Below are 144,179 nucleotides of genomic sequence, written 5' to 3'. Positions count from 1 at the left end.
AGGTCCTATGGGAAAATGCATGGGGAAAACGCGTTTTGGGAACCCCCTTTTTTCTCAGCCCCCGCTTGACGAATCCCCCCGACACTTTCAGGGTAGGAGCGGAGCGTAGCGCCCCATTAGTTTTGAAAATTGCGCGAGGATTCGTCGACCGGCGCCAAAGTTATTCCAAATAGAATGTTGCGGATTTCCTATGGAAACACGGTCCTAACTATAACTATCTACTGGCGACCGCCAGTAGATAATATATATATATATATTATATATACCACCTTATACCTGTTTTTTTTGTATTGACCCATTTTACAAGTTTCACAAATCCGTGAATTTATGGGCCAGATGCACAAATTAACTCGCAAGCACACCCAGACCATGCCTTCTGATTGGATACATTAAGACTCCACCCATTCATATGGAAAAGCACACCCAAAAACAGGTATTTGTCCACGGAAGTCTCTAGGAGGAGGATTAAGAACCAGTGCTGCCCTGCTTTTACAGAAAGGATGAAGCTACATCGTCAGTCCAAGATGAGCATCAAAAGCTTATTGAGGATGAGGAGGAAGACACACCACCTTACAGAATAAAAGTGATGTATGGAAGCACTTTACTGTACCTTCAGGAGAAAAGAATGTAACAGCAAAATATGTGCAGTGCAATATTTGCAGTAAGCAGTTTTCAAGAGGCACCTCAAAGAAGTATTTGGGACAAGTTCCATCTGGAGGTACCTACAAATATTTCATGAAAGGATCTACAACCAGAAGAAGTGAGAGAAAGTAGGTGCAGCAGGACAATTGTACTCTACAGGAGCCTTGTGACAACCATCATCAGCTGCATTTACTACAATACCAGCAGCCTGGAAGGAATTGAATGACATGGTTATTTACTGTGTGAAATGCAACATGCTTGTCAGTGTAAAAAATGTCTTCTGTGGGTGCATTCTTGAATACAGTGAAGAAGCATTGCTGCTTGTATTTTTTTGCTTGCATCCAATGACTATGTAATGTTTTTTGAAAACAAGCCAGTTGCTTCTTTCCATTTCCCCATCCTTACCCTTTCTACTATCCTGTTCACGTTTTGTTAAAAAATAGAAAAAAATGTAAAAATTGTTAAAAACACTTCTAGAAAAAAAAATGGTTCTTGGTAAAACCACCATCTACTCAAAAAAAGTGATTACTCTGTGTTTTAATGTGTCAGTGACTGTATCGGTGTGAGAGTGGGCATGTCAGCGTATGCATGAGTGTATGCCCTAAGTGTGTTACTGAATACATTAATGTTTGGCTGGGTTTGTCAGTGCCTGCTTTGGTGTATGCCTGCTCATGTCAGTATCTGCATTAGTGTATGCGAAGATGTGTTGGTATATGCATTAGTATCACCCTGGGTGTGCCACTCTATGTGTCAGTGTGTCTGGATGTGTTACTTATGTATTAGAGTTAGGTTAGGTGTGTCAGTGTCTGCTTTGGTGTATGCCTGGGTCTGTCAGTGTATGAATCACTATATGTCTAGGTGTCTTATTAAATGCATCAGTGTTTTAATAATCGTGTCAGTGTCTGCATTGCTGTATGCCTGGGTGTGTCAGTGTCCATATTGGTAAGTCCCTGGGTGAGTCAGTGCATGCATTAGTGTGTTCATGGGAGTGTTTTAAGATGCATTATTATTTGGCTGTGTGTGTGTGTCAGTGTCTGCATTTCTGTATCCCTGGGTGTATCAGTATCTGCATTGGTATGTCTCTTTGTGTCTCTGTGTGTCTCTGTGTGTGTGTTAGTGTGTACCTGGGTGTGTTACTGTCTGCCTTAGTGTTTGGCTGGGTGCTTCAGAATCTGCATTGCTGGGTGTGTCAGTCTGTGCATCAGTATATGCCTAGGTGTGCCAGTGTGCATGTCAGCGTGTGTGTCATTGGATGAATTAGTGTTTGGCTGGATGTGTCAGTGTCAGTGTCTGCTTTGGTGTATGCCTAGCTATGCCAGTACCTGTATTGGTAAGTCTTTGGCTGTCTCAATAGGTGCATCAGTGTGTGGCTGGGTGTGTTTTTGGATGTGTTAGTGTTTGGCTGGGTGTGGTAGTGTCTGCATTGCTGTATGCCTGAGTGTGTCAGTATCTGCATTGTAAGTGTGTGGGTTTCTCAGTGTATGCATCAATGTGTGCCAGGGTGTGTCGGTGTTTGTATCAGTGTGTGCTTGGGTGTGTTAGGCTATGCATCAGTATGTGCTGGGGTGTGTTAGCATAGGCATCAGTATGAGCCTGGGTACGTCAGTGCAACCATTAGTGTCTGCCTGGGTGTGTTATTGTATGGATTACAGTTTGGCTAGGTGTGTCTGTGTCTGCATTACAGTATGCCTGTGATTGTCAGTGTCTGCATTGATAAGTCTCTGGGTGTCTCAGTAAATGCATCAGTGTGTTATTGGATACATTATTGTTTGGCTGACTATGTCAGAGTCTGCATTACTGTATGCCTGGGTGTGTGTGTGTGCATTTGTAAGTCCCTGTGTGTTTTACTCTGTGCCTGAGTGTTTTATTGTTTGCATTATTGTTTGACTGGATGTCTCAATGGCTTTATAGGTGTGCAGTTGGCTGTGTCAGTGACTATGTCGATGTGTGTCTAGGTGTATCAGTGGCTGTACCTGTGTGAGCCTGTGTGTGTGAGTATCTTCATCTGTGTGTAGTGGGGTGTGTGAGTTACGGTGCTAATGTGTGCCTAGGTGTGTTAGGAACTGTAGCAATCTATCCTTGGGTATGCATCCTCAAAATCTAAAGTTAGGGAACAACACTGAAAGAACTAATCAGTAAAGAACATTACCCCCAATACATGGTGCCATTGATCTGCATAAAAAGAAAAAACTACACTATTTATTAGTTTTACAATTAATAGAATCACAAAAGTAACTTACAGTTTCAACAAAGCATAAAGACATAATTCTAAGAAATATCTAGACATTTCTCATATTGTAAAGGTATTTATTAATATAAATAAGCATTTCATTTCCCCTTTTTACTGTTCTCAGCTTATTTACTCATATACCATAAACAATTAACCTTTTAAGCAGTCGTCATTGAACAGTGGGGAAAAATCAATCAGAAAGATTGTAGAAAAAACTGCACACTATCTCATTGCAGTCAAGAAACACTGTGCATTGCACTCACTGCAAATAAACAAGTGAACATAACACAGCCAATTTAATGACTTACAAATAAGGTTTTATGCACAACAACTTCAAACACATACAGCTATATCTTTACACCAACAAGCACAAACGGAAGTGTTGTTTGCAAGCATTTTACAACATCTTCGGGGGAAAGAAGGTTACATCTAAATATGTGCAGTGTAACATTTGCAGCATACAGTTACACAGCAGTGGTGCCATGAAGTATTCACATGGAACAAGTTCCAAATGAAACCACTTAAAAATCATTTAGGAAAGGGTGTACAACTGAATGATGCAGGAAATACTAGGGAAAGCAGAATATTCCATCTCCACAGCATTATTGGGAGAACGTTCATCAGATTAAGTCATCATAATATCAGCAGCCTCTGAAGATTTAAATAAGATGATTACTCACTGTGCGAAATGCCACATGTTTGACTGTACACATTTCTAAGTGGATGTGTGACAGAGTATGCATGTGTCAGTACCTGTATGAATGACTGTATAGGTGTATGAGTACATGTATGGTACGTTTGTGACCCTTAGCTTAAATTAATAACAAATATATTTATAACTTTACAAATACATTTGATTAACATTTTAGAATACAATGAAACTACCCATGTGGGTACTTCACTGTCTGTGCTTTCACTGAGACTACTAAGGACATTTCATTATCCAATAGGTTCAATTGGGTCCAGAAAAAACACACCAACTGCAACACTAGCAATTGCAAATACACACTAATATGTTCTTGCAATTTATGTTACATTGGTATGACCACAAGAGCAGTGAAAACATGCATTATGAAACACCGCAGTAATATCCGGTGCCACAGATTGAAAACCAAGATGTGCACACACTTTGAACAGAAGGGACACACATCTGACAATCTAAGGTGGACCATCATTTAGGCACACCCACTTATGAGCAAAAACGCCCTCTTCACAAGAGAGCAAAAATAGATTTTTCTCCTCTCCACTGATAAACAGGGATTGAATGAGGACATTCCCTGGAGTGAACTGAATAATTAGAGCTCCCACTCCGTCTTATCACACAGCTCTCTTGAGTATGCACACACTGGCCAATTGTTTGTACATTTCTATAGAGACGTCCCAATTCCTTTCTAGCCACTCTATCACCCACCAGTCAATACCCATACATTAACATGAGTGAGGCACCTCGTCCACCACACATTTTTAATCCCTTACTTTTGTTCCCATGACTACCAAGGAACTCTGAATGCTATTGTGGTCCCACCTACACTTACGATGTGAGGCAACTACAATATGGACCTCCTCTTCTGTTTCTATTTTGGTGGCTTTTCCAATGGGACTGTGTATTTTTGGAACACCATTGTCACTGTGGCTTGTGTCCTCGGTAGGCACGTCAACCTACATGCCCTTAGACCCCACGGAAATGAGCCATTGCATACTCCGTGAAGAGGCATGTCCACATGTACTATTACCCACTTGTATCCACTCAACAACCGTCCATGTCAATCATGGCACACACGACGCGGCCGCCTCTCACCGCGAGGCGGGTTTCTGTGCTGGCTAGCTTTTCATTACCTGCGAATACTAAACCTCTCTTCCCACTAACCCGCTCACTCTGCCAAGCTGGGAGAGTGAGGGTAGGTCATTCGGCAATTGAGCCGCTTCTGAACTATAAGTAACACCACTCTTGCGGTCAAGCTTGGGAGACCCTTTTTCCACCTAATGCTAGAACACTACAATCCTGCTATATTATTGATTTGCAGACCTCTGTTGGATTATACATTTGATTACCCTCATTGTCCACATACCCAGATGCTACAATTTCGTGTTCCCTCTGCAAGCATTTGGTGTAGTTGATTAGCCACCCGAGATGGGTGAGTCTTGAAATTGTTATTCCTGTCATGGTGTTTGTTAGGCCGCCCTGCCTTCTAATATCTCTAGATGTGCCTCCTGCCTGCCGCTCTTCTCTGCCTTTCCACTGCGCCCCACACTCATCATTTTATGAAAATAATGATAATAAATCTACTGCATGCTGTATTGTATTGAAGATTTTTATCGATGTATGTTTTTATGTCCTTTTAGGTCGGTATTACCACAAGGTACTTCACTATTAGGGTATTCTAGTGCTCAGTTTACCCCTTTTTCTAATTAGGAGGCCAACCACTGTGCAGATAGTCATATTTACTTCTGGTCCTGATGAATTACTGATCTGTTGTGACAAGAAAAGCAAGAAACATGTTGATCCTCATTTTTTAGCAACCACTGAGCAATATGTCGGTAGTTTGCTAATTCTGATTTTAACCTGGACAAGCAGACTCACTAATTAAAACGTATTTAGAATACTATTTAGTCTCCTTTTAATTCTTCTTATACCATTCACACACCCCTACACTAATCTACACTCTATAGCCCTACACTCGCACCTCACATTACAAATCGGGAATAAAAGATCTCCGATAAAGAGCCCCTAATAGGGTGCCCCTCAGGCATTGCAGCATTGGCCTAAGGAGGATCAAGCCCTATGTTGAAACATGACACCTTGCCGGGTGTTTGAGGGCCCTAGTTCCAAAAGTGGGAGACTCCAGCTCCAACCTTTGGACATATATATATATATATTCACTTAAAAAACCATAGGTTTCACACATGTTATAGTTAGCTGGACATTTCACTCGTAAAAAACCAATGACATTCCCCCGTTATAGTTACTGTAGGCAACTATAACTCACGCGACCGCAATCCTCTGCTGATGACGTCAGATATTACATCACTGATGACATATGTGTCTTTATGAAAAATAAATATTTGTAATATATGTATAGCTAAAGATTAATGGAAGAAGACATGGGTAAATAAGTGTCTAAATACAGTGATGTAATTTCTGACGTCATCAGCAGAGGATTGCGGTCGCGTGAGTTATAGTTGCCTGCAGTAACTATAACGGGGGAATTTCATTGGTTTTTTACGAGTGAAATGTCCAGCTAACTATAACATGTCTGAAACCTATGGTTTTTTAAGTGAATTTGCAAGGTTTTTTAAATGCTAATTCGTAACTATAACGTGTGTGAAACCTATGGTTTTTTCAGTGAATTTGTACGGTTTTTTAAATGCTAAGTTATGTATTTATTATTATTTTTTTTTCAGGTTTCTCACCGTGCGCGCACCGTGAAATTTTTATTTATTTTTTAAATCGTGAGGTGCGCGCACCTCGCGATTTGTAAAAAAATGTTTTTGTTTTTTTCTCCCTTGGGGGTCATTCTGTGACCGCCTGATCAAGGCTAGGGGGTCAGGAACTGCCCAGTCTGCCCCCTTGTCACGTTCTCCACCTTTTTTTTTCACGCCCTCAGACTGCGAGAGACAAAATGGCGGCCGACACCTCCTGGTTTCGACCGATTCCAATGTTTACCGACATCTAACAACCAATCAGAATTGCGCTCGCGCACGGCAGGGTGTGCGCACAGTGCGCGCACGGTGCGCGCGTATAGATATTGATATGCTTTTAAATGCTATCTTCTCAGGAAATACTGAACAGATTTACACCAGACCTGCAAAAGGCACTTCCTTGACCTGAGGACTACCTCTCTGCCAAATTTCAAGTAATTCTGTTCAGCCGTTCGGGCTGTAGCTGTGTCTAAAGGTCCTATGGAAAAATGCATGGGGAAAACGTGTTTTGGGACCCCCCTTTTTTCTCGGCCCCCGCTTGACGAATCACCCCGAGACTTTAAGGGTAGGAGCTGAGCAGAGCGCCCAATTAGTTTTTAAAATATCGCGAGGATTCGTCAACCGGCGCCAAAGTTATTCAAAATAGAATTTTGAGATTTCCTATGGAAACTAGGTTGTAACTATAAATATCTACTGGCGACCGCCAGTAGATAATATATATATATATATATACTGTCGGATCCTCTACTTCTTGCTTCCTGTATTCTTAAGGAACTCCATACTCTTTTGAATTGATATATTCTAGCGGCTCTAATGCTGGACCTATAAGCGTCCCCAGTCCCCTTCATTTTTGATATATAGCATACAATGTAAACCAAAAAAATTAGCAAACAGACATAAAATAACTTATTTCACTATTTACAAATACAGAAACACACTGAAACTTGATCTTTTGAGTAACTAATTTAGGAACTCACCAATATACTTACACTGCTGCTGTCTATTTACTTTACCTATCCAAAGTTTCAATGGAGCAGGAGTAAGTCAAATTAAAAGTAAGAAATGTTACAAAAATACATGTAATTTCACAAAGACGTGGAAAGAATTTAAAGAAATATGAAAAAGAATGTTTAGAAATAGAGTAATACAGATTTTGGAAGGAAAAATGAAGGACACTGAAACAAGAAGAGGAGCACTGAAACAAAAAGTGTGTGGTTGAAAAAACATTTCCTCTAAAGCACAAACTATTTATTTTGATACTAAACAGAATGAAAACACTGGATAAATCAGTGTTGTCTATTATGAAAAAAAGTTTTGTCAATAGAAGCAACTTTTACAAAATATTCAAAGAAGAATGGGTGTGTAGTGTACTACTAACCCTTACTTTAATAAAGAAAGCTACTTACTAAAGAATTAATTAGTGTATGAAGTTGAAACAACTGGCCGTTGTTATGAAATAGAAGACAGTAGTACCATTGCAAAAGAAGAGATGATTCCTAGAAATGTGAAGAGTAAAGAGAAATGTAAAGGTAAAGAGGTAAAAGGAAGATGTAGATATGCTCCTGTGTATAAATGGGAGTGCAGTGGTATATGTATTTCTTTCTAGGACTAAATATATACAGAAGGACCCCATTCATAGACTTGCAGTGCTGCTGTCTATTTACTTTACCTCTGCAAATATTGCGATGAAGAAGTACTTGTATCATCGTCATGTTGAGTGTAAGTGCATCTTGTGAAATTTAGGAACACTAACTTGATTTATAACCCTGAGTTGTGCAGAATATCCATGGGATCACTTGCATTACTTTTTGAGAGAAGCAAACTCTAACATTAAAGGTATCATCACTGAGATTCAGAAAGGGCATAAAAGTACAGTTGAGTATTTTCCTTTAGATGTCAAACACAATATGGAAACTGTGGGTACAGAGAGATATTTGGGAGAACCACTTGTTATTCTAGTGAATGGTATGCCCAAAAAAACCAAACTAATCTGGCAGGAATTAGTGGATGTAAATAAGGTACAAAAACTACATTATATCTTAAAGGCAATAATGTGTACTATAATATTGTAGGTGTTGTCTAACATGGAAGTTGCATGGAGGAAGAAATAACACCTTCAAATGGACAGTTTGAAAAAGTGGATAGAAGTAGATCTGAAGAAATACATGAGCATTACAGTATCTATCCACTGCATTTAAACGTGGCTATGGTTATGCCATTGAACTATATCAGATGAAACAAGCTAAAAGAACCCCAATAAGTGTCGGGAGAAACTTTGCTTCTTCTCAGTTCTCTTGGAATGAAAAAGAAAAAGAAAGAGTATAAAACTGTTTAAAACACATTCTTAAAAAAGTCCTTACAACAATAGTGATACAGCTTCTGACTGACCCTGAATTTCAACCTGCACTCCGCTGGGGTTAATTCATACTTACCTACAAGACCTCCATTATGGTGGAATACCTCTTCAGTATGTTTTCCCTTCCATCACCACAAATATGACTCCAAGGGCACCTCTACAAACCAGCAATACAATGTTCTCCTCCTAGGCTCTCTTATCCTCAGCTTTCCACTCCTCTGCAGCCAACTAGGCAATCGCCAGCCTCAGATCCCACTCAGCCTGTCTGTCATTGATGTCCTCAGGGGACTATGTTTGGGAAGAGACAGTCCTTTCTGTACCATATCCATTAGAGAAGCCTCTCTCTGGGAGATCCCCTCTCTCCTCTTGAGATTTTACCCATTCATGTCTCCACTCCTCTTCCTCCTTCTGAAACCCACTACCCTTTGAGGCCCTGATTCTGAGGTCAACTAAAATCAGGGTTCTCACTTTTCAAGAGTGCTAAAGTAGTCCTCTTCAAACTCTTTTTGTGGTGCAGGTTGCATTCTGTACATGACCCCCCAGGCTCTAAGGGCAAACTATTACTCAAACTTGGATGTGCACTAGATTAAATGGGTGTGTGAATGGTCTTATGGGTGTGTGAGCGAGTGTGGAAGTCACTGTCTGGCTATATGAGTGATGGGTACATAAATGCTTTTGTGAGAGCATAACTTAGTCTGTAACTGCCTCTCAGACTATATGAGCATGTATAGGCTACATACTATTAAATTGCATACTATAAGCAAACACCCAACTCCAATTTCATGAGCATTCCTACTAGCATAATAAAATTAATATACATTCAGTATAGCAATTCCTTTTTCTCCTATCCTGCTCATTGTATTTTTAGTTAACATTCTCATCTAAGCCTTCTATTTTCCCTTCTTGCATACTGTCTAAAAGCTACACATTATTGTTCACCTAACATACACTCACTATTTTCTTTCTAAATACTTTTATGTACCTCAACCTAAATACCATACCTGTATAAGCTCTTTGCAGTTCTTCTCTCTCAGTAGAAAAGCAGGTAAAATGGCTACCCTCACTATGTGCTCTTACTTTTGCTGCTCTACTTAACACATCCTAGGCCTCCTTTAATTTTTCTTTTTACTATACCATTTCGAAATGGTCAGTATTTCTTTAACCCTTTCCATGTTTCCTGCTAAGAAACACAATATAGTTTGTTTTTTTAATAAATCTGTGGATCCACTGCAAAGCTCAGGGCTGTCCTCCGTGTAACTTCACAGCAAAGTTTACAGATTTATAAGGGGGGCTGTGATGAGCCCTGTGATGTCTCTGTGAATCTCACGAGTGGCCGAAAAAATCATTTTAGGGCATTTTAATGCTCATTAAACATGGTTTCACCTCTTCTATAACTAAGGCTCCTGGTTTTCAATTTTTTTACAGATTTTTACAGATAAATACTGGCAGAAAACACTGTGTTTTGTGTCTGCATTTATTTTTAAAAGTGGATAAATACAGAAAATTGGGCTTCTTTTAAGTGACTTTGTGCTGTCTTTCATGAATTATAGGCCAACAGCTGAGCAGATGGACAGCATGGGAAATTAAATAAAAAGGATGCAATTTCATTAAATAATGCCATGTGTCAACATACATTTGTGGTATAATGCTAATATTTACCAGTGGATGTTTTGTTATATAATTTTGGGCCGCAGAAATAGCTAAAAGAGACAGATATCAATGTATGAGTGCACGTATATCAGATAAATAAATATGGAAATGTACAGTTTTACCATATCATTTATCCGCAAACACAAAATACATATGGATAAATACAGATAAAGTGGGCAAAAAATAAATATGGATGAATACAGATGGAAATGCTAAAAAAATAAACACCATAAACCAGGAGGACTATTTATAACACACACAAGGGGTCAGGAAAGCTCAAACCTGACCTGTTCAATTAGTATGCAAGCAACTTTTAAGCCCCAAGGACCGTTTCCTGAGATATAACATGGTGGACGCAACTTTTTTCTCAGGTTGTGGCCAGCCAATCGGGGCCCTGCTGTGGTGCGTTGAGCCGCAGATTTACCCTGGGTGGATTTGCGGAGGGTCAGCTTCTCTAGATATACAAATTTGTTTTTCATCTACTATCTCTAAAACTAATGAATAGATTTACATCAAATTACAAAAGGCATGCTTTCTGGACCAAGAGCTAGTCTTCTAACAAATTTGGTGCAATTCTGTTCAGCAGTTTGGGTTGTAGTGGTGTTCAAAATCCCTATGGGAAATTGCATTGGGAAAACATGCTTTAGGACCCACTTTTTCTTAGCTGGATCACCCCGAAACATTCAACACAGCAGCTGAATTGAGCATCATACTAATTTTGAAAAATTCATTAAGATTCATCAAACAGCACCAAAGTCGTTGCCAAAACAAAAAATGCTATTCCTATTGAAATTACATCCTAACTATAAGTGCAAGCATTGTAACTGCCAGTCCTCCACAAGATGTTTCCATGTTATGTTCTTTCCTTGGCATGGCCAGCTATTGCTCCGGATACACACAAGACTTTGCCACTGTGAATGTGCCATTAAGAGACTTCTCACAAATAAGAATGTTTCTTTTCTTTGGTCTCACGAATGCGAGCAAAGCTTTCATAAAATCAAAAAAACTATTGAGAACACTATTGAAATGGCATACTTTGATCTAAAGCTTCATACTGAGGTTGTTATTGACACTAGCCCTGTCGTATTAGGCGCCATCCTTGCACAATACAGCGGACATCCAAATGCTTGAAGACTCATTGTTGCATATGCAAGTCGTAGTTTGTCCCAAGCTGAACATCCTAATTTGCAACCTGAGAAAGAAAGCTTAGTCATGGTGTGGGCTTGTGAACATTTCCTTTTATTCTTTTACGGGAAGCCCTTCATGCTTGTGTCAGATCATCAGGCATTGTTGACTATCTTTGGCAATCTAAAGGCAAAAATGCCTCCTCACCTCACATAAATTACTTGCTTTGGTCTGCAATAGAAAGAATACAACTACACCATCATGCATCATCCAGGGAAATATCAGAACCCTGCTGACTACTTCCACGAGTGCCTCTAAAGTGCTTAAGCCTACATAAATTCCATAGAGAAATCAAGAAGTCTGGCTGCTATTTCGTTGGAACAAATTGTCACTGACATGAGTCAAGATAGCATACATATGCCACAACTAGCAAGTGCCCATTAACAGCTTAGCTAGGCTAAAAAACAAAAAAGAAGTTCCAAAATTTGCAATAGACTTACGGTCATCGAAGAGGAAGTAGACAAAGAGCTGGATATTGAGACACATACAGTTTTTCCAAATACAATGATGCTAAATGCAAGTGACTTGTCTATCATTAACCTTTCTGATTATTATTTAACAGTAGATGAAAATACAGTGTTACAAAAAGGCCTAGGTTTCTGTCCAACACAAGCTTGCAAAATCAATGATGTCATGGTTAATTTGTACAAATTTGTACGTATTTTGGAATTAAAAAACTTCTTTCATTGCAATCCAAAAATTACTAAGTCTAATGCTTCAAAGGGGGTACCTTCGGAGTATACAGAGGGGGATGTGGAAAATATACATTTGATTATGTCACTCAATGAGGAAAATAACATCAGCCTAAATGATTTAAATGAAGAATTGGGGGAATTACCCAAGGAGGACATAGATAGTGGATTAAAAGTACGATCTAAGTTTATACCACAGGGTTCACATCCAAACATTGATTTATTCAAGACTAAAGTAACGGAAGACCTACATAAACTACTAAATGTAAATTCTTGTAGAAATGTGGGTCTGTACAATTTAACTAAGGGTGAACAACTAGCATTACAAATGCTGTGTAACAATGATAATCTTATAATATGTGAGGCCGATAAGGGCGGGAACGTTGTAATCATGAAAAAGGAGGACTATATGGGAGAGATTACAAGGCAATTTACAGATCAGATTGTTATGAACAAATTGCACATAATCCCATGCCAGATGTAATATTTTACATCAATGCAAAATTGGGAGACTGGAAGGAGAGGGGATTATTGACAGAGGAGGAGATGAAATACCTAGTGGTTATAAAACCAAGCTATCCTTGTATTTATGTCCTCCCCAAAGTACATAAGGGGGGGCATTTCCCCCGGGTCGACCGATAATTGCGGGTATAGATTCTCCGACAGAACGTCTCTTGGAGTATGTTGACACCTTTTTACAACCATTGGTAAAAAATGTACCAGCCTTTATACAGGATAGTAAAGATATCTTGAACAAATTTGAGGATGTTACATGGTCTGAAGGATTACGTTTCGTAACATTTGACGTAACTGGTCTATATACTTGCATTAAGAAAGAATGGGAAATACGGGTAATTGGACAGGTCTTGAAAACTAAAACGGCAGAGTGGTTTGAACACAATGAAATGATCTTTGAGATGACAGAACTAATACTATCTAAAAACTTTTTTCTCCATGACAGTCAGTGGTATCATCAATGGCAAGGTACTGCGATGGGAGCCAAATTTGCTCCATCGTATGGAGGACTATTTATGGGCTACTGGGAGAGAGAACAAGCATGGGGTCGATATGCCTCCCCGTGGGTGAATAATATCATTTTTTGGGGGAGGTATATCGACAACATCCTTGTAATATGGAATGGAACAGTGGCAGATCTGAAGGATTATTTTACATTTCTTAATCATAATCCATTTAATGTCACATTGACTATGACACACTCTACTGAACAGATTGACTTTTTAGATATAACATTTGTAGCAAAAGACAATGCAATTCAGAGTAAACTATTCCGTAAACCAACAGAAAGCAATAGCACATTACACACAACGAGTGGACACCCGAAGCCCACCATTAATAACATCCCATATGGAGAAATGGTAAGGGTACGTAGAAACTGTAGTGATATGACCTCATTTTTGGATAACATCCAGATTACCAAGACTACATTTAAATAACGGGGTTATAAACAGAGTATCTTAGATTTTGCAGAGAAAAAGATCTTAGCTAAACTCAGGGAGGCTACTCTAGTGGTGAGGAAAGCTACTGATGAGAGGGAGATTCCATCGACCTCAATTAATTTTATTACTAAATTCAACAAACATAGTCAAGGGATATATAAAATCATATCCAGACATTGGTCGTTACTCCAGGAAGTACCTGGAGTCAAAGGTGAAATCTCTCTCAAACCTAAGATTGTCTATCGACGAGGCAGGACACTGAGAGAGATGTTGTGTCCCAGTTATGTAACATCTAAGAAAAAGAAAAAGGTGGAGGGATCATGGCTAGGAGGACCGATTGATGGCTTCTTTACATTTACAGATTGCAACAGGTGCCAATATGGCAAGAACAAGTTAAGAAATTTCAGTTACAATACACAACGTGTCTATACTATCAGACACACCATTACATGCAAAACTACAATTGCCACCTATGTGTTACGTTGCAGTTGTAATATTATCTATGTGGGTAGCACTATTCGGCCCCTTAAAATCAGAATCCAGGAACATGTGCGGGCTATCCGGAATCATGATACTAGATACCCTATGACAGTACATATGAGTGAACAACATGAAGGTAGACCTGAGATCTGGTTTCATGGTATTGACCATGTTCCAATGAGACCAAGAGGGGGGGATAGAGAGCTAGCCCTGAGACAGAATGAAGCCGGTTGGATTTGGAGACTACGTAGCACAAGCAAGGGACATAATACAGATGACGAACTACATTACTTCCTCTGATAAGCGGTACAAGTAGCTGTGACTAAGATTGAGACTATAAGATTTTAAATATGAGTAAATATGGGGAGTGCCTTGATTGTATTGGATTATAATTTTTCTATAATCAAGTGAGAGAGACAGAAGTGGTAAACCTACCTCCAAGGACATATATAATTATATTAAGTTACAAAGGGCAGCTTAAGCTAAAAAAAGAATGGGATTTTAAGGTCAAAGTGTATTTGTCCTTGTTTACTTAAGGGGATAAAAAAAATAATAAGAATAACAAAAAATTAGAGTGACATTATGCACTTGGACAGGTATTAATGAAATATCTGAAAATAACAAACTGTCCTGTTGCATTTTTGGTTGGTTGGTGTACTTGGCCGGTATTAATATTGGGTTAAGTATGCAGAAGATGGCGATAATGAATAATTGCAAAATACAATGAGTTTTCCAAGGATATATAAAACCTTGGATTTATCTGATGACTCATATCACATTTGGAATCTGTCGTGATATGACAAAAATTTTAATTATGTGCGATTTTAGATTTAAATGTATCTGATTTCATTTATTCATTTATGGAGGTGAAAATTACAAGTTATATCTTGTACTAGGGCTGATAGTATTGAAATGTGTTAAAACAGTAAACTGTCATGTTGTCTACGTGGTTAGATGGAACATCTGGCAGGGAGAACAATACTTGGTTAAATATGTTGAGTATGACAATAAGAAACAGTTGCAAAATATAATGAGCATTCCAAGGATTTGTAAAACCTTGGATTTATTTGATGACTTGTATTGCAATTGGGACCTGCCGTGAGATGATGAAGATATGGCCATACGTGAGTAGAGTTGGGATTGATGAGTTGGTATATTGTCCCTTAAGATGCACGATGTAATTTTTGTTTAATGTGGTATGTGACACGATAAAGATATAGCCATATGTGATTAGAATCAGGAGCGGGGAATTGGTAGACTCTCCCTAGAGATGAACGGTGCAACCTTTGCCTAACATGGTATGTTTATTTAGAGATATCCCCTTAAGTTGCAGTGCGTCGTTGAACGTGATTGACGCACATGGGGAAATAAATTGAGGAAAACGGCCCAGGCGCTCTCTTTGAGCATTTGTGAGGAGATACTACTGTGTATACACATGCTTCGCTACTGGTGAGTGAAAGGTGCAATATGTATGCAACCTGAGGGAGGGATTAAGGCGAGAGTGTTTAAGTAAACGAGCACTGAACAGACTTCTTGTCGGGTGCACTTTAGAAAAACTGTTGGGAACTATGGGATGATTATTGATAAAAAATGGATAACACGCCGCCGCTATTATGGTTTGGTGACCATCTATGTTATGGTTGAGCAATGTGGAACATGTACGCAATCAGCGGGACACATTTAAATGATATTATTCAAGTTAACAGGCGTAAAATAGGTTCCCTGTCGAGTTTATTTAAAAAAACAAAGGACGTACTTGACCGATGTTGTTTAAATAAACAAGTTACGAATAGGTTCATTGTTGAATGTGCTTCAGAAAACCGTTGGGAAATAAGGGATTATTTTGATTAAACATGTGGCTCACTGGCCACCTTAACATGGATGGCTGGATACAGGGATTGAGAGTAATACGAATGGGTACAGAATACACCAGCTTGTACAAATGGGGACGGCATGGGGAGGGCATTTTGTATTCACGCGACAAACGGGTGATCGATACGTGGTGTGCATATACCTGTTGTAAAACTTGAAAGTCTTGAGACTGGAGCTAAGGGTTTTTTGGTACTTAAGTAACCACAATTGTGGGGCTGGAAAGCATAAGGAGAAAATAACATATTACATAATTGGACTTATATGTGCCATTGTTATATATACCTTTTTGGGAACTGAGGTTATAATAGGTACATTTTTGTTTAGTGGTAAAAAGATTGGAGTTTGCAATCATAGTTACTGTGATCGTATTTGGTGTATCATATATACTAAATGTTACATTGCAGGCACAGTGGCCATGTATTAAGAAGAAGATACATTATTACAGAAATATTACAATCATTGAAACGAAAGTAAGACAGATGTTTTATATGCCCATATCTGGATAATCTATTAGGACACCCAATGTATATGGTGGGTGCATAGGTAGATAATTGGTGTTAAATTGGTTTTGGTATCAGTTAAATATGTGGTAGGTGTGCTACCATTAGATGTTGATTGAAGAGGATATATGTAAATTTGTCTCTCCAAGCCATATATACAAACAATTAAGATGATATGAGTCCAGGCAGGATAAGAGGAGGACATATGATATTGAATATATTATGCTATCTTGCTTGATTGTTTATGTTGATTACCCCCATTCCTAACTATCTACATTGTACTCTTATGAGAAAATGAGTAAAAACATATGAATATTTATAATGTCAGCTAAGCTGTTAATGGGTGCTTGCTAGTTGTGGTATATGGAGTGAATATGTATATATATATATTTTAACTTATGTGGTTGAATAACAACGAATTGTATATGTACATACCAAATATTAGAATGTATTGGAGAATAAATTAATTGGGTTTGCTGTTGAATCTGTCCATGCTGTTGGAACTAGAGTTCCTTTTGCTTTAAGCTAAGAAATGACCTTTGGGAAATATATTTATCACTATAATGAATCAAGTGCTCAATGGATATACAATGATATTTTATCATAAATGCCCAATGGTAAATTTATAATGTTGGGAAATGTGGAATTTCTCCTGTCTTGAGAAATTATGTTGTTTTTAAATTGTTTAATGTATTTATATTATATATATGTTTTTTAATGCTTTTACAGCCCTGACAAAGTTCTTTTTATAAGAACGAAACGCGTTGGCTGCCTGGTGTTTTCTTGTATAAAATAAAGAAGAATAAAGAAATCTAGAAAATGGAGAATCATTGGATGGACTTTTGGGTGTCTACTATTTTTGGACATTGATACTTGGTGGTGCAATCCACAGTGGGTAGTAGTTTTGTGGATCAGTGGATTCGCCCCTTGGGAACAGTAGGGGCAGTGGAAGTGCACACTGTAGAGTTAATAACTCGCACATTAATCTAAATTGAGGAGGGCAGACGGGTAACGTCTGGAGAGAGGTGCGAAACACACACCTGGTTGTGAGTGTAGGGTTGTGTTGTTCCTTTTGCTTTGTGAAATGAGTCAAGATAGTGACATGCTAAAACTGAAAGACATTATTACACATCAGTCTTGGTACAAGCCACCTCAACCTCAACCTCATACCAGTGACAGTAAATAACAAAAGTATAAAAATATCAAAGATGAACTGTCCATTTCTCTGGAAGGTATTAGTTTCAAAGGTTCAAGAATTGTCATTCCAGAGAGTATGTAACAACAGATAATTGAAGTGGCCCATGAAGGATGCTGTGTAACCAGACCGAGTCTAGTTTCCAAATCTCAATGAGACAGTTGAAAAGGAATTGAAGGCCTGTCATCTATTCAACTGCCCATGATCAAAAACCACTCAACACACTGTTAACATGCCAGAGTTGCCAACGCATGCATAGGAATAAATTGCTGTTGACTTTTTTATTCCTCTTGACTACAGATATCACCTGATGGTGATCGTTGATGAATACTCCTATTTTCCCTTTATAGAAGATCTCTGATCTATTTCTCAAGAAACAGTAATCGAGAAATTGAACAGCATCTTTGCGATATGGGGTGCTCCCACCTTTCAACAGTGTGGAGTTCAGAGATTTCATCAGTCATCTTAATGTGGAGAATCCGAAGAACACACCTCTTTGGTCACAGGCTAATGGCCTTGTTGAATATGTCAAGAGTACTCTTAAGAAAGCTGTAAAGCATGCTGTGCAAGATAAGCTTGACGATAAAATTGTCTTAAATGTGACTCTTTGAGCTTACCATTGGGCTTCTCGCTTGAGCACAGGTAAAAGCCCTTCAACAATGATGTGCAGGAGAGCCATGACGACCAAGTTCCCTCAATGGACCAACAGACGGTCAAATACTGAGGAAAAAACGGCATAAAAGACTAGGCTCATAAGAGGAGAATGAAGGCATATGCTGACAAGCGTAGGCATGCAAAAGATGTCACATTCACTAGAGGAGATCGAGTGCTTGTTCATCAGCATAGAAAATGAAAGTCTTATGCTCCTTTCAATGCTGAACCATTTCATGTTGCGACCACCAAAGGACGCATGGTGACTGCTCAATGCCCTGGGAAGTCCATTACCTGAGATTCCTTGCATATCCGACTTGTGGCTCATCGCTCGCCAGGCACTGATGTTCCTGTAGAGACTGGGTCTGAAAGAATACGTGAAGGCCCCATGACTACTGCTATAAATCCCCAATGAAAGTCATGGACACTTCTACTACCTGTCCCCGGCTTCCAAAGACATGGTCAGAACTCATGATCAAAGCGCGATGAAGGCTCATTTAAGATCTAGGATTGTGTATATATTTGGAAAACAATTACATTTTGTATTTAACAGAGGGGGAGATGTAGTGCTGTGTGAGTTTGTAATGATGGATCCTTTGTGGCTCTGAAAAACTCTGTACAACTGAGATATAAGTAGTAGAGTGTAGTGAAGTGAATGCAGGTTTAGAATGCCGAATTTATGGTTACTCACAGAAGAAAGAAGACATGCTATATTAAGCTCCATGTGTGGCATAGTCACTGATGGGTACCTCGGCTGGGGAGGATGCTACAGAAAGAATGGCCAGTGACTGATGGTGAGGGAATATAAGCATACCACTTTTCAAATGAAAGCTTGTATAGGCCTTTCTCAAAGTGAGTGGAAATCCTTTTTTATTCTATTCCCCATGTTTAGAAACTTTGTTTGAGATTAAAAACAAAAGTGGGGAGGTATTGAGCAGGTGTCTATATATTCTTTGAACAAATCTGGTTTTGGCAAGTGCAGAGGTATTGTCTGTTACCCATGTCATACTTATAGACATAGGATGGATATTGAGCACCTTTGCTCCTGCATCTCTTTACCCAGCTCAGTCTGTCCAAAAGTTAAGAGAAGTATATCTCCCCAATGCCTAATGGGTGGGAATTTCCCTTTTTCTTTGCCCCTAACCTTGCCCAAGTAGTAGTGTTTGTTATCATTCGACCTTCTACAATGGTGGTTAGGTACATTTATTTCCATGGCATTGCCTTAGGGAGGAGGGGGTGTTCAGGCCCTAGCTTCCCCATGATTTAATTTTGAGGAAATTGTGTTCTTTTGTCCATATTTTGACAATTGCTTGGCATTCTTTGTAGGATAATATAGTAAGATTCTTCCAACTCTCAGTACATAATTCCACTAAATTTAGAGTTTTCAAAATTGTTCAGAGTTCGATAGTTTGCCCATGTATCAGAAAACATTAGGCCCAACGGCTCTAGCTATTCTCCATGTGAACTTTGAGAAAATTGTACTTTTGTTTTGAAGCCACAATTTGAACATTGCAGGGCAAAAATAATGTTCATGTAAGCTACAATACCCTGGATTTCCCTGAGTCTCCAGTTTGAAAGCATGACTAGGGCTGGCAGATTTACATGGGGGCCCAATTCAACAGTCATCACCAAAAAAAGCTGTAAGAAAAATATGACACTTGGGCATTGTTTTAGATTCGTATGAGATTCTGGCTAGATGAAACTGACAGTATTCACACAAGTAACACCAGCCCAGAATATCCACTTTATCTAAATCTAATAAATGCCTTTGGCTCATAGGGTTTCTTGGTTTCCAAGTGGATCCAAGGTCCAAATAGTCTAGTCACCATCATTGGCATTTCTGGGCAGTTATGTTTTTTAAGGCATTGTTTGATATTTGCAAAGCATTATGGCAAACCAACAGGAGGAACCATACTCACCACACCTTCTCGGATTGACCCTAGAGTCTACATTTAAAATGTGCCTGGATTATCAGGGTTCCAAGAGACTTTAGTTCCAAATAATTCAATCATTTAATAAAATATGAATACCACAAAAGTTATCAACCTTGAAGAAAGGGGCAGTAATGCGGGTAAGAACAGACTAATGTAGAAGTATAATAGAGGCAGCTAGGGGAATTTTAGCATCCTTTGTGTGATGCTACAGCAATTTCTTTGGGCTCACAACCTGAAAATAAAAGTGACATCAGGTAAGAATCAGGAGGATAGAAGTTGGCAGGATATGCGACTCATGGGAATAGCTATCTGAACCACAATATCTACTAAAGTAGCGCAGCAAGGACATGGTTGTGTAGGACTCATTGTCAAGTTGTGTGAACCTGGGAAGTTTACTTGCTTCCAAAGTTTGCTGTAGTGTGATTGGGAACAGAAGAAATGTTGCAGCCAGTGCTTGGTTGAATTTTTTTAATGTGTGGTCCTTAAACTAGAAAGGAAACTTTGTTGCAGAACTCATGATGCAGATCTTAGCAGTGCGTTCTGACTTTAAGCTGAGAAGACTTTCCAGCCTTTGCTAATATCCACTGCTTGTGTGCTGAGGCTTTGTGCCTGTGCATTTCTTTTCTCTCATCAAAAAGCTTAATTTGGATTTCTGAAACTGACACCTTACCTTGCTTGCTTAAAATAAATGCCATTTATGCCCATATCTCATTAATTTAGATTAGGGATTTTCCTTTATTGAACATACTTGCTGTATATTCTGCATTCTATTTGTAATTCTTACCAATGTGTTTTTTCACTTATTTTGAAATATTGACTTTCAAAATATTGCATCTTTAATAATGATGACTAAAATGTAAATACTTACCAAACTAATGATTTGGTTTGAGTTAATTTGTTAATAAATCCCATAAATCTCACTCTAAATCTCTTTGTCGATTTTTCAAAGTGGCAATTTGACATCACTGTTTATGGTGACTGATGCACATGATAGCTCCTTATACCCTCTCCTTTTTTGACTCAGTGTGACCATGTCATCCTTTCTGGGCTGATCAACCCAATATTCTGAGTGATAGTGATGGCTAGTGATTCTGATTGCTCCCTGGGCTCTGCCAACCAGACCCAGTGCCAGTGCTCTGTTTAAAAGGTATATTGTAAGTAGGTGTAATTACAAATAACTCTGACAACCTACCTGTAAGTCCCCAGTATATGGTAGGACATGTAGGTTTAGAAGTCCAGTAGATTTATTGCATTTATGTGTGGACTGGTCATTGTAAAGGCAGCCCTGTTTTGCAGGCTGCTGTAAAAAAAACAGCAATTTTTAAATTAGACTTTGGAATTCAAAAAACTTTTTTTACATATAAGTCACCCCTAAGATCTTCCCTAGGTGCCCCAAGGGTAGGGTACATTGTAGTATTAAACAGGGACATCGCAAAATATGTCGTATATGCCCTGAGGGGGTACCAGTGCCAATTTGTTTTCTCCCCATTTTAGGTCTTTAGCTCCATAGGGTAACATGCGAAGGCTTTAATAAACTTTAAAGCCTAACTCTTGACAGGAGTGAGCTAAAATAATAATTCAAAGTATAAAAATAAAAGTTACAATACATCCAGCAACTTGCCAAGGTTGAATTTATTATAACTATTGAATGGAAGTAGTTTTAAAACTGCTTCACTCAAGTTACCTAAAATCAGCCCTGTAGCAGCTTCTTTTGATTGGCTAGCCTTTGAGAGACAGTGCCAAGCTTCCCACATTAGGTGTGTAGATCCCTGGACTGAGACAAAGGAGGCATCTGTTGAGTTGAGATCTTCAGCAGCAGATGCCAGGACAGGAAGTGGGCTGGGTAGCCAAACAGGTCATCAAAGGGAGAAAGACAGTGAGGACAAGAACCAGGCCCAACCCCATTTCCTGCACCCCCAGCCAGATGGGAGCCACTGTAACTGAAATAGCACAGGGGGTCTAGAAAAGTTAGCCACTCTTGTGGGTGGGGTTATCCAGACCTGTACCTCCAAGAGAGATTTTCTCCATTTTGATTTTGTGGAATAGTGCTTTCTAGGGCAAAAATATGCCACACTTCTGAGAAAGTTATCATCATAGAGGGTGGCACCCTGTACCCCCATTGCCCAGGGTACTCCCCTTCTTGTTAATTCAGGCACCTAGATAAATATGAGAAAGCTGTCCAGCAACTCAGATCACTGCCTGAAAACATCAATAGAAGAAGGAGTGCCCTGATGAAACCCTGGTCTGCACCAAGAGGGGACTGCACTCTGAAGGACTGTGCTTCACACTCTGGGCTTTACAAAAGAGGACTTTGCCTGCCTTAAAGGGTGAAGGAGTGGACTCCCTGAAGGCAACAGGTATGAAGGAGCTTCAAGAAGTCACCTGCATCAACCCCATCAAGAAGAGCCCAGCTGACCAGCGTGCAGTGGGCTTTTAAGAATTTGACCAGATGCATTGTGGAAACTGTAGTCCCAACTCTCCAAAGAGCAACTCGGAGCTCCTAGAGCCTTGGCTGGTGTTGTGGACCTTTCATGACCCCAATAAGTTCTTCTGGAAGAAGATCCAAAAGTTTGGAATCATTTGAAGAATTTTTGTGAAAATGCCCAATAAGGACAGGTAATATACCAGTCATCAAGAGCAAATTTGATTTTTGAAATTTTTTAAATATGGACTCATTTTTAATTAATTACAGTTTTTCTTCTAAATTATTTTAATTCAATTTATGCAACAGTTTTTGTGTGACCCAAAACTAGGGATACCATGAAGCCTAATCTAGCTAGTCTACCCACTCTCAGTGTAGTACAGATTAGGAAGATGTGTAGGACTAGGGAGTTACCAACTTCTACCATTACTAGGAAAATAGAGCTGTTAAAGGCTCTTTAAAGCCTGGGCAGAGGGCAAGCCATAAGAAACAGAGAAGGCTTCAAAGGTAGAAGGGGATGATGACCCCTCCAAACTCCAAGAGGAGGATGATGACTGCCTGTCCTCTTCTTCACTAACCAGGGCCCAGACTACAGCTAGTGGAAGGGAGGGGAGGATCCATGGCAACCACCAGAGAGGAAGCAGAATGGTCCCTCAGAGTTAGAGAACTCGAGGCCAGTTGGCCTACACAGCTATGGAGGAAAAGAAGTTGACCCTGGATAGCAAGAAGTGGGCATGAGAGGAACAGAGAAGAGACGGTGGCAGCGAAGAAGAGTATGAGGTAGCAAGGGGTGGTGATTTGACCCACGGCTGCCCAAGAGTATTGCCCCTAAGTACCAGGAGAGAGATGACATAGATAAGTGGTTGCCAGCATTTGTAATTTGGAGGGTTAGCTCGCAATACTGTGAGAGATGATCCCAGTAAGTGGGAAGGATAGGCTCCTGACCCTAGAGGGGGAGAAAGCAGAATCTTACTCCCACATGAAGCAGTGTTGGATCAGAAAGTTTGGTCTCACCTTAGAGCAGTACAGGATGAAGTTCAGGGACACCCAGAAAGTCAGCACCCAAGCTTGGGTGGAATTTGTTGACATCTCAGTAAAGAGTGCTGGATACATGGTAACCATGTAAGTACCTATGAGGAGGCTCTATAATTTGTTCATGATAGAGTACATTTTGAAGAATTGTCCCTCAGAGAAGTTATACCAGTATCTGTTTGACTCTGAGCCATCTGGTCCCAGGGTACAGGGAAAAACAGCTGATGAGTGGGTTTGTACTGGGGTTTCCAGAAAGAACCAGTGGGGTGATCAAATGAAAGGAGGATAGGTCCCCTCCCAGGGGAAAGCCCTGGGTAACCAAGATAAAGCAGTAAAAGAGTCCTCTAAAGATCCATGAACAGGTGCACAAGGAGGAGGGTCCCTGAGCCATTCCACTTTCAAGGGGAGGGGGTATCAGGGGAAGAACATTGACCCTGCAAAGACAGGAAAGTACTTTGATCCTGCAAAGGAAGGAACGTTGTATGACCCTACAAAAGCAGGGAAGTGTTATGACAGTTTTCAGCCAGGACACAAGAGAGGAGATGCTGTCTGCTCAAGGAAGCCCCCTACTGGTGATCAGCTTACAACAATTGCCAGTGTAATTGTAGGGGTGGAAGTTGTCCCAGAGATGGGGAAGCGATTTACTGAGGTAAACTTAGTCTCCATGGGTGGGCTGGTAGTTGCAGCCTGACACACTTACCTCCAAGCATCGAGGAGTACAGGCATAGAGGTTGAGGCTCTGAGAGATACAGGAGCCTGTGTGACCATGGTCATAGGCAGACTGGTTTCTTCAGAGCAGATCCTACCTGGTATATTCCACCAGGTAACTTATGCAGAAAGCAGAGACATGCTCCATACCATGGCGATGGTGAGCTTGGAAAGGAGAGGTGTGACTGTCCCAAGAAGGTAGTTGTGTCTCCTACACTCCCAGTAGTGTGTTTACTGGGAAAAGATCTTGAAGTTTCTGACTGGTCAGGGGAAGAGAGAAAGGTCCATGTGCAGATGATGGATCTCCCTGTGTGTGTATGTGCTGTGACTAAGTCACAGGCTGCACAGAAGGAAAATGCTGAACACTTGGACCCTGGAACAATGGGCCAAGCCTCGAAGGACAAGAGAAAGAGCACAGGGTACGGTGAGCCAGTCCAAGGAACTCCTGAGGAGCAGGAGTAATATGTACCTGAGGTGGAGGATCTGATTTCTGAATTAGGGATTTTACCCCTGCAAGATCTGCCCAACTTGGCAGAGTTGCAAGGAGCTGGTTAACCCTCCAGTGAGGAGTTGTGTCAGGGTCAAAGAGAGTGTCCCACCCATGCAGGCCTTAGGCAGAGGGTGATATCAATGGATTCCACAGGGTCTACTGGAAGGAGGAGGTCCTGTAGACTTAGGCCAAACACCTCAAAGAAGTGCAACCAAGAGAATGGTGGTTCTCCAGAAGTACATAGAGTTTCTACTGACTTTGAGCCACAACATCCCCTTGGCAGGACATGTGGAACAGACCAACACCTAAAACAGGTCTTATCCAAGGCAAAGTAGAGTTGAATAGACCGAACAAAGACCTAGTCCTTGGCAAGGAGTTGAGTGGTACCCCCAAAATTGGTAAAAGCAATGGTAATCGGGACAAATCTGAAAAAATGGAAGAAGGAAGCTGAACAAACAGTATATTTGCTAAAATGACTATTTGCAAGCCCTAATTCGAACCAGGACAGAGCAGACACCAAATGCAACATGAGGCTAGATGCTATGAAGAGTATTGACAAGCAGTCATTGATCCTCACCTATCCCATCTTTCGCCTGAAGGATGCAAATATGCGTAAGGATCTGAGAGCACCTTACATGAACCAATAGAACAGGACAGTGAAGAGGACTTGTATAGACCCAACCAATTATTACCAGAAGAACCTATACTTCAAAAGAAAATGTTGCTGAAAAGGAGACTCCCTTTCAGGAGAAAGGACACCAAGATTTCAAAAATGCCCACTAGTGAGGCCCCACTTTTCGGAGATTCAGATATCACACAAAATAAGGGCCTGGAAACCAGGACTCTTGATTAAAGTGGTGATGTCTTGGGATTAAACCCACTAGCACTTCCCTTACCAGCAACAGGAAGAGAGGTTGGCAATCTAATAACTGAAACCGAAACATATCAAAAAGTCCTCACCTGCAATCTTGAATTTATTGATCGCTTCAATGACATTGGATTCAGCAGCCCCTTGAATAGATCAAGAATCTTAGCTTTCTTCTATGTGGTTCTTGAGTTAAGGGTGGTGTCGTCGAGGGACATAAAGAGAGTACTATTGGTAAATCAACAGTCTGGGGCTGGACTGAGCAGTGTTACAACATTCAAAGTGGAGTTTGCAACTCCAAGCATAAACAGGTTAGTGCTAAGTCACCTGGACGATTTCAATAAAATGAGAGTTAATATTTTAATGTTTTAGCATGTCCTCTCTGACCTGGAGGGACAAAGTCATTTAAACTGGCCCAACGAAGAGCTGTTGGAGTCACTGAACTGGAATACAGATCTTCCCCCAAGGAGCCCCAGAAAAAACATCCAGATGGCCTCCAAAAACGATACCTACGAAAACCGTTGCATCTCTGCAAAGCGCCACATAAGGGTAGTTAAACTATCAAACTCTGGGGAAAGGTGCTCCAAACAGACTACCAAGACTGGACATGGATACCAGCCCCATTAGTAAGTGGTGGAAGTTGTATGATAAGGGTAAAACGAATTGATTAGCAGAGAATCATCCTGCGACAGTTAAACAATCTTATAGGCCACTGCATACTTATGGAACTAACCATACTGAAAAGGACTATGTGTGCATAGTATCCTGGAACATTGTGGGATTGGCCAGCAAGCTAGAAGATGAGGCATGGTTGAAATATATGTCAGTATGCCAGATGTTGTTTTCAGGAAACCTGGGCCTTATCTAGTAATGTTGCAAACGGTTTTCTGGAGATCAGTGTGTAACTAAAAAGTACTGGGGAGGGACGTTCATGAGGAGGTCTCTACATAGGGGTGCCCTTTGAGTTGAGTTGTAAGAAAGAGCTTCCTGGTGAGGCACAACTTTCCCCATATGTATTGCACATGAGGATTTATTCTACTGATTCACTAAAGGATGTGGTCAATATTTGTAACGTTTATTATCCACCCAGATGGTCCCCAGAGGTGCAGGCAGTCTGGGGGATCTTTGTCAGCTATATGGACTCCGTTAGAGAGGATGTTGATGCCCAGAAAGTGTTTGGGGAAGGTAGGAAGTGTAAGAATATTAGATTGATTTGCAGGAAATTTAATACTCATCTTTCTGACACAATACCTTACAAAGAAGCACTGGTCGAAGACTGACGTTTCTGCATACCTGCGCCAGACATTAGATCCTGCAAGTCAAGTAGGAAAGGCAATGCTTTTCAACATTCTTAGTAAGCCACCAACTATGATATATCAGTGGTCGTACTCCTTCAGATCCCCCTGCTAAAGCAACGTATGACAGTGGAAACAGGTCATTGACTCAGGAATCAAGATTCGTAACATCATTTGATGGTGATCCAGGAAAAGATGACCCTGTTGCTCTACAATTGGATTACCATTTTTGGAACAGATTGGTTTCCTGCCCTCTCTTACCTACCTACGAAATATAAAGAACTTACCTGCCCACAATTTGTGATCCCTGCAGAGTTGTGGCAGATGTACAGTGTGGACACTAACTGAACATTGCTTCTCCATCTTTGCCTTAGAAGTTATGCATGGCCTAAGTCTGACATGCAGTGCCCTGAATGGAAATGACAAATTGTGTGTACATTCCATGGATGATCAAGGCACAAGAGAGGGGGGATTCTTTATTGGTTCACATTCAGGATTTTAGTTTTCACATTAATGGCCAATGGAAAGTAGGTAATGGTTTGTATTCTCGAATATTTGACTTTAATTAGGCTAAAAACGAAAGTTAAATGACCCATTTTACCTTTTGTTTTGGGCAAGAGTACATGGTGTGAGATGAATGGCAGTCTTATAATGCCCAGAGAAAAAAAGAATTTAAAGTATTCCAAAAGAGGTAAATATAACAGGAGCACCAAGCAGGAAGGGTCATTTTTACATCGGTTTTGTTACCAGCATGACCCAACATAGTGGGATGACTTATCTACTATAATGTGCATAGCTCAACAGTCTCACACGTGTTATCACCTCGAATGCCATGAAGTGCATGTGACATTGTTGTCTGTGATTAACGGTGTGGGCTCATGGCAGGAGGGGAGCGCTTCCAATACTTGACTTTACACTAACATTCAATGGTGTCTTGTGCCCAGTGGCATTGCCCCCAAAAAACGCAGCACTGGTGTTGCAATGGTTGGATTCTAGCTCAAGATCTAGCTCTTCCTGGATGGTTTGAGCAGTTAAAGAAAGAAAGTGATTTCTCCAGATTGTCAACATCAATTCTTCCATGAATGGCACTTGTCAGGAGACTACTATAGGGACAGTGAATTCTAGGGTGAGGGACATAGGTAGGTATTAGAAAACAATAGTTGGTACCATAAAGAAGTGACATGTCTTCACATCTGTAAAAGATCAACATCTCTATCAAACAATAGAATCTTTTAATTACTTAGGATAATGAATATATTTAGAAAGCATATTCATTTTCTGCAGAAAAATGCACTGATGTGCACAGTTGATAAAGTTCATCGTTACATAGTTGTGTTCTAAAGCATACAATCAATCTAACTCATTTGCAAAACAAGTGTGTTAGTTTTGCTTATGTTGTTCTTTTATTACAGGAAATTAATATTTTTATCGAAAACATAGCAACTTATGGTATATATGCCTATCCAACCATTATTTGAAGTGTTGTCTTGGCATGTCTTTCTTGGCTGCAATTTTGACGACATTATTCAGTCGTGTTTCCTGGATGAAACATGAATACAGTTGTACGACATGTTAGTCTATGATATATGTTTAAGGGGGCACTGTCGCCAAGAGAAAGAGTCTAAATGACATAGAAGAGGGCACACTTGACGCATCTTACAATACATATATACCATCAGGACAAAAAAACCATTTACCAGCTGATGAGGAGAAAAGGTTGTTTTTTATCGAGAGCTATACATTATCAAAAAATATTGGGAATCAATAATAGCTCATAGTGCTGAAACAGAAGTGGTCTAATAATATTTGAACCTCCCCTCCAAATCTGTAAAGTCTTAAAGGCCTTGAAAAGTCTTTATTTTTGTGTTCATAACATACCCGGTCTTTATAACCTGATGGTTAAGGGGGCGTGGTGTATACCTGACACAGTACCACAACCTATATAACACTAAACAATTGTACTTATTGTGACTTCTTATTTTGCAGTTGTAAGCAAGTTATTCATCAACGATTTCACAGCCTACTGTTAAATAGACTGTGAGCCTGTTAAAGAATAATGAGATCCAAAAATGGCATAAATAATGACATGCCCTGAGAAAATATAATGATGATATGAAATGGTGAAGTTCATAAAATGTGTATGAGGCATATCTCATATTCATTCCCTATTACTATAAATTTCAAAGCAGTTTCTCGCTGTAATGCTCCCCAACTCAATTCAACGTGAAATAGCAATGGCAATATTAGCTAATTGTTGGAATACTCCTAATAAAAACTGGTGAATGGTATAATTGTGGTTTCCCTTGATAAAGCTGAAATAGCAACAGAAATCAGACTGGAGGATGCAACTTTTTAGATTTAGAATGATGTATTTATGCTTGTACATATTTAATATAATCATCAAATATAATCCTAAACTTAAACATAAAACAATCTATATTAAATGCAAGATGAATACGTGTATCTGATGTTGACAGTGTATTCGAGCCAGGGCCGGGCTGGCTACCAGGCGTTTTGGTGGGCTGCGAAGCAGGGGGCCGATATCACTGCGGCGGGGGCTGACTTTGTGGATGGGGAACCGTATGTACTTCTAAATAAAAAAAGATAAATGAATGGTTTTAAAGCATACTTTAAAACCATTTGGTTTTGCATTGCTTAATTAAAAATGCCCGGTAGCCAGTCCGTCCCTGATTCGAGCAACAGGTTTTCTGAGTTATGTGACAAAAGTTATACAACAAACTGCACGAATAGTATAAAATGCTGGATAGTCATTTGGGCCATCCGATGAAATTGTGCCAGTTCCCATAAAATGCATAGAAAAGAATTAGAGGGCATATTTACAAGTCATTCTGCCACTGGAACATCACTTTCAACAATGCTACTTGGCCTTATTTACAGGGAGGCTTTAAGCCACTTAACGTGGCTTAACACTGCCTTGCTAATAAGGGCCCCTTTCATGCTACACTTAGTGCAAAAGGGATGGGCAATGGGTGTTGCGGTGGGCGTTCTGCCTCAACACCCATTGATTTTGATGCTGCCCCTATTTACAAGGGTGGCATAAATAGGGGGTAGCACCAAAATTAAGACCAGGGAAAACTTGGTTGAAAAGAGGACAAATGCTCAATGTCTCCTCGTTTTTGCTGTTTCTATGTGTGCTTCTTTGTGATACACATATAGAAGCAGCAAAAATGCCATGAATTGTCTATGTGCAGGAAGGTGTCCCTTCCTGTGCACAAACATTCCATAAAAAAATTATGATGTGCAACTTCTATGTGTGCTGCACAATGCAACACACATAGAAACAGCAAAAACGAGGAGGAATTGAGCATTTTCTCCTCATTTTGCTATGTTAAGCCCAGGTTTTCCCTGTAGCACACATAGAAGTTTCAAATCGCCATTTGTGATCGTTTATGTGCAGGAAGGGACATCTTTCTGTACATAAACAATCATTCGCTCAATGCAGGCACCCTTGCACTATGTTGGAAGTGTGCCTGCGTTGGTGCTAGGCTGCTTAATTTAGTGCCAGCGCTGGGGAAATTGAAGGGATATGTCGTGTCTTTGTAAATACAGCGCATCCCTACGTTTTCGGATGGTGCTTAACGCCATGCTCCGCCATTCTCTTGTGCCATGCTGCACCTTGCCAAATTCTGTAAAGGCTTTTTTGGATTTTTGGTTGTATGGATACAGAATGCTTTCACGTCATCGTCCATAGACAGTGTCCTAGAAGATTTCTCAGAATTCATTAAACTCATATTCCCCAAATTTCACATATAGTTTGGTGAAATCTGCATCCATGTGCTCAAAACTGACTAAGCCAATATTCAAAACAAATGTCATTTTCACAATGAATGCCCCTTATAGGAGTGGTGAAATTACCTTTTCTTACATAAATATTGAAAAAGAAATTCCATTACAAATGCGCAAATCATAACTACTGATATTTTTTAGGGTAAAAATTGTTTTTTTAGTTTAAAATTGCACCTGCTTTCTTTCTCAATCAAAACACATAGAAAATGAAATGTTTGAACTGGTATCTCGCAGGTGAGCAAAGAGAAAAACACTGATGTTTGAAAAGTAGGACAATGCAAAATTTCGAAATGACTTGCAACTTTGCAATTTTTTATAACTTTGCGATCTTTGCGAAATGCGAAGGTGGTGTGATTAAAAACAAAAAAAGTTGAGTCTGGGTACTAAGGAGCCCTGTCGAAGGGATGTTCTCATTTTCTTCCAGGACTGTGTCCACAGCATCCAGAGGTTGCTTCTTGACTTTGCATAACTATGAGTGTTCAAGTTTCTCACTTTTTCTGGACCGTTTTCTTTATCCCGGAAGTTCAGAAGGCCCAGAGTCATTGATAACTGTCTACAAGCGGATTTTTTCCTAGCAAAACCAAGTATCTCCACATTAGATTTAGCATGATGAGCAGTTAAATGGCAGCAAGAAGCCCTAATTCCTTATTTTTAGGAAAGAATGAACCCTTTCAAGTATATAACTTCTTTAATGTCAAGTCAAGTCAAATGATCTTTATTCGGAATTTGTATTTCCATAAAAGTACATCCAGGTTAAAAACACACATAAAAACATGTATAAAAATATTTTAAAAACAATAATTTTTCAATAGGGTTAGAGCAGCATATATATAACATAAAGTGCTTAATACACAAAAAGGATATACATAATCTAACAAGATTTCCAATTGGGTTTGGCAGCAAATAAGCATAAAATACGAGGTGCACAGTAGGGACAAACATGATCTATTAATATATGAGATTGTAAATGCCACCTTATCCATTTCAATAAAAATCACACATGTCCAAACACGCATAAAATAATTAATTCAATTACTATTTATAATGAAATAATGCTAAAGTGCAGTATACATTCAGTAGCCAATTATGTATGTTCCATGCTAGCCCTAGATCTTATGCAGGTTTTTATAAAGCTGTTTACCATGTGTATAACCTCGTCTGTCGACAACATTTGTAAAAATTTTAATGCCAGGGTGAAGTCTCTTATATTGTGTTTACGAAGAATCGGCATTAAATATTGACGGGTATACAACTTATAATAGCCGCAGAAAAAAAGGAAGTGCAACAAACTTTGTTTTCCACCTTCTGGGCAAGGGCAATCCAGCTCTTCTAGGTTTTTATTAAAGCCAAGGGGAAAACTTAGTAAATTGACGATACTTCCTTCCCGGAACCTAAATAAAAGACTCCGGTTCCATCTTCCAATTGGGATCGACAGGTATCTGCGGGGTTTAGCTAGGTTAACATTGTCTGGGTCAGTTAGTGGCAGGTATTTAATAACAACAGGCTTTACCAATTCAGATCTCCTGCGTTCCTCTTTATAAAGATCAAATAGTGCCCGTTTTACACCGTTCTTATGGGAAGGGGCAATGATATTAGGGGAGCTAAACAGGAGACCTTGGCACACACTCAGCAGGCTGTTGTTAACTGCATTTAACCAGGGGACAAGGTGGGAGCTTTCAAGTAATAGACAATCAGATATTATGCTGCGTGTTAGAAGTGCAGCTGGGTTGGACCAAATTTTTATCCAAAAAAGTGCAGGCCTTGACCTAATAAAATCGGAAATGAATGGCATCCTTAGTTCATTATGACAGATGAATGTGGGCGCACAGGGAACACCCCCCAGTACCTTTCTACAAAATCTATTTTCCTCCAGCTGGAGGAGGGTGCTATTGCAATAACCCCACACTTCTGCTCCATATGTCCCAGTTGGGTGGCATTGGGTACGGTAAATGTTAAGCAGGGGGGAAATGACATCGGCCAGTTTGGGTTGTTGGAGAGATAAAATTGAATTAATCGATTTACCAATTTTATTTCTCGCATAGGCAGCATGTGGCTGCCATGAGCCTGTATTAGAAAATAATAACCCTAGATAAGGGAAGGTGCTGGTGCATTTTAATACGTTGTCCCCCGATTTTATCGAAGTGATATTATACTTTTTTGGCCCACAGTTCATGATGAAAGATTTTTTAAAATTGGTACTTAGGCCCAAATCGGACATAAAAGCAACAAACCCAGTTATTAAAATGCGTAAAGCATTCGGAGTACGCCCCATTAGTACTGCGTCGTCCGCATAGAGAAGAGTAGAAATGGGGGAACCATTTATGATTGGTACGTCCTTAGTGTTCGTGCTCAAAGAGCGGCTCAACCCGTTAATGTACAAAATAAAAAGCAGTGGGGCGAGTACACAGCCCTGTCTTACTCCTCTGCTAATAAAAATATCATCTGATAATTCGCCATCATTGTTGATGCGTACTCTCGCCTTTAGATCCCTGTGTAGATAGGAAAGAAAATAAACCAATGAGCTGTCTAAACCATAATCCAGCAGAAGTGTCCACAACCTAGAACGATTAACGAAATCAAACGCTGAGCTCAGATCCATAAAACCTAAATAAAGCGGGGACTTTTTAACAATAGTGTATTTGGCCATAATTAAATTCAAGTTGAGGCATTGTTCAACTGTACCCACATGGCTTCTAAATCCCAGTTGGCTGCAGTGTAGAATATTATTATCCTCAGCCCAATTACGTATTCTTTTAAAAATTACCCTTCCGAGAACTTTTAGCGTATTGTCGATCAGTGAAATCGGACGATAACAGGCAGGATCCGACCTGTCGCCTTTTTTAAATATTGGTACGATAATACTATTCGACCAGGAATCGGGAATTGAGCTGTCAGCCAAGTTATTAAATAGATTACATAATAAGGGGGCCCAGAAATTAATTTCAGATTTAATCTGGTCGATAGAAAGACCGTCCGGGCCTGGGGCTTTATTGCTGGTGCTCTCGAGTATGGCGTCCTCCACCTCAGATAATAAAAAGTTAAGTCGATCAACAGTATTAAATGAGTGATCAATATCTAGGGAGGAGGGTAATATAGCGTAGATTTTGGAAAAATGTTCTACCCACGCTTCACTAGTTATATTACAGTTAATTGGTTTGATGTTAGAACCAAAAGATCTTAGGGACTTGACTTCTCTCCAAAAACCAGTCGTGTCCTTTAGTGAGGCAAAGCGTGTGAGGGATTCCCAGTGATTAATCACTAGGGCCTCAGATCTAAGGCGTAATGCAGATTTGTATTTTGATCTTAGTTCTCTCACTAATTGATCATCCCTCGGATTGGTTTTTAAGGCTGCCCTCAGGTCCCTATTGGCCCTAGAGCAGGAGGAGTCGAACCAGCGAGGGCCATGATCTATATTAGGCCTGGCTGGTTTAGAGCATTCTCTTTTAATAGCCCCGCAGAGATTACCAAAGGCAATGACCACATCCTCGCCTGGACTGGTATACGACAGACAGGTCTCTACTATCATAGGGTGCTTTTTGATGACTCTAGCTAGGATATCTTTGTTATCCACCCCTTTCCATATTAGTCTTAGTCTGTCAGTGGATAGATCCATATGATGTTGATCCCCCAACACTGTTCTCGATGTAGCCTTCAAGGTCTGTGGATTATCTAGGCATATTCTAAGAGGATAGTGATCACTATAGGCGGAACAGATAACTTCAGCTTTAGAAATTATATCACACAGTGAGGGACAGATAAGTATATAGTCTATCGTGGACGCACAACCCTGACCTATATATGTAGGTGTTAATGTATTATTTACGCTAGATCCAGCAGTGTCCATTGCATTTACTAAATCACGGGAGGCTAGGTGATTTTTCAGCTCTTCACCGTTTCTGCATGGGGGACTATTACGATACATATGAGCATTAAAATCCCCTCCAATGCAAATGCCATCAAAAAACCCATACTTCTGCCCCTCCATTACTTCATCAATAAAATTAAACAATGACAAAAAATTATTGTTGGGGTGAGTAGTAAAATCATTATTATAAAAATTAATTAAACATAATTTCATCCTGTTAATGTACTTCATAGCCATAAAACATTTACTTGGGGTAGGAATCAATTTTGTTTGTACCCCGGATTTTATTTTAGTCCAGATAGATAATCCACCACTGGGGCGTCCCATAGTTGAAACAGAAGCCTTTTGATTATAACAACAAAATCCATCCATTGTAGGTGAAATTGTACTCCAGGTTTCTTGTAGCATCAATATGTCACAATTATTTTTAACCCATTCTAACCATTCTTTAATTTTCATTTTGGTATTAAGTCCCACTTCTTTAATGGTTTCAAATTCACATTTCTTTTCCCAATCTGCATGACTTCCACTAGATGCTCTAGTCTAGGCAAACGCTGGCCTTGAAATATGTTCAGCCTCATCCAGGTACAGAAATAGCTGCAGACCACCATAACTCAAACCTCTATATCATTCTTAGAAATAGGATTGCAGCCATCCCTGAGGCCATCGTAAACCGCTGATTGCAGAAAAGCATAAAACCTGGGTTGAAGGGTTGCCAATCCCTCCTCTACACCATGTTTATAAGAAACAATTTGACAAAATGGAATGTAATTGGCATGCCCCTCAATGCCATTTCCCCCCACCCCTGCAGATCTCCCCTAGAGCTGTCTTGACAGCCTCCTGTTTTCCAAAACATCATAATGAAATGCTTACATATGTAAGCCACCAATACTCACTACCTGGATTAGGAGAAGGCATGCGACCTGACGCGAGAATTGAGCCTGGAGCCGAAGTCTGGAGCCGTGCGTGGTGCGTGGGGGCGGAGCCTCTGGCGGCAGGCAGGCTCGGGTGACGGTGACGGTGACGGTGACGCCTGGCTGCTGTGGCTGTTGTGGCTGTAGCAGCAGCGGCTGTGTGGGCGGGCGGAAAAAAAGCTTGGCCTGGAGTTGGAATAGAGGCGGTGATGGTGCCGGGATAACGCTGTTGGGGGTCCCGCGATTTTCCCTTTGGATTTCCGTGGCAGGAGTCAGAGGGAGTTAGAGAGGCTTACCAAGGTGAGTCTCTGATTTTCAGCTTCTCCTTGTGGGTTTTAGCCCCCGCAGCCCCCGCAGCCCTTAAGATGCCAGCCCGCATCTATTAGCAACTCCATGGTATAGAGTTAGCCCGTAGCCCCCTCCCTTTGACCGTCTTTCTCACCGTGCCCAGGACAGTGGATAGTGGATAGTGTGGTTACTATCGTGCACTGTCCTGCACAGCCTCGAGCCACCAGATCTCCTAGCCTTGCCCACTCAGTTAGGCTTGGTTGGCTCCGGCCCTGGTTGCCCCACCTCTGCGCCGTGTTGCCCTAGTCTTGATCTGGGCTTATTCTGCCTGGTTTCGCTCCCCCCTCCCCCCTGGTCCGTCTTCCAACCAACAACCCTGCCCACACCCTGTCCTGACCTTACTAGCCCCTCGTGGGACCCTTATATATACCCCGCATACTATCTCAGCCCCATTTTTGTACTGATTGGGGTGGCTGGGCTATAGGGGCTACAGGGGCCGTAAGGCAGGTTACCGTGGGCAGGGAGTAGGAGGGCGGTGGATGAAAGGGGGGTGTCCAAGAAGTAGTACTCACAGCTATAATTCTTGTGAATCTACAGTAGAACTAACAGAAGTAGTTCCGGCCTTTCCTGGGCAACGTAGTCACACCAAGTGGAGCAATGAGATCCGGGAGAACAAGGAAGGTGCTCTCATCACGAAACAAAAAAAATTAAAACAGCTGGCAGCAGCGGCAGTGGAGCCGCTGTGCGAGCTCTTAATCAATCTATGTCTACGCCCCCATCTGCTTCGTTGAATCCCTCCCCTCTTGGTCAAGACTCGGGCGGTAACAGAGACCTTACTTCTTCGTCACGCCACAAGACCATTCAACCTATTTCGATCTTGGAATCTTTTAAAAAAACACCTCGACCACTCAAGCCCCTTAATTCTTCACAAACAGTGGAGGAGTCCAAGGTTAGCAACTTTCAACAAATAACAGAGGTAACCGTCCATACGCCATTAACCATTAAAACCACATCGTCATTGATCACCCCCAGCACTAATCTTAGTGTCAGGTCACCAGAGGACGACTTGAAAACGACCCCAACGCCTCCTATGGCAATCCTTTCGGTCACCCAGCAGTCCTTGTTCTGTCATCCACTTTCTCCACAGGAAAGCCGTATGTCCCTTGTTTTAAAAAATCAGACATGGACTGATACAACTGAACCAAAACCTAATGTTGTTTTACACCAGTCAGACATTTTCACGTCCATGGCACCGCAACAATTGTGTTCAAGCCCTTTACTTGCACAAAATAATCAACCTTCAAGTTTCAAGCTATCTAGTCCCACTGCAATCCAACGGGAAAGGTCTCCAAAGGAGAACGCTGCACCGCTACAACTGCAAACGCTTTTAAACATAGCAGCATCTTCAGCAGCACCTACAGCTACAGCTGCAGCCACAGCTTCTACAAAGCCCGAACAAGGATCTGCTAAAACAGACCCAAACGACCAGTCGTTATTGGACCTATCTTTCTTTCTTAAAGACTCAGATAAATCATCTGATCTGAAATTAGAATCTGATTCCCAGGCTGCCCCCCTGACATCTATGTCAATCATCTGGCCACAATTGCTGCAAACTTTTCGATCCACAGTCACGGCATTAAACTACCATTCTGACAAATTGGACTTGCAGGTTGACCTCTTGAACACCTTAGCCTTGTTTACAGCAGGCATTGATAATAAGTTAAAGAATTTAAACAATTTATTAATAAGGGCTCAGTCATCTTCAAATTTGGTCCAGTCAGTCTGTTGTTGTTCACCCATCATTGACAGCCTTTCAGCACTTCCAGCCTTTTTAACCTGTGTTCTAGATGAAGTTAAACAACTATCAGGAGGCAGTGCCAGCAAAAATCAAGTTCGGGCACAAGAACAGGGTACAGATCCCATCAAAACAAATGATATGTCATCGATATCAAGGGCCGACGGGATCTTAGAAGGCAAAGAGGCAAAACCCCCTGAAGCACTTAAATTGCACTACATAGTCCAAGGGTTGACAATGCCGGTCAAGCAGTCACCACCACTGTTGCTGAGCCCCCAAACTGTGAGTCGCTCAACTAAAGGGGTTGATCCCCCTAAGGTAGACCTGGACCCTAAGCCACTCACCTCGGCCTCACCTCTTCCTAAGATTATCTCTCAATCATTCCATCCTCTTAGTAAGAGAGGAAAAACGTCAACGCAAACAAAGAAACAAACTAATAACAAAACCTGTGGAGGTACCCCCTAAATTGTTTCCATTGTTTAAGAACTTAGATAATAAACGAGTTTTGAATCCTATTCTAACAAAGCAGGACCAGTTGACCACAATAGCCCTTTCAATGCCAAATGTTCAGCAATCCACTCTGGCACAGCACCAGGTTCAAACCAACTCCCTTTCCGGCCGAAGAAGTTCTGTGTCAAATCTTTATGAACTTGCGGCCGTTGATAAACCAAAAGAGCTTTCAACTGGTACAGATCAAACAACTGCCCAAATACAAGCAGCATACACAAACTCGCTAACTGAAACGATTACCCAACCCAAATCCACTCTCTATTTTCGTACTCAAACTGTTCCATCTAGTACTGGAGTTTGCCAGCCAAAAGTATCCTTCAAAAGCACTCTAATGCTACCCGAGGTTTTCTTGATAACATCAGAAGGGCCTTGGGACGACTCTTTGTCTCACCCTCGAATAGCACCCGATCCTTTAATTGAGAAAAATATTTTAAATGACAAGGGTCACTGTCAATCAACTTCTGCCAGCGATTCACAATGTTTTAAAATTCTCCTTGTCCCTGAATATAAATTAAAAGGTCATCATGATGTCCTCAATAGAGCAAACATTATCAAACTATCAAAAGGAGTTCCGGGCCTTGACAAATTGGCATCAGAAGACATTGAATATATAGAATTCCTTTCGCCAAGAAGGTCGCAACCCTTGGAAGCTACCTAGGTGACATTTAAATCTCCTACTTGGACTCGAGTTCTTCTAGCCTGTAAAGATATTTTTCGGTCCTGGGAAATCAAAATCTATCCCCACTTCAATCCAGGCTATCCTGTGGCATTAGCCATGCAGTCGGCCACTCATATAAGCCTGTGTCGGACCCTGACCAGTGATAGAAGTAAAACATATTCAATTTTAAAAAATGCTGTAGGAGACGCATCTCTAATAGGAAATCCATGGTCCGTGCTCCTGAATTGCAAGAAAACTCAAGACTGGGGGTGGCTACCAGCAGCTTTGTCGTGCAAAAACTCAGCCTGACCATTTGGAAAAAACTTGTTAGAACCTAATCCTTTGGAGGCTGTCAAAGCTAACGTCCCCCAGCCTCACTTTATAAATTGTATAAAACACCAGCCGGAGCCGCGCCTCTCCCTGTGTTCATGGAACATTAGTGGCCTTCACCTTAAAATGTCCTCACTAGAGACCCAAAACTTTATTTTTAGCCACGATCTGATTGCGGTTCAGGAAACATGGGCCACTTGTAATTGTCCTATTGATGGATTTATTGAATTTTGGAAACCAGCTGTCAAAGTCAGCAACTATGGTCGCCCCAAGGGAGGATTGTCTATTTACATCTCATGCAGCCTAAAGGGCCCAACAGAGCTATTAAACATCGACGAGGATTGGCTGCTTGGAGTTAAAGTTTGCTTGTGGAGACAACAGCGACCTCTATTGTTGCTTAATGTTTATATTAATCCAAGCGTCCGGACAAAAAGAGCTCACCTAAATCGTCTCCTTAAAATTTTCAGCGAACCTGGCTGTGGTCTTTCCCTACGCCGACTGTCTGCTTACCGGGGACTTTAATACCAACTTGTTTCAGGGAGACCTGTCGGATCTGGAAGATCTCCCCTCATTGTCTCTGTCGGCATTGAAATCCCAATCCAAACCTTCAAATCACTTATACTGTGCTTTGGGGGAATTCTGTGTGTTGAAACTCCTTAATGCAGGTTTCATCGTAATGAACGGCAGGTTCACGCAGGATACTCCCCCAAATTGGTCATGGACAAATGGACGAAAGTTTTCATTTTTAGATTACACCATTTGTAACATAGCCATGTTTTCTCACTTGGAAAACTACAGCATCAAAGCACAATCAGAGAGCAACCATCGGCCACAAGTTGTCATCATTAATACTAACTCAGTTTACCACAATACCGCCCCAATAAGTCATAAAGGAGTCCATTCAGAAAATGTAAAACGCTTAAGATGGAACAATGAAATTAGTATCAACATCAAGAAGGAATGTCTGTCTTTTACATTAGGTGGCCTCTGCCCCATAGTTTCTCATATCACTGATTGGTCACACTTTTGCTATCATCTGTTAAACCTTTTTCCATCGCATTTGCATCCTCATACGACTACTTTTAGCTCCCAGCTTTTTATATCAAGTCAAACTATGAAATTAAAAAAGATCAGAAATACCGCTTTGGCAATCACGAAGCATCCAGAATCCAATGACCGTTTGATCAATTACAAAATTGCTCAGAAAAAGTACAGACAGGCATCCAAACAAGATAAACGACTTCATCTTGATCAATTTTGGGGTAAACTTCTTTGGGAAAGCAAAAACCGTAATTCAAGAAAATTTTGGGCATTACTGAATAGACAACTCAATGGAACAACCAGACAGGGGAGTGCAAACATTGCTGAGGCAGAATGGGTTACATTTCTGACCCACCACTTTAAGGTCAATGAAGGTGCAGACTTTTTAGTAACAAACACCTCCTTTACGTCTAAAGATGGGCCTTTGGAGAACCAGGATAATACCCAAGAGCTGACGCAGCCTCAATGTAAGTTGATCTTTATTATTCAAGCAAGGCTGGTCAAAATATTATCAAAAGCGAGAGCGGATGGAGCACCAGGCCCAAATGGCCTGCCACAGGCCTTGTTCATAGCAAATGTTCCCTATTGGGCACATCAATTAGCAACCCTCTTTAGATCTGTGCTGGCCATTGTCCAACTATATTCCAGCACCTGGATTCAAGTCAAGCTTGGCACTGGCACACATCTGTCTCGAAATATTTTAACAACACGAGGAGTGAAACAGGGGTGTGTGCTAGCCCCATTGCTTTTCAACCTGTTTATTGCCGATCTCTCAGCCGATCTGGATGAGATAAATAGCCATTCCCCCAAGATCGGTGGGCTGCAGTTAAGTAACCTTCTGTATTGTTAAACAAACTACATAGTTATACCGTTAAGAAAAACCTAGAGGTTAATTTAAAGAAAACCCAAGTGGTTATATTCAGCAGAAAACGTTATGGAGGTGGTGGCTGGTCATACAACAATTCCAGTCTTGTCGTAGGAAAATCTTATAAATACTTGGGGGTTAACTTTGACTCTAGGGGCACCTTCGTTAAGCATCGTAGTGACATTTCAATGAAAGCCACAGCTCTCCGATTGAACTTCTCGAAACTCTAAAAAAAACCTGATGGGTCCGAGTTTGGCCCTAATGATGGAAGTTATGAAAGCTAAAGTCGGCCCCACGTTGTCATATGGTTTTGAAATCTTCAGGGGTAAAATCAGCACAACATTAAATCAACAAGTGACTAAGATCTATAAAAGTGTTTTTCACATGCCGAAATCTGCCTCCACTCCTCAGATTGGACTAGAACTGGGCCTCCTAAATTATGAAATTTCCAGCTCAGGTGCCTACTTAAATCTGTGTCATAAGCTAAGGCGGGCTGAAGCCGGTTCCCTTGAGTCTTTGCAGTGGTGTGATCTTGGTACTAATAATCCAAGTGGGTCCTATAGTAAATTTTTTAATGAATCTCTTAAGCAATTTTCAGCAGGTGACCTTTGGAACCTAAACCCCAGTCAAACAGCTTTTAAGCATTAAGAAGCGTACTCGCATTCTGTCCCACACCATGGACAAAGCTTCTTTTGCCAAACGCAAGCATGCATGGGCAGTCATTAACTCTTATCAGTGGCATCACCGTCATCATACCTGCCCTGCACATATTCTTTATATTTAAAATTGCGATTTATGGCACTTAGACTGGGGGATTAGCACTTGCTGAAACACTTACCTATCTGGCGTTGCTCGTCAAATAATCAACAGTGCAGGGGTTGTGGGACCCCGGTGGAATCTATGGAGCATGTTGCATGCCACTGTCCCGCTCTCCTGACTCAGCGTAGACTAAAATTGAGGCCAGAATGGAACAGACTGGTAGCTCGGACCTGCAGGCAGGCAATTATTGCGGCATTGAACCCAGAGAATACAGTTTTAAAACTATTTTTATTTATCATGTATATCGTAAATTTAACCAGCAAATTGCAGGCCCGGTAACAATTCTAAAGAGAGTCACAGGTGTCTAAAACAAAACTGTAGACCTATAAGACTTCAGTCTGGTCTCTCCTGAGCTCTCAATGTCTGCAATATCAGGGTATGTGACTCCGATGATTTTTATTGACACTGCTATTTGACAACTGTTTTAATGAAATGGTTACATTCTCTGGGTTTCCTTATAATTCTGGGCCCCCATCTTAGACTCTGACAGTAATACTCATTTCTTTGCCACATCATTAACATTCTGCCACTACATATTTTTTAAATTTGAACTTTTATATAATTCTTGGCCATTTTTACTATCTTTTTTTCTATATGTGTGGTGTGTATGTTCTTCTTTTATGTTTATATTTTTTTATATTTTTTAATCAAATAAAGTATTTTCACTATATGTAAATAGGGACAAGTTTGAGTCTGCCCTCTTTATCTATTATTCTGTTGAAGTGTCATTCACATTTTACTTCTACTCACCACAGCATACAGCACAGGGATATAATCTACATCATCCATGAATTGAACTGAATGAGTGACAGCATTTATTGATCGCATGTGCACAGTCACTAGAAAAGGATTGAATTTTAATGCCAGAATTGGGTTATTCCTTTATTTTATTTTTTAATAATTGTTTCAATTATTTTCCAAATTGTGTATGTTTGCACTGCACGATTGGCAAGGTGACACCTTTTGGTTTTGCCAGCGCTTATTTACAAATGCCTTATTTAAAAATTAGATGATAAAGGTTTACGTATTGTTCTTTGGTGCTCAAACACTTCAATAAGCCCAACTGCAATTTCAACAATAATACCTTGCTCAGTGTATACTTTAGCTTCCTCCCTAGAAAAATCCTTCCCTGAAGCTTAACAGATGCATGAAGTAGAGAAATTTAGTTGTGGCAACCGTGGTCAGTTATATATCCTTTCTTGTAAATGAATAAAATAACAAATTGGTTCCAGGTTTCTTAATAGAAGCCTCTATTAGAGACAGACTGAACTAATGTGGTCAATAGTAGGGCTATAAAAGGCAGATAATGCTTGTCATTCATAGTTTATTTTGGATTACATATGATTCATTAAAATATTTGCAATCAAAATGTCGGGATGGGTGAATACGATGTCAATCAATGTCAGGATATGTGCAGGCCTCACAACAGCAATATCGGTAAATGCAATGTGAAAGTATGCCACAGCCTGTGCCCACATAATTGTGTTAATGCAGGCCGTAACTTGTGCCCGCACATCAGCCCCAACATCAGCAATAATGATACCAATGTATGTCATAATCCATGCTTGCGCGATAATATTAATCTTGTCAATAAGACAAATATCAATGAATGTTCAGATGAAAGCCCACACACCTTTGACAACACCAGTAAGGACAATGTCAATGTGCAAGAGGACAACTGTATGCACAATGTTGGCAATGTCGATAAAAATTAAACCAGTGACTGCCATATTATTCTTAGGAGTTCCAAAGAACTCACATCATGGCCTCCGGATTCACCCAAGGTGACCTCTCCATCAATCCTGATTCAGAGATACGTGGTCAAGCAGGTCCTGCAAACCATGCCCACGTTTATCGAGAAACAATTCACGGGGGGTCTCCCATAAATTACTGGCAAACAAGCACCCAGAGAAACCTCTGATTGATTCCACAGCTAGATAGTTGCACCACAAACAAGTCTAAGGTAATTGGCCAGAATAAAGCCCATTTGGCTAAAGGCTTACATTCCTCATACCCCAGAGTTAGATACCACATGAAGATAGGTACTCTCCAACCAATCCAGACACGACATGCACACCAAGCATAGCGATCAAGCGCTCCTCACACCGGACATCTGGACACATACACAATAGCTCTCCCCAAGGTCAAGAGCCATCTGTGTACTTATCAGCTTCGCACATGTGAATGACTTATGACTAGGATGCTCTTTTATAATGTGGAGAACATTTTATTGTATGTAATGAACTGTAGAAATTGACAGCCAAAATCTTGTACATGTAGAGATTTTGAGCAGATGCCTTCTGTCTGGGCTCTCCCAGCCACAGCGTTTAATTGAACTAACTTGTTCCTGTTTTGCCAAACGGTTCTTGTCTTTCATTTATTTGAGGTAAATTCATATCTGAGAACATTTTGGTGAGCCAGCCAGGAGAAATTGGTTCATCGAGCCAGACTTTTGTCGAAGGAAGGACCTCAGCCCGAAAAGATTCAACTGTGCCAAAAAGATCAGCAATATACACCACCATTGATTAGAAGTTCTGCTGAGTCCATGGAGCGGAGGTCTGTCCTGAGGCAGCCGTCATAGGGTTAGTGACTGCATTAAAATCCTTAGTCCCATTTTGTGGCATATGGCAAACTAGGACAAGCGCATAGACATGCTACACAAAAGCAAAGTTAGCTACCTGACCTTGGGCATAGAGCATAAGTTATGCCTCATCCCAGGGTGTTAGCAAGGTATTGCCTGCCTTTGGACTTGGAACATGATCTGCCTTGTCCCCGGGTGTCAGCAAGAGATAGTTTGGACTGCTGTCCTCGGTGGCAAGTCGGTTCGCAAAGACTCTGGGTGTGATATAGAGCAAACACCTCAAAGTTCATTTTTTGTTACAAGGTTCTTAGGGCTGTCGATCTCAACACTGAGAGCAGCTAAAAGAAGTGAGAGGTGTTCCCTGTTTCTCTCCACTTGTATCACTGGGCGTTATCAAGTGATATGCATAACCCCTGGGTGTGATCTAGAGTGTAATTCAGAAGTTATGGGAAAAAAATTGGACCTGGCTGAGTCAGGTATAGCTTGTGTCTGGCCATAGAGGGCTGATTGCTTCAGGCTTTCTCTGATCAAATTGTTGCTATTTTTGTCTGCCGAGCTGATAGTGACAGACTATCAGGCTCAGCTGGCTCCACATACTGCGCAGACCATCCCCTCTCTATGGGCTATAGGCACTAGGAAAGGGCTTAATTTTTTGGGACAAAATAATTATTTCTGTCAACCTTTTTAATCTTTATTAGATCTTTTCCACTTTTTACATTTATTGATGTTGTGGTGCTGTTGAATTCTGCACAATCATGCGGCATGTTTAAATGCTATGTCTCAATAATAAGTCTAGGCTCTTAGGTAATAATAACTGCTTTATCCAAATAAGACATTCGTGATGCTAGTTTTTTGCTGCAAAACAATCAACACTGCTCTGACCTAACAAATGCACTTTTGTTACGGGTTGTTATTGCTTCATTGCATTATTGTGTCTATTTTAATGCTAACCATTTTTTTGTTGATTCATCAGGTTGCTTTTTGAGCACATAACCAGTAAATTGAGTTTTTATACCACATCTGTGTTTACAGTTTATCCAAATAGGAGGAGAATTGGTAATACATTTTAAGATACTCTCTAGATAACCAAAAGTTTGTAAATCCTTAAAACAAACAAGCTTCCAATTCCACCATGGAGACTCCATTAGACCACGTGAAAGCAAGGTTCCCCACCCAGACTTGAAAGTGATAGAAGCACTGCCGCATGTGGCTTGCCCATACCAAGACACATGCATTCCCCTGGCCTGAAGGGGCATGTTTAACATCAACACAATAGAGCACACAAAGAATCATATACAGACCATGTATACAGGATATAAAAAGGCTAAGTGGGAGGCCCTACTAGAATTATGTACCATCTTTGAGGTGGCCCCATCCCACAAAACAATCCCTGGACCCATGAGTAAGTCATCTGCACCTCCTCCACTATACACTGACATGGAAGTACTCTCACTTATGCTGGCCATACCTGTTGCGGTCATGCAATGTTACTCCACTCCACCAGTCAAGGAGCCTGCTGGAGCCCCCATAAGGCAGCTGGAAGGGGGAGAGGATCCCAGGTCCCACTGGCCTCGGCATCATAGCCAAACTCAGACCAGCACCAGGCCCCTCGGGGTTCAACCCCTCACCCATCATCCGTGACCCAGCTGGTATGGGCTGAACAAGGAACACATACTTTTGATCTCCCCTCCAGGCACCATAAGGTCAGAGGGAGGTTAGTGGCCCTTCTAGAAGGTGATTTCACCAGTGGGAGGAGAAGAAAGGAGCATCAGTTCCACAAGATCTGACTCCAAAGGGGGAGTTTAGGGCTACACTCTGTCTGGGCAGCCCTGTGGCACAAAGGAAGCATCAGGGAACGAGGTTGAGGTCAAAACATTGGCTAGAAAAATAGCACCCAGCACAGAGAGAAGGAGGCAACCCAGGTAGAAGGTAGAGGAAATGTAAGAATTAGGGATAGAAAAAGAGAGAGCGCTTACTTGGGAAACCTAGCGATTAAAGGGAATAACGGTCCCCCCCAAGAGCTCGGCCTAAGGGTGCCACGTAGAAATGAGCCTAGGGATAAGTCAGAAGGAAGGCCCCTAACAGCATCACACACATCACTGGGCCGTAGGTGAGGGGCAAAGCAGAAAATAAGTAGTCAGGAGAGCCTGACATCTACACAATTGAGACATAAAAGGAGTAACATGGCACCTTTAAGCATGCAAGAGAAGAGCACTGGTCAGACAGACAGACCCCTAGTGAAATAATGTCCAGAGAAGAGGGCAAGATCTTTGGGCGGCTTTTTTGCCATCTTCTAGCCTGAAGGGCCGAAAAGAAGGGCCAACAGTATGAACGCCTTTGGCCAGAGGTGGTATCCTTTGAACCCGAGGACATGGTTACTGTGAAGTACTGCTTTTGGCATGGTGGGGATGATCTAACATGGAACTACCCCTACATGTAGGAATGCCTGAGGTATTGGGAACACTATATCGAAGAGAAACCGACAGAGCACCCCTAACCCAGGATTTGCCCGTTGCTCCAAAAAGGAGCAGCAGCAACCATCTATTTGCCCTGGGCACAGATGGACAAAGAAGGGCTTAGGAATAAACTACCTCCATTGATGTATGGGAAGACAAATAGATCTCATGTTTTGAAAAGAATCCCATCGGTATAAACGTAGCTATAGGTGACATCAAATTTCTGCTCAGTTGCCTCATGTCAGAGCACTCCAAAACAGTGTTCTCCCGAGCCCGCATCCCCATAGTCACACTCACCATCACCAAGCATGACGGGGCTGTATTCAATTCATTCAGACATCAGACCTGGACGCCCTGAGGGAGCTGTTCCCTGACAACTGAGATGACCGACCACTGATGGCAGAAAGCATGAAACTTGTGGAATCCATGACGTAATTCCTAGACAGAATGAGAGAATGATGGTGGCAGGAGACAGGACAGCCGTGGACTGACAGGGGTCCCAAGGTTCCATTCTTCTACAACATCTTCAAGAGGGATTACCCATGGAGACCCAGACCAAAATAGATAGTGTAGTAGAGCTAGACAATAAACCTTGGCATGAAATACAAGCACACATACTACACTATTACCAGAGTAGATAGGAAAACGACAGGAAAAAGCAGGAGCAGGCACCGAGAGACACCACTAAATTGGTCCAACATAAGTTGAAAAGGACCACCCTTGAGGGGGTGTACTAGTGGCTAGCATCCAGAAGGTCCCTGTCTAAAGGGGAGCTCCACTCATGGACTGCAGCGGGTGTCCACCCAGTACTAATGTCCAAGGCAGAGGAGGCTGGGCCAAAACAGCCCAATAGAATGCCATTACTGTCACAGAATGGACCACATGGCCAACCGATGCTGCCTTAAAATTTAACATGATCAAAATGAAAGAGTACAGGGACAGACCCCACAGCCCATCCACACCCAAAAACCAAGCACAGAACATCACATCACACGATCAGCTCTGAAGGAGACCGGCCACAGCCACCCCACTGGGGGGTGGTTGTACACATGGCAATCACTGCAACAATCAGGGAATTCAATCCAGTGAATGTGGGTTTTTCTGAAAATTAAATATGTTTTATATATGTATATCTCAAGGTCGATTTGTTTTTGAAAAATTGATTGTGTAACTGACTGATTAAGTGTATCATAGTGAATACATGGCTTAGTGAGTAATGTTTAAATATGTAAATATCTGTATCAGTCTCTCACTTTGTGTATAAGTTGTTGCATGGGTTGGTGAGTAGCTACATGGGTGTCTATATAGGTTATTAGTTGGTTTTTTGAGTATCAGTCTGAGTGTCTGTATGGTTCGGTGGGGGGTATTACGTAGTGCATAGTTGCATGAATGAGTGACTCATTGTTTGTATGTGTTGAAGACAGCATGTGTGCAGGACTGTATGGGTGGATGAGTGTGTGTATGGGTGTGTTAGTGAGTGAATAACTGTCTCAATAGTGTCTTTATGAGTAACTACATATGTTTTAAACTAGTATATGTGACTATTGGTGTATATAAGTGAGTATATGTGAGAGTGAGAGATTGAAAGAGTTCCTGTATGAATAAGTATGTGTTTCTATAAGTGATTGTTTAAAAGACTAAGTATGTGTAAGTTTCCGTAGAAGTAAGTGTGGTGGTGTGTGTATAACTGTATATGCAAGTAAATGTATGTTTGATTCTTTATTATCATGAGTGACTATGTGTGTGAGTAACTCTATGGATGAGTGGTATTGTGTAACAGGATGTATAGGTGTATGAGTACATATGATGAGTGAGTACATGTATGAGTGACTGTATAGGGCTGTTGGTGAATGAGTGGATGTGTATGTGGATCTTAGAATTACTGAAGAGGTTGTTGTAACTGGTATTGGTATGTCCATTGTTTTGAAAATTGTAGTCTCTATTTTTGAATGTGTGCATCAAAGGTTATATTAGGGTGAGAGGAGGTCTGCCACTCTATCACAAGGATGATGTCATCAGTGATGTCATCAGTGATGTCATTTGAGATGTCATCAGTGATGTCATGAGTGATGTCACTGACCATGGCATGAGTGATGTAATATGTGACGTCATCAGCAGTGCATTGCGGGCGCGCGAGTTATAGTTAGCTGAACTAACTATAACGGGGGAATTTCAATGGTTTTGTACAAGTGAAAAGTCAAGCTAACTATAACACCCCTGAAACCTATGTTTTTTTCAGTGAATTTCTGAGGTTTTTTAAATGCTAATTCCTAACTATAACGTGCCTGAAACCTATGTTTTTTTCTGTGAATTTCAAAGGTTTTTTAAATGCTAATTTCTAATTATGCCTACAGAGATAGGACATGTGAAGAAAGAAGAAAAAATGCACAAAAAGAAAAAAAAGAAGTGCAGAAAGAAGCAACAGAAGTCCTCAAAGACGAAGAAAAGTGCAGGAAGAAGGATAACGTGCAGAAAGAACAAAAAGAAGAGCAGAAAGAAGCCTTGTTGCAAAATCATCCTGTACTCTCAACTTTTTCAGACGGATACTGGTGGTAACTGAGTCTGACTAACCAGTCCTAGAGCCAGTGCTATGTTAAAAGACACTTAGAATACAGTGAAAACACCTACATACACTAGGGAACATTATGCGTTGGGGTCCCCCTGTGATTAGCATGACCTCCTCTGTAAGCCCCTAGTATATAATAGGGCAGGGGGATTAAAACTACCTCTTAAAACAGGCCACAGGGCGTTTTTGCACACGTTAACCCAGGCCCCGTCCCCTCCCTTCACCACTGTGTAAACACGCCCTGTGTCCGTTTTTAGTTGGGAGATTAAGTTCATTTGAATCCTGAGGGTCCCTAGGGTCCAACTAGCCCAATAGGTACCTCCAGTAAGTGCCACAGAGCTGCGTTGCAGAGAGGTGTAAAAAGTGGCACGGCCTGGACCACCTCTCTGCAATGCAGCTCAGTGGCGCTTACTGGAAGCACTTGGTGGGCTAGTTAGCCCCCAGGGGCCCTCAGTATTGAAGGGAAATTATATCCCCAAGTTAAAACGTGCCATAGTGCGTGTTTGCACACGTCACCTCAGGCCCCGTCCCCTCCCTTCACCACTGTGTAAACTCGCCCTGTGGCTGTTCTAAGAGATAAAGTCCCCTTGAATCCTAAGGGTCCCTAGGGTCAAACTAGACCACTAGGTACCTCCAGTAAGTGCCACAGAGCTGCGTTGCAGAGAGGTGTAAAAAGGGGCTTGGCCTCAGGACACCTGTCTGCAGCGCAGCTCCCTGGCGCATACTGGAGATGCCTGTTGGGCTAGTTGGCCCTCAGGGACCCTCAGTATTGAAGAGGAATTAATTCCCCAACTTACAACTCACCAGGGGGCGCGTTTGCAGAGTTCTGCAAGGAGGGGGCGTCGCCTCCGGCACGATGCCAGTCTTTTATTTATTTTAATTTTTTAAGAAGGGGGCTGTGTGGTTCCCCTTCTTATTCTAATTTATTGGCCCTGATGACCCCATCCCCCAGGGCCTGTCTCCTAATTATATTTTTTTGACCCCAATACCCAGGGCCGGCCACTGTTTTTTATTATTTTAAAAAAATATATATTTATAGACAAACCTAGGACATGCTGGACAAACCGTACGTACCTATCACCATGACTATTTGCGTGATATTCATTAAAAGGCGACTATGCATACAATGAATCCACGTGGAATGTATTTACACCACTAGTGAAGCTCTGACATGTCTGATGCCCTACCGTGCCTAATCCCGGTAGACACCCTTGTCGTTTATTTATACAAACATGGGTAGCTATTGACGGGCATATTTAATACACATGCATACCAAGCCATTCAAAGGGGATTCGACAAAAATTCGACCACAACTATGCAAGAATCCCCCCTCATGATTAATAAAACACACATCCACTGCCAGATGTGTAATACTTTTTATTTTACTCTCTGGAAAGGGGACGAACCTCACTTGAGAGTCACAGCGCGCTCCTGGTAGAGCCCAATGCTGTGTTACACCCACCATTGCCTGCTGAGTGCCACACACCTCTGTGTTGTATTCCACTAGCTAGTGCATATGCTATGACACTCTCTAGCCCATGTGCACTGTAACACCACCCCGTGAATATGTCATGCCACACTTGTCTTCGCACGGGTTATATTGCCCCATCTAACGTGCCTTCCTCGATGCCTATGTTATAACGCACAGTGCTATGCCATACATATTACAATCTGGGATCCATATCTTTGTCACTGTGCATATGCAACGTTACACTCCCCAGCACATATTTTATATTACAACTTTAGAGACTAGTTAGGTTACACAACACTGCCCTGTGCATATTACACTCCAAGGCGCATATCGCATAGCACGCGCTAGTGCCTGTGCTATCTTGCGTTCTCCAATGAATCTGTCATTGCGCACAATGTATTGCATATTATATTTCACGCCCTGGTTCATCTTATATCACACTTTTTGGTGCATAGTTTATACCATAAACTATATCTAGTTTTCATTTTCAATCGTGCTCTCAGGACTATGTTCTATATAACACTGTGTTCACCCACCCTTTTCACGGGCATTACATTTTGCGATAGGGGGTGGAGGGTCAGGGGGTGTTTCTGCCAAGTGAGCCTGGAGTCACAGTCACAAACGTCCTCTTCTTCCTGAATAAAAGTGAGATTATGCTGCATACTTGTTCATATTTTAAGTAGTTCGCACAGACACACGTTTTAAAAACAATAAGGCTCCTAGTACCTAATACTGAACAGTTAGCTTGCTGCCCCATCCCTCTCCTCCCTATCCTCTGTTGTGTGAATCCATAGACTAGCCTCCTCCCTCCTACCATGCATGGTCTGATGTGCTGCCACTGCCCTCAATTTAGTATGATGTACCAGTCCACTCCTCCTACCCTCCATTGCCCAATTCTATGTCCCATCATTGACCTCCTGCTTAAACTCTGTGCTTAGCTTGCTGCCCCTATTCTCCTTCCCCCTGCCCTCCGATGTCTTTGTGCATGCCCCTGCTCCATCCTTTTTGCCCACCATGTTCCATGGACCTGCCACTCCTATCTACTCTGAGTGTTCTGTTGAGCTGCCACTCCCCTCCCACCTGCCTAGCATTGTCAGATGACTGCAACCTGTCCCTGCCACCTCCACCCTGCCTGTCCACGTGCCATGCCCATATCCTCTTCCTCCTGTCCACATGGTCCATTGTACTGCCACACCCTTCTGCCCTCCCTGGTCTGTTGTGCTGCAACTGCTCCTCCTGCCTGCCCCGTGCGGTCTGTTGTGAGGGCCCTTCCCCTGAACTTTCTTGTCTGTGCACAGGTCCTGACCCTCCCTTCTATCCTCCATCGTCCTTTGTGCATGCCCCTGCACCATCCTTCTTGCCCATCATAGCCATTGTGCTGCCACTAACCCTCCCACTTGCCATGCATGGTCTTCTGTGCTGCCATGGCCCCTCCCACCTTCCCTGTGTGGTCAGTTAGCTGCCCCTGACCCCCTCCCACCTTCCCTCCATGGTCTGTGTGTATGCCATCGCAGTCTCACTGTTGCTCTTCATGGTGTGTCTTGCTTCTAGTGCCCATCCTGCCTGACCTCCATGGCTATCTTGCTGCTCCTGCCCTGCCCCCTTGCCCCCAGCCCTCTGTTTACATGTTCAGACCCCTACTCCCTCCCTCCTGGCTTGTCTGTTCCATTGTAATGCCCCTGATCCGTCCCTCCTGCCCTTTGTGGTCTGTTATGCTGCAGCTTTCTCTCCTGTCTGTCCATTATGGTCAGCTAGCTACCATTGCCTCTTGCCCCTCTGTTCTCTGATGTCCATGTGCATGGTCCTGTCCCCTCCCTCTTGCTTTCTATGGATTGTTGTGCTGCACTCCCGTCCTGCATGCCCTGTGTGGTGTATTGTGCTGCTGCAAACACTGATGCCTGCCCTGCAGGGTCAGTTTGGTGCACCTCTCCATGTCCCTCCTGTCCTCTGTTTTCCAAGTCCATGTCCCTACCCCATTTCCTTCCATGATCCAATGTACCATACTTGCGAACATTTTGAACTTGGTAAGAGGGAGATTTTGAAAAAAAGCTGGGGTATTGATTTTCCCCTTTGAGTTACATTGAAAAAGAGGAGATTGTAGACAGGAGACAGATCAAATAAAGCCCATTTGAGCTTAAAAACATTGGACGTTTCCTGGCTGAATCGGGTCTGTTGGCATGTATGGTTGTACTACCATTGCCTCTTCCTTCTGCCCACAATGGTCTATTACATTGCCACAGCCTCTCTTGCAAGTCCTGTATTGTTGGTTTGTTGCCCCTGCCCCCCTTTCCACTGCCCTCCATAGTCTGTTGTGCTGCCACGGTCCTTCCTGCCTGCTCAGTGTGGTTAAATTGTTGCATTTTCACCCTCCTACCTGCCTTCAATTTTCAGAGTCCGTGCCCCTGGCCTCTGCCTCTCAACAGTATCCTAATGAACAACTAGATTGCTAACATTCTATATTTATTACAAAAGTGTGGAACGCCTGACGTCATCTTGATGTAATCAAAACTGTAACACCTAGAGCATTTCCTTTATAAATTACATATATGAGAGGGTCTTATTGGCATCAAAATTATGGTTAGTGCTCTAAAAGACTAAAATAAGGACATATTTTCTGATTTTTCAAATAGCGACAAAGCACTTTTAAATTATTTGTTATCTTTGTTTTTTTATCCAGTTGACCACTTGATTAAATGTTGCACTTAGGGGAGAGGATGTGGTGTTACTTCCAGAACTGCAGACTTTGCAACTGGGGACCAGGTTGGAGTTTCTGCTTCAGCTCGACATTCGGTGATTCTGGTCAAATCACTTAGTCTCCCCATGTCTACAACCAAAATGAATTTGTTCTTGTGTGATGTAACCAATGCTCATGTAAATCACTCCAATACCTGACAAGTCTGCACTATATAACACTGCAAAAACACAAAATAATAAGTGTTTTGCACACTTCTGTCATTGGGTTATATTTGGGCTACATCTGGGTGATTTTGGGCTACATTTGGGCTCTATTGTCTCCGGTGGCCATTTTGGGAGAATTATTTGTTATGAAGTTTCCTAATTTCCTCATGTACTGCAGTCTCCTCAGTAGGAAATGCTTTCAGTTTTTTACTTTGAATCCATCATGAAGGTATTCAGATATGTCACACTTTTGCCATAAATTCTGAATGTTAGCACTCTAGTTGCTCATTAGATCACTGTAGTAAAACTACTGTTCACCATGGAAGTCTGCTCCTGGTATTAAAAGTGCATGTTTCAGTCTGCATGTCAGAATTTTTATTGAAATAGAAGAGGATTTGAGTAGTCACTCAAAATGTGCCCTCATTTTATTTCTTCAGCCTTAATCATAATTTCTATGGCAGAATGACCCCCTCATTGTGTTCCTTTTTAAATTAAATGTTTTAAGTGTTACCAGTTTATTCCAATCAAGATGGATTCAGGTGTGCCATACTTTTGTCATAATGAAGACAGTAAGCGCTATAGTTGTTTTTAAGAACACTCTGGGACATTCTGTCATTGGGCTATACTTGGGCTACATCTGGGTGATATTTGGGCTACATTTGGGCTCTTTTGTCTCTGGTGGCCATCTTGGGAGACTTATTTGTTATGAAGTTTCCTAATTTCCTCATTTACTGCAGTCTCCTCAGTAGGAAATACTTTCAGTTTTTAACTTTGATTCCATCAAGAAGGCATTCAGATGTGTCACACATTTGCCATAAATTCAGAATGTTAGCACTCTTTTTGCTCATTAGATCACTGTAGTAAAGCTACTGCTCACCAGGCAAAACTGCTGCTGGTATTGAAAGTGCATGTTTCAGTCTGCATGTCAGAATTGTTTAATGAAATAGAAGAGGATTTGAGAAGTCACTCAAAATGTGCCCTAATTTTTCTTTCTGCAGCACTAATCATACTTTTTATGGAAAAATGAACCCCCTCATTTTGTTCCTTTTTAAATTAAATGTTTTAAGAGTTACCACTTTAATCCAAGCAAGATGGCTTCAGGTGTGCCATACGTTTATCATAAGTAGGACTATTAGCGCTCTAGTTGTTCTTTGGAACACTCTGGGAAGCTGAAGTAGAACACAAAGGAATCAACTGACAGTCTCTGCCCTTGTTGGATGTACATGTTTTACTGAGAATATCAGACTTTATTCTCACATGACTGAGAAAGATAATGTGAATTTACAGAAAATATGCTCTCAGTATAGCTTATAGATCACCTTCCAAACCTCTGTGGGAAAAGCATGAGAAAATATTTTTCTCTCAATCATGATATCCCAGCAGAAGGCTTTTTCACATGGTGAAATCACCTTAGAACATACCACAATTCCTAAAATGAGTATGGTACCATCAACAAATGATTTATAATGTAACTAAAGTCTTAAAACCTTCTATTAACTGCAATGATTTTTAATGAGGTGCTATCATGTATATTGGTCCCAAGATGGCTGCCAACACTTCTTGGATGAAGTGCTGACAGCCAATCAGATCTCAGGATGAGATGTGTGGTTAGGCTCCGCCCACATATATATATGATTTTAATTTTGATTTCCTCAGGAACTACAGAACAGCTTGACACCAGACCTGCAAAAGGCCCTTCCCTGACCTGAGGACTACCTCTCTGCCAAATTTCAAGTAATTCTGTTCAGCCGTTCGGGCTGTACCTTGGACTAAAGGTCCCTATGGAAAAATGCATGGGGAAAACGTGTTTTGGGACCCCCCTTTTTTCTCGGCTCCTGCTTGACGAATCACCCCGAGCCTTTCAGGGTAGGAGCGGAGCCGAGCACCCCACCTATTTTGATAATTTTGCAAGGATTCGTCAACCGGCGCCAAAGTTATTCCAAATAGAATGTTGCGGATTTCCTATGGAAACACGGTCCTAACTATAACTATCTACTGGCGACCGCCAGTAGATAATATATATATATATATTCACTGAAAAAAACATAGGTTTCAGGCACCTTATAGTTATGAATTAGCATTTAGAAAACTTTAGAAATTCACTGAAAAAACCATAGGTTTCAGGGGCGTTGTAGTTAGCTGGACATTTCACACTTACAAAACCATAGAAATTCCCCTGTTATAGTTAGTTCAGCTAACTATAACTTGTGCGCCCGCAATCCACTGCTGATGAAGTTACATATTACATCACTCATGACATCACTGATGACATCTCAAATGACATCACTGATGACACGTGCAAAATGTCCAGCTAAGTATAACTCCCCTGAAACCTAAGATTTGTTTCAGTGAATTTCGAAAGTTTTTTAAATGCTAATTCCTAACTATAACGTGCCTGAAACCCATGTTTTTTTCAGTGAATTTCAAAGGTTTTTTAAATGCTAATTCCTAACTATAACATACCTGAAACCTATGGTTTTTTAAGTGAATATATATATATATATTCACAGAAAAAACCATAGGTTTCAGGGGTGTTATAGTTAGCTGGCCATTTCACTCGTACAAGACCATAGAAATTCCTCCGTTATAGTTAGTTCTGCTACCTATAACTCGCGCGCCCGCAATGCACTGCTGATGATGTCACATATTGCATCATTCATGACATGGTCAGCGACATCACTGATGACATCACTGATGACATCTCAAATGACATCACTGATGACATCATCCACGGTGTGCGATGGCTGCGTGTTTTTCAGTTACATCATATACATTTAATATTACATGATGTGTGCGATTGGTATGCGACCAGTCTGCGACTCCTGCTCACGCGCATTTGCAACACATGCACATTAAAGGTACGAGATGCTTGCGCGGTTGCAGGTCCCACGTGACGTCATATACGTGCTGGGGCACGCTGGGTGTTATATTCCAAAATGATATGTATGTGTCTTTAATATACATATTAGGGCAAGAGATTATCTAAGATATTCATAAAAATAATATGTTTGTAGTTATAATAAACTTATATTATTTTTAAATATATTTTCGCGAAGTCGGGTGCGTGCATCGTGAGTGCAGAGAACCAGGTCAGCAGAGCGGCTGTAGAGCCAGAGAAACCAGGCCATCAGAGCTGCTTTAGAGGGAGAGAACCAGGTCAGCAGAACTGCTCTAGAGCCAGAGAACCAGGTTAGCAGAGCTGTTCTAGAGCCAGAGAACCAGGTCAGCAGAGCTGCTTTAGAGCCATAGAACCAGGAAAGCAGAGCTGCTCTAGAGGGAGAGAACAAGGTCAGCAGAACTGCTTTAGAGCCAGAGAACCAGGTCAGCAGAGCTCTTTAGAGGGAGAGAACCAGGTCAGCAAAGCTGCTTTAGAGCCATAGAACTGGGTCAGCAGAGCTGCTTTAGAGCCATAGAACTGGGTCAGCAGAGCTGCTTTAGAGCCAGAGAACCAGGTCAGCAGAGCTGCTCTAGAGGCAGAGAACCATGTCAGCAGAGCTGCTTTAGAGCCATAGAACCAGGTCAGCAGAGCTGCTTTAGAGCAAGAGAACCAGATCAGCAGAGCTGTTCTAGAGCCTAAGAACCGGGTCAGCAGAGCAACTCTAGAGCCAGAGAACCAGGTCAGCAGAGCTGCTGTAGAGCCAGAGAAACCAGGTCAGTAGAGCTGTTTTAGAGGGAGAGAACCAGGTCAGCAGAGCTGCTTTAGAGCCAAGGGACCAGGTCAGCTGAGCTGCTCTAGAGCCCGAGAACCAGGTCAGCAGAACTGCTTTAGAGCCATAGAACTGGGTCAGCAGAGCTGCTTTAGAGCCAGAGAACCAGGTCAGCCGAGCTGTTGTAGAGCCAGAGAACCAGGTCAGCAGAGCTGCTCTAGAGCCTAAGAACTAGGTCAGCAGAGCTGCTTTAAAGCCATAGAACCAGGTCAGCAGAGCTGCTCTAGAGCCTAAGAACCAGGTCAGCAGAGTTGCTCTAGAGCAAGAGAACCAGGTCAGCAGAGCTGCTGTAGAGCCAGAGAAACCAGGTCAGTAGAGCTGCTTTAGAGGGAGAGAACCAGGTCAGCAGAACTGCTCTAGAGGGAGAGAACCAGGTCAGCAGAGCAGCTCTAGAGCCAGAGAACCATGTCAGCAGAACTGATTTAGAGCCATAGTACCGGGTAAGCAGAGCTGCTTTAGAGTCAGAGAACCAAGTCAGCAGAGCTGTTGTAGAGCCAGAGAACCAGATCAGCAGAGCTGCTCTGTAGCCTAAGAACTAGGTCAGCAGAGCTGCATTAGAGCAAGAGAACCAGATCAGCAGAGCTGTTCTAGAGCCTAAGAACCGGGTCAGCAGAGCAACTCTAGAGCCAGAGAACCAGGTCAGCAGAGCTGCTGTAGAGCCAGAGAAACCAGGTCAGTAGAGCTGTTTTAGAGGGAGAGAACCAGGTCAGCAGAGCTGCTTTAGAGCCAAGGGACCAGGTCAGCTGAGCTGCTCTAGAGCCCGAGAACCAGGTCAGCAGAACTGCTTTAGAGCCATAGAACCGGGTCAGCAGAGCTGCTTTAGAGCCAGAGAACCAGGTCAGCCGAGCTGTTGTAGAGCCAGAGAACCAGGTCAGCAGAGCTGCTCTAGAGCCTAAGAACTAGGTCAGCAGAGCTGCTTTAAAGCCATAGAACAAGGTCAGCAGAGCTGCTCTAGAGCCTAAGAACCAGGTCAGCAGAGTTGCTCTAGAGCAAGAGAACCAGGTCAGCAGAGCTGCTGTAGAGCCAGAGAAACCAGGTCAGTAGAGCTGCTTTAGAGGGAGAGAACCAGGTCAGCAGAACTGCTCTAGAGGGAGAGAACCAGGTCAGCAGAGCAGCTCTAGAGCCAGAGAACCATGTCAGCAGAACTGATTTAGAGCCATAGAACCGGGTCAGCAGAGCTGCTTTAGAGTCAGAGAACCAAGTCAGCAGAGCTGTTGTAGAGCCAGAGAACCAGATCAGCAGAGCTGCTCTGTAGCCTAAGAACTAGGTCAGCAGAGGTGCTCTAGAGCCATAGAACCAGGTCAGCAGACCTGCTGTAGAGCCAGAGAAACCAGGTCAGCAGAGCTGCTTTAGAGCCAGAGAAAAAGGTCAGCAGAGCTGCTCTAGTTGTCTGACTGACTTACACTGACTGACTGACACTGACTGATTGACACTGACTGACACTGATTGACTGACACTGACACTGACACTGACACTAACTGACACTGGTTGACTGAAACTGACTGACTGACAATGACTGACACTGATTGACTGACACTGACTGACTGACACTGACTGATTGAAACTGACTGACTGACAATAACTAACACTGACTGACTGAAACTGACTGACTGACAATGACTGACAGTGACTGACTGACACTGACTGACTGACTGACACTGACTGACTGATACTGACACTGAATGACTGACACTGACTGACTGACACTGACTGACTACTCTCTACTACTCACTCTCTACTACTCTGTACTACTCTCTCTCTACTACTCACTCTCTACTACTCACTCTCTACTACGCTCTACTACTCACTACTACTCACTTTCAACTACTCACTCTCTACTACTCACTCTCTACTACTCTCTACTACTCACTCTCTACTACTCACTCTCTACTACTCTCTAGTACTCTCTCTACTAATCTACTACTCACTCTCTATTACGCTCTCTACTACTCACTACTGCTCACTCTCCACTACTCACTTGCTACTACTCTCTACTACTCACTCTCTACTACTCACTCTCTACTACTCACTCTCTACTACTCTCTTCTACTTCTCTCTACTACTCACTCTACCACTCACTCTACTACTCTCTCTCTACTACTCACTCTCTACTATTCACTCGCTACTACTCACTCTCTACTACTCACTCTCTACTATTCACTCGCTACTACTCGCTCTCTACTACTCTACTACTCTATACTACTCTCTCTACTACTCACTCTCTACTAAACACTCTCTGCTACTGTACTACTCACTCTCTACTATTCTCTACTACTCACTCTACTACTCTCTACCACTCACTCTCTACTACTCTACTATGCAGTCTCTACTATTCTCTCTCTACTACTCACTCTCTACTACTCACTCTACTACTTTCTACTACTCACTCTCTACTACTCTCTCTCTACTACTCTCTCTCTACTACTCACTCTCTACTACTCTCTCTCTACTACTCTCTCTCTACTACTCACTCTCTACTACTCTCTACTGCTCACTCTCCTCTACTCACTCTCTACTCGCTCTCAACTACTCTCAACTACTCTCTACTACTCACTCTACTACTCACTCTGTGCTACTCTCTCTTACTCTCTCTACTTCTCACTCTCTACTACTCTCTCTACTACTCACTCTCTACTACTCTCTACTACTCACTCTCTACTACACACTCTCTACTACTTGCTCTCTACTACTCACTCTATACTACTCTTTAGTACTCACTCTACTACTCACTCTCTACTACTCTCTACTACTCACTCTCTACTACTCCACTACTCGCTACTACTCACTCTCTACTACTCTACTACTCTCTACTACTCTCTCTTTACTACTTACTCTCTACTACTCTCTACTACTCACTCTCTACTACTCTCTCTCTACTACTCTTTACTACTCACTCTCTACTACTCTCTCTCTATTACTCTTTACTACTCACTCTCTACTACTCTCTACTACACACTCTCTACTACTCTCTCTCTACTACTCTCTACTACTCTCTACTACTCACTCTCTAATACTCACTCTACTCCTACCTCTCTACTACTCACTCTCTACTACTCTCTACTACTTACTCTCTACTACTCTCTACTACTCACTCTACTACTCACTCTCTTCTACTCTCTAATACCCTCTCTCTGCTACTCACTCTCTACTACTTTCTACTACTCACTCTCTACTACTCTCTACTACTCACTCTACTACTCACTCTCTACTACTCTATACTACTCACTCTCTACTACTCTCTCTACTACACTCTACTACTCTCTACTACTCACTAACTACTCTCTATTACTCACTCTCTACTCTCTACCTCTCTACCTCTCTCTACCTCTCTTGCTACTACTCTGTACCTCTCTAACTCTCTACCTCTCTACGTCTACCTCTCTACCTCTACCTCTATACCTTTACACCTCTACCTCTCTATACCTCTCACTACACACACACATATCCACATATATATATGCATATGCATTTATATATATGTGTATATATATACATACATTATTCAGCAATGGCCCGAAAGCATTCAGGAATGCACTCTCAGCGAATCGAACCAGTTGGTTTATTTTTCAAAACGGGAACTTGCAATACATAACCCCCGGTCATCCTTCCATTAGACCTAACGCTTTTCGAGGCTGCTGCCTCTTCTTACGAGGTCGCTTTATGAAAGTCTCGCAGATGATTCCAGTTAGCATGCTTTTAATTACCCCCAGTGGGCTTGCATGCTGGGACTTTTGGTCCTTTGGGAATTAGTGTCCGTCCTTTGTAGGGACTGCGTGTGCTTCCAATTTGAAAAAAGCATTTAAATCAGTTCAGTAACCCGCAGTGGGCCCAGGGATTAAGTTCAAGTTCAATTTCCCATGTTCGCTGTGCCGCATATCGCCTCAGGACACAGTTCCTTGCGCGGCCTCCTGAAGTGTTAGGATGGTGCTACTCCTCACGGCAGGGCAGCCGTGTTGGTTAATTATTCAGCAATGGCCCGAAAGCATTCAGGAATGCACTCTCAGCGAATCGAACCAGTTGGTTTATTTTTCAAAACGGGAACTTGCAATACATAACCCCCGGTCATCCTTATACATACATATATAAACAACTATATAATCTGCATATCTATATAAATACAAATATAAATGCATGCATACATATACATATATGCATACATATGCATGTTATGTACACGAAAGTTTGAAAAACACTAATAAAAGCAAAGCTAAAAAGCCACCTAATTACAAATAGAATTGCTTTAACTTAAACGAGGGCGAGACCTATTGCATTTTCAATGCTTGTTTACTTTGGTTCCATCAAGAAGGCATTCAGATGTGTCACACATTTGCCATAAATTCTGTATGGTAGCACTGTAGTTATTAGATCACTGTAGTAAAGCTACCAGGTAAGTCTGCTGCTGGTATTCAAAGTGCATGTTTCAGTCTGCATGTCAGAATTTTTTAATGAAATAGAAAAGGATTTGAGAAGTCACTCAAAATGTGCCCTCATTTTTCTTTTTTCAGCACTAATCACAAGTTCTATGGCAAAATGAACCCCCTAATGTGTTCCTTTTAAATTAACCTACTCACTCTCTACTACTCACTCTATACTACTCACTCTCTACTGCTCTCTACTACTCACCCTCTACTACTCACTCTCTACCACTCACTCTCTACTACTCACTCTCTACTACTCTCTACTACTCACTTTCCACTACTCACTCTCTACAACTCGTTCTCCACTACTCTCTACTACTCACTCACTACTACTCTACTACTCTCTACTAGTCTCTCTACTAATCACTCTCTACTACTCTCTACTACTCTCTCTACTACTCACTCTCTACTACTCTCTACTACTCACTCTACTACTCTCTACCACTCACTCTCTACTACTCTACTGCTCACTCTCTACTACTCTCTACTACTCTCTCTCACTACTACTCACTCTCTATTACTCACTGTGCTACTCTCTACTACTCTCTCTCTCCTACTCACTCTCTACTACTCACTCTGCTACTCTCTACTACTCACTCTCTACTACTCTCTCGCTACTACTCTCTACTACTCTCTACTACACTCTACTACACTCTACTACTCACTCTACTACTCACTCTCTACTACTCACTCTCTACTGCTCTCTACTACTCACTCTCTACTACTCTCTCTCTACTACTCTCTAGTACTCACTCTACTGCTCACTCTACTACTCACTCTCTACTACTCATTCTCTACTACTTTCTACTACTCACTCTCTACTACTCTCTCTCTACTACTTTCAACTACTCACTCTCTACTACTCTCTCTCTACTACTTTCTACTATTCACTCTACTACTCACTCTCTACTACAGTCTACTACACTCTACTACTCACTCTACTACGCACTCTCTACTACTCACTCTCTACTACTCTCTACTACTCATTCTCTACTACTCTCTCTCTACTACACTCTACTACTCACTCTCTACTACTCACTCTCTACTACTCACTCTCTACTACTCTCTCTCTACTACTCTCTACTACTCGCTCTCCACTACTCACTCTCTCCTCAGTTCAGACTCATGCCTTTTGCTTAAATGGTGTAAATCCGTTAAGTAGTTCCTGAGAAAATCAAAAGTAAAATCACATACATATCTGGGCAGAGCCTAACCACACATCTCATCGTGAGATCTGATTGGCTGTCAGCACTTCATCCAAGAAGCCATCTTGGGACCAATATGCATGATAGCACCTCATTAAAAAGCATTAAAGTTAATAGAAGGTTTTAAGACTTTAGTTACATTATAAATCATTTGTTGATGGTACCATACTCATTTTAGGAATTGTGGTGTGTTCTAAGGTGATTTTACCATGTGAAAAAGCCTTCTGCTGTGATATCATGAATCATGTTTGAGAGAAAACTATTTTCTCATGCTTTTCCCACAGAGGTTTGGAAGGTGATCTTTAAGCTAAACTGAGAGTATATTTTCTGTAAATTCACATTATCTTTCTCAGTCATGTGAGAATGAAGTCTGACATTTTCAGTAAAACATGTACATCCAACAAGGGCAGAGACTGTCAGTTGATTCCTTTGTGTTCCACTGCAGCTTCCCAGAGTGTTCTAAAGAACAACTAGAGTGCTAACAGTCCTACTTATGACAAACGGGGAGAGGAGGTCTGCCACTCTATTACAAGGATGATGTCATCAGTGATGTCATTTGAGATGTCATCGGTGATGTCATGAGTGATGTCACTGACCATGTCATGAGTGATGTAATATGTGACATCATCAGCAGTGCATTGCGGGTGCACGAGTTATAGTTAGCTGAACTAACTATAACGAGGGAATTTCAATGGTTTTGTGCGAGTGAAAAGTCCAGCTAACTATAACGCCCCTGAAACCTATGGTTTTTAAGTTAATTTCTAAGGTTTTTTAAATGCTAATTCCTAACTATAACATGCCTGAAACCTATGGTTTTTTCAGTGAATATATATATATATATATATATATATATTATCTACTGGCGGTCGCCAGAAGATAGTTATAGTTAGGACCTATTTTCCATAGGAAATCCGCAACATTCTATTCCCAATAAGTCTGGCGCCGATTGATGGCGCCTCACGAAATTTTCCAAAATTTTGGCCAGCTTCGCTCCGCTCCTACCCTAAAAGTTTTGTGGTGATTCGTCAAGCGGGGGCCGAGAAAGAAGGGGGGTCCCAAAACGTGTATTTCCCATCCAATTTCCCATAGGATCTGTTGTCGCAGCTACAGCCCGAACCGCTGAACGGAATGACACCAAATTTGGCAAAGGGGTAGTCCTCAGCTCAGACTCGTGCCTTTTGCATAAATGGTGTGAATACGTTCAGTAGTTCCTGAGAAAATTAGAGTTAAATGTACATATATAGCTATGGCCGGGGAGGCTCCGCGCACCCTACCCGCACTGTAAGCACACCCTCCTCGAACCGAGCGCGCACCCTCCCGATCGCGTGCTGAATGCTAATTGGCTGTCGTGTGTCTGTCTACATTCGAAACCAGGAACTGTTGGTGGCCATTTTCTGCCTCGGTAGAAGTAAGGGGAATAAGTGTGTAAAACATATGAAGGGGGCAGAGTGGAAATACTCTGACCCTGTAGAGGTGCGTAGGAGGCTCTCTTTTTTTAAAAAAAAAGGCAAAATGCGCGCACGTTGCGGGCATCCTATCGCGTTTGGTGCACGGATCCTCTCGCGTTGAGTGCGCAGATCCAAGGAAAAATAATTTGAAAAAAGAGAAGAAATCATTGGTTGTATGACAACTTTCTACACTGAAAGGTAGGGTGTATATTTCTGTTTTTTAAAGACATGATTCTTATTGGTTAACAAAAACTGATTGTAAGGAACATTAAATATGATAAGCTGATATGTTGAAAAGTCAAGCACGCTTGCTGTCTTGTTTAGCAACATTGGGTGCTGAACTTGTGACCTGTGTGCTCAGTGCAGTGTTCCATGACCTGTTTCTATGGTAACAGGCAGAAGGCAGATTGGGGGAAGGGGTGAAATGTATTTCATTTGGAAAGGGTTGAAATATTTAACCAATAGAAATGTGTGTTTGCTTTTGAATTTATGTGTGAAGGATTGTGATTTGATGTTTACATGTATATGTGTGGAAAATGAAAGGGAAACTTTTGCATTCTTTGTTTTTGCTGAGAGGTGCACAGTGCAGAGATTCTGTAAATGAAAATCTGGTGTGTGACTGATATACTTCTTGATCTACAAACCAACTTGAAAGGTGAGTTATTTAATTGTGAGGGGATGTATGTAGACTATTTTGATTTTAATCAGACTAATGTATTTCTCCTGCTAAAGTGTAGGGAGTACTTTTTTTCTCTACAATCTTATTAACAGTGTTTGTGCATGTAGAAACCATTCTGTGATAAGCATTTGTGTTTTTCATGTGTTTGCAGACAGATAACTGTGCTGTTTTTATATTTTGGTAGAATTAGAAACCAGTCATTGTTTATGAATTTGTGAAATGAGTTATGTTTCTATACTAAAATGTAGTACTCCTTCTAGATGAAGAAATTTGTTTTGGTATAGTGCAAGGGATAGTGTTGTTTGTCTAGAATCATACAGTGAGTATGTGTGCATTTGGGAACCACTGTAAGAGAAGCATTTGGTAACATCGTGTATTTGCTGACAGATAACTGTTTTAAAACCTGTCATGTTGTCAAGTTTTAGTAGCATTAGAAGCCAGTCGTTGCTTATGCATTGATACAATAAGTCATGCTTTGACACTAATGTGCTGTACTTTATTATGTAGATTGTGTGCAGTCTCCTTACCCCTTGTACAGTAGTGAATGAGATTTGGTAAGCTGCTAGGGATAGTGTTGCTTGTCTAGAATCACACTGTTAGTCTGTGTGCATTTGGGAACCACTGTGAGAGAAGTATGTGGTAACATCATGTATTTGCTGACAGATAACTGTTTTAAAAACCTGTCTTGTTGTCAAGCTTTAGTAGCATTAGAAGGCAGTTTTTGCTTATGCTTTGATTAAATGAGTCAGGCTTTGACACAAAAGTGCAGTCCTGAAATATGTAGATTGTGTGCAGTTCCCTTACCACTTCCACTGTAGTCAATGAGTTTTGGTCAACTCCTAGGGATAGTGGTGCTTGTCTAGAATCACACTGTGAGTCTGTGTGCATTTGGGAACCACTGTGAGAGAAGCATTTGAAAACATTGTGTATTTGGTGACAGATAACTGTTTTAAAACCTGTCATGTTGGCAAGTTTTAGTAGCATTATAAGCCAGTCTTTGCTTATGCGTTGATTAAATGAGTTAGGCTTTGACACAAAAGTGCAGTCCTGAAATATGTAGATTGTGTGCAGTTCCCTTACCACTTCCACAGTAGTGAATGATTTTTGGTAAACTCCTAGGTATAGTGGTTGTTGTGTAGAATCACACTGTGAGTCTGTGTGCATTTGGTAACTACTGTGAGAGAAGCATTTGGTAACATTGTGTATTTTCTGGAAGATAACTCTTTTACAACCTGTCATGTTGTCAAGTTTTAGTAGTAGTAGAAGCCAGTCTTTGCTTATGCGTTGATTAAGTGAGTCATGCTTTGACACTAATGTGCTGTACTTAAATATGTAGATTGTGTGCAGTACCCTTACCTCTTCTAGACTAGTGAATGAGTTTTGGTAAACTCCTAGGATAGTGTTGCTTGTCTAAAATCACACTGTGAGTCTGTGTGCATTTGGGTAAGGATTGTGATAGAAGCATTTGGTAACATCGTGTATTTGCTGACAGATAACTGTTTTAAAACTGGTCATGTTGTCAAGTTTTAGTAGCTTTAGAAGCCAGTTTTTGCTTATGCATTAATAAAATGAATCATGCTTTGACACTACTGTGCTGTACTTAAATATGTAGATTGAGTGCAGTACCCTAATCTCTTCTAGACTAGTGAATGAGTTTTGGTAAACTCCTAGGATAGTGTTGCTTGTCTAAAATCACACTGTGTGTCATTGTTTATGAATTTGTGACATGAGTTATGTTTCTATACTAAAATGTAGTACTCCTTCTAGATGAAGAAATGTGTTTTGGTATAGTGCAAGGGATAGTGTTGTTTGTCCAGAATCACACAGTGAGTCTGTGTGCATTTGGGAACCACTGTGAGAGAATCATTTGGTAACATTGTGTATTTTCTGGCAGATAACTCTTTTACAACCTGTCATGTTGTCAAGTTTTAGTAGCTTTAGAAGCCTCTTCTAGACTAGTGAATGAGTTTTGGTAAACTCCTAGGATGGTGTTGCTTGTCTAAAATCACACTGTGAGTCTGTGTGCATTTGGGTAAGGATTGTGATAGAAGCATTTGGTAACATCGTGTATTTGCTGACAGATAACTGTTTTAAAACCAGTCATGTTGTCAAGTTTTAGTAGCTTTAGAAGCCAGTCTTTGCTTATGCATTAATAAAATGAGTCATGCTTTGACACTAATGTGCTGTACTTAAATATGTAGATTATGTGCAGTACCCTTATCTCTTCTAGACTAGTGAATGAGTTTTGGTAAACTCCTAGGATAGTGTTGCTTGTCTAAAATCACACTGTGAGTCTGTGTACATTTGGGAAAGGATTGTGATAGAATCATTTGGTAACATCGTGTATTTGCTGACAGATAACTGTTTTAAAACCGGTCATGTTGTCAAGTTTTAGTAGCTTTAGAAGCTATTCTTTGCTTATGCATTGATAAAATGAGTCAGGGTTTGACACTAAAGTGCAGTACCATGTACTATTCTCTTCACTGTGCCAGAACTGAAAATTTAAAAGTTTTACCCAGGCACTGTCCTAGCTGTAGTCTGATGATTTAGTCAGTTTCCAAGTACTCATGTTGTGAACCATACATTACCACATAGACTGCTATAAATGTCTATGCAGTATGCATGCAGTCTTCTAACATACTATACACTTGTCTTTCACATCTTTAATTCCCTAGTCAATATCCATACAGTCCAGCAAACATCCTGTCACTCCCTTTGCACTCCTCTAGTGACCCATTCAGTACCAAGTACTAATCCATTCACTGTGCCAAAAGCCAACCACTTATAAATTCACCCAGGCATTCTCTTTGCTGTACTCTAATCATTCCGTCAGTTCCCAAGTACTCATGCAGTGAGCCAGGCCTTAGCACATAGACTGCTTCAAATGCCTATTCACTATGCATGCAGGCCTCTAACCACCTACACAGTTGTCTTTTACACCTTCAATTCCCCAGTCAGTATTCATACACTTCTAGCAAACACCCTGTTACTCACCCAGTGTGTCTCCTTATAGTACTGTAATCATTCAGTCAGTTAGCATGTAGTCTTTTAGTGAGGTAGGCTTTAGGGCATGAACTGCTTCAAAGTAGTATGCACTATGCATGTAGTGTTTTAACCATTGTCACACTTGTGGTTCAGGGCTATAGTTTCCTAGTCAGTTTTTATATAAAATGTGTTTGTACAGTAATGGAATAGTATAAATTTGAAAGTTATTAATATACATGTATTTGTGATTCTTTTTTACAGATACAGAACAGGAGTGTTACTCATCCGTTTGCACTCTTCTCGTGCAAGATTGTTTGGATGAAGGGTCCTTCGGTGTTTCATCATACTTGCCGTGCCGTACGAGTATTTCTTGTTAGGATCCCTTCGCAACAGAACTCTTTTGCAAATCTTGCATGTGACCAAGGTGGCATTGATCTTTGTTTGCTCCTCGGTGAATATTTTAAAGCGACAACATTTACAGTTTTTGTAAGTTAAACTTATAAAATGTTGTTCTCTCTAAGCATTTTATATATCTGTGATTTGTATCTTGTGGTACTTTGCTGAGAATAGCATGTTGTTGTTTTTTTAACAATCTTTCTGATTGTTTTTTTTTGCCCGCTGTTAAGTGATGAGTTCGATTGAAATCACTATTTTTAGTGAAATTCAATATATTCTGAGAACAGCAAAAAAAGACAAACAAATTACTTTGTGGAAATTATGCTGTGTTGTAAAAAATGTATTATTACATGTTATAATTTTTTTTCCTATTCTTTCACAGATCCAAATTTAAAAATAAACAATTTATATGAATTCAGATTGCAATGAAAATCTGAAAAAAATGTATACCATTTTTTATTGCTATTACTGTGAAGGTAAGTTTAACTAAGTCTCAATATGCAGAATGAGGAGGTCTGCAAGAAGCTACAAAGTTGAAACACGTTTCTAAAAACACTCTGTTTATACCAATTGTAGTTTTGAAATCTGACCATAATCAGATATCATGTGACCTGCAAAAAAAGAGATTTGAGGGGTTCATAATATTTCCCATTGTAGCTATTGAAGGACCGCAATCATTTCAATCATTCTTCTTTGAACATCTTTGCAGACAAAACTCTGTGCTTACCTTCTATCATTTGCAAGGAATTTTTAAACTGGATATATGTCACTTTTTGTAACATAGATATTGCGCAAGACACTCTTTCATATTTACAAAGAGAGGAAAAGGCACTCTGTGCACTTTTTAAACTCCATGTAAATACAACCTCATTATGCACACCAGTTTGCGTTGAAAGGGTGTTCTATAAGTGTTGTTGTGCATGATTGCACTGAATACTCATAGAACAAGACACATGTCTAGATTTATTGGAAATCATAAATCTCGATATATGTGTGAATGCTGCACCATTCTAAAATTGGTGTAGGAAAGCACATATCATCAATGCATGCTACAATGCTCAGCATACATTGAAGGAGAAAAATGCTTTTACTGATTGTTTTTGTGCAGGAAGGTGTGTCTTCCTGCACAAAAACAAACAGCACATGACACAGATATCCTTGCACTATGGTGCAAGGGTGCCTGTGTCACCACATGGCTGCAGTTTAAGCAGCCGTGCAGAGAGAAGCATAGATTTGCAACATATGTATGTACATATGTTGCATCCCTGTGCTTCAGAAGTACTACTGCACACTGCAGTTAAAGAGGTTACTGTGTGATGCAGCAGCACTTCCTCATAGTTCTGCACGTATACATTCACAATACGCTACTAATGCATTCATTCAGTCAATTGCGTACTACACATACATTCATCTAAACTTTCACACACTAACAAAGAAATTTAGCTCTTTTTTTAACCAGGAAAGTTAGTTCTTACAAGAACATTTTTTTTTCTTCTTTCTTCTTTTATATTTTTTGGGGGGTTTTCTGAACAATTTTTAATTTTTGGGGGTTTTTCTGCAACAAAAAAAAACAAAAAACAAAACAGGAGGAACCAAACAATGAACTTCAGGGAACAATAAAAAAAAAAAAACTAGCAAATGTGACTTTCTTGCCGGCGGCAGATCAGATCGATCGACTGCTCACCGTAGCACAAAGTCGCATTGCACTTAGTGCAGAGCACTTTTAAATATTGAAATTGAGGACGGATGTCCAAATTTTGGGCTGATGGATGCACTCTTGAAGTGCTCGGCTGCGATGAGGTGGAAGGCGCAGGAGCAGGAGTGTTTCTCATCCGTTTGCACTCTTCTCGTGCAAGATTGTTTGGATGAAGGGTCCTTATGTGCTTCATCATACTAGCCGTGCCGCACGAGTATTTCTTGTTAGGATCCCCTCGCGACAGCACTCTTTTGCAAATCTTGCATGTGACCAAGGTGGCATTGGTCTTATTCTGCCCCTTGGGAAAAGTAAAAAATGTCCACACCACTGAAGAAAAACGTTCTTTGCGTGGTGCCTCCTCCAAAAATTCATCCTCAGATGTATGAGGAGATGCAGGTGGTGCCTGCTGCCCTGAAGCCATTTTTAGTTGAAAAAAGTTGGAGCTAAGTGTAAAAAAATCTTCTTCTCTGCAAAGAGATGCTCCTCCAAATAATGTCAAAAAAGAATGATTGAATTGGGTGGGGTCTTTCAATAGTTAGAAGAGGAAGTGTAATGAACCAATCAAATCTCTTTTTGTGCAGGTCACATGGGATCCGCGCACCCTGCGCATAGGCAGCACGCACACAGCGCGCATCCGCGAAATTGAATTAAAAAAAATTCTAGATTAGATGCAAAAATGTATTCGTTTTAAGACTAGTTTAGAGTTTGTCTTCAATTAATATTCACATGAAATACATATATATATGTTTTTTTAAATGTTAAATATTTCGCGGGATCCGCGCACCTACCGCAGACGCAGATGATGCATTGCGGAAGCGCATAAATGTCGCGTTACGTACATCGAACGATCGAACGCATTGCGTATAGGCTGGTAGTCGCGTACCGGTCGCATTGCGATCACGCACTAAACACGTACCCAACACATATCATGTGCATAGGGTGCGCGGATCCAAAAACATTGCAAAAAATATATATAAAATAAAGTTTTGAACATATAGTTAAAAAAATATTTTTAAAAATATAAAAAAATATGTTTGAAAAACCGAATAAAAACAAATATTATTTTTTAATTTTTAAAAGAATTAATTTAAAAAATACCTTTAACGAAATGGTGATAAAAAAGTATTTTAAAAAACCCATAATTAATGAAATTGACACACTGAATTTGAAAAATATAGAAATCCAATCAAAATCATTAAACATGATATCTTTATAGATAAGTTATAGATAGGAATTAGCATTTAAAAAACCTTTGAAATTCACTGAAAAAACCATAGGTTTCATGCATAATATAGATAGGAATTGGCATTTAAAAAACCTTTGAAATTCACTGAAAAAACCAAAGGTTTCAGGAGCGTTATAGTTTGGAATTGGCATTTAAAAAACCTTAGATATTCGCTGAAAAAAACATAGGTTTCAGGGGCGTTATAGTTAGCTGGACATTTCCCTCGTACAAAACCCTAGAAATTCCCCTGTTATAGTTAGTTCAGCTAACTATAACTCGCGCCCCCGCAATGCACTGCTGATGACGTCACATATTACATCACTCATGACATGGTCCGTGACATCACTGATGACATCACTGATGACATCTCAAATGACATCACTGATGACATCGCTGATGACATCATCCAGTGAGTATGTGTTTCTGTACAGTTTTAATATGTTTAATATATATAGTGCTGCGTCAATGGTTTTGTGCGGTGCGATATATATATATATATATATATATATATATATATATATATATATATATATATATATATATATATATATATGTATTCCAATGGCCCAAAGCTTTTGAGGAAGCACTCAACAGCAAATGAAAAACCGAAGGGTTTATTTTCACCAAGAAACCAGCATTTGCATTCCAGTTAGCATTCATAGCGCCTGACGCGTTTCAAGGCTCCTGCCTTTTCTTCAGAGGCGACTTACAAGATGTGAATGTTTCCAGAGAGCTTTTTATTCACAGCTGCATGTTGTTTGTTAATTGCTTTGCTCAGTGCGTTTTTCTTTTCAGTGCATGCTGGAATGAGTAGTTCAGTACAATGTTAATCACGTCCTTTGTAGGTTCTGTTTAACCATTCACGCTTTTAAAATTCATTATTGGCCATTGGAATACATATATATATATATATATTCACTGAAAAAACCATGGGTTTCACACACGTTATAGTTAGGAATTAGCATTTAAAAAACCTTAGAAATTCAATGAAAAAACCAAAGGTTTCACACATGTTATAGTTAGATGGACATTTCACTCGTAAAAAACCAATGAAATTCCCCCGTTATAGTTAGTTCAGCTAACTATAACTCGCGCGCCCGCAATGTACTACTGATGACGTCACATATTACATCACTCATGACATGGTCAGTGACATCACTCATGACATCACTGATGACATCTCAAATGACATCACTGATGACATCATCCAGTGAATGTGTGTTTTTCTGAAAATTAAATATGTTTTATATATGTATATCTCAAGGTCGATGGAAGAATCAATGGGTATATAAGTGTCTAAGTGGATGATTTGTTTTTGAAAAATTGATTGTATTACTGACTGATTAAGTGTATCTTATTGAATACATGGCTTACTGAGTAATGTTTAAATATGTAAATATCTGTATCAGTCTCTCACTTTGTGTATAAGTGGCTGCATGGGTTGGTGAGTAGCTACATGAGTGTCTATAGAGGTTATTAGTTGGTTTTTTGAGTATCACTATGAGTGTCTGAGTGTCTGTATGGTTCGGTGGGGGGTATTATGTAGTGCATAGGTGCATGAATGAGTGACTCACTCTTTGTATGTGTTGAAGACAGCATGTGTGCAGGACTGTATGGGTGGATGACTGTATGCATGGATGTGTTAGTGAGTGAATGACTGTCTCAATAGTGTCTCTATGAGTAACTACATATGTTTTAAACTAGTATATGTCACTATTGGTGTATATAAGTGAGTATATGTGAGAGTGAGAGATTGAAAGAGTTCCTGTATGAATAAGTATGTGTTTCTATAAGTGATTGTTAAAAAGACTAAGTATGTGTAAGTTTCTGTTAAAGTAAGTGTGCTGGTGTGTGTATAACTGTATATGCAAGTAAATTGATGTTTGTTTCTTTATTAGCATGAGTGACTATGTGTGTGAGTAACTCTATGGATGAGTGGAATTGTGTTACAGGATGTTTAGGTGTATGAGTACATATGATGTGTGAGTACATGTATGAGTGACTGTATAGGATTGTTGGTGGATGAGTGGATGTTTATGTGGATCTTAGAAATACTGAATAGGTTGTTGTTACTGTTATTGGTATGTCCATTGTTTTGATAATTTTAGTATCTATTTTTGAATGTTTGTATCAAAGGTTATATTAGGGTGAGAGGAGGTCTACCACTCTGTCACAAGGATGATGTCATCAGTGATGTCATTTGAGATGTCATCAGTGATGTCATGAGTGATGTCACTGACCATGTCATGAGTGATGTAATATGTGACGTCATCAGTAGTACATTGCGGGCGCGCGAGTTATAGTTAGCTGAACTAACTATAACGGGGGAATTTCATTGGTTTTTTACGAGTGAAATGTCCATCTAACTATAACATGTGTGAAACCTTTGGTTTTTTCATTGAATTTCTAAGGTTTTTTAAATGCTAATTCCTAACTATAACGTGTGTGAAACCCATGGTTTTTTCAGTGAATTTGCAAGGTTTTTTAAATGCTAATTCCTAACTATAACGTGTGTTTAACCCATGGTTTTTTCAGTGAATTTGCAAGGTTTTTTAAATGCTAATTTTTTTTTCTTTCTTTTTTTTTTTTTACATATTTTTATTTTAATTTTCTATCCTTTTTTAAAGACTATGGTTAAATTTTTAAAATTCTATAATATGTTTTTTTAATATATTTTATAAAATAAACATGTAAAATTTATTAGCAATACATTTTTTTTTTTTTTTGGTACGCGTACCGTAAGCTTACGGTAAGCGTACGGTTTACGCAACGTCTGTAATTTTTCTACGCTGTTTGCGTATAGTTACGCAATTTGCGTAGCCGCGCGTACTCCGCGTGGGACGCGTACGCGTGTACGCTACACGCGCACGTTACGCGGAAGTGTCGGGTAGTGACTGTTATGCTCATGCGCGCAAGCGTGTGTCTTTTTTACGCGCATGCGTACTTTTGCCGTAAGCGCACCGTAAGCGTACCGTAAGCGTACGGTAGGTCATGTGATCATGAAACACAACTTTTGATTGGATGAAACTACTTTCAGTTCTAGAACTCTCCTACACCACACCCATTCCCCTCATTTCTGCTTGTGATCCCTTAGGAGAAGGAGCTGGGTTGTCTTTGTGATACGATGGCAGAACAGCAGAGCCCTTCTGAGAGTGAGGCTAGCACTAGCAGCACTACCTTGAGGCAGAGAGCGAGGAAACAAAAGACCTCTTATGTATGGGATTATTTTACTTTTCCTGAAGGCCAGCTAAAGGTAAATGCACCCTTAGTGACTTGCAAGCTGTGTCAGCGTGTACTTTCAAGAGGTAATCCTGACAGGAAGTATTCCTTTGGGAATCATACCATGATGAGGCACCTCAAGGATGTACACAAAAGGACACATGCTCGACTTTTTGGAGGTAACCCTTCAGAAAGTCAACCAAGCACATCCACAGCAGCTCAGCCTGGACCATCATCTGCAGGGCTGAGTCCTTCTTCTGCAGGTCAGGTGAGCCCTTCATCTGTGGGGGGAGCATCTCCTTTTGCTGGCCCTCAGGAAATTAACCCTCGATTTCTGAGGGTTGATATTCGATGCGCCTCTTGTCATGATCTAATTTGTCATAGGGAGACCAGTGTTTCCCTAGTGAACAACAAAATAGATCAGCACACTTGTCGCAGAGACTAATTTTCCCAATCTTTCTTTCCTCTGTCCCTGCATGAACACAACGGCTCTTTTAAGAGCCAACCTTATCTTTCATCTTTTTTTTATATATGTTTTTAAAAACTTTTTTTTTTTTTTTTTACCGTACGCGTACGGTGCGCGTAATTTTTTTTTTTTTTTTTTTTAAAAACACTAAAAATCATTTATCACATTACAAGGTCCTTGAGAGACTACAGTTATTATTATTGACTTACCATACCCACTCAAAAAAATATTTATTAATTTGTTTTTTAAAAAAATTGCTTTAAAAATGGTTCTAGTTTTCGAAAATTTTCTATATCAATCTGAAAAAAAAGAAAAAAGTATTAATATTTTTAAAACATTTTATAATACAGTACACATATTTACATATTTATCAAAAAAATATTTTTGCCTTATTTTTGCTGTTTTCAGAATATATTGCATTTCACTATAAATTGTGAAAGCAATTGCATTCATCATTTTACAGCGGGCAAAAAAAAATAACAATCTCAAAGATTGTATTAAAAAAGCCCAGAATCTCTTTTTACTTAAACTTAACATTATAGAAATGCATAATATTCTAAAAAAATATCATCTAATATCAATACTTATTTCTTTAAAATACCGTCTGATATGTTTGTTTAAAGTATAATCACAATATTATATCTCAAATAACTCCACATTACATCTGGTTCCATTTCCTTTAGGGAAAATAGTAATTTTAAAATTCTTTTTTGATTAAATTTCCAATGGTAATCCAATAAAATTCTAAAGTTTTATTTGTACAGATCTCACCGATTCTCTGTAACATATTGGTTCCCGAAAGATTTATTAATAATATATTAAGTCCACAATAGAATTGGTTACCTTTCCACATGGCCAAATAGTATTTCAAAAAATCTTTTTTGAATAAATTTCCAATGGCACTCCAATAACATTCCAAAATTTAAATTGTGCAGATGTTACCGATTTTCTCTAAATTTTTGGTTTTCGAAAGTTTCATTAAAAATTAAAAAAGTCCACATTACAATTGGTTATCTTTCCATTAGGCCAAATGATAATTTAAAAAATCTTTATTTTTGAAAATTCCAATGGTAATCCAATCAAATGGTAAAATTGTTTTGTCCAGATCTTGCCAAGTCTCTCTAAAATTTAGGTTTCAGGAAGATTAGATAGGAATTTGCTAAATCAAAAGGCAAACGTTGCTTAAAAACCAATTGGGAATCATTACACAGTGTCCAGCCTTTTTCACATTTAAGATAAACTGTGTAATGTCCAGAAGTAACAGTAGGTCCTTCATGGAAAATTATTGCAACAGTTACAAAAGTTTTTCCTGAAATTGATAATTGCTGTCCTGTAAACTTCTTTATTAAAGTATCCAATTTTGAACCATCAGCTCTACATCGTTGCATCATTAAAATTACATACTGTCCGTATTCCTTTAAAATTAATGTTGAAAACATGTCAGATTGACACTCACCGCATTGCATGCTATGATTAGCATCTTTAACTAATTTAGCAAAAGTGACTGTTTTAGTCTCTGGCAATGTCAAAAAAATAAACCTTTCATTATCAACATTAGAGCCACATATATTATAACAGTTTTCACAACTATGTTCCCATTTATAAGAGAGACCAAATAAATTATCAATTGCAACTTCTTCTTCTTCCAGTACCTGAAGAAAAAACATCAAAAATTTGTGTGCATCTTGCTGTTCATTTTGAGAAAACTGTGTTCGTCCTGAACATACATCTAAAAGTTTTCTAATTTCAGTAGCACTTTCTATTTGAGTTTTATCATTACTCAGCTTTTGAAAAAGGAGACTCAGCTCTGAACAGAATCTTTTTCCCTGATTTACTATTATCTGCTCTTGCAAACTTTCCAGATAAAATGCAACATTCAGCACTACATTTGCGTAGCAGTTGACACCAGAGCTATTTTCAAAATGACATCCTACAACCTGTTCTTCTTTTTCCTTACTCTTTTTGCTTGCAATTACATCACTCCTCTTTTTTTTCCTCCTCTGTACATCTTCATCACAGATATTCTCATTTCTCCTTTTACGAGAAACTACACGTTTCTCCAACACAGGATACTGACCTAAATGAGGAGCATAGCTTCTTCTTAATCTATTATACTCCTTTACACAATTTTTATCAGCACTAACTTTTGAGTCATCAAAGTCTATCATGAATAAACCTGATAATGTTTTCACTCGTGACAAAGCAACATATGCCATACCTTCTTTGAACACAGTTGAACCAATGTTCACAAATGCACAATCTACAGTCAATCCTTGAGACTTGTGAATAGTTACAGCATATGCTAGCGAAAACGGAAACTGCTTCCTACGTACATATAAGTCTTTCACAAGCATGAAACGAACTGAACAACGACAAATGTCTTTAACTTCTTCTATCTGATCAAATTTTATTTTTAAACATTCAATTCCATCTTTTTTCTGATAATTAATAAAACCCACAACTCTTCCCATAGCTCCATTAACTAAACCTTTTTCAACATCCAAATTTCTCCTTAAAAATACTCTACAGTTCATGCAAACATATAGATTTTTTTCTAATCCAGCTGTTTTGGAAATGTTCTTCTCTAGTGAATCCAATTTATTTTTCAGTGTGCCTGTTACTGTGACAGTAATTCTTCCATCCTCAATTTTGTCCACTGCTTCTAATTTCCTGATCTCTTCCTTTTCCAATTTCAAAAGCTCCTCATTGAATATTGAGCATTCACGTAGAGTTGGCATTAAGCAGATGATACTTTTCTTTTCTGCAATGTTCTTGTATATCTTCTCTGCAACTATTTCTTCCTTTGGAAATAAATTATGTAGCAGCCGACTCTGTAATGCTTTTTTGCCAACTTCTGTGAGTAGTCCAATTCTGATATCTTTCAGAATACTTCCATATTCTTCATCGCTTGCTTGCCTCATATTAGTAGTAAGTTCCTTGTACTCAAAGAAGGACCAAATATTTGTATTTCCGATGCTTCCCAATGACTTCTTTGTGTCTTCATGTGTCACAGTATTAAACACTGGTTGTCCTTTAACTGGAGTAAGTTGCAAAAGATCTCCAAAAACTATGACGTGTTTTCCTCCAAATAACATGTCATAGTCTGTCTTCAGAATTTGCTGCATTCTTAAATGCACAAAGGCAAGCATTAAGTTTGAAACCATGCTCACCTCATCAATAATGAGAACTTGCATCTTCTTGAAGACTCTTGAAACTTCCAAGGATGCTTCTCCAGTTAGCTTGTTGTATTGTATTTTGTTCTCATGCTCCACTGGTAACATTAGCAAACGATGTAAAGTGATTCCTTTTATGTTATATGCTGCTAACCCAGTTGGAGCAGTAACCACACAAGACAAAGTAGAATCCGTTTTTTGCTGTAGGTAGCTTCTGATGACTTTAATTAGGAAACGTTTTCCAGTTCCAGCTTGTCCGCTTACATACATCCTGATTGGATGAAATGATGTGCATGAGCACTCTTTTTTTTCATGTAGAAATCTGTGATCAATTTTGTTTCTGATCTCTTCATAAATTTGTTGCTGCTCTTCGTTCAGTTGTCTTTCCAAATTTTGTAAGTCTATAAATTCTTCTTGAGCTTGATTCATAGCCGTTTCCACTTCATTCATGGCTATTGATGCTTCATTTTCAACGATTGGTTGTCCTAGGGGATCTTGACTGAGTGTTTCTGAACTTTGGCTGTCCTGAGAACTGTCTCTAGCTATTTCTGCTGCAATTGTAGTTTCCTGTTCAATTTCTTCATTTAACATTTGCAGATAACTTGAGAATGTACTGCATTGTATGCTGTCTTTGCAAGCATTAAAAGAATCTTCATAGCTTTGAAATTCTCCCAGTAGTTCATCCTCTGTACGCCATGGTTTAAACAACTGTAAAAGAGCCAAGTAGTAAAATTCCTTCTTGTCAGTAGTGTCGCAACTCAGCTTCCTGTGATTTATCAAACTTCCTTTTGTTTGCTTCACCAAACATCCTTCCTCACCAATGACTTTATATTTTCCATTGTTGATGTCTTCTGCGGCTTTCCGTGAATAAATGTAGTTCTGCAGCACTTCATAGAGACACATGTTCTCCAGATGTTGACTTCTCTTGGGATAATATGTGTCCAACATGTTTGATTTCAAAATATCTGTACTTTCTGGGTCATTCTCGGCCAAATATTCAATTTCTCCAACAGATTTTAGTACCCGATTTCTCATTGCTGCAAGGCCTAAACTTGCCCAAATTATTCTTCTTGACTTCGAGTAGAGACTTGCAGAAGATAACCTATCTGAACATTCGTAGGATCCAATTTCTCGATGCGATAACATCTTCAAACTGAAACTGTACAGCTTCTTACTGACAGTCTTCTCGTGAGAAATCTCTTCCCACATTTCCTTCAATTCTGTTTTTTCTGATTTAGTAACGTAAGACGTTACATATCGAGCAACAGCAATGGAATTGTCAGCTACATACTGTATATCCATGTTAGCGTTCCACATGGATAAAATGACTGGGTTGTAGTCATTTATATTTTTTGATTCTTCTTTTCTTTTAAGGTTGTAGGTATTCTTAGGTGATTTTCTTGTGATAGTATGTCTCACAGCTGACATAAAACTGTTTACTCTTCCATTTGAAAGAACAGGTCTAGGAAATCCAAATCGACATTTAGTGTAGTATTTATCTTTGCTCTTGTATTTCCGTCGACAGTATTTTCCACACCGATGACTTTGGAAACGTAAAACTTGCTCCTTTAACTTTTTCTCTTCTGTGCTTTTTGGTATAGCACATGTTGCATATTCTTCAATGTAAGATAACACTGCTTCATCAGTATCTGTTCCAAACTTTGGGGCATCCTTGATCCACAACAGCATATGAATATGAGGAGCACCTCTTGCCTGGTACTCTTTTCTCCAAAAGAAATCTACTACTTCTCCAAGAGGTGGATTTTTTTTATTGCAGATGAAGGACATCATAGCCTCAAATCTATGATTGAAATATCTGCAAACATTAACCGGATCCAATGAGCACAGTTCTCCTGCTGTCTTGTATTCAATGTTTTTAATGTTTGAATTTGCCTCTCGTAGAAAATCCAGTAAATCATCCCAAGCGTACTCCGCACAGCTTAGGGTAACGAACCATGTTGGTGTTCCTAAATTCCGTAACATGCATTTTAATTCACCATGGCGTCGGTACCAATATTCATTTGTCCCACGCTGACAAGCCATCAGATTGATCAGTTGTGTTTCCAAATGATCATCTCGGTGCTGCACTTTCTCCATAAAATCCTTAGCAGACACATTTTGTAAATGTACTCCACTTTTTAAAATGTGATTTACTGCATAAGACAGTGCAGACAAGTCGCTTTCAAATAAAAGATGGAACAAATAAGGAATACTTTGTCGAAATCTGGGATCTTCAGCATATAGTCTTGTAGTCCGATACTCAGAAGCTGGAATCTGTTCCGGACGTTCAGCGTATCGTCCTCCTTTTCCTTTAGGAAACAGCTGGGGAAAACATCGAGCTTCCAAGCTCTCCTCCCATACACTCACGGGACTTCCTTTTGCTTTCTTCATCTGAAAGAGATCAATATTGTCTCCCATAACTTCTTTTGAATGAAGAGGATGTATGCTAAAATGTTCATAAATTTCTTCTTCCTTTGACTTGTCCACTTTTTCAATTTGTCCAGTTGGTGTTTCTGTGTCTTCTTGTAAATCTTCTTCTTCTTCTTCTTCTATATAAATTGATTCATACCATTTGTTATTCCTTTTCAAATACAAATTTGCTCTTTGTATTTTCCGTACATCTACCAGCTCCTGCCAAATCTTCTTATTCTTTTTAGGTACACCATTAACCAGAATAATTAATGGTTCAGTTTCCAAAGTATCCGCATTAATAGTTTCCATATTTTTTTTCAAATCCAAGGGCAAATACACCACTCTACCTTTTAAACCTCTCAGTAAATCAGAAGGAGGTAATTTACCAGTTTTGGGCTCCATACGTACTATGGTCTGGAACGGATGAACACATTGAATGAGTATAGACTCATATGTATTTAATTCAGAAAGTTCAGCAGGAATAGCATCCAATTCTAAATTATTATGTACTGCTCTGGTCGGCATTCTATTTTCCTCTAACTTGTTGTAACAGTATTTACAAATACGCTGTACTTCACCCAATTCAAAACAATTTTCAAGAAATATATATGTGGCAAAATCCTTCCACTTATAATTTTCTTCATTTTCACTCTTTCTGTAGAGATCAACATACCTGGCTTGTTTTCTATAATGAGTTCTACGGCAACAAATACAAGTAATATTTGGTCTTTCATTAGAGATTATTGCAAATTTTGTTATGTGATCATTAAATGTCTTACTTACAGAGGGTTCTACATTCTCTTCCACTTCTTACTCATTTACTGTGTCCTTCTCTGCACTGTTTTGTTCAGGACCAAAGTAACAAAACTGAATTTCATCAACAAACTTCTCTACATCTGATACCGTTCCACGGAACAGAGCCCTATTTAATTCATCTAACTTTATTGCTGGACTTTTAGCAAAATACAACTGTCTCACAAACTTTCTCATTTCAGTATGATGAACAGCCAACATCCTAAAATGATGGAAAACACTATTACACACTTTACTAGATAGACAAGCCAGAGAATGACCCTGCAAACCAGTATTCTCTCTCACTCTGTATGGATCTAGACTTTGAAGCACCTTAATCTTCTGTTTTATACTTTTTTTACTAAATTCTCTTAGAAACTCACGAAATTTGTCAATAGATTCCTGACGCACAGTGCAAATACTACTACAATTCCAAGTGTACACTGGGGCTTTAGGACGTCTCCCCATAGCCTCATCTGCCATCACTTGTACCTCATCTCTTGGAACCATTATCTCCTTCTCCATTATGCAACCATTTTTTACTTCGTAAGCACGACCTCTGGTGTCAACTGCATGCAGCAAACTATTACTTTGAAAATAGCTCTCTTCATTAAAAAAAGGTTCACTACTTGAACTATGCATCCACTTTCCTAAAAACACTTTACAAAAGTTTGTTCTGTTCACTACTCTTTTCCTTTTGCTATGTGATTTCAGTACATTAACCATTTTGTCTAATGTACGCATCCTATTCAAAATTAAAATGAATAGTTTCCTTTTTAATTCTAATGCCTTTGCTGCAATGGCTTCAATTTCTTTTTTTCTTTTATAAAACTTACTCTTTTGCTTATATTTCTTCACATCCTTTATCAAATTGGACATAACTCTTCTCTGAAACATTTTTCTACGTATCTCTTTAAACGCTGTTTTTCTATTTATGTAAATCTTTTCAGTTGCAGAATGTATATTTGCATTAACTAAATTCTCAATTTTTTCCTGTCCTTTTCTTTTCAAAACATTCTTTCCAGTACAAACATTTTGTACATTTTTCATTCTTTTGAATATATTTTTTAGAAATTGTTTTTTCTGCTTAGTAGAAGATTTTTTCTTTTTCCCAACATGAGCATCTTCTACTAACTTTGGTCCTCCAGTTGTCTTCAAATTTAGGTTTTTTTTGTGAGTTTTTTGAACTCTGGATTTTGTAGGCATCTTAAATTTTGTTCACTGCTCTTCAGCAATACCTGAAAAAAACTAAAAAAAAATTCCTTTATTTTATTTAAATATATTACTACATTTCTTTTCACAATAGTCACAAAACGAAATTTCTTTGCCAATTTGAATGCACACTTACTGCTCTTTTTTTTTGGCAAGTGATAATCACTTTTACAGACTGACACATTATGAATCCACTTTTCAGATTTTTTTAAATGCACATGTCCAGACTGCTTTTTCAGACCACCACCATGTGTATCCTGGGTGACTGCCTACACTCCAGCAAGGGCAACCAGCCTTACTGATGCTGAATGTCTTTGCATTACAGACTGAAACCTCAAACCCCACTCGCTTGTAAATACTGTGCATGATTATACATGGAAAGGAGCTGGGTGTGTGCTAAGAGTCTGCTTCTGCACCAAAAAATCGCTCCCCCTTTTTCCTACTAATGCAACTGTGAAATCACCAGAGCAAAACGCAATAAATCTCTGCCTGTAATTCCTATTTGCACACAGAGTCATGTTTTCACATTAGTCACAAAACGAAATTTCTTTGCCAATTTGAATGCACACTTACTGCTCTTTTTTTTTGGCAAGTGATAATCACTTTTACAGACTGACACATTATGAATCCACTTTTCAGATTTTTAAAAAAGCCCATGTCCAAACTGCTTTTTCAGACCACCACCATGTGTATCCTGGGTGACTGCCTACACTCCAGCAAGGGCAACCAGCCTTAGTGATGCTGAATGTCTTTGCATTACAGACTGAAACCTCAAAACCCACTCGCTTGTAAATACTGTGCATGATTATACATGGAAAGGAGCTGGGTGTGTGCTAAGAGTCTGCTTCTGCACCAAAAAATCGCTCCCCCTTTTTCCTACTAATGCAACTGTGAAATCACCAGAGCAAAACGCAATAAATCTCTGCCTGTAATTCCTATTTGCACACAGAGTCATGTTTTCACATTAGTCACAAAACGAAATTTCTTTGCCAATTTGAATGCACACTTACTGCTCTTTTTTTTTGGCAAGTGATAATCACTTTTACAGACTGACACATTATGAATCCACTTTTCTGATTTTTTTAAATGCACATATCCAGACTGCTTTTTCAGACCACCACCATGTGTATCCTGGGTGACTGCCTACACTCCAGCAAGGGCAACCAGCCTTAGTGATGCTGAATGTCTTTGCATTACAGACTGAAACCTCAAAACCCACTCGCTTGTAAATACTGTGCATGATTATACATGGAAAGGAGCTGGGTGTGTGCTAAGAGTCTGCTTCTGCACCAAAAAAATCGCTCCCCCTTTTTCCTACTAATGCAACTGTGAAATCACCAGAGCAAAACGCAATAAATCTCTGCCTGTAATTCCTATTTGCACACAGAGTCATGTTTTCACATTAGTCACAAAACGAAATTTCTTTGCCAATTTGAATGCACACTTACTGCTCTTTTTTTTGGCAAGTGATAATCACTTTTACAGACTGACACATTATGAATCCACTTTTCAGATTTTTTTAAATGCACATGTCCAAACTGCTTTTTCAGACCACCACCATGTGTATCCTGGGTGACTGCCTACACTCCAGCAAGGGCAACCAGCCTTAGTGATGCTGAATGTCTTTGCATTACAGACTGAAACCTCAAAACCAACTCGCTTGTAAATACTGTGCATGATTATACATGGAAAGGAGCTGGGTGTGTGCTAAGAGTCTGCTTCTGCACCAAAAAATCGCTCCCCCTTTTTCCTACTAATGCAACTGTGAAATCACCAGAGCAAAACGCAATAAATCTCTGCCTGTAATTCCTATTTGCACACAGAGTCATGTTTTCACATTAGTCACAAAACGAAATTTCTTTGCCAATTTGAATGCACACTTACTGCTCTTTTTTTTTGGCAAGTGATAATCACTTTTACAGACTGACACATTATGAATCCACTTTTCAGATTTTTTTAAATGCACATGTCCAAACTGCTTTTTCAGACCACCACCATGTGTATCCTGGGTGACTGCCTACACTCCAGCTAGGGCAACCAGCCTTAGTGATACTGAATGTCTTTGCATTACAGACTGAAACCTCAAAACCCACTCGCTTGTAAATACTGTGCATGATTATACATGGAAAGGAGCTGGGTGTGTGCTAAGAGTCTGCTTCTGCACCAAAAAATCGCTCCCCCTTTTTCCTACTAATGCAACTGTGAACTCACCAGAGCAAAACGCAATAAATCTCTGCCTGTAATTCCTATTTGCACACAGAGTCATGTTTTCACATTAGTCACAAAACGAAATTTCTTTGCCAATTTGAATGCACACTTACTGCTCTTTTTTTTTGGCAAGTGATAATCACTTTTACAGACTGACACATTATGAATCCACTTTTCAGATTTTTTTAAATGCACATGTCCAGACTGCTTTTTCAGACCACCGCCATGTGTATCCTGGGTGACTGCCTACACTCCAGCAAGGGCAACCAGCCTTAGTGATGCTGAATGTCTTTGCATTACAGACTGAAACCTCAAAACCCACTCGCTTGTAAATACTGTGCATGATTATACATGGAAAGGAGCTGGGTGTGCGCTAAGAGTCTGCTTCTGCACCAAAAAATCGCTCCCCCTTTTTCCTACTAATGCAACTGTGAAATCACCAGAGCAAAACGCAATAAATCTCTGCCTGTAATTCCTATTTGCACACAGAGTCATGTTTTCACATTAGTCACAAAACGAAATTTCTTTGCCAATTTGAATGCACACTTACTGCTCTTTTTTTTTGGCAAGTGATAATCACTTTTACAGACTGACACATTATGAATCCACTTTTCAGATTTTTTTAAATGCACATGTCCAAACTGCTTTTTCAGACCACCACCATGTGTATCCTGGGTGACTGCCTACACTCCAGCAAGGGCAACCAGCCTTAGTGATGCTGAATGTCTTTGCATTACAGACTGAAACCTCAAAACCCACTCGCTTGTAAATACTGTGCATGATTATACATGGAAAGGAGCTGGGTGTGCGCTAAGAGTCTGCTTCTGCACCAAAAAATCGCTCCCCCTTTTTCCTACTAATGCAAATATAAAATTACCAGAGTTGTACATAATAAATCTCTGCCTATATTTCCCAACATGTGTAACCTGGGTGACTGCCTACATTCCACCAAGGGCAACCAGCCTTAGTGATGCTGAATGTATTTGCATTACTGAGTCCAACCTCAAACCCTTAAACTATTCATTTTTTATACCAATACACCTTAATTTATCGTGAAAACATAGTCCATATTATTTTACATGTTCCTCACATTTAAATTTCTCCCAAAACAGAAAATAATAAACGCAACTTCAACAAAAAGAATTACATTTCTATTTTTCATTTCTTAATTTACCATATACATCCCCTCTCAAACTCTAACCTCACCTTTTAAATTAGTTAGTTGTGAAAGAAATGTGGCACTCAAACAGCAGATTATCAGAGCCAGGATCTCTGTTCTCTACACCTCTCTCCTCTCAGCAGAACCAGATAATGGCAAACTTTCCCTCTATTTTTCCACACATATACATGTAAGTTTCAAATCTCAGTGCTTCCCCCTTTTTTTCAAATGTAATCACACATTTCTATTGGTTGAAAACCAACCCTTTTCCAAAAGTACCCTGCCCCCAACTTGACTTCTGCCTAGTACCCTTCCCCCAACTTGACTTCTGCCTGCTACCATAGCAACAGCTCATGGAACACTGCTGTGTGGAGTTAGGTCAGAAGTTCGCCACACAATGTTTCAATTCCACAGAGCAAGAGTGCTTGACTTTTCAAACCTAACAGCAAATCCATAGTACTGTTCTTTGGTAACACATTTTTCTGTACCAATACAAAACATGCTTCTATTAATTTACACATACAGCCTAGTTTTTATTCTAGAATGGTATGAAACAGCCAATCAGTTCTTTTTGTTTTGAAAAAAATATGTATGCCTCCATTTCCAAACTGTCTTTCTTTTCATATTGCCATTCTACTGAAAGACACCTCCTGAGTGCATCCAGTTCTCCTTTGAAGATGTTCACAGTGTGGATTGTAGGTCACAGCTATGTCTTCTGGAGTGAAAAGTTTGCAGAGAAAACAGGTATGGTGAGAGACCTTGCTTTGCCAAATGTAGACATTAAATGGATTGGTCAGAGAGGGTTAAAGTGGCACCAATTGATGCCATTGGTGAAATCCTTCATGCAAATCCAACACCCTGACCTCATAATAGTCCACTGTGGTGGCAATGACCTAGGCACTTTGACTAGGGTAGGTCTGGAAATGCTTATGAAGGACACCTTTGCACAACTGTTTTCACTTTTCCCTAAAACTGCCTTTGTGTTTTCTAACATATGCCAAAGGCAAAAATGGAACTGGTCCAATCATTTCTGTCCGCAGATTGACAAAGCAAGAAAGCACGTCAACAAATCTGTTTCTGCTTTCCTCCGTCACTATGGTATGGGTTCCATTTACCACAACAACTTGCGTTACGACATGCAAGACATTTATAGAGGAGATGGTGTGCACTTCAATGATGAAGGGAACAGAGTCTTCCTCTTGAACCTTAGACTCTGCATCGGTACTTACTTGTAGGTACCACAAAAAAATCACTTAATAAACACAACGGCTCTTTTTAGAGCCCCCTAATATCTAAACACTTAAATCTGAATTTCATTTCTTTTTTGTTTTTTTTTTTTACCGTACGCTTACCGTAAGCTTACCGTACGCATACCCCGTGATTTTTTTTAAAATCAATAAATGTTTCCTTTGTACTTTTCTGTCCTTCTTTGACCCCCTTACAAATGTTAGGGGGTCTGTAACTCTCTCCCTTGCCCCCTTTTCAAGATATCACTCTTTTTTACCGGAGTGAAATACACAAAATGGCGGCCGCCGCTTCCTGGTTTCGGCCGATTCGAATGTTTACTAAGATCTAACAGCCAATCAGAATCGCGCTCGCGCACGCCACCGTACGCGTACGGTAAGCTTACGGTAAGCGTACCGTAAGCTGGCTCAGATATATATATTGATTTAAAGGCTATTTTCTCAGAATCTACTGAACAGATTTACACCAAACCTACAAAAGGCACTTCCTTGACCTGAGGACTACCTCTCTGCCAAATTTCTAGTAATTCTGTTCAGCCGTTCGGGCTGTAGCCCTGTCTAAAGGTCCTATGGAAAAATGCATGGGAAAAACGCGTTTTGGGACCCCCCTTTTATCTCAGCCCCCGCTTGACGAATCCCCCCGAGACTTTCAGGGTAGGAGCGGAGCGTAGCGCCCCACCTATTTTGAGAAATTCGCGAGGATTCGTCGACCGGCGCCAAAGTTATTCCAAATAGAATGTTGCAGATTTCCTATGGAAACAGGGTCCTAACTATAACTACCTACTGGCGACCGCCAGTAGGTAATATATACATATATATATATATATATATATATATCATCTACTGGCGGTCGCCAGTAGATAGTTATAGTTAGGACCGAGTTACCATAGGAAATCTGAAGATTCCATTTTGAATAACTTTGGCGCCGGTTGACGAATCCTCTCGAAATTTTCAAAACTAATGGGGCGCTCCGCTCAGCTCCTACCCTGATAGTCTCGGGGTGATTCGTCAAGCGGGGGCTGAGAAAAAAGGGGGTCCCAAAACGCGTTTTCCCCATGCATTTTCCCATAGGACCTTTAGTCGAAGGTACAGCCCGAACGGCTGAACAGAATTACTTGAAATTTGGCAAAGAGGTAGTCCTCAGGTCAGGCATGTACGTTTTGCATATATGGTGTCAATCTGTTTAGTAGTTACATGTCAGTCAACATTCGAATCGGTCGAAATCAGGAAGTGTCGGCCGTCATTTTGTGTGTGACAGTGAAAAAGAAAGGTGGAGAACGTGAAAAGAGGGGGCAGGGTAGAGAGTTCCTGACCCCCTAGCCTTTGTCAGGAGGTCCCTGAAGGACCCCGAAGGGTGAAAAAAAACATTTTTTTTTTTTCAAAAAATCGCGGGGTGCGCTCACGGTGCGCGCACCGTGAATAAAACTTTAAAAAAAAAACATTTTAAACTGTTTATAAGTTTATAGAAGATATTAACTATGCTGTTCAAATTTATCCAAATAATAAAAAAAAGAGCTGAGCCATTCCATATTACAGGATACAGTCAATCTATAACTATATACATAGGTAGTTTATTGTAAAATAAATATATAAAAAATATGATAATACATACATAAATTAGCATTTAAAAAACCTTACAAATTCACTTAAAAAACCATAGGTTTCACACACGTTATAGTTAGGAATTAGCATTTAAAAAACCTTGCAAATTCACTTAAAAAACCATAGGTTTCACACATGTTATAGTTAGCTGGACATTTCACTCGTAAAAAACCATTGAAATTCCCCCGTTATAGTTAGTTCAGATAACTATAACTCACGCGACCGCCACTCTATCACAAGGATGATGTCATCAGTGATGTCATGAGTGATGTCACTGACCATGTCATGAGTGATGTAATATGTGATGTCATCAGCAGTGGATTGCGGTCGCGCGAGTTATAGTTATCTGAACTAACTATAACGGGGGAATTTCAATGGTTTTTTACGAGTGAAATGTCCATCTAACTATAACATGTGTGAAACCTATGGTTTTTTAAGTGAATTTGCAAGGTTTTTTAAATGCTAATTCCTAACTATAACGTGTGTGAAACCTATGGTTTTTTAAGTGAATATATATATATATATATATATATATATATATTATCTACTGGCGGTCGCCAGTAAATAGTTATAGTTAGGACCCTGTTTCCATAGGAAATCCGCAACATTCTATTTGGAATAACTTTGGCGCCGGTCGATGAATCCTCGCGAAATTTTCAAAATAGGTGGGGCGCTACGCTCCGCTCCTACCCTGAAAGTCAAGCGGGGGCTGAGAAAAAAGGGGGGTCCCAAAATGCGTTTTTCCCATGCATTTTTCCATAGGACCTTTAGACACAGCTACAGCCCGAACGGCTGAACAGAGTTACTTGAAATTTGGCAGAGAGGTAGTCCTCAGGTCAAGGAAGTGCCTTTTGTAGGTCTGGTGTAAATCTGTTCAGTAGTTCCTGAGAAAATAGCATTTAAATCAATATATATATCTGAGCCAGCTTACGGTACGCTTATATATATATATGTGGGCGGAGCCTAACCACACATCTCATCCTGAGATCTGATTGGCTGTCAGCACTTCATCCAAGAAGTGTTGGCAGCCATCTTGGGACCAATATACATGATAGCACCTCATTAAAAAGCATTGCAGTTAATAGAAGGTTTTAAGACTTTAGTTACATTATAAATCATTTGTTGATGGTACCATACTCATTTTAGGAATTGTGGTATGTTCTAAGGTGATTTCACCATGTGAAAAAGCCTTCTGCTGGGATATCATGATTGAGAGAAAAATATTTTCTCATGCTTTTACCACAGAGGTTTGGAAGGTGATCTATAAGCTAAACTGAGAGCTTATTTTCTGTAAATTCACATTATCTTTCTCAGTCATGTGAGAATGAAGTCTGACATTCTCAGTAAAACATGTACATCCAACAAGGGCAGAGACTGTCAGTTGATTCCTTTGTGTTCTACTGCAGCTTTCCAGAGTGTTCCAAAGAACTACTAGAGCGCTAACCGTCCTACTTATGATAAATGTATGGCACACCTGAAGCCATCTTGCTTGGATTAAAGTGGTAACTCTTAAAACATTTAATTTAAAAAGGAACAAAATGAGGGGGTTCATTTTTCCATAAAAAGTATGATTAGTGCTGCAGAAAGAAAAATTAGGGCACATTTTGAGTGACTTCTCAAATCCTCTTCTATTTCATTAAAAAATTCTGACATGCAGACTGAAACATGCACTTTCAATACCAGCAGCAGTTTTCCCTGGTGAGCAGTAGCTTTACTACAGTGATCTAATGAGCAAAAAGAGTGCTAACATTCTGATTTTATGGCAAATGTGTAACACATTTGAATGCCTTCTTGATGGAATCAAAGTAAAAAACTGAAAGTATTTCCTACTGAGGAGACTGCAGTAAATGAGGAAATTAGGAAACTTCATAACAAATAAGTCTCCCAAGATGGCCACCAGAGACAAAAGAGCCCAAATGTAGCCCAAATATCACCCAGATGTAGCCCAAGTATAGCCCAATGACAGAATGTCCAAGAATGTTCTTAAAAACAACTAGAGCACTTACTGTCTTCATTATGACAAAAGTATGGCACACCTGAAGCCATCTTGATTGGAATAAACTGGTATCACTTAAAACATTTAATTTAAAAAGGAACACAATGAGGGGGTTCATTTTGCCATAGAAATTATGATTAATGCTGAAGAAAGAAAATGAGGGCACATTTTGAGTGACTTCTCAAATCCTCTTCTATTTCATTAAAAAATTCTGACATGCAGACTGAAACATGCACTTTTAATACCAGGAGCAGACTTCCATGGTGAACAGTAGTTTTACTACAGTGATCTAATGAGCAACTAGAGTGCTAACATTCAGAATTTATGGCAAATGTGTGACATATCTGAATACCTTCATGATGGAATCAAAGTAAAAAACTGAAAGCATTTCCGACTGAGGAGACTGCAGTACATGAGGAAATTAGGAAACTTCATAACAAATAAATCTCCCAAGATGGCCACCGGAGACAAAAGAGCCCAAATGTAGCCCAAAATCACCCAGATATAGCCCAAATATAGCCCAATGACAGAAGTGTGCAAAACACTTATTATTTTGTGTTTTTGCAGTGTTATATAGTGCAGACTTGTCAGGTATTGGAGTGCTTTACATGAGCATTGGTTACATCACACAAGAACAAATTCATTTTGGTTGTAGACATGGGGAGACTAAGTGATTTGACCAGAATCACAGAATGTCGAGCTGAAGCAGAAACTTCAACCTGGTTCCCCAGTTGCAAAGTCTGCAGTTCTGGAAGTAACACCACATCCTCTCCCCTAAGTGCAACATTTAATCAAGTTGTCAACTAGATAAAAAAACATAAAGATAACAAATAATTTAAAAGTGCTTTGTCGCTATTTGAAAACTCAGAAAATATGTCCTTATTTTAGTCTTTTAGAGCACTAACCATAATTTTGAAGCCAATAAGACCCTCTCATATATGTAATTTCTAAAGGAATGCTCTAGGTATTACAGTTTTGATTACATTAAGATGATGTCAGGCGTTCCACACTTTTGTAATAAATATAGAATGTTAGCAATCTAGTTGTTCATTAGGATACTGTTGAGAGGCAGAGGCCAGGGGCACGGACTCTGAAAATTGAAGGCAGGTAGGAGGGTGCAAAGGCAACAATTTAACCACACTGAGCAGGCAGGAAGGGCCGTGGAAGCACAACAGACTATGGAGGGCAGTGGAAAGGGGGCAGGGGCAACAAACCAACAATACAGGACTTGCAAGAGAGGCTGTTGGAGGGAAGATCTATTACGGGTCAAGGAAGCTAGGGGCGGTCCCCAGAGCCCCGGGAGCCACCACAGAACTGAGCAGGAGAGTGAGTCAGGGACAAAAGGGGCACCTTAATTTGAGCCGGGGTGCCTAGGAACGCTTGCTCCAAAAATGAAGAAAACAGACATATGAGACATGGAATTGGAGGCAGAATACAATGGCAGTTTAATGAGAAGATGCAACTTCAAAGAAACCGCAGAATAGAGACATAAAGTACAAAATACAGAATCCAGATAATCATACAGCTGTCATGATATTCTCTGTATCTCAATTAATGGACTGACAGAGAGAGAGAGAAAACACATCTATAAATGCATCATGAGAAACAAGTTACACCAAGGAAAATGTTACCTAGGGACACTCACATTTACTCTTAGAGCAAGCATTCCTGCAATTACAATACAACATCTTTTAAATGCAAAAGTAAAGAGAACAATGGTTAAAAAATAACATGACATTTCATATAGGTAAAATAGAATAAGATACTTCAAGCAAAGCAGAGCAAGACATTTTAAGCAAAGGAAGACAAGAGCTCCCAGTTCTTGGGGAAAACCTGCACAGCCTGTTAACCTACATACAGACGGCGAGGTTGTCCGTCGATATCTGTGGGTGCTCCCTTTTTATATCATTTTGTGGGCTCCTTTGCACGCTACATCTACCTACGTATGCTACCCAAAAGCTTCGTCTGCAGATTTTACCAGACATTTCGTCATTTACCCACTTAATGCTGACAATGGACTGGGTGAAAAGGTCAGTCTCTCAGGCCAATCGCTTATCGTAAGTTCCATAGAGCAAGCAGAAAATAATGGGTATTCTACAGGAATTCAATATATTCATGTATAAAATCTCCTCAGTTCTCCTAACTTGACGCTCTGCGGTTGCCACTTCCTTAAAAGCGGGAAACCTGCCCAGGAAGCAAGTACCAGTCCAGGATGCAGCCTACTGTATGTCGACAGCTTCAGGGGGATGTTGAACTTTGATACCGAGCACGGAGCACTCGGGTAGGGTGGGGGCTACTAGTTTGGAGCAGAAGGCCTCGCAGACCTGCCTTCAGACTGCTATACACTAAAATTGCAGAGCTATGGTCAATTTAACAAAGAGGCCTACATATTGAACAGAAGGGCCTACACAGGGGTTTTATGCTGGCTGAGTGGTAAGGATGTCTCAGGATAATTATATAGCAACACAGGACCCGCTGGTCAATTTAATACGGCCTACAAATGCGGCTGGCAGGGCAAGGACAAGGGTCTCATACTTCAGGTGTGGACAGAGCGGGCCAGGGGCCCCCTGTGATACAAAATCTACCCTCCTTCAAGGCTGTGGCAATGTAATAGACCATTGTGGGCAGAAGGAAGAGGCAATGGTAGTACAACCATACATGCCAACAGACCCGATACAGCCAGGAAACGTCCAATGTTTTTAAGCTCAAATGGGCTTTATTTGATCTGTCTCCTGTCTACAATATCCTCTTTTTCAATGTAACTCAAAGGGGAAAATCAATACCCCAGTTTTTTTTCAAAATCTCCCTCTTACCAAGTTCAAAATGTTCGCAAGTATGGTACATTGGATCATGAAAGGAAATTGGATAGGGATATGGACTTGGATAACAGAGGACAGGAGAGACATGGAGAGGTGCACCAAACTGACCCTGCAGGGCAGGCATCAGGATTTGCAGCAGCACAATACACCACACAGGGCATGCAGGACGGGAGTGCAGCACAACAATCCATAGAAAGCAAGAGGGAGGGGACAGGACCATGCACATGGACAACAGAGAACAGAGGGGCAAGAGGCAATGGTAGCTAGCTGACCATAATGGACAGACAGGAGAGAAGGCTGCAGCATAACAGACCATAAAGGGCAGGAGGGACGGATCAGGGGCATTACAATGGAACAGACAAGCCAGGAGGGAGGGAGTAGGGGTCTGCACATGTAAACAGAGGGCTGGGGGCAAGGGGGCAGGGCAGGAGCAGCAAGATAGCCATGGAGGTCAGGCAGGATGGGCACTAGAAGCAAGACACAACATGAAGAGCAACAGTGAGACTGTGATGGCATACACACAGACCATGGAGGGAAGGTGGGAGGGGGTCAGGGGCAGCTAACTGACCACACAGGGAAGGTGGGAGGGGCCATGGCAGCACAGAAGACCATGCATGGCAAGTGGGAGGGTTAGTGGCAGCACAATGGCTATGATGGGCAAGAAGGAGGGTGCAGGGGCATGCACAAAGGACGATGGAGGATAGAAGGGAGGGTCAGGACCTGTGCACAGACAAGAAAGTTCAGGGGAAGGGGCCTCACAGCAGACCACACGGGGCAGGCAGGAGGAGCAGTTGCAGCACAACAGACCAGGGAGGGCAGAAGGGTGTGGCAGTACAATGGACCATGTAGGACAGGAGGAAGAGGATAGAGGCATGGCATGTGGACAGGCAGGGTGGAGGTGGCAGGGACAGGTTACAGTCATCTGACAATGCTAGGCAGGTGGGAGGGGAGTGGCAGCTCAACAGAACACTCAGAGTAGATAGGAGTGGCAGGTCCATGGGACATGGTGGGCAAAAAGGATGGAGCAGGGGCATGCACAAAGACATCGGAGGGCAGGGGGAAGGAGAATAGGGGCAGCAAGCTAAGCACAGAGTTTAAGCAGGAGGTCAATGATGGGGCATAGAATTGGGCAATGGAGGGCAGGAGGAGTGGACTGGTACATCATACTAAATTGAGGGCAGTGGCAGCACATCAGACCATGCATGGCAGGAGGGAGGAGGCTAGCCCATGGATTCACACAACAGAGGATAGGGAGGAGGGGGATGGGGCAGCAAGCTAACTGTTCAGAGAAGGCGGGTATTAGAAACTTTATTGTTTTTAAAACATTTTGTCTGTGCAAACTACTTAAAATATGAACAAGTATGCAGCATAATCTCACTTTTATTCAGGAAGAAGACATTAGTGACTGTGACTCCGGGCTCACTTGGCAAAAACACCCCCTGACCCTCCACCCCCTATCGCAAAATGTAATGCCCGTGAAAAGGGTAGGTGAACACAGTGTTATATAGAACATAGTCCTGAGAGCACGATTGAAAATGAAAACTAGATATAGTGTATGGTATAAACTATGCACCAAAAAGTGTGATATAAGATGAACCAGGCGTGAAATATAATATGCAATACATTGTGCGCAATGACAGATTCATTGGAGAGCGCGAGATAGCACAGGCACTAGCGCGTGCTATGCGATATGAGCCTTGGAGTGTAATATGCACAGGGCAGTGTTGTGTAACCTAACTAGTCTCTAAAGTTGTAATATAAAATATGTGCTGGGGAGTGTAACGTTGCATATGCACTGTGACAAAGATATGGATCCCAAATTGTAATATGTATGGCATAGCACTGTGCGTTATAACATAGGCATCGAGGAAGGCACGTTAGATGGGGCAATATAACCCGTGCGAAGACAAGTGTGGCATGACATTTTCACGGGGTGGTGTTACAGTGCACATGGGCTAGAGAGTGTCATAGCATATGCACTAGCTAGTGGAATACAATACAGAGGTGTGTGGCACTCGGCAGGCAATGGTGGGTGTAACACAGCATTGGGCTCTGTCAGGAGCGCGCTGTGACTCGCAAGTGATGTTCGTCCCCTTTCCAGAGAGTAAAATAAAAAGTATTACACATCCGGCAGTGGATGTGTGTTTTATTAACTGTGAGGGGGGTTTCTTGCATAGTTTTGGTCGAATTTTTGTCGAATCCCCTTTGAATGGCTTGGTGTGCATGTGTATTAAATGTGCCCGTCAATAGCTACCCATGTTTGTATAAATAAACGACAAGGGTGTCTACCGGGATTAGGCACGGTAGAGCATCAGACATGTCAGAGCTTCACTAGTGGTGTAAATACATTCCACGTGGATTAATTGCATGCATAGTCGCCTTTTAATGAATATCACGCAAATCGTCATGGTGATAGGTACGTACGGTTTGTCCAGCATGTCCTAGGTGTGTCTATAAATATATATTTTTTAAAAATAATAAAAAACAGTGGCCGGCCCTGGGGATTGGGGTCAAAAAAATATAATTAGGAGACAGGCCCTGGGGGATGGGGTCATCAGGGCCAATAAATTAGAATAAGAAGGGGAACCACACAGCCCCCCTTCTTAAAAAAATAAAATAAATAAAAGACTGGCATCGTCCCGGAGGCCATGCCCCCTCCATGCAGCACTCTGCAAACGCGCCCCCAACAGGCATCTCCAGTATGCGCCAGGGAGCTGCGCTGCAGACAGGTGTTCTGAGGCCAAGCCCCTTTTTACACCTCTCTGCAACGCAGCTCTGTGGCGCTTACTGGAGGTACCTAGTGGTCTAGTGTGACCCTAGGGACCCTTAGGATTCAAGGGGACTTAATCTCTCAACTTAGAACAGCCACAGGGCGCGTTTACACAGTGGTGAAGGGAGGGGACGGGGCCTGAGGTGACGTGTGCAAACACGCACCATGGCACGTTTTAAATTGGGGATATAATTTCCCTTCAATACTGAGGGCCCCTGGGGGCTAACTAGCCCACCAAGTGCTTCCAGTAAGCGCCACTGAGCTGCATTGCAGAGAGGTGGTCCAGGCCGTGCCACTTTTTACACCTCTCTGCAACGCAGCTCTGTGGCACTTACTGGAGGTACCTAGTGGGCTAGTTGGACCCTAGGGACCCTCAGGACTCAAATGAACTTAATCTCCCAACTAAAAACGGACACAGGGCGTGTTTACACAATGGTGAAAGGAGGGGACGGGGCCTGAGTTAACGTGTGCAAAAACGCCCTGTGGCCTGTTTTAAGAGGTAGTTTTAATCCCCATGCCCTATTATATACTAGGGGCTTATAGAGGAGGTAAGGCTAATCACAGGGGGACCCCAACGCATAATGTTCCCTAGTGTATGTAGGTGTTTTCACTGTATTCTAAGTGTCTTTTAACATAGCACTGGCTCTAGGACTGGTTAGTCAGACTCAGTTACCACCAGTATCCGTCTGAAAAAGTTGAGGGTACAGGATGATTTTGCAACAAGGCTTCTTTCTGCTCTCCTTTTTGTTCTTTCTGCACGTTATCCTTCTTCCTGCACTTATCTTCGTATTTGAGGACTTCTGTTGCTTCTTTCTGCACTTCTTTTGTTTCTTTCTGTGCATTTTTTCTTCTTTCTTCACATGTCCTATCTCTGTAGGCATAGTTAAAAATTAGCATTTAAAAAACCTTTGAAATTAACAGAAAAAACCATAGGTTTCAGGCACGTTATAGTTAGGAATTAGCATTTAAAAAACCTCAGAAATTCACTGAAAAAACCATAGGTTTCAGGGGTGTTATAGTTAGCTGGACTTTTCACTTGTACAAAACCATTGAAATTCCCCCGTTATAGTTAGTTCAGCTAACTATAACTCGCGCGCCCACAATGCACTGCTGATGACGTCACATATTACATCACTCATGACATGGTCAGTGACATCACTCATGACATCACTGATGACATCTCAAATGACATCACTGATGACATCACTGATGACATCATCCTTGTGATAGAGTGGCAGACCTCCTCTCACCCTAATATAACCTTTGATACACACATTCAAAAATAGAGACTAAAATTTTCAAAACAATGGACATACCAATACCAGTTACAACAACCTCTTCAGTAATTCTAAGATCCACATACACATCCACTCATTCACCAACAGTCCAATACAGTCACTCATACATGTACTCACTCATCATATGTACTCATACACCTATACATCCTGTTACACAATGCCACTCATCCATAGAGTTACTCACACACATAGTCACTCATGCTAATAAAGAATCAAACATACATTTACTTGCATATACAGTTATACACACACCACCACACTTACTTCTACGGAAACTTACACATACTTAGTCTTTTAAACAATCACTTATAGAAACACATACTTATTCATACAGGAACTCTTTCAATCTCTCACTCTCACATATACTCACATATATACACCAATAGTCACATATACTAGTTTAAAACATATGTAGTTACTCATAAAGACACTATTGAGACAGTCATTCACTCACTAACACACCCATACACACACTCATCCACCCATACAGTCCTGCACACATACTGTGTTCAACACATACAAACAGTGAGTCACTCATTCATGCACCTATGCACTACGTAATACCCCCCACCGAACCATGCAGACACTCAGACTGATACTCAAAAAACCAACTAATAACCTATATAGACACCCATGTAGCTACTCACCAACCCATGCAGCCACTTATACACAAAGTGAGAGACTGATACAGATATTTACATATTTAAACATTACTCACTAAGCCATGTATTCACTATGATACACTTAATCAGTCAGTTACACAATCAATTTTTCAAAAACAAATCATCTATTTAGACACTTATATACCCATTTATTCTTCCATCGACCTTGAGATATACATATATAAAACATATTTAATTTTCAGAATAACACACATTCACTGGATGATGTCATCAGTGATGTCATCAGTGATGTCATTTGAGATGTCATCAGTGATGTCATGAGTGATGTCACTGACCATGTCATGAGTGATGTAATGTGTGACGTCATCAGCAGTGCATTGCGGGCGCGCGAGTTATAGTTAGCTGAACTAACTATAACGGGGGAATTTCAATGGTTTTGTACAAGTGAAAAGTCCAGCTAACTATAACACCCCTGAAACCTATGGTTTTTTCAGTGAATATATATATGAATATGAGTCAGAAGCAAGAAGGCAGCTTGCCGACAGTAACTGCTATGAGAAAATAAACATCAAGCGTTACAATGTTGCCAAAGAATCCCTCAAGAAAATGTTACACTCTTATAAGAGACAGGGTTTGATCTCAAACAGCGAATTCAACTTCTTGCACAATGAATTCCCCATTATCCCCTCGCTGCGTCTCATACCGAAGATTCATAAAGCAACAAGGCCGGTACCTGGCAGACCCATCATTTCCGCTATCAACAGCATCAGTGAAAACACCAGTAGGTATGTGGACTATTTTTTACAGCCATTAGTCAAGAACTTATCCACCTACATTAGAGACACCAGTGATTTTATCAGAGAGTTGAACACCATTGTATGGGAGTCCGGGTTCCTATTAGTGACTCTTGACATAGAGTCACTATATACAAGTATTGAACATACCACTGGTTTAATTGCCACCAAACACTACTTGGATCGTAGACCGATTAAGTTTCACAATCATAATGCTATGCTTTTGGAACTAATTGAATGGGCTCTGTGCAATAATCATTTTATGTTCGGCAATGACCTATATTCCCAAAAGAGAGGAGTCGCCATGGGAGCTTGCTTCTCCCCCAGTTATGCCTGTCTCCATGTTGGCTGGTGGGAGGAGCAGGTTCTCATGGGGACACATGCGGAAATATTCAATTCTCAGATTGTCACATGGCTCAGGTTCATTGATGATGTTTTTATGGTGTGGAATGGGGACCTTTCCAGTGTAATGAATTTTATTGAGATCTTAAATAGTAATACTTTTAATCTCAAATTCACGTCGCACATAGATCACAATTCAGTTGAGTTCCTTGATACTAGAGTCATGATTGTTGACAATAAAATTGAGACAACCCTGTATAGGAAACCCACTGCTGGCAACTCCATTCTGCATGCCAGCAGTGCCCATCCGCAGCATCTGATAAGAAGTATCCCGTACGGGGAACTCCTCCGCATAAAGCGTATCTGCAGCACATCTGAGGAGAGAATTAGATGCTCGGAGGAGGCTATAACAAGGATGAAGGAAAGAGGGTATACTGAAAGAATTTTGAGGGAAGCTTATAATAAAGTACAAGACATGCCCAGAGATACTTTATTAATTGATAAGTCTAGCATCCCCATTATCAAAGTACCTGATCTGGCGGTGGATGATTCCACTGTGGACATACCACGTCTAATTACTACTTACAGTAGGCAACACCTCAAAATAAGGTCTATTGTTTCAAAAAATTGGCCCATTTTACTCACCGATGGTGTACTGGCCCCAATATTACCTTCTAAACCTGTGATCACATATAGAAGGGCCAAGACCATGAAGGGGGAACTTATGGGATCCAATAGGGACAAGCCTACCAACAGCACTTGGCTTAAACCTAAAAGTGGATTCTTCAAATGCACAAGCTGCAGGGCATGCAAATTCGGCCAAAACACCACCGAATATCGTGTACCCTTCAGCCCCACTGCCAGACAAATCAAGGGCCATTATACATGTAAATCAGAATTCGTGGTTTATGTCCTAAACTGCACATGTGGATTAAACTATATTGGCAGTACAAAACTTCAAGCCCACACCAGAATCCTTCAGCACCTTAGAGCTATTGTCAACAATGACTCAAGCTACCCCGTAGCGCGACATTTTAAAAAGTATCACAACAATGACCTTAATTGTCTTAAGTACTTTGTTATTGACCATATTCCGGCACAACGTAGAGGGGGCAATAGAGAAAAATCGTTAAGACAACTCGAAACAAGGTACATCCTTGAATTCGACAGCAAGGCCCCCACAGGACTCAACAATTCTGAGGATTTATACAATTGCATATGATAGTACCATAATATCTTTACGTGAATATACACATGTGAAAGAGTCAAATGAGATATCCATTGATATCTGTTTTGTGCTTAGTCATTTGTTCCTTGATTTTAGTCTCTTTTATGCTATTTCAAAATTTTAATCATAAATAGTTGGTAAAACAAGGAAGCAACATTACTTATTACTGTCCAAACACTACAATGAGGGTTTTTAATTGATGACCCATTTACTAGTTTTAAATGCGTGTTTTTCTCTTGTTTTTTGGTTCTTTTTCTTTTGCCTCTCCCCGCCTTCTGATTGGCTACTTTTGACCAGCCTACTGCCTTCCCAAACTGTCGCCCATATACTGGCCGGAACCGATGTTTGCAACATCTTCAATGGAAAATACACCCAATATAGCCTCCACAAAGCCCACAAGCCATCATATGTTTGGGAATATTGTGACTGAAGAAATGCATATCTTAATTTTGAGGCGAACGCCCACTAACCAACCTTCACAACTTGAAATTGGACTTTGATTTTGGACTCAATTGATATGCAAGCCGGGACATTTCATGAATTTCCATTGCCAGACACATATGGGTTCCTTTCTCGTGTTCCCTTATTCCATCACTTTGACACATTTTTTTGCACTTGTTTTATAAATTGGGATTCACATGAACGATATATGGTCATCAGGCTTTGAATTTTTATTTTCTGCTTGTCAGTTATTGAACCTTGTACCCATGATCATTTGTAAACTAGGTTGAGAGTTCTCTCTTTCTTTTGCTGATCAATGTGGATTTAATCATTGCGTATTTTGCACATAAACATCTTGATATTGTTTTATAAACGATCAAATTTGAGGGTTTTTATCAAATGCATTTTACAATTTTAAAATGGTTTTTTTAGCTACCCCCCCATTTATAACCAAATATCCTATGCAACAATTTGCAATTTACACCTTTTGCAGCATATTTTGCACATAACTTGCATTTTTGTACTTCAACCCAAGCACTTTAAATAACTAGTATTTGTACCTTATCACTGATCATGTATTTGTACACCTCTATCAGGCTACATAATGACAAGCAAATCATAAGTATCTCTTCTATATCGTTCAACACCAATCATCACGTGATTTTAAAATGCTGTATAAAAGGGTATTCAATATGGTTGTTACTTTATGTGATCAAGGCCACCTGGTGGCCGAAACGCGTAATGACATGCCTCGCCATTACTAACCTTGAATAAATCTCTATGAAGCACGTCTGGTGTCCGTGTGCTTTTCCTCCTCGCCCGCTGGGAAGTGGAAGGACGCGCCTGATATTCATATATATATATATATATATATATATATATATATATATATATATATATATATATATATATATATATACAGCTTTAAAGATATTAAGAAAACAATATGTGCCTTTCCGACTCAACCTAGAAAAGGCATGTGTTTTAACAAATTGTCATTCATCAGACAAGGGACGGCCTTTCCCCAAATCTCTGTTCATGCTACTATGAGAAATGATGTGTTATCTAAATTACTTCATGTCATTTTCCGTACCTAATGTAATGAAAACATATGATATATTTTCAGCAGTTATACAGTTTAAGGATATTCCTAGTATTTATTAATTTGTCAGTGTGAATATGCTCACTTTGGGGAAATATAAAGTCCCTCTTTCTCCCCATGCCTCATAATTGTGACAGCACTGCCTACAGCTCTCAGTTTTCATTACACTTTTTCATCATTGATATTGTACATAAAAACAATAATGTGACTTATCCGGAAAACAAGGTGTCATCATTTATGACCATAGTCTTTATAATAGCACAGGTCTGTAGACATGATTTTATTTAGGGAGCAATCAAGCAAACCATTGCACACAGTTGTTTAACTGTATTTGTGAAATCCCAAAAATACATTTTTCAATCCATATGTTTTGTTTGATCAAATATCTTGCATGCAATATAGTCGACTATAGAACTTGTCAGCAAGAAAACACTATGGGGCACATGTACAAGCCCCTATCGCCACGGGAGCGGCACTTTTTGCGACGTTCCTGTGTCGATAGGGTCTTCATCTTATTTACAAGGCAGCGTTAAGCCACTTAACGTGGCTTAACGTTGCCTTGTAAACAAGGCCCCCATTCACGCTATGCTTAGCAGAGCAGCACGGGTATTGGTCTGAGCAGGCAGGAAAGACACCTTGGTCTGACCAGGGAGCCTGTGCATTGAGCAGCCAAGCTGGAAAAAACCTAAATGTGCATGTGTGTTTTGGTCGGCCTGAGATGGCCAGCCAAAACACATATGTGCACTTAGGGAGAAGAGTGCATGTGACACTCCTCCTCCCACTTCCATGCCTTGGCCCCCATCCCTCTCAACACGCTGGCTAAGATCCGGCAAATGTAAATTAAAATGATGCAAGAACATTGTTTTAATTCACCTTTGTTGGCTCTGAGCCAGGCAGTGGGGCAACGCTTCTCTGCCATTGCAGAGTAGCCACATCCATTTATGGAGTTGCAGAATCGCAATAGTTCAGACCCCCTCCATGTGGGCAAGTGGCGTTAAACAATGTGGATCGCTGTTTTGTGTTTTGAGTCAAAGACGGCACAGTGATGGAAGCAGCTGCGAGCCCCTGGTGTATTGGAGATATCCCTGAGCATGAGTCTGGATACTGTGGAGAGTCAGAGGACTTGCGTGGTTTATCTGAATTCTAGTCAGGTGAGAGTTCCACATGGGAGGAGGGTAATGTGCTCTTAACTGGCTTGGTTTGGGATTCATAGTAGATATAGCCGGAACTGTATTAAATTTAACCCTGCCTGCAGACACATTGCATGAAAGAGAGAAAACAGTTGTAAATATGTTTAGTGATTAATCTCTACTTTGTGAGGCGGGAGCGACATCTAGTGTCGCAAGTAACCCTGATGGATAATGAGTTAGAATGAAGTTGTAATTATTTGAAAAATTAAGACGAATCGAGCAAACAAAATGGCGGGAGCATAAATCCCTTGGAGTGGGACACATCCCAAGGGGGCTTAGGATATTAATCACACCGAGCTTTGATAACCCTAATCCAGATATGCTAAGTGAATGGGCAGAAAGTAATCCTGAAAAATCTAATAGGTTAATACACATTCTCATTAGGTATACGGACATTGACAGAATTAACTGCAGCAACAGATTGATGCACTCAATAATGAGCTAGACAAGAATCCACAGCAGGAACAACAAACTGAAGACACATATGTGCGCTTGAAAAAATATGAGGAAATGATTAAGATGCGGAAAATTCAAAAACTCTTGGGAGACGAGCAAGATTATGACAAGGGTCAAATTTTCATGTTTGCTTGATGCTTTGATACCATTAAGCATCAGAATCTCATGGAGGGCAACACATCTTTTCAGTAGGGGAAACCAGCTGACAAAGAAACTGAATTATTTTCTGATTTTGACACCAATTTGGATGATTGTACCAGAGGCATAGGTACATTAGGCACAGGTGCAAGTGTAAAGGCGCCCATCATTGAAGAGTTGGATGTTTAAAGGCTGGACAGGCGTCAAAGCATAAGACCTTGAGATCCAAGTAACAAAATCCAACACAATCCATTCTCAATTTGTCACAGACATTTTAAGTGAAGAGGAAAAGCAAATCCTATCCTTGGGCTGGTCATTCTGTCATGAAAGTTCTTTCAACAATAGTCAAACCAGGATTGACACTTTCAAGTTTATCCGCAAACAAAAGATAATTAAATTCCATGCATCTAAAGACAAGTATCAAACAAAGCCACTATTAAAAAACATTCAAGAACATCAATGTCTCCAAGTTTTCTGACGTGGAATTGGTAAAGAAGGTCACCAAGCTTGAAAATGAGGGCTTGGTGAACATTGAGCCAATATCTGAACAAGCTATAATTGACATGCATCAGTTAGAAGTATGGGGCAAAGCTGAATCACCATTTAGACCTGCTGTCCTGTTTCAACCTGTAAATGAGCATGGTGCCGTAGATGTTTTCAATTAGTTGTTCATTGATGGAGTGAAGAACATATACATGGCTGTGAGCAATAGAGAGCCCTCTCAGGATGTACATCAGAGGAGACATCAAGCCCTAATCAATAAAACTTCAAGCGCATGATGATGTAGTCAAAAGATCGGACAAAGGGGGCAGCTTTGTCCTTTGGCCTGTTGATGCATATAGAAAAGAGGCTTACATGAGCTCAATAATGTTAAATGTTACACAAAGTAGAACCGTAACTATATGATCCAGATGAGCTAACTGCGTGTTGAAATAATGGTTTATTAAGTCAGGATGATTACATGTTACTATGGAAGGATCATCGTAAGATTCCCATCATGTATTTAATTCCAAAGGTTCACAAAGACCCTGTTATGACTCCAGGAAGGTCGCTAATATATGCAAAGGGCAGCTTGTTCAAAAATTCATCAAAATATATTAATTATTTTTTATAGAATTATGTCCAGAGTTTACCATCTTTCATAAAAGATACTGTGACTTTCTTGATGAATATTTATGACATCCCATGGAATGATGAATACTTACTAATGTCTCTTGGTGTAATAACATTATATACGAGTATCCACCACCAAGATGGACTGAGGGCTGTGGGGCATTTTTGAAAGGTCGCCATTGAAGCTATATAGGCATACTCAATTATCAATGATACAATAGTGTCTTGAAAACAAAAACATTTTGTTTGATACTAAATTGTTACATCAATTCCGATGCATGGCGATGGGCATATGTTTTGCCACAAGCTATGTATGTTTACACATGGGCTGGTGGGAGGAACAGGTGTTATGCACTGATCACAAAGTAGCATGGGAAGAACATTTTATCACTTGGTCATGTTTCATTGATGATCTGATTGTAGTATGAAGAGATTCAACTGAGAGTGCCATGACATTTATTGATGAAATCAATGTTAATAATTTAAACCATTATTTCACCAGTCAAATAAGTGAGTTGAGAGTGAATTTTGTAGATTTCAAGGTATTCATCAAACAGAAAAAAATAAAGAACAGACTGTAGAGAAAAAAGACCACAGGCACCTCTTCTGAATCAGGTGCTGTGCCGGAGTTGCGGTGGAGCAGGTAGTCGAGAAACCAGTCTAAGCGTGAGTGGTGCCTGCGGTGTGCAGGGGAGTGATACCTTCCTTCCAAGGGAGGCTCTCAATGATTTCTCAAAGGCTCGAGGAGCTTCAGGGTTTTTGAAGTCTCCACAGGTTCAGGAGAAGACCACCACCATGATTGTTGAGTCCTTGAGGTAACAGGCAGGGTTTGGTACCAATTTTCTCTGTAGCTGGGCTTTAATTTTCCAGCAGCAGTTCTTCTTTGTCCGTGTCTTCTTCTTGTTCATTGAATCTAAGGTTCAAAGTCCAAGGATGCCACCTTAATGCTAGATTTAGGGGCATTAAAGGGGGAGACCGGTAGTAGCCAAAGGGCTACTTAACTTTAGGGTGCTTACACCCTCTGAGTGACCACTTCCTGTTCGAAGGGGCACTACCCTATCCCTGATAGGTTGTTTTCCCACCATCTCAAGATGGTGGATTTTCAAGGGATGGGTTCATGTCATCCACCACACCTTAGGAGTAGTGCTGGCTGAATGTAGACACTCCTCATCATCAAACTAATTTTTCCACCTGTCCTCCTGCCGAATGTGGAGCAGGACAGGGGGGTTGGCATCTCCCACTATCTGGGGAAGTCCCAGCTGCACTTCAAAGGTGGCATCACCTTTGAAGCGTCCCCCTATGGAAGGCCATTCTGGCCTGGAGGAGGTGTAAAGCACCCCGGTCAAGAGCAGGTTTTGTTTCTGACCTCTGGGAGTGCAGACTCTCACCCTATGAAGTAAGGAACATGTATTTTGGTGGCAGGCATGCTATGACTAGTCCAAGACTACACCAATGTTTGGTAGGTTTTCAGGGGATCCTCTAAAGAGTCTCCTGTGTGCATTTATTATTAAATCCCACTGTGGCATCAGTGAGGATATATTAAGACAAGATGCTTGGTACCAAACATCTTTGGGTACAGTGAAGCCATCATGGAGCTAAGAAACTTGTAATGAGAAATATCCAGCCCAAGACTTCCCTGTGCACGCTCAATATCCCAAAATGGATCAGATAGGGCAGGGTCACATATGCTCTTGCAGATATGTCCACATATGGGATATAGTGCACCCTGCCTTAGGGCTGTAAGGCCTGCAGTAGGGGTAGCTTACCTATATCTTGTGCAGTGTATGTGGGTATGGCACACAAGGCTGTGTGCCACGTTGACTCTTCGGTTTCCTCTGCACCAATACATGCAGCCTGCAATGGTTGGTTGCATGGTCTTGGTGAGGGGTTTCTCGAGTGGCACAATTTGTGCCACAGCCCCAGTGGACCCTCTTTAGTACCCATGCCCTAGGTACCAGAGTACCATTTACTTGGGACTTACAGAGGTGGCTGAAGTTGTGCCAATCATGGTACAGTTTTGCAAAAGGGATCTGGCACAGGGAACCTGGTTAGAAAGAACCCAGTCAACTTACTGTTAGGAACATCAGGCATCAAGCAAAATGTGGGGTCTAACCATGTAAAAATAGGCCCCTTCCTATATACTGTAAGGGGGAAATCAGATTGATCACACCTTACAGTAATCAGGATAAGGCACCAAGGTCACTGATTTGTAAAAATTGGCACATAATTCAGTTGGATCCAGCCATAGGGTTGAAAGTACCTAGCAGTCCCCTGATTACATATCATAGTTCCTACTCAATGATGGATGCCCTGGTGAGGAGAAGCCTTGAAATAACTAAATCCAAAAGTGGGCTCAGTCCTAGGAAAGGAGTTTATAAATGTACAAATTGTAGAGCTTACACTATAGGGATAAAATGCTTCGAATACCTAACCCCTTTTCATGTAAAACCCTCACAAAACACCAGCATTTTTAACTGTAGGACTGATTTCACAATGTATTAATTGACACGCAGCTGCAATCTGTGCTATATAGGCAACACTGCGCTGCAGGTCCATAATCACATAATGCAGCATATGCGAGCAATCACTAATGTTGAGGAAATATATCCAGTGGAGAGGCACTGTGCAGAATTTCAGCTGTCCTTTACTACTAGTGTTGAATTGTGCTTAGAGTTTTTTTGGAGCATTTTTTACCATCTACAATGGCAACAGGAGTTAGAGAAAAGCAGGAGGTGCCACAGCACCAAGAGGAGCAGGAGGACCAACAGGAAGACTCTGATGATGAGGGACCAGCCCATCTGGGGAATCAAAGACTGTTGCAAAGTTCGTGAAATGGAGCTTGTGCAACAAGACCTTCTCATGAGGAACAAACAAGAAATATTCCTGTTGTACAGCTATTATGTTGTACCACTTATAAACCTACCACAGTAATAACTTGAAAAGGGCACAGAAGGAAGGAGCTGGAGGGGAACCATCCACATCCAGGACTGCACCACCTGTTTCTGGGTAGAGAGTCCCATCAGAAGTGAAGAAAATTCGACCCCAAATTGCTCCTGAATGTAAGTGGCTCTGTAGGTGAGTTAGTACCTGTGTGAGTAGCTGTATGGGTGAATGTTTGGTTGTTTGAGGGGCCATATGGGAGAGTGAGTGGCTGTGTGAGTGGCTGTAGGGGTGAGTGAACGGTTGTATGAGTAGCTATATTGGTGAGTGAGTGCCCGTGCAAGAAGCTATATGGGTGAGTGGTGTCTAGTGTAAATGGTTATATGGGTGACTGAGTGCTAGTGTGAGTGAGTATATGGGTGTGCTAGTGAGTGGTTGTGTGAGGGGCTGTATGGGTGAGTGAGTGAGTGTCTGAGTAGCCGTGTGGTGAGTGCATGGGTGTATGAGTGACTGTATGGGTTAGTGAGTGGGTGTATGAATGACTGTATGTGTGGTTAAGTGGCTGTGTTAGTTCCTCTATTTGTGATTGAGTGGGTGTGTGAGAAGCTGTATGGATATGTGAGTTGCTGTATCAGTGAGTGAGAGGGTACATAAGTGGAGTATGGGTGAGTAAATGGATGTGTCAGTGGCTACATGGGTGTGAGTGAGTATATCAGTGGTGTTTGGGTGACTAAGTTGGTGTGTCAGTGGTTGTATGGGTGAGGGAGTCGATGTGTAAGTGACTGTATCAGTGAGTGTGAGGGTGCATGAGTGGAGTATGGGTGAGTGACTTGATGTGTCACTGGATGTATGAATGAGAGAGAAGGTGCATGAGTGGCTATATGGGTGAAAAAGTGGCTGTGGGAGTGCACGTACCAGTGTGTGAGTGGGTATATAAATGGCTGTTTTAGTGTCTGTCTGGATGTCTAAGCGGCTGTATCACTCGCAGCCTCGTTGTGTACCTTAATGATGTACATTTCTTGAACAACACAGAAAGAAATAATTAGATTCAATTACTCCATTAGATGTTGCAATTCATCTGTATAAAAAGAAAAAAAACATAAATATAAGTTAACATTACATTTTACAAAATCACACAATAAACTTATAATTTCTACAATGAAGGTGTTGATATTATTTACCAAACAGCAGACATTTCTTATGCTATAGTAGTAGCTCACATTACATTAAAGCATTTTAATTTCCCTTTTTTTTTACCATTCTCAACTTTCATACTTCTTCACTATAAATTGTGGTCTGCATGAAGCATCATCCTCAAACAGTGGTGAAAACAATAAATGGTTTTGTACCCCCAATAGGCTGAATAATGTCTAAAACATTGATGAACCACATAGAAGAAACACAGTATACCACTTTTGTATCCAGAATACCGCCTTAGAACTTCGGTTGAAGAAAGAAAAGATAAGATTTTGGTAGTTTGGAAGGAAATTTTGGTTTGAATTTTAGATTGATGTGATTACATTCCACCCATTCAGTTTCATTCTTTAAATAGACGGTGTAATGTCGAGTGGTTGTATTCATTCCTTTGTGAAAGATGTTAGCTGAAGTAGAAAATGTTCTTCCTGAAAGATTTGTCCAGCTCTGAGGTTTGTAATTTGAGTTTCTAGTTTAAAACCATCTACTCTGCATCGTTGAAGCGTTACCATCAGGTATTTTCCAATTGATTCGAAGATTAGCATTGATATAAAATCTGATCTGCAGTTTAGGCAGATCATATTTTGGTTAGCCTTCTTCAACAATGTTCATATGTCACAGTTTTGGAATCTAGTAATGTTAGATAGAGAAAACACGATAATAATAATCACATTCATCACAGTCATGGTTCCATGTGTAACTCAGGCAGAATAAATCATCAATATTTACATCTTCTTCTTCTAAAACTCCAAGCATAACAATTATAAATTATTTTGGATCATGTGGACTGTTGAGAGTAAACATTACTGATCCACTACATATATCTAAAAGATCTTGGATACCTGAAGCAGCATGTATCACAGTTCTGTCGGTCAGTAGATTTGGAGCAAGAGATACAGTGTTCAAAACAATCTCTTATCTGCTTTTTGTTAAATTGAGTTGACTAAATGTGGTATATGAAATAGTACATTGAGAACAAAATTTGCATAGCAGTTGACACCTGAACTGTTTTGCATACTTGTAACCTACACTATATCTGTCATTTGGCATTTTTCTCTTCATAACAACAGCTTCTAGATTGTCCTTGTGTCCTTTCTTTTCTTCAGCATTTACACACTCTTTTGTAATCTTCTGCTTTGGACAGATTATCATTTTCTGATAAACAGGAGTGTATACACTTCTTAACTGATTGTTCTCGTACACAGCTCGCATCAGCACAAACATTTATATCATCCAAATCAATCAAAGACAAACCAGACAATGTTCTAACTCGTGACAATGCTATATATGACATTCCTTCTTTAAATACAGAACTTTCCAATGTTAACAAAAGTTGCATCTACACTTAAACCCTGTGATTTCTGGATAGTTACAGCTTACTCTAGAGAGAGTTGAAACTGTTGGCACAGCACATATAAGTCATTGACTAGCAAAGAATGTACAGCCCATCGGCTAATCTTCTGCGGGTCATCAATCTGATCAAAGTTTATGCCCAAGTATTCAGCCTCATCTCTATTAGGAAAATTAATGAAATCAATAACTTTACCCATTGTACCATTTACTAACACTTCTTCAAGTTTTAAGTTACGCTGTAAAATTACTTGACTTTGCTTATACACAAGTAAACACTTTTCTAATTTTGCAGTCCTGGATACAGACTTATCCGAGGTATTCAATTTTGCTTGAGGTTTTTCCATTAGCAGTATTGTTACTTTCTGATGTTCCAGTTTATTGACAGCTGTAATTTCACAAATGTCTTCAGTTTTACTAATTGTTTGTTGAAGTTGGAGCACTCATGCAGTGTAGGTCTTAAACAGGCTATAGATTTATATCATTCAATTAAATTCTACATACGTTCTGCTGCTATGATGTGAGACAGAAATAGTTTCTTGAGGAGTCAACTTTCAAAACCACGTTTTACATCATTCACTAGAACTCCTATTCTAATATCCTTAAGATTAGTTCCATACTCCAAATCAGATACTTGATGCATATTTCTTAAGTAGTTCCTTGTATTAAAAGTGTAACGAAATAGTTACATTGATGATACTCCCCAGAGAGTTTCTTGTTTCATTACGGACAAGTGTTTTGAAAACAGGTTGTTCTTTTACAGGGGTAAATTGAGGTCGGATACCATGCTGACATGATCAATGATTAAAAGCTTCGGTTTCTTCAATACTCTTGATACCTCATGTCGAGCTTCACCAGATAGTGTCTGGTGTTGGAGTTTATTACGATGTTCAACAGGTAGCATTAGTAAACGATGAAAGGTAATCCCTTTAATACTGTTGTTGCTGTTATTACACATGACACATTTGATTCAGTAGTCTTCTGTAGAAAAACAGTCAGATATGTAGTTAGAGAGTATTTCCAGTGCCAGCTAGACCACTGATGAACATATGAACATGAATGTTCACATTGTTTATTTTTGGGGAGAAATCTATGCTGTATCCTATCTTTAACTTTGTTGTTAATGTTTTTCTGTTCATCATTCAGTTGTTCTACTAACTGTTTAAAATGAACAGTTTCCACTCTTGCTTGCTGCATTGCACTCTCCTCCTCCTTCATAGCTATAGCTGCTTCATTTTGAAATATTGGTTCTCCAAGAGGATCTTGAGCCAGTGGTCCAGAATTTTGGGTTCTTTGTGAACTCACCTTGGCTATTTCAGCAGCATTTGTTTCTTCCTGTTCAATCTGATCTTTTAAGATTTGCAAGTAGGTTAGAAAGACTGAACACTCAATGCTGTCTTTCACAGCTCTGAAAGAGTCTTCATAACAGTCATATTGTCCACATAAATCTGATTCAGCACACCAAGGATTAAATAACCGCAAAAGTGCCAAGTAGAAAAACTCTCTTTTCCTTTGTTGTGTCTCACCAAAGATACATCACATCCAAGTACTGCGTATCTTCCTTCTTCTATGTTTTCAGTTACATTATTTCTATATGTTCAATGTTGAAGTACTTCATTGAGATACATGTCTTCAAGATGTAGGTATTAAACATATTTGTTTTCAAAATATCTTTACTTTCAGGTTCGAATTCTGGGAGATACTGTATTTCTGTAAAATACTTTCCTACTCTATTTTGACTGCTTTCAAGTTCTAGATTTAATTATACAATTCATCTTGACTTTGAGTACAAACAATGTGAGCTCAAGCGGTCCGAACACTCATAGGAACCAATGTCACTGTGGGAAAGCATCTTCAAGCTGAAACTATTCAATTTCTTGGTAAGACTCTTTTCTGCATAAATCTCCTCCCACATTTCTTTCATATCTGTTTTCTCTGATTGTACTATATATGAAGTCACGTACCGAGCAACAGAGATGGAGTTGTATGCAACAAACTGTAAATATATATTTCCATTGTACATCTTCAAAATAACAGGGTTGTGGTCATTACTTATATTAAAGCCTCTGTTCTTTTGAGATTGTATGTATTTTTGGGTGATTTCCATGTTAGTGTATGTCTGACTGCAGGCAAAACTGTTTATTCTTCCTTGTGAAATGATGGGTCATTGGAATCCAAAATGAAATCTTGTGTAACATTTTCTTTTACATCTGTATGTTGAATGACAGTACTTCCCACATCTATGAGTTTGAAACTGTAGATAGTTGTCTCAAGCTCTTATCAGCACCAGTTTTTGGGATGGTGCATGTCACATATTGTTTTATGAAAGACAAGACAGACTCATTGGTATCTGTTCCTAATTTCGGTGCATCTTTTACCCATTACATATTTGGATATGTGGAACATCTCTTGCTTGGTACTCTTTGCACCAAAAGAAATCAGTTACTTTGCCAAGTGGGGTATTCGTTTTTTGCAGATGAAAGACATCATGGCTTGAGACCTGTGGTTGAAATATCTGCAAACATTTGCAGGGTACAACAAGCAAAGGTCTTCTGCTGTCTTCAAATTGATTTCTTTTATGTTGGAGTTTGCTTCTCGCAGGATAGCAAGCTGGTCATCCCATGCATATTCAGCACAACTGCGTGTTAGAAACCAAATAGATGTTCCTAGGTGTCTTAACAAGCTTTTCTGATCAGATTGATGATGATATAAATACTCATTGCTACCATGTTGATGCGCCAGCAGACTAATGAAGAATTATTCCAGGTTTTCATCTTCTCCTTGTACTTTCTCAGCAAATTCCCTTGCTGAGAGATTTTGTAGATTCACTCCTGTTTTGAAAATGCGATTGACTGCATAAGATTGCCCTGACAAGTAAACTTCAAATAGATCCAATATGTAGTGAAAACACTGATGAAATCTAGGCTCTTCTGAATATAGTCTAGTTGATGCAGAAAACAGCAGTCTTCTAAACGGTTCTCCCGCACACACTCAAAGGTCCTCCTTTTGCTTTTTTCATTTGAAAAAGATCAATTGGATCACCAATAATCTCTTTAGAATGCAGAGGACGAATACTGTAGTGGTTATGAATGTATTCTGATTTGAATCAATCCAACTTTTCAATCTGACCTCTTGATGCTGATGTTTCATCTTCAATATGTGGTATATCTTGATGAAGATCTCTATTTTTATACTATTATTTTGTATCAGATACGATGCTGCTTTTTTCACTTTACTAACATCCACTAACTTTAGCCATCTTTTTTTGTTCTTGGTAGGGACACCATTACTAGAATAAAAAGTGCTTCTTCCAAATCTCTCTTCATCCCTACAGTTTCAATAGTCTGCTTAAGATCTAATGGCAAGTATATGCACAAATCACCATTTTTAAAAAAACGCTTGGAGAAGATTACTAAAATCCTCAATGAAACTAAGAATGATCTTATTAAATGTAAGGTGAATAAATTAAAAAAATATATGGATAGGTTTACCCAAGAAAAAATCTACCGATACATAACTGATGAATATACAACACAGCAAAAACCAAAGGAAATGATGGACGGAGTGTTGAACATTGCAAGCACTCACCCCCAGTCAACTGATCTGGGTTTAATCCATCCCCGTTCTTTAGCCCACTCTGCCACCCCAGTTCAGACATGGCCATATGCAAATCAGTCTGACCCTGTGCCTCATGGGAACAGTCCAGCCCGAACTGCCAAGCCATGTCTTCCCTGGACCGGAAACAAGCTTCCTAGGACCGGTTTCTGGCATTTCAGCCGTCTTCAGCCAGGCTTGCTTGAATCCAGTGGCAGAGTGAGCAAGGGACTCACGTCTGAGCATACCCTGCCAACTTATGGAGAACAAAGCAAAAACCAAAGGAAATGATGGACGGAGTGTTGAACATTGCAAGCACTCACCCCCAGTCAACTGATCTGGGTTTAATCCATCACCGTTCTTAAGCCCACTCTGCCACCCCAGTTCAGACATGGCCATATGCAAATCAGTCTGACCCTGTGCCTCATGGCAACAGCCCAGCCCGAACTGCCAAGCCATGTCTTCCCTGGACCGGAAACAAGCTTCCTAGGACCAGTTTCTGGCATTTCAGCCGTCTTCAGCCAGGCTTGCTTGAATCCAGTGGCAGAGTGAGCAAGGGACTCACGTCTGAGCATACCCTGCCAACTTATGGCGAACAAAGCAAAAACCAAAGGAAATGATGGACGGAGTGTTGAACATTGCAAGCACTCACCCCCAGTCAACTGATCTGGGTTTAATCCATCACCGTTCTTAAGCCTACTCTGCCACCCCAGTTCAGACATGGCCATATGTAAATCAGTCTGACCCTGTGCCTCATGGGAACAATCCAGCCCGAACTGCCAAGCCATGTCTTCCCTGGACCGGAAACAAGCTTCCTAGGACCGGTTTCTGGCATTTCAGCCGTCTTCAGCCAGGCTTGCTTGAATCCAGTGGCAGAGTGAGCAAGGGACTCACGTCTGAGCATACCCTGCCAACTTATGGCGAACAAAGCAAAAGCCAAAGGAAATGATGGACGGAGTGTTGAACATTGCAAGCACTCACCCGCAGTCAACTGATCTGGGTTTAAGTGACTATCCTTCTTCCCCTCCCGTTGCTCCCTGGGATAGGGCTTTGGGACTTGGAAATTGTGGTGTCTTGGTAGGGCATACCTAGGGGAAGGAGGCCTAGTAGACCATGGTTAGTTTGTCTCTTTACTCTGTATGCATGAGTGCTTCACAATAAACCAGTTGATGACGGCTGATAGCCAGAAACCGGTCCTAGGATGCTTGATTCCGGTACAGGGAAGACATGGCTTGGCAGTTCGGGCTGGACTGATCCCATGAGGCACAGGGTCAAGACTGATTTGCATATGGCCATGTCTGAACTGGGGTGGCGTAGTGGGCAAAAGAACGATGGATTTAACCCAGATCTCTTGACTGGGGGAGAATGTCTGCATTGTCAGCATTCCGTCCATCATTTGTTTGTTGTAACGCTTTTCGCCCTAAGTGGCATGGGTATGCCCAGACGTGGGTCCCGTGCTCACTACGCCACTGGAGTCAAGCTATCCTGGCTGATGACGGCTGATAGCCAGAAACCGGTCCTAGGATGCTTGATTCCGGTCCAGGGAAGACATGGCTTGGCAGTTAGGGCTGGACTGTTCCCATGAGGCACAGGGTCAAGACCGATTTGCATATGGCCATGTCTGAACTGGGGTGGCGTAGTGGGCAAAAGAACGATGGATTTAACCCAGATCTCTTTACTGGGGGAGAATGTCTGCATTGGCAGCATTCCATCCATCATTTGTTTGTTGTAACGCTTTTCGCCCTAAGTGGGATGGGTATGCCCAGACGTGGGTCCCGTGCTCACTACGCCACTGGAGTCAAGCTATCCTGGCTGATGACGGCTGATAGCCAGAAACCGGTCCTAGGATGCTTGATTCCGGTCCAGGGAAGACATGGCTTGGCAGTTCGGGCTGGACTGTTCCCATGAGGCACAGGGTCAAGACTGATTTGCATATGGCCATGTCTGAACTGGGGTGGCGTAGTGGGCAAAAGAACGATGGATTTAACCCAGATCTCTTGACTGGGGGAGAATGTCTGCATTGTCAGCATTCCGTCCATCATTTGTTTGTTGTAACGCTTTTCGCCCTAAGTGGGATGGGTATGCCCAGACGTGGGTCCCGTGCTCACTACGCCACTGGAGTCAAGCTATCCTGGCTGATGACGGCTGATAGCCAGAAACCGGTCCTAGGATGCTTGATTCCGGTCCAGGGAAGACATGGCTTGGCAGTTCGGGCTGGACTGTTCCCATGAGGCACAGGGTCAAGACTGATTTGCATATGGCCATGTCTGAACTGGGGTGGCGTAGTGGGCAAAAGAACGATGGATTTAACCCAGATCTCTTGACTGGGGGAGAATGTCTGCATTGTCAGCATTCCGTCCATCATTTGTTTGTTGTAACGCTTTTCGCCCTAAGTGGGATGGGTATGCCCAGACGTGGGTCCCATGCTCACTACGCCACTGGAGTCAAGCTATCCTGGCTGGTGACGGCTGATAGCCAGAAACCGGTCCTAGGATGCTTGATTCCGGTCCAGGGAAGACATGGCTTGGCAGTTCGGGCTGGACTGTTCCCATGAGGCACATGGTCAAGACTGATTTGCATATGGCCATGTCTGAACTGGGGTGGCGTAGTGGGCAAAAGAACGATGGATTTAACCCAGATCTCTTGACTGGGGGAGAATGTCTGCATTGTCAGCATTCCGTCCATTATTTGTTTGTTGTAACACTTTTCGCCCTAAGTGGGATGGGTATGCCCAGACATGGGTCCCGTGCTCACTACGCCACTGGAGTCAAGCTATCCTGGCTGATGACGGCTGATAGCCAGAAACCGGTCCTAGGATGCTTGATTCCGGTCCAGGGAACACATGGCTTGGCAGTTCGGGCTGGACTGTTCCCATGAGGCACAGGGTCAAGACTGATTTGCATATGGCCATGTCTGAACTGGGGTGGCGTAGTGGGCAAAAGAACGATGGATTTAACCCAGATCTCTTGACTGGGGGAGAATGTCTGCATTGTCAGCATTCCGTCCATCATTTGTTTGTTGTAACGCTTTTCGCCCTAAGTGGCATGGGTATGCCCAGACGTGGGTCCCGTGCTCACTACGCCACTGGAGTCAAGCTATCCTGGCTGATGACGGCTGATAGCCAGAAACCGGTCCTAGGATGCTTGATTCCGGTCCAGGGAAGACATGGCTTGGCAGTTCGGGCTGGACTGTTCCCATGAGGCACAGGGTCAAGACTGATTTGCATATGGCCATGTCTGAACTGGGGTGGCGTAGTGGGCAAAAGAACGATGGATTTAACCCAGATCTCTTGACTGGGGGAGAATGTCTGCATTGTCAGCATTCCATCCATCATTTGTTTGTTGTAACGCTTTTCGCCCTAAGTGGGATGGGTATGCCCAGACGTGGGTCCCGTGCTCACTACGCCACTGGAGTCAAGCTATCCTGGCTGATGACGGCTGATAGCCAGAAACCGGTCCTAGGATGCTTGATTCCGGTCCAGGGAAGACATGGCTTGGCAGTTCGGGCTGGACTGTTCCCATGAGGCACAGGGTCAAGACTGATTTGCATATGGCCATGTCTGAACTGGGGTGGCGTAGTGGGCAAAAGAACGATGGATTTAACCCAGATCTCTTGACTGGGGGAGAATGTCTGCATTGTCAGCATTCCGTCCATCATTTGTTTGTTGTAACGCTTTTCGCCCTAAGTGGGATGGGTATGCCCAGACGTGGGTCCCGTGCTCACTACGCCACTGGAGTCAAGCTATCCTGGCTGATGACGGCTGATAGCCAGAAACCGGTCCTAGGATGCTTGATTCCGGTCCAGGGAAGACATGGCTTGGCAGTTCGGGCTGGACTGTTCCCATGAGGCACAGGGTCAAGACTGATTTGCATATGGCCATGTCTGAACTGGGGTGGCGTAGTGGGCAAAAGAACGATGGATTTAACCCAGATCTCTTGACTGGGGGAGAATGTCTGCATTGTCAGCATTCCGTCCATCATTTGTTTGTTGTAACGCTTTTCGCCCTAAGTGGGATGGGTATGCCCAGACGTGGGTCCCATGCTCACTACGCCACTGGAGTCAAGCTATCCTGGCTGGTGACGGCTGATAGCCAGAAACCGGTCCTAGGATGCTTGATTCCGGTCCAGGGAAGACATGGCTTGGCAGTTCGGGCTGGACTGTTCCCATGAGGCACAGGGTCAAGACTGATTTGCATATGGCCATGTCTGAACTGGGGTGGCGTAGTGGGCAAAAGAACGATGGATTTAACCCAGATCTCTTGACTGGGGGAGAATGTCTGCATTGTCAGCATTCCGTCCATCATTTGTTTGTTGTAACGCTTTTCGCCCTAAGTGGGATGGGTATGCCCAGACGTGGGTCCCGTGCTCACTACGCCACTGGAGTCAAGCTATCCTGGCTGATGACGGCTGATAGCCAGAAACCGGTCCTAGGATGCTTGATTCCGGTCCAGGGAAGACATGGCTTGGCAGTTCGGGCTGGACTGTTCCCATGAGGCACAGGGTCAAGACTGATTTGCATATGGCCATGTCTGAACTGGGGTGGCGTAGTGGGCAAAAGAACGATGGATTTAACCCAGATCTCTTGACTGGGGGAGAATGTCTGCATTGTCAGCATTCCGTCCATCATTTGTTTGTTGTAACGCTTTTCGCCCTAAGTGGGATGGGTATGCCCAGACGTGGGTCCCATGCTCACTACGCCACTGGAGTCAAGCTATCCTGGCTGGTGACGGCTGATAGCCAGAAACCGGTCCTAGGATGCTTGATTCCGGTCCAGGGAAGACATGGCTTGGCAGTTCGGGCTGGACTGTTCCCATGAGGCACATGGTCAAGACTGATTTGCATATGGCCATGTCTGAACTGGGGTGGCGTAGTGGGCAAAAGAACGATGGATTTAACCCAGATCTCTTGACTGGGGGAGAATGTCTGCATTGTCAGCATTCCGTCCATTATTTGTTTGTTGTAACACTTTTCGCCCTAAGTGGGATGGGTATGCCCAGACGTGGGTCCCGTGCTCACTACGCCACTGGAGTCAAGCTATCCTGGCTGATGACGGCTGATAGCCAGAAACCGGTCCTAGGATGCTTGATTCCGGTCCAGGGAAGACATGGCTTGGCAGTTCGGGCTGGACTGTTCCCATGAGGCACAGGGTCAAGACTGATTTGCATATGGCCATGTCTGAACTGGGGTGGCGTAGTGGGCAAAAGAACGATGGATTTAACCCAGATCTCTTGACTGGGGGAGAATGTCTGCATTGTCAGCATTCCGTCCATCATTTGTTTGTTGTAACGCTTTTCGCCCTAAGTGGGATGGGTATGCCCAGACATGGGTCCCGTGCTCACTACGCCACTAGAGTCAAGCTATCCTGGCTGATGACGGCTGATAGCCAGAAACCGGTCCTAGGATGCTTGATTCCGGTCCAGGGAAGACATGGCTTGGCAGTTCGGGCTGGACTGTTCCCATGAGGCACAGGGTCAAGACTGATTTGCATATGGCCATGTCTGAACTGGGGTGGCGTAGTGGGCAAAAGAACGATGGATTTAACCCAGATCTCTTGACTGGGGGAGAATGTCTGCATTGTCAGCATTCCGTCCATCATTTGTTTGTTGTAACGCTTTTCGCCCTAAGTGGGATGGGTATGCCCAGACGTGGGTCCCGTGCTCACTACGCCACTGGAGTCAAGCTATCCTGGCTGATGACAGCTGATAGCCAGAAACTGGTCCTAGGATGCTTGATTCCGGTCCAGGAAAGACATGGCTTGGCAGTTCGGGCTGGACTGTTCCCATGAGGCACAGGGTCAAGACTGATTTGCATATGGCCATGTCTGAACTGGGGTGGCGTAGTGGGCAAAAGAACGATGGATTTAACCCAGATCTCTTGACTGGGGGAGAATGTCTGCATTGTCAGCATTCCGTCCATCATTTGTTTGTTGTAACGCTTTTCGCCCTAAGTGGGATGGGTATGCCCAGACGTGGGTCCCGTGCTCACTACGCCACTGGAGTCAAGCTATCCTGGCTGATGACGGCTGATAGCCAGAAACCGGTCCTAGGATGCTTGATTCCGGTCCAGGGAAGACATGGCTTGGCAGTTCGGGCTGGACTGTTCCCATGAGGCACAGGGTCAAGACTGATTTGCATATGGCCATGTCTGAACTGGGGTGGGGTAGTGGGCAAAAGAACGATGGATTTAACCCCGATCTCTTGACTGGGGGAGAATGTCTGCATTGTCAGCATTCCGTCCATCATTTGTTTGTTGTAACGCTTTTCGCCCTAAGTGGGATGGGTATGCCCAGACGTGGGTCCCGTGCTCACTACGCCACTGGAGTCAAGCTATCCTGGCTGATGACGGCTGATAGCCAGAAACCGGTCCTAGGATGCTTGATTCCGGTCCAGGGAAGACATGGCTTGGCAGTTCGGGCTGGACTGTTCCCATGAGGCACAGGGTCAAGACTGATTTGCATATGGCCATGTCTGAACTGGGGTGGCGTAGTGGGCAAAAGAACGATGGATTTAACCCAGATCTCTTGACTGGGGGAGAATGTCGGCATTGTCAGCATTCCGTCCATCATTTGTTTGTTGTAACGCTTTTCGCCCTAAGTGGGATGGGTATGCCCAGACGTGGGTCCCGTGCTCACTACGCCACTGGAGTCAAGCTATCCTGGCTGATGACGGCTGATAGCCAGAAACCGGTCCTAGGATGCTTGATTCCGGTCCAGGGAAGACATGGCTTGGCAGTTCGGGCTGGACTGTTCCCATGAGGCACAGGGTCAAGACTGATTTGCATATGGCCATGTCTGAACTGGGGTGGCGTAGTGGGCAAAAGAACGATGGATTTAACCCAGATCTCTTGACTGGGGGAGAATGTCTGCATTGTCAGCATTCCGTCCATCATTTGTTTGTTGTAACGCTTTTCGCCCTAAGTGGGATGGGTATGCCCAGACGTGGGTCCCGTGCTCACTACGCCACTGGAGTCAAGCTATCCTGGCTGATGACGGCTGATAGCCAGAAACCGGTCCTAGGATGCTTGATTCCGGTCCAGGGAAGACATGGCTTGGCAGTTCGGGCTGGACTGTTCCCATGAGGCACAGGGTCAAGACTGATTTGCATATGGCCATGTCTGAACTGGGGTGGCGTAGTGGGCAAAAGAACGATGGATTTAACCCAGATCTCTTGACTGGGGGAGAATGTCTGCATTGTCAGCATTCCGTCCATCATTTGTTTGTTGTAACGCTTTTCGCCCTAAGTGGGATGGGTATGCCCAGACGTGGGTCCCATGCTCACTACGCCACTGGAGTCAAGCTATCCTGGCTGGTGACGGCTGATAGCCAGAAACCGGTCCTAGGATGCTTGATTCCGGTCCAGGGAAGACATGGCTTGGCAGTTCGGGCTGGACTGTTCCCATGAGGCACATGGTCAAGACTGATTTGCATATGGCCATGTCTGAACTGGGGTGGCGTATTGGGCAAAAGAACGATGGATTTAACCCAGATCTCTTGACTGGGGGAGAATGTCTGCATTGTCAGCATTCCGTCCATAATTTGTTTGTTGTAACACTATGATTGTGGCCATATTTTTGAGTTCTTGAACATCTACAGTGGACCAGCATTTGCTTTTTCTAGTTGATCGAAAGTCTTTGCAAGGGAATTGAGGTAAGGTAAGACTGCACTGTGCCGACCCCTCTCCAGCAGCGGGCGCAGTAAAGCCGAAATGTATGCAGAACAATCAATTTGTGCATTCACTGAACTGTCCTGGACTGCTGCACTATGCTAATATCTGTTTGAAAGAGTTTTCTGCTGTAAGATGAGACTCCATCATCAGGGGCTGCAGGCCCTACCTGATTGAACAACACCTGCTGGATACGATCTCCATTCGGAGAATGGGTCTGGGCCCTTGCCAATACTCACATCAGACATCACTGCATTTCAAAGAGGTCCCCTCTGTGACTGCCACAGCTGCAAAGTGTGAGGGGCTGATCTCCCCACATCATGAAGGGGCCCCACCACTGGGGCACCAACAAGGACCAGGGCCACCAACGTCATCACCATCATTGTCTGCAGTTCTGGCCGAACTACATCATGAGGGCTAGGCTTGTCCAGGATTTGAGCCCATAGCCGCAGTTGTGAACTACCTAGTATTGATCTAAGTACTGGTGACCTCTGGCGAAGTACGGACGGTACCACCAGAAACAAAATATTTTCTTGGAAGTTCTTGTTGAGTCTACTTTGGGCACCCACACAGATAACAATCCCTGACACCTCTTCAAGGCCTGCCAAGACAATGCTGTGGGTACCAACTGTTTTCTCAGTGCTACTGTACTTCTCGTGGTACCTGGGGATTTCATATGGATAACTCTTAATTCAAATTAGGAACATTTAATGACACTGAAACTTTGACATTTCTCCCAGATTGACAATACAACTAAACATCAAGGAGAATGTCAAACATGCTTTGAGGGTAAATACCTATGTGGAACTATGTTGAATGAAAGGTGAAGTATGCTAGTATTTGTGCACACCTGCTCCAACAGTGCCTAGTAGATGATAACTTACAGAGTAATAGGGAACATCACCTTTTACCAACTACAGCTGTGAAGTAAATACATCTACATGAAAGTTCCATTAACTGTCTAGTGAGAAGTTGTCATCAACAACAGTGTATAACAGAACTCCTAGTTTAGGGATAGTGCTAGGAGGAGTCCACCTTAGGTGTAAATATAGACCTGTAAGTAGTCCCAGAGGCAAACTAAATTCCCTGGCGTATGGAAAAGAAAGATTTCTTTCCCTAGTACAGACCCGACAGGTAGCTAATGAATGACTTGGTTTCGTATGACCCAAATATCCCAAGAATAACAGTTGTCAACACAACTTATTACAGATAACGATACATCATTAATCCACCAAAAACTGACCAAGAGGTACTAATGATGATGCAACACAGTAATAGCAATGATTCCCCAAGGCAGCAACAACATGCAAGTTAGATACAATGTCTAGACCAAACACTGATAGTTGCAGGACAGTTAAAATGTGTTTTATTTTATGTATAATTTATTTAGACATTGATAACATTTTGTGATATTCAGTGACAACAAGGACTGAATAATATGCGCAGAAGTGGAATGATCTTGTGTAAACTAATGTGCCCTGCTAGATCCTGGTAAACGTAACAGCTTGTAACAAAAGGCTTGCTCAACAACACCACTTGCAGCATGCATTAATTTACAAGTCCAGCAATAGCCATCCTTACCATGCCACATATAGATATGACTGTCTGCCCCTGATTGGGCCAAGGTATTTGGCAATCATGTTTTTGTCAAAGGCTATAGAAAGTCCCTACTTTCCCAGATCACGGAACAAACCACAGCGCTGGAAGAATGGGTAGTCGTGCTGGAGGCGGGTGCCGAAACCAGTAGGCAACAAGTAACTGCAAATGAGGCCAGAATGACTGACTTCATGTAGAAGCTCCAGGATTTCAAGAATCGCCAGCGGCTAAACAATCTGAGGCTGCTTGGCATAGCAGAAAATGCGAAAGGAGGGTATATTTGAGGTTTCGTCCTGCGGCTACTGAAGGGGGCTTTCCCGGCTCTTAAACATTGGGACTGGGACTCGGCAGTGCAGAGAGTGCACCGATTTCCTCTTATGCCGAAGAAAAACAGGGGGCAGGGTGACCAAAATGATAAACCCAGGGCTATCTTGATTTTTGGGGGCAATTTTCTGTGAGACAGGCAGTCTTTGATATGGCCCGACCTGAAGCCAGACGCTCATCAATGGGGCATACGTTCTTTGTCAGGCCAGACTTTTGCCTTATAACTGTCAAGAGGAGGTGGCGGCTTAGGCAACTAATCACTCCCTTTCAGAAACTAGACTGTAAAGTATTCCTAATGAGCTTTGCAGGCCTGAAGGTTATACATAATGGGGTGACTAGAGTATTCATCTCAGAGATCCAGGCTCAAGAGTATTTGCAGGGAATAGCGCGTGAAGGGAAATAGATAGCATCTGGCCGATTCCTAAACTGCTAGGGCTTTATGTATTTTTCTAGTAATTCTTTCTCTGTTTTTCTTTAAAGGGGTGGCGGGCGACAATTGGAGACAGCAGGATGCAGGAGGCATCACAAGGGTCTTTGGACCTACTTTTCCGGGTTCAGGGGGTGGGGGGAAGGGAAGGGCTGGATCCATAGTTACTTTTTTAGTTTATATAGGGATGGTATGTTTTGACACAGAGAATGGGAGCATCAGCACTACACAGGGATAAATGGGTAAGGGCAAGGTAAGGATGGCCTTTGTCAATATCTGCAGTTTGAATAACCCCCAGAAGAAATGCAGAATTAATGAAGACCATCAATATCTAAAGGCAGATATTGTGCGTCAAGGGGGTCATCTTGAGGAAAGGCCATACCAAGGTCGTAAACATAAGGTATTCAAGTCTGTAGCACATTTATGTTCGCTTCATGGTCTTCTGGATATGTGGGCTACACACAAAGCCGGAGATCCCGGTTACACTTTCTTTTCTGCTCCCCATCAAGTTCATGTTAGATTAGATTCTTTTCTCATATCTCCATCGATTGCACAGAAAGGACAGATTTATAAGTACCCTAGAGTTATGTCCGACCACAATCCACTTGTTCTTGAAATAACTACACATGCTAATTCTCCACCTCTTTCACCCTGGACGTTTGATAGGGCACTGCTCTCCGAAGGTGGATATATTCAACACATGAAAACCTGGATTCCCAGATTTATTTTGGAAAATCAAGGGAGTGCTCGACCAGATATCGTGTGGAACTCTCTCAAGGCAGGGATAAGGGGGGAGACTTCTAGCTATGGTTGGGCTGAGCAGAAAAAGAACAAGACAATAGAACAAGATTTATATAGGGAATAAAAAGAAGCCGAAGGTCAATTAATTACGACTATTACCATAGGAGGGGATCTCGATAAAGCACAGGCCAGAGTTGCAGTGGGAAAATCCGCAATAACTGATCTTTCGGCCAAAAAGGCAGCTGGAAAGTTTATGGCCTGGCATAGTAAATTATACGAGAACAATGAAAGGGTGGGACAGCTATTAACCAGACGTACAAGGGAGAGGATTGTTCAGCGGGATATCTCAGAAAAGAAAGATCGTAAGCTTAAGCTCATTATCTGATCCCTTAGCGATCCATTTGTCATTCCAGGGGTTTTACCAACAGCTGTATATGGAAGACACCAGCTTTGAGGAGAGAGAATTGGCAGAATATTTTACAGATTTTTGTTTTGAAGGTCCAACTCTGGAGGAGCTAGAGCTTCTCCAAGCCCCGATTTCAGAGGAGGAAGTAAGGGGGCGGTGAATACTTTACCGACTGGGAAACCGACAGGACCTGACTCAATTCCGGGGGAATTTTATAAAATCTTTTATTCATGCCTAAATGAGATCTTGAGAGATATTTTTTGTGTGCCCAAGTAGGTGGAGAGGCCCCGGATTCTTGGAGATCAGCCAACATAGCGGTTTTTCCAAAAAAGGATAAGTCTATTAATAGTTAGGCTCTTATCAACCCATTACGTTGATTAACAGGGATATAAAAATCTATGCTAAAATAGTAGCTAATCGCTTAGCTAAAGTGATTAAGAAGCTGGTTTCTCCTGCTCAGCGCGGTTTTCTTCCGGGCCGTAGCACAACTGATCATATTTGGCAGTCAATCGCTCTGTTTGACACCTCAAAGAATGTCAGAGACCCTCTGGCTTTAATCCAGTTAGATGCAGAGAAAGCTTTTGATAGGGTCTCCTGGCCTTTCTTATGGGCTATATTGGATAGAAATGGTTTGGGAGATGGTTTCATTATGGCTATTCAGACAATGTATCGATTCGAAACCCAGTTGCCCAGGTGGTCGTAATGGGAGACATGTCCGAGCCAATCAGGATATGCCGCAGAACCCGAAAAGGGTGTCCTTGCTCACCCTTACCATTTGCGCTATATATTGACCCCCTTATCAGAAAGATTGAACAGAATGACAAAATCACAGCTATGCATAACAAGGGGGGAGAAACTAAGATCCTTTCATATGCTGATGATTTGGCCATTACCACCCCCAACCCTGCTGATGCCCTGGAAGAAATTGAAAGGGAAGCTGCCCGGTTTGGGAAATTTTCTGGATATCTATTTAATCAAACTAAGACACAAGCCGTGATAAATAGGATGTGGTGAGCATCGTTGATTTAAATCTGGGTCCTCTATTGCGGAAGTTTAAAGCTGATTTTTCTCAAATGAATAATCTCAAACTTTCATTAATACGAAGAAGCAATGTGATTTTAAATGATATTTCTTCCCCAAATTCTGTACTTTTTAGGGCTATCCCACTGGAGGTAGAAAGTCATTGGTTTAAGTCTTTAAATCAGATAACGTCTTGGTTTTTATGGGCGAGGCAACACTCCCGAAGGGCCCTAACATTTTTAACTCTACCAAAAGATCGAGGGGGATGGGCCGTCCCCATTTTCAATTATATTACTGGGCATCGATGCCAATACTCTTAACATCTGTGGGAACTAGCTCTGAGGAGGGGGATTCGGTGTCTATCTATGAATTAGTAACGGGTATTGAGGCTAGAGGCTGTCTTCTGCGACAGATTGAATACGGCGATTTCAAAAGGGTCAGGTTTAAGATATTGATTGGCGCATTTAAGGTATGGACAACCGTCCGGAAGAAATTTGGTCTAGGTCGGGTAAACAGTTACACTCCTTTATACAATAATGCTCTACTCCCTGATATTTTTAAAGATGAATATATGAAACAGTGGGATCAGAAGGGGTTGAGGGTGATCGTCGATTTGGTAGATGAAGGAGGGATTCTCTCCTCTGATACAATCAAGGATAAATCAGGCATTAATAATAGGCACTTCTTTAAGTATTTGCAAGTTTGGGATTTTTTGGTCAAAAAAGGGGTGGAGTGGGTCTTACTAGGGTTGTACTTGTTGATCTAATGTTAAAATCTCCACCCTTTTTAGCTACCTTGTATAAACTGCTAAATAAGGAAATGGGGGATGACCTTAGGAAACATATGGCTTGCTGGTCAGAGCTCTTGCACATTCGGACAGGAGAATGTGAGGACTCCAGTCCTTTTATCTTGCTCAGATATCATCCATTGCTGCTAACTTCCAGATACAATGCTACAAAACCTGGTTCAATCTTTGCATCACCCTGGTGAAGATTGTTAGGTGGGGAGGATCCACAGGCACTTGTCCACGGTGCGGCAGTTTTCCTGCCGATCTCACTCACCTATTTGTAAAGTGTTCCAAACTTGAAAAATTGAAAGATGAGGTAGGAAAACTACTGGAAGCTCAGTTAGGTTTCCGTGTTCCTCTTTCTCCTAGCGTAATGGTTCTCGGGGTGAGTGACATGGAAATCTCTTGGCAACATCAGATCTTTTTGTTCATAACTAGGACTGTCCTCAGACTCTGTCTGGCCACTGCCTAGCTGGATCCTTAACCTCCATCCAGGTAACATTGGCTGGAGGGACTCTTAGCAATATATAGCTCTGAAATGGCAGTCTGCAAACGTAGGGGAGGTAAAGCTATACAAAAGGGCAGGGAAATCTGGGCACCAATGGATTGAAAGGGTAAGGGAATATGATACTTGATTTATTACTTTTCTGTTCTCTACTGAAGTGCTCCTGTGGTTGGCTTTCATATTTTTTGTTTGTTTTCTTTCTTTCTGCATTAAAATGTTTGGATCCAATTCAAGGGTGGGGGGGTGGCTTGAGAAGGGAGGGTTGGTAAACAGGTTTTGTTATTCTTGTACTATATTGAGAAAGAAAAATATCACTTGTGATGAAATAAAGAAGTTTAAAAAAAAAGAAAGTCCCTACTTTCCCAATCACAGGGCATGTGGTCATATTGTATCATGCTGGTGGCATGAACCAACTTACTTCCCAGATTGGTAATTTGCTTAAACATTGTATAATGTTGTCCTGAGCAACAACACACAATGTATTTGTTCATGACAATAAAGAAATCACTGTGTTAATGTATTCTGATTGGATGTCTGTTAACCTGCCTTTTGTGGTTAACGAGTACAAAAGACTCGGTGGAACTCTGCACTTTGGGTATCCTGCTATTTTAGCTTGGGCCTCAGTGGATCCACTTATAGAGCTGCTTATGCAATTTGACTGTGTCTGTGGCTCTTTTATTTAAATTCTACATATGTAAGTGGCTGAATGAATACCTCAGTGCCCGTGTTAGTGATTAGAGAGGTATGCAGCTGCGTCTGCAACAGCCATTCATACTGATGCAAAAATAAGTAGTTTCTGAGTTTGGGTGTATGTATAGTCCATCTGTTGCTCTGTGAGTGGGTGAGAAACAGGCTTTATCCTTTGGATACATGTATGTCAGTTCCATTATGACTGGTATACTCTTTATAGTGCTGCCATAGGGATCTGCAGATGCATGAGTAACTAAATGAAACTCAAAATGATATCTCCCTTCTTTTAAGCACAGAGGATTGTGGTTTATGGTAAACCTATAGCTTATGTGAGAGGTGAGTTATGTGTCTTAAAATATGGGTTTAACAGTTTGTAAAGTGCTATTACATACCAAATTGAGCTGGAGGGTGAGAATGCACAGAGTCTGCAATAGCAGGCCTCACCCATGTTTAAAGGAGTATTTGTATGGAAGGAAGACTAAGTTGTGTCAGTACTTGCCCACATATATGAGTGAGTTTAGGAGTTCACCCAGAGGAGCACCATCAGATGTTTAACTAAACATTCTGGTATTTGACTGTGTACTTCTATGGCTCCCTAAATGTGTATGTAAATGGCTGATGAATACCTCAGTTCTTGTGATAGGGCTTAGAGGGATATGTAGGTGTGTCTGCAACTCTCTTTCATACTGCTGCATACATAAGTAGTTTCTAAGTATGTGAGTGAATATATAGTCCCTCTTTCGCTCTATGAGAGGATGAGAGACAGGCTGTATGCTTTGAAAACATGTATGTCAGTTGCATTACCAGTGGAATAGTCTATGTACTGTTTCAAATACAGGTCTGCAACTGTATGAGTAACTTTTGGAAACCGAATAAGACATCTCTCAACCTTTGAAACATAAAGCACCATGCTTTATGGCTTTCCTACAGCATATATCCGAGGTCTATTATGCCTACTGGAACACAGATTTAGGAGTTGACAAACAGCTTTTCCAAGTGAAGCTGACAGTCTCATTGCAAAGACAGGGTCTGCATTAGTAGGCCTGCACATGTTTAAAGGAGTATTTGTCTGGTTGGATGACTAGGTTGTATGAGTATTTGCCTACATATCTGAGTGAGTGTAGGAGTCCACCAACAGCAGTGCCATGAAATGTTTAAGTAAACGTGTCGAGTTGTAACTTGCTCTTTTAGTACTACTATGGCTCTCTAAATTTGTATGTACGTGGCTGAACAAATACCTCAGTGCCTGTGTTAGGGATTCGAGAGGTATATAGGTGTGCCTGTAACTGCATTTTGTACTGCTGCATACACAAGTAGTTTCTGAGTATGTGAGGGAATGTATAGTCCCTCTGTAGCTCTGGGAATGGGTGAGAGTGAGGCTCTATGCTTGGAAACATGTATATCAGTTACAATATGGGTTGTATACTGTATGTAGTGCTTTGTACAGCAATCTAAATGTGCATGAGTAACGTACTAATACTCAAAAGGACATCTCTCAATCTTTTAATAAACAAATACCATGCTTTATGGCATACCTACAGTATGTCTGAGAGGTGAGTTATGAGTACTTAAAGGTAGATTTAACACTTGACCAACAGCTTTCACATGCCAAGTGAACCTGGCCAAGAGAGTGCACAAACAGAGTTTGTACTAGTAGGCCCGACCCATGTTTAAACACTGCATTTTTAACTATACCAGCACTCTCCTACTACGCATGTAAGTCTGTATTAGTTTAAATGGCATGAATTACCATCTAAGAACATATAACCCTATTCTATTATTTACCGCTACCTACCCTACAGGGTAACTAACACATAGCTATCAGGTTTCCTAGGTTCAAGAGTATGTACACACACAATCCATTTTTTTCTTTTAATTTTGAGTCTTGCAATCCTTTTTTAAATGGAATAAATTGGACTACAAGTCTCAGAGTTCAAATGAAAACATTATTTACAAGCAGCACATCATGTATAGACATGTAAACATTTTCACAACTTCTAATATATCCTTAAGTATAAGTTTTACCCTTAGAAAGCAGTTTTGATTCTAGCACTTTCAGCATGCCGTAATACAGCAGATGTACAATATTCACTCCCTGGCCAACACATTATGAACTAACTTCACACTCAGCTGCTCTGCACCTCACACAAACTGTTACATTCTCATACACTCACAAAGTGTCTTACTCACCTATTGATAAATATATGGAATCATTAACATTACCACTCATAGATCATCTGATATATATTTCACACTAACCTTTTTCAACCTCATTATACACATATACATTTGTACTAACCAAAATATCAAAATACAATGTAATTCAGACACCTAAAATTTGTGAAGTTGTTTTTTTTGTTGTTATTAGATTGGGGAGAGGAGTTGGCCTAACGGCTAGGGCGGTCAACCTCGAATCTGGGGAACTGAGTTTGTGTCTCGGCAATGACTCTGAACATCCTGTGATTCTGGGCAAATCACTTAATCTCCCCGTGCCCAACAACAAAAAATGTGTCCTCATGTAATGCAACTGGTGCTATTTAAAGCGCTCTGATACCAGATTCAGGTTAAGTTTGCGCTATATAACACTTTATAAAAAAATTAGATAGATTTAATACTGCTAGATTTGGGGGACTCTAGTTGTCACAGATATGCACTTCTGTTAAATAGGGACCCTTACCTCTAGTCAGGGTAAGGGGGTACACTCCTAAAATAACCCCTGCTCACCCGCTTGGTAGCTTGGCACGAGCAGACAGGCTTATCTCAGAGGCAGTGTGTAAAGCATTTGTGAACACATCCAGTAATCAAGTGACAACACTACAGATGCACACCACACAAGTTTTATATAAAAAATAAGTATTCCTTATATAGATTTAACACAAGACCATAAACGACAAAAATCCACAATACTGTTACTTAAAAATGGTCGTTTTAGCTTAGTTCTCTTTAGTTCTTAAAGTACGACACTCTTATTTCAATGTACCTTTAGATGCGACACGCAGGGGAACGAAAGTGTTGCAAGGACGGTGATGCGTTGACGATTTTGGTGCAAAGAAATAAAGAGGTGAAGATCTTCCTGATGCGGCATGCTACTACGATGTTGCGAGATGTCTAGGCTCGATGCGTCAGCTGCAGCGGCGACACCCTTGTCCAGTGATGCGACGACAGCGACTTTGGCAGTGACACTCTTCTCCAACAATGCGAGACACTTCCGCTCGATGCGACATTTGCAGCGGCGACACCCTTGTTCAGTGATGCAACAACAGCAGCTCCGACGGCGGCACGCTTCTCCGTGGATGCGAGGTGCTTTTCTTGATGCGGTGCAATGCGACAGCTCCAGCGGCGACACCCTTGTTCAGTGATGCGATGGCAGCGGCTGTGACGGCGACACACGCTTCTTCGGTGTTGCGGGACACTTCTCGTGATGCGGTTCAATGCGACAGCTACAGCGGCGACACCCTGTTCAGTGATGCGACGGCCACGGCTGCAATGGTGACACGCTTCTTTTCCGTGAGTGACGCTTCCAGCTCCTTGCGACACGCAGTCCCTCAGAAGGCCCAAAACAGCAGCAGGCACTTCCAAAGAACTCTGGGGAGCTGGGGGTTGAAGTCTGTTGTCCGTGAGACTTCAGCAGGAGGCAAGCTCTTTTCCAAGCCCTTGGAGATCCTTCGCGCAAGTTGAATGGAAATGCACACAAAGTCCTTTCTCCTTTCTTTGGCAGTCAGGCAACCACTGCAGGCCAATCCCCCAAGCAGCACTTCAGCTTAGGGATAGTCTCTCCTCAGTTTCTTCTGGTTCCACTCCTCAGCAAAGGTTTCTTCTTGTTTCCCAAAGTGATCTAAAGTTCTTGGGTTTGCGTCCCAATATTCATACTAAGATTCTCTTTCTTCTCTGAAGGCAGAGAGGCCTTTTGTCTAGTCCAAAGCAGTTCTGGTCAGTCCTGAAGCACTTTGTTTGCATGACTCATTTTTTCCTTTCAGAGTGCAGGGCAGAGACATCAGACGTACCACAGGAGGTGGAGCCAGCATTGTGGAGGGAAGGCACAGCCCTATTCAGGTCCCAGGTGCAACTCCTTCCTCCTATCTAGATGCAGATCTCTCTATTCACCACTGCGCTGACTCACCCTGTCTCCTGGAATCCCCCAGCCCTGTCACTCAAACTCCAGACAAGGAATACACAGCCTAGCAGAGGCCGGTTTGAATGGTTAGACAAGAAAATACTTTCTAAATGTGGTATTTTCCAACACAGAATGTTAAAACCAACTTCACTAAAAGATGTATTTTATCATTCCGAGTTCAGGCATATTAAATTCAAATTTCTACCATGTTCCCTGAGTCAGTTAGGATTATAGGATGTAATAATCAAACTGCCCATTCTGGCCTATGAAGAACAGGTAGCCTTGCAATAGTGTAAAACGAAAATGGCTGTAATTCACTATTAGCACATGCCCCACACACCAGGGCATGTTCTACCTTATACTTACAATGCACCCTGCCCTTGGGCCTACCATAGGGGTGTCTGATATGAAGAAAAGGCAAGGTTTAGGGACCGGCAAGTGGGTGCACTTGCCCAGTCAGCATGACAGTACCAGACTGCATGCAGGCTCTGCAATGGCAGGCCTTAGACACACTTTTACAGGCTGCTTCTGTGGGTGACACAACCAGTGGTGCAAGCCCAGCAGCAGAATTTGGATTTATAAGCCCTGGGCACTCCTGGTGCACTGTACTAGGATCTGACAGGTAAACCAAACCAACCAATCATGGAATCACTAATTCATACATCAATTTACAATAGGGAGCACTTGCAGTGTGGCACTGGACAGCAGTGGCACAGTGCCCAAAGGATCTAAAACCAGCAAAAAACACATGAGGCAACAGCAAAAATGGAAGGGAGACCCATGCAAAGGTGCCAGGTCTAACAAATACTCTCAGGAAATATGACAATGAAGCATAAGGATGGCATCCCACTCTCATGCAAAGCAACTATTATTGGCAACAACTTCAACTTTCCACTCTCAAATAGTGCGGAAGGCAGCAAATAAAAACATATCTTTAATTTGTTCGTTTTGCAACTCTACTTCTGAATGGTTAGTATGTGTTAACCCTTTCATGTACTTTTATAAAGAAGCCAAATATGGTAGGGTATTTCTTCATACTCGCGACTTATTCACAATTGTCACTACGAATTCGCTGAAAAAAAGGGAGTCCAAAAACATATTTAGCTTGGTAATTTTAAGATTTTAAGCGTACAGTACACTTTATTAGCAAGCCTTCACTAGGAAATGTATCCCTTGTTCCACAACAATGAGTCTAAACAGCTTAAATTTAAAAAAACAGGCAACTTTGTCTTTAACCCCCTTCCCCCAATACACTCTTGGCACAGTGTCCATAGCAACCCACTAGAACCAATAGGTCACAAGTTTGCATACACTCTAGAAGGACCATACTAGTTACACAATGAGCTGCAGCAGGTGGGGTTTACTTTACAGGATAAAAAGAATATCTAAGTCTGCATTAAAGTTTACTTTTTTATGTGAGCCAATAAGAGATCTACTAACATTTCGTGTATATACACTACCTAATTTTAGTAACCTGCATACTTACAGCAACCAAACAAATACTTTTTTTATTATATTAGCACATGACATCCATTTTTACTTCCTTTCATTTTGAAAACTGTCTCATTGAGTTCCAGATTTCTCATGCTGCTGCTTCAGTTCAAAATGGTTAGGTTGAGTGTGGACTGCAGGCTACAACTATTTTTTTGGTGAGTCTGCTAGAAAGAGTGGTATTGACAGGGACTTGGGTTTGCCTAATGTGGACATTACTTGGATTGGCCAGAGAGGGTTGAAGTGGCATCAATTGCTGCCTTTGGTTAAAAGCTTTGTGGATTCCCAACCCGTTGACCTCATGATTTTGCACTCTGATGGGAATGACCTTGGTACACTGACTATTGGTGTACTTTTTACGGTCACTTATCGTTTCAGACTCACAGTTGTCTTTGTATTGATATGTAGGATTGGGATTATTTACTGTTTGAGTCTTTAAATTTATGTCCCCTAGACCCCCACTCTATTTTTGAGATATCTTTCTATTGTTTATTGGTGTACTCCAACATATGCTAAAGTCAGAAACAGAAGGGTCTAATTAATTCTGTCCACAGGCTGACAAGGCTAGCAAACATGTTAATAAACTGTTTTTGCATTTCCTGGAGATCATAAAATGGGCTCTATCTACAACAATAACTGGCATTTTGACATGTATGGAATCTATACAAGTGATGGACAATACTTCACAGACAAAGGCAACAAGGTGTTTCTAAGTAACCTGAAACTCTACACCTGGTCTCATGAGTAGCTGTCATATATAAACCATAAACACAATGGCTCTTCTCAGAGCCACCCGATTGCCCATAATGTTGTTCATTTTCTTTATAATTCTGTTTATTTTTCATTTTTTTCTAATATTCGAGTCTTGGGAGGGGTCAATGTATGCCCCCTCCTAGGGCAAATAAAATTAATTAAACCTGAACCTACCCCTGTGCACAGACCCAGCCTGGGTGTATATTTAGAGATTGAGGCAGGGCCCCACATGATCTATATCTCAAGGAGCATTCAAAGGTCAAGTCGTTAAAAGCTGCATAACTCAGCCCCCATGGGTCTATTTCAACAGCTATCAGGAGAACTTTCAGCTTGCCTCCAGTCCTCAAAAGGGGCACACCTTCTGGTAGAGCTGGTTTCACCAGCTCCCTGCCCTGGGCATCTCCTCTGTTTGTCTTCCAAAGATCACATGGCCTCACGGGCATTTTCCAGGGCATCTGTGGGGCAGTGGAGTTCATTCTTCCCCCAACTGCTCCTAGGGGTGCCAAAGGAGGTTAACACCACTGGACCTGGAAACTCCCATTTAGACCGTGCTTTTGCTGTAGACAGTACAACTTGGAAAAAGTGAGATGTGGTTGCCACTCTCTGTTTCTCAGCTTTGCTGTCCACAGCACTAACAAACTCTGAGAAATGTCAAGCAAAATCTATGCATTTCAGAAAGTACAATTGCATAAAAACAGGTGCACATGCGTACCCTGCTCGTGCGCACACAATGTCATCCATGCATACTCACCACTGCTGTGTCATTCCCAGATGAAAAATGGGAAATCATTTAGCGAGAGAGTATAGATTTAAAATTTCTACTTGAAGTGAATGAATGGCATGCAGAACCACCATGTAAGAATGTCATGGAGCCACAAAGACACATATTGTAACATGTGAAAGATTAGGAGGTATCATTTTGTCCAAGGGCTTCAGATATCTACATTTTCACAGTAGAAACCCAAAAGGAAAGATTTATATTAACATTATAATAACAAGAGCTCTAAAAAATCAACTTTTAGATGCAACAAACATTTAACAACTAATGGTGGTTCCTACTTCTCTTTCAAAGAAATATACATTTTTGAATCTCCTCTCTACACCGATGGACAGCCCTGTTACCCGTGTTTGAAGAGTGCTTTTTAAATGCTGAAACATCTGCCAAACCCAATTTGCTTTGTATAAGTAAAATGGATGCTGAATGGCTTAGATTTCATTTCTAATCCTCGCACTAGGAAATGAGGATGGAACATAACAACATTACCAATAAAGGCCATACAATGTCGGATCCTGTTTAGTGCTAAAGAATGTAAGACGCATGCCGACAAATAATTGGAAGGTTATGGGTTCTATCATCCTAAAGACGGGTATAAATTTAGGAACCCCTTCAGAGGTCAATACCAGATGCTTGCTCACATTAGGAAGAGGGAATTCTAGGTGATACATTTGTCCATGTGAACAAGCATTCTTATCAACAGTTAGCTGTTTTACAAGAAAAAATAAATAAAAATAATGGGATTCAAGTAAAAATCTGGATGTGTTCCAAGTGAGTAGAAATATCTTGTGTGATTTTCCCTCAAAACCAAGGCCCTATCTTGTACAATGCAAGGATATATTCCACTCTTTAGTTACAAATTAGAATGTTCTTGGCTGCCAAGTCATTTCAGATGCTAAAAGCTATGGATACATCATAGCAAAAAGCTGATCATCTATGTAAGATAGTTTTAGATCCACAAACCACAAATCATTCTGAAAACCAAGTCCTGAAGTTTTGATGCTCCTTAATGCATCTTCTTGGTGAAATTGTTTATAATCTGCTTTGTGCAGACTTACCCTGTAGGTAAATTAAACTTACATTTTAATTTGTTTCTGTTGAGATTACTATCATCATGTAAGAATTTTTTTCGGCCTCTATACTATGTTAAGTCTGTTTGGACTTTTTCTACAAAAGGTTGAGTTTTACGAGTTTAGTTTATTTTTTGACTTAGTGAGGGAGGGATAAAGAGAGGGTGTGGTTAGAGGCTTGTACCCCTCTTTTGCCACCCAGCTCTTAGATATGAGGTTAATTTATTTCACTTGAAGCCAAGGGCCAAATTTATGGCAAAGTAATGCAACACAGCCAGCAAGTCACCTTGCTGCACTGAGTTACAAGTAAAGGGCAGGAATGCTCTGTATTTAAAAGAATACAGTGCTTTTCTGCCATTGCCCCTGCACTGGCACCATTTTGGGTGCCTGGCGCCAACTCAGGTTCCCTTCCATCAGGATGCAAGATTGCCTATGCACCATGCAGGATTGTTTTTGTTTAGGAAGGGACACCTTGCTGCACAAAAACAATCCTATAGGTATTCTCCTCTTTCTATGTGTGCTGCAAAATACAATACACATAGAAAAAGGAAGTAATAAGGAGAAATAAAGATTGAATTCCTTGTTGTGCCTCTCTTAGAAGTGCATATCTTTTTGGCACATTCCCAGGGCTACTACTTTTGGTAAATCTGGAGATGCATAAAAAACCATGGGAGTTGTGTGGGAACACCCACGCAATGCCTTGCCAGAGCAGAGTAACACAAAGCAGCGATTTGTACTGCATTGTGTTTCTGCAGATTTATGAACCGACTCAGGGCCACGCAAGGTGGCCTTCCATGCCTTCATAAATTGCCTTTTGGACTTTCATCGTGTTTGCAAAATGATGCGTGTTGCAAGATCGGGGCAACTCCAATTAAAAATATGGTCTATAGTGTTTGCCAAGCAACCTTTAAAAAAATGTGTTTGACCCTTCTGATGGCCATACCTCATAAAAGAACAGCACACCTAAAACTAGTTCCTTCCGGTACTTTATCAGGGTTTGTCTCAAAGGACTGTGAATGCAGGTTTGGTGCATTTAGTTATGCCTACTCTTGTCTTTACTGCAGATGGTTACCAAATACTATGATGGACTAGCCACTCTGCCTTGTGGGGTCTCTGCTGGTTGGCAGTTCCCTGGGGCACTGACTCTTTGCAGAAGAGGCTGCCATTACTCACTGTGTTATGCCAGTATGTGTGCAGCAGCGGACCCCCAAAACTACTGATCAGCTAAAAAGCCTGTTTGAATCCACAATGTAGGCTATTCTGAAAAACACATCTGCCATCTCTTGCTGATTCTACAATGTCAAGATCTGATGATCAATAAGACTCTGGCACCAAGGAAGAATACAGTATGAAGCACAGTCCCCCAGCCATGCTCACAGCTGCTTCTAGAGCATCGCTGCATACTTGTGATCAGTTTTGGGCACAGCCCTCCTACTCGGCCAGAAACTAGAGGCCATAGGTTGTTATCTCAACACCCCATCAGCTTCTGGCGAGAACAGCACTGGATGGATTGGTAAGTTGTGCCCCCGGGAGAGTGATTCAACCACACAGCATTGCCTTTGCTAGCGGCACCGGCCTGGCCTTGCTCAGATCTCTGCAAGCAGTCCGGGAGGCACTGGAGGGCTCTGTACATGTAGGATTTGAGAGGCAGAACCTCAACTGAGGCCCTGTTCACCACTGAGACGTGGTGGTTTTTCTATCTAAGAACTTGCCCTAATTTTCACCCTAACCATAACAGGAGTGCAGTGTCCCAGTAACTCATGGTTTGTAACCGCAATTGACCCCAGAAGGGCTCAGCGAAGTGAAGTAGAAGTGCAGGTGCACTGTCTTGCTGGGTTCTTTGCATTTGTAAGTGATTTACCCTAAGTGGTTATGGTTCTATGGTGACTTGATGATACCTGCTGACTTATGTGGACTTGTTTTAACTTAACTACTGTATTCCAGCCCTGATGTTATGATATGTTTAGTTTTATGCCTTGCAATGTCAGGATAAGATGTGTCATTTCAAGATCTGCATAATATGTACAGTGATGATGTTTTTTTAATGACATGTGCAACATATAAATCTTTACTTTATTGCACAAACTGTGATCAATCAATCAATCAATACATTTATAAAGCGCACTACTTACCCATGAGGGTATCAAGGTGCTGGGGGGGTGCTGCTACTGCTCGAAGAGCCAGGTCTTTAGGATTCTTCTGAAGGTGAGCAGGTCCTGTGTCTTCCGCAGGTGGGTGGGGAGGGTGTTCCAGGTCTTGGCGGCTAGGAAGGAGTAGGATCTTCTGCCGGCGGTCATTCGTTGGATGCGGGGGACAGCGGCGAGAGCGAGGCTGGTGGAGCGGAGCTGGCGGGTGGGGGTGTGGAAGCTGAATCGGCCGTTGAGGTAGGCTGGTCCAGTGTTGTGGAGGGTTTTGTGTGCATGGGTGAGTAGCTTGAAGGTGATCCTCTTTTCAACGGGGAGCCAGTGTAGGTCTATCAGGTGGGGGTGATGTGGCTGTGGCGAGGGACGTTGAGGACCAGCTGGGCGGAGGCGTTTTGAATGCGTTGCAGTTGTTGTAGGTTTTTGGCCTGGATACCTGCGTAGAGTGCGTTGCCGTAGTCTAGCCTGCTGCTGACGAGGGCCTGGGTCACTGTTCTTCTTGTTTCGGTGGGGATCCACTTGTAGATCCTGCGGTGCATGCGGAGGGTGTTGTAGCAGGAGGAGGTGACGGCATTGACCTGCTTCGACATGGAGATGGTGATGGTGATGATATGACAATTAACTAGTTGGCAAAGTGACTATTGGTTTATGTTGTTTTGGTCCGCTGCCACCAACGTTAGAACTGGGGGTCTCTAGTTGGGAATGGCTTGCACCTTTGTCCAAATAGGGACCCTTGCTTCTAATCAGAGTAAGGGGATTATACTCCTGGATAACCCCTGCTCACCCCCTTGGTTGCTTGGCATGAGCAGACAGGCTTATCTCATAGGCAGTGTGTAAAGCATTTGTGAACACATACAGTAATTCAGTGAAAACACTACAGATGGACACCAAACAGGTTTTATGAAAATAAGTATTCTTCATATAGACTTAACACAAGACCACAAACGACAAAAATCCACAATACTGAAATCAAAATAGACTTAAAGATGGTAGAAGTAGTTCAACAATAGGATATTCACTTAAAAGCAGTCTTTAGCAACAGATAACCCCAACTGGAGTGATCACGACGTCGAGGTCAAAGAAAATCCCAAAGTACGATGCCGACCGCGAGTTGTGCAAACAGAAGGGGTGAAGTCTTTTGTATCCCTGAGACTTCAGACAGGAGGCAAGTTCAAACTCAAGCCCTTGGAGAAATATTCTGCAAGATGACGAAAGTCCCTTAAAAGTTCCTTCTCCTTTCATTGGCAATGAAGCAACCACTGCAGGCCAACCCAGCAAAGAGCACACTGGCAGAGGGGCAGTCCAAACTCCTGCAGCTTCCTTGGTTCTTCTCCTTGGCAAAGGTTTGTCTTGTTTTCCCAGAAAGTCTTGGGTCTGGGCCCCCATATTTTTGCTACTTTTCTCTTTGTTCTCTGAAGGCAGTGGGTCCTGTACCTAGTCCAAACAAGTTCTGGGTGAATTCTGCTAGTGCACACCTTCCTTCGTCAGTGTGGGCCTGGGTCATCAGACACACCGCAGGAGGTGGAGCCAGCATTGTGAAAGGCAGGCACAGCCCTATTCAGGCCCAGGTGCTACTCCTCCCACCACTCCCAATGCAGATAGGTCTACTCAGCCTAGGGCTGACTCACCCTGTCTCCTGGAGCCCCCCAGCCCATCACTCACAAAACCAGACATACAATACACACAAGCTAGCAGAGGCAGGCTGGGTGGTTAGGTAAGAAAATACCTACTTTCTAAAAGTGGTATTTTTAAACACAGAATGTTAAAACCAACTTCACTAAAAGATGTATTTTATCATTCTGAGTTCAGGCATACTAAACTCAAATTCCTACCATGTACTCTGGGTCAGTTAAGATTATAAGATGTTATAATCAAACTGCCCATTCTGGCCTATGGGGACAGGTAGCCTTGCAATAGTGAAAAACGAACCAGGCTGTAATTCACTATCAGGTCATGCCACGCTCATCAGGGCATGACCTACCTTTTACATACAATGCACCCTGCCCTAGGGACTTCCTTAGGGGTGTCTGATATGTAGAAAACGTAAGGTTTAGGGACTGGCAAGTGGGTGCACTTGCCAAGTCGACATGGCAGTCACAGACTGCACACAGACTCTGCAATGGCAGGCCTGGGACACACTTTGCAAGCTGCTTTTTTGGGTGGCACAACCAGCGCTGCAAGCCCACCAGCAGCATTTGATTTACAGGCCCTGGGCACACATGGTGCGCTATACTAAGGTCTGACAGGTCAATCAAATATTCAAATCATGGAGTCACTTATCAATACATGAATTTACAATAGGGAGCACTTGCACTGTGGCACTGAATAGCAGTGGCACAGTGCCCAAAGCATCTAAACCAGCAAAACATATAAAAAATGGAGGAGGCAATCAGTGAAAAATGGAAGAGAGACTCATGCCAATGGTACCAGGCCTAACAATATGTAATACAAATACGTATATTAATATATTTCTTTGTAGCTTCTCTTTTGTGGTGTATTTATTGTGTCAATGGTGTGTGTGCGTATTGCGAAAATGCTTTATTTATTGCTCCTGGGATAAGCCTGACACTCGTGCCAAGCTGCCATGGGGGTGAGCAGGGGTAATCTTGGGTGAGTAACTTCCTTACCCTGCATAGAAAGAAGGGTCCTTACTTGGACAGTGTAACGATTCCGTCCCAGGTCCGATACTCCTCAGGATTCGAGTGATGCTATAGGGGGTCCACCTCTCGACGTCCCCAACTCCTGCACTAATGGCACGGAAGGTTGGAGAAATCAAGCGAGGGAAGGGAAGGAAGGGAACAGCGGGGAGTAGAACCTGTAAAGAAAAACAATAACACAAAAACAACACAGGACTTGGACATGCATGAAATGCTACACTCATTAATTCTCGCTAAGAGCTCCAATGCATCTTAAACTGTTAGCCATCAGCTCTCCATTAGCACCAATATTGCGCCATCATCAGGCCAACCTATAAATCAGACCCAAACCCAGGCACCGCACAAACATACAGTAACATAGCGACCTTCTATCCTCCTCCATGTGCTGGTGCCCTCCTGTAGTGAAAAGAGCGAAAGCAAACTCCCTAATGCCTCATGAGTCCCACACTGAGTAGCCTGAATCGTCTCGTTATGGCCTACGAGAAAAGAAGGTATGTGTTCCAGAGACTTGATAACTAAAAATGGTTTTACTTGCAGAAAGACATGAACTGCTGTCTCCTGAGCACCTCCTGGAGTTTCACGATAGTGAGTGCTAGGAAGTCCACAACGGTTGCCTCACCGCTCCTTGGACCCCAGCTCCAATAACCAAAATCCAAAATCAATCAAAGTACCCTAGCTTAGGGAGGCAAGGGCAAAGTAGCAAACGAGCAGGCTTAACGCTTATTGCCCATGTGGTAGCGCTTCCTGCCTCGCCATAGACAGAGGCGACCAGCAGTGATTGTCCCAAAGAAGGCTTACTCCCCCTGCGGGGAAGTAAGCTCTGGCGCGAATACCTGTGGGTGTGTCACCGGGTCCGATGACCGAACACGGCCCCGGTGTGCACGCAGATACTCGCGTGCACGTCAACCGCCGTGGTCTCAGCAGAACCTCGGCCTCAAATTCTCCGAAAAGGCGGGGGGGAAGTGTCCAGGCCCCCTGCACATGAACGAAAATCCCCACACAAAGGCAGGTGAGCAATCCAACAACGCGGCTCCCAAAAACGCCTTGGAGCTGGTTCGGGAAGCGGAACTCACTAATCCTGAATTACGCACAGCGTCGGGTGTGCTTCATGGCTTATTTATTCACGCGGCTCCTCCCACTCTATCCCAGGTTAGTCTGGGAAGCGTAGTCAATGCAGGCGCGCGATGCCTGCTTCCTGACAGACAGGGTGTATGCCACTGCCAACTAGAGATCGCCATTTCTAACAAGGAATGCCAATCTACCTAGTGTCTTGAGTCCAGATGGCAGCAGCCGAGGATGGGCAAGTAAGTTGTGCATGGTCCTACCCTTGAGCCAATGATTGAAACAGAGGCAGCTGAGGTCCCTATTAAAGATGACAAAGTCCTCAAGAAACATACAGAGGGTGTCTGTCTTTGTTCACTTATACTCTACTGTCTTGGGCATATATTTATCTACGCTCAATTCATATCTTGTGCTTTCCAGGAACAGACATTGCTCTGTTCTGGTTGCCATACTCGGTACAGTTCTTTCTGTAGCCTGAGGGGAGTGGTCTATCATGGTGGTGACTCACATGTGGCTTTGTAGGGCTTGGTACCCCATGTTCCATCTCTGGGTGGTCCATCCAGTAGAGTCACTTAAACTCTTCATGTCACTTCTTATGTGTTTGCTTTTCACTCCTCTCAGTTGCCCAAGTTGAGTTGGATTTTTGAATAAGTTGGGCTGTTGCATGTCAGAGTGTCCTTGGAGGTTGCAGGCGTTTTACAGCAATCCAAACACAAATCTACCCATCAAGCTCATTTGGAGATTGCTTGTGCCTGTTGTAAGAATTTGACTATATCTACAGTGGCGTGTGACCCTATGCAATGTCTTGCTTTCCAAAGTGATGGGTTTAGATTAGGGCTGCCCTTCTTCTCTTCATGTTCAATTGATTACAGCCTATGTTTCAGGGAATATTGAAGAGGTTTAGCTTTGGTGAATGGGTATACTCCTTGGCTTCTAATGGAGTCTGAACTTGCACCTTTTAGGGTGCAGTGCCTGGTGACTTCTTGGGAACTGTAGTTTGTTCTTATGAGTCTGAAGGTGTTCCTTTTATGCCCATGGTGACTGTAACTGAGAAAGTTTCATTTCTGAACCCCATTAGTTCTGCTAGAATAGTTGTAGAATCAGAGGGTCTCCTTTGAAGAGAAACATATTTTTTCTCTGAAGAACTGGTTTTACATCTGTCTCTGGATTTTAAGTCAAAGATTTTGCACCATGGTATGCTGCATTTTATTCTGGTTACTGATGCTTCTGATCAACATGGTGTCCGTTTGTTGCATACGAGTTGAGCAGTTCTGTTTTGGCTGGCCCATGTTAAAACTTTCTGGGTCAATTATATTGTATTGTGTAGGCTTGACTATTTGTGAGATAATCAATCAATCAATCAATCATAGCATTTGTAAAGCGCACTACATACCCGTGAGGGTCTCAAGGCGCTGGGGGGGAATGCTGCTACTGTTCGAAGAGCCA

This window comes from Triturus cristatus, chromosome 12 (assembly GCF_964204655.1).
Source record: "Triturus cristatus chromosome 12, aTriCri1.1, whole genome shotgun sequence".
NCBI classification, from domain to species: domain Eukaryota; kingdom Metazoa; phylum Chordata; class Amphibia; order Caudata; family Salamandridae; genus Triturus; species Triturus cristatus.
The sequence above is the reverse complement of the archived record's forward strand: the minus strand, read 5'-3'. Positions refer to the sequence as shown.